The 110,000-nt window shown below is 44.3% G+C and overlaps 5 protein-coding genes and 1 long non-coding RNA gene across 14 annotated transcripts in view; 3 read left to right on the forward strand and 3 right to left on the reverse strand.

The window, feature by feature from the left end:
- Nucleotides 1-12,814, reverse strand: part of cspg5a (chondroitin sulfate proteoglycan 5a) — a 34,719-nt gene extending 21,905 nt beyond the window's left edge. For all 5 annotated transcript variants that reach the window (XM_076279536.1, XM_076279534.1, XM_076279535.1 and 2 more), the window contains exons 1-2: nucleotides 12,398-12,814; nucleotides 2,547-3,456 (exon numbers count right to left, since the gene is read on the reverse strand). In XM_076279536.1, the coding sequence (XP_076135651.1) occupies nucleotides 2,547-3,456; nucleotides 12,398-12,488 (1,001 nt within the window). In that variant the 5' untranslated portion in view covers nucleotides 12,489-12,814. The remainder of the gene's footprint in view (nucleotides 1-2,546; nucleotides 3,457-12,397) is intronic.
- An 18,905-nt stretch (nucleotides 12,815-31,719) lies between these two features.
- Nucleotides 31,720-59,221, reverse strand: smarcc1a (SWI/SNF related BAF chromatin remodeling complex subunit C1a). 2 transcript variants are annotated; one of them, XM_076280925.1, is made up of 28 exons: nucleotides 59,006-59,221; nucleotides 57,533-57,652; nucleotides 57,193-57,278; nucleotides 56,999-57,080; nucleotides 56,574-56,666; nucleotides 55,726-55,795; nucleotides 55,181-55,250; nucleotides 54,828-54,903; nucleotides 54,577-54,702; nucleotides 53,925-54,019; nucleotides 52,960-53,087; nucleotides 52,188-52,247; nucleotides 52,035-52,072; nucleotides 51,589-51,710; nucleotides 51,109-51,180; nucleotides 50,748-50,861; nucleotides 50,396-50,549; nucleotides 50,038-50,148; nucleotides 49,492-49,545; nucleotides 48,917-49,175; nucleotides 48,069-48,230; nucleotides 40,651-40,709; nucleotides 39,933-40,068; nucleotides 39,155-39,315; nucleotides 38,742-38,876; nucleotides 36,307-36,649; nucleotides 35,729-35,854; nucleotides 31,720-34,032 (listed from the first exon to the last, which is right to left on the reverse strand). In XM_076280925.1, the coding sequence occupies exons 1-28, from the start codon at nucleotides 59,189-59,191 to the stop codon at nucleotides 33,941-33,943; spliced, it is 3,330 nt and encodes a 1,109-aa protein (XP_076137040.1). In that variant the 5' UTR covers nucleotides 59,192-59,221; the 3' UTR covers nucleotides 31,720-33,940. The 2 variants fall into 2 exon arrangements, with proteins under 2 accessions (XP_076137040.1, XP_076137039.1); XM_076280924.1 differs by having other exon boundaries at nucleotides 53,925-54,043.
- A 5,970-nt stretch (nucleotides 59,222-65,191) lies between these two features.
- LOC143119676 (uncharacterized) lies at nucleotides 65,192-71,016 on the forward strand. Its single transcript, XM_076281295.1, has 11 exons — nucleotides 65,192-65,490; nucleotides 65,771-65,928; nucleotides 66,230-66,512; nucleotides 66,685-66,833; nucleotides 67,223-67,505; nucleotides 68,413-68,564; nucleotides 68,828-68,941; nucleotides 69,224-69,506; nucleotides 69,672-69,820; nucleotides 70,390-70,672; nucleotides 70,857-71,016. Exons 1-11 carry the CDS (start codon nucleotides 65,192-65,194, stop codon nucleotides 71,014-71,016), a joined length of 2,313 nt encoding a protein of 770 aa, XP_076137410.1.
- A 323-nt stretch (nucleotides 71,017-71,339) lies between these two features.
- LOC143118482 (uncharacterized) lies at nucleotides 71,340-73,247 on the forward strand. The gene is made up of 2 exons (XR_012986158.1): nucleotides 71,340-71,394; nucleotides 71,669-73,247. It is a non-coding gene; the product is annotated as an uncharacterized LOC143118482 (long non-coding RNA).
- Nucleotides 73,248-73,844: 597 nt separating this feature from the next.
- On the forward strand, nucleotides 73,845-83,045 carry herpud2 (HERPUD family member 2). Of its 2 annotated transcripts, none has more exons than XM_076280927.1 (9): nucleotides 73,845-73,945; nucleotides 74,685-74,963; nucleotides 76,203-76,280; nucleotides 77,066-77,176; nucleotides 78,265-78,416; nucleotides 78,970-79,089; nucleotides 79,376-79,723; nucleotides 81,787-81,886; nucleotides 82,288-83,045. In XM_076280927.1, exons 2-9 carry the CDS (start codon nucleotides 74,817-74,819, stop codon nucleotides 82,462-82,464), a joined length of 1,233 nt encoding a protein of 410 aa, XP_076137042.1. In that variant the 5' UTR covers nucleotides 73,845-73,945; nucleotides 74,685-74,816; the 3' UTR covers nucleotides 82,465-83,045. The 2 variants fall into 2 exon arrangements, with proteins under 2 accessions (XP_076137042.1, XP_076137041.1); XM_076280926.1 differs by having other exon boundaries at nucleotides 73,847-73,945; nucleotides 74,568-74,963.
- Nucleotides 83,046-89,278: 6,233 nt separating this feature from the next.
- On the reverse strand, nucleotides 89,279-97,011 carry tbx20 (T-box transcription factor 20). 3 transcript variants are annotated; one of them, XM_076280931.1, is made up of 8 exons: nucleotides 96,636-97,011; nucleotides 95,414-95,648; nucleotides 94,619-94,783; nucleotides 94,205-94,313; nucleotides 92,544-92,702; nucleotides 91,574-91,650; nucleotides 90,120-90,178; nucleotides 89,279-89,789 (listed from the first exon to the last, which is right to left on the reverse strand). In XM_076280931.1, the coding sequence occupies exons 1-8, from the start codon at nucleotides 96,760-96,762 to the stop codon at nucleotides 89,449-89,451; spliced, it is 1,272 nt and encodes a 423-aa protein (XP_076137046.1). In that variant the 5' UTR covers nucleotides 96,763-97,011; the 3' UTR covers nucleotides 89,279-89,448. The 3 variants fall into 3 exon arrangements, with proteins under 3 accessions (XP_076137046.1, XP_076137045.1, XP_076137044.1); XM_076280930.1 differs by having other exon boundaries at nucleotides 90,120-90,232; XM_076280929.1 differs by having other exon boundaries at nucleotides 90,120-90,238.
- Nucleotides 97,012-110,000: the final 12,989 nt, after the last annotated feature.

Consider the following 110,000-nt stretch of genomic DNA (forward strand, 5'->3'; position numbering starts at 1 on the left):
CAGACGTTCAGCCAAGATGTGGTCAGTTCCTGAGAATTTCTGGCCAGATAGGGTTGGTCACGGCTACAGCATAAAGGCAAACCGAATAAGATGAGGCGGGGCGTCCAAAGCCATCTCAATCAGATGGGATGTCGTCCGGAGAAGTGTAACAGCATGCATTTGACGCCCGGAGAAGACAGGCAGCTCCTCGGCATGTAAGTGGAGCGCCTTGAGTGTCTAGCGAAGGTCAAGGTCATCATGGTCTCAAAGGGATTAGAGGGCGGAGCCGAGGTGACAGACAGGCTCTTAGATCAGTGTCATTAGGGGACACTAATGCTGGAGAGGGGACCCTCCCGATTATATTAAGTCCTTGATCTGTGACCTCTTCAGATTATAGGGTGGTTGGCCATACTGAGGACGCATAAAGATGGACAGGTCAACGCATAAAGATGGACAGGTCTGTGTCCACGCAGTGTCATCATGAGATGGTCTTCTCTTCACACGAATATACCGGCTTTCAAACAGATAAGTGGATGTCATGGAAAGAAAGTTAAAAAATATATAGTCTGGCACACAGTAGCCTTCTCAACTACTACTAAAGGGACTACAAAAAAAGACAGTTATAAGACTTAAGTCTGAGAGAACTATGAAGTAGTCGAGAGGACTCCTGACTCGCTCAAACCATCTGCCAGATCAATGGAAAATTATCCAAATTACAGGAATGCACAAGCAGAATTCAAATCACGAGGGAATAATGAAGGTTGTAAGGATGTCACCAACCAACAACCCACTTAGTGCAACTGTACTTCATGAAATGTTTGATTGTGAAATTAAAAAATTAAAATCTATTTACTATATGTGTGTGTGTGTGTATGTGTGTATGTATGTATGTATGTATGTATGTATGTATGTATGTATGTATGTATGTACACAGTATTCAGAGAGATCCCACAGTATATTTCATTGTCTCTGGATCTGCAGCTGCTGCATGTTTGAAGTGTCCAAAGACTGCCCTGTGCACCTCACCTCACCTCGGTTTCAAATGTACACATTATGCAGTGCAGAAACCCACAACCACAGCAGTAATCCCTGTCCTCAAAATCCCTGACCTTGGCATGCTCATCACTGTGCTGAACAAAATGTACAGTTGCAGGCTTTCTATTTTCTGGTTTCTGCTGTTGTTTGCACTTAAACAACAACCTTTACAAATACCAAGGTGACATTTACTTTGCACTAATCACTTGTGGTCCTGCTTCCATTCATTTGTGTAGCAGATGCCTTTATCCTTAAGCAACTTACATTACAGTACAAATATACATTACATTTTCATCAGTAGGTGTACTCCCTATGACCTTGGAGTGGTTAACACTTTGCTTATCCAGTTGAGCCACCAGATAACAGAGCCATACATTCCAGTGACCTGAATACAGACCTGCCATAATTTCACTCCCACACAGATGACCATAAAGGCTCTGTGTGAGCTGGACTGTCCAACCTTCCCATCATTACTCTCATCAGTGCCCGTCAAAAGAGTAATGACCACACAGGAGTGCGGGGTGGACTGAATACATTAACATGCTAATGAGCAGATGTGGGGGAATCCAAAGCCTAGCGTAGCGTAACGGTGAATACAAAGAGACAGACGGCTCTAAGCAAATATTTGCACATTAGCGGGAACCTTTTGCTGGTTGGTATGGGGAGAATAGCACACAGTCCGGACGAGAACAGACCAAGACCTCGGTCAAGGTGAAGTGCATGCCCTGTGAAGGAGTTGAGTTTCTGATAATAGGGTCTCTGCCCTCATCGCTCCCTCCCTGGCCCAAACCCTTCCCCCCTTTCGCGCTCCTAATCCTCTGCAAAACATACTGAATTTGATAGCCGCTCCTGTTAAACCCAGATTAGATTCTTTTTTTTGCAACGATGACCTCTTTACGAGCATTTGAGCCCCTGATTTGATATGATGGCAAATACGATGGAAATTTCCCTTTGCCACCTTATATGTCCAGGTTTGGTATCTAGAGACGTAGGCCTTTTTCTACGCACCGCCATTACCGAGGTTATTCATATTCTCGGAGCTCAACTGGGAGTATAAACACTCACATACGAGGAAAGCAAACTACAGGCCTACTGTCAGATGCATAAGCCATCTGGGAATCCAGCACTAGACAGCCATATGCCGCCGGAGCCGCACGACACAAGCAATAAGTCTCTGGAGCCAGACAGAGTGAACTGAAATGGACCAGCGATGCTGAGAAATGGTTCCTAATAAAGTTCCCCAATAAACCGGCCGGGCCGGGCAAACATGGTGGTATGAAATGGACAGCACTGGACCTGTCCTCGTATAAGTCCTGTTATTCTCCGTTCTGGACTGTTGACCAGCACAGACACAGAGCAGTGCAGGTCCCTGTTTGTCGGAGAGGACAGGCTTCCAACAACACACCACATGCAAACATTTACCGTGTGTGTTTGTGTCACAGTTATGGAAAACACTGTGGAGGTGTTCAGTGGCTCACTCAAACAAGAGGTCAGTGAATGACTTTTAGTGTTTGGATATTTAAAGCATTTACCTGCAAAAGGGTCCCAATCCATCAGAGAAGAAGCACTGGCCTCCGTTGAAGCAGTAGTTGGGGAGCTGATCGCAGGGCGTCTTGCAGCTTCCGTTGGGGCAGTTGGACCCACTGGCGCCGTCATTGTCAACCCCTGGGGGAGGTGCTGGGTCCTCGACTCCACCGCCACCGCTCGTGAGGGGGCCGTCAGGGGCCAGCAGGCCGGGGATGGGGATGCGGGGTCGGTAGGGGCGAGGAGGCGGGGTGGTGGTGATGTCGTCGTCGTAGAGGTCGGTGGTGGTGGTGTCGGAGTACTCGTCGGGGGAGGGGGAGATGCTGTCGTCGTACGGGGTGAGGTAGTCGTAGTTGTCAGGCATGGTCCAGGAGGTGGGGTCGCGGCCCTGCAGCTCGTGGGCGGATGGGGCGGGCGTCTCGAGGTCACGCGAGTCGGAGTCCACGAAGTCCACCGTGAGGGTGTCGGAGTTGGAGATGCGCACAATGGGCGACTGGGTGGTGGTGGGGGTGAACTCCCGGTCCAGGTCGAACACCGTGGTCTCCAGGCCACCCTTGGCGTTCTGCCAGGGCAGGTCAGTGGGCAGGGGCAGCTTGCGGCTATCATCCTCCTCTTCCTCCTGCTGGGTGTTTCCAGGGGCCTGGGGCAGCAGGTGGTCCGTCTCGGCCGAGTCCGGACTGAGTGAGTGGCGGCCCCCGGCTCCGGCCTCCTCCTCGCCGACCACAGGGAACCCCTCGCCACCCATCATGCCGCTCCCCGCGTCCTCTCCGTCTCGTGGCTTGCGTCCAGCCCTCTGGCTCTCGCCATTGACCACCTTGGTGAGATCCGCCATCTTCTCGCCCTCTTCCCCGCCGGGCAGTGAGGTCATGTTCACAGCATTATCCGGTGACTCAGTCACATTTCCTCCAATGGAATTCCCTGTAGAGATAAATAGGAGGCCTTATTACAGTGTACTTACATATGTTATAATACTTTTATTATATAAAAGTAATTTTAACACCTAGCTATATAATTACATTCATATCAATAAAAGATATGTTGTAATGATAAAGTACAAACAGAAAACTGTTTTTATATATTAAGAAGTATACTAATGGTGTTAATAACCAGAGACTTCCCGATTTGATATTACAACAATTAGCTGCCAAATCATAACACAATGTGGTACACTATTGTACTGTAAACATTTTGGTTTGAAATGTGAATTAGGGGAAAGCAGTCTACAAAGTAGGGATGTTAGAAAATATGAGTCAACAACACTTATGTGGCACAAGGTAAGTTATAATAATAACAAACAATCTACTTTTTAAATAACTGGCCTTTTAAGAATTAGTATGCAATTTGTAACTCAACAAATTTGACATTTTGCCCCTCCAATGTACAGTGTAGTCCTGTCACTTCTCTTGTTAGTGACTTTGCTGTACAATCCAGTAGTATATATATTAGTGCTTTCGGGGAATGTGTTTAATTGGCATTATTTGCTGTTAATCTAAGACTTTCACATGACAAACAGGTTTCAGTCAGTGCCTGTGATATGACACACAACCACTTTGAAAAACAGAAGCCCGGCCGTCACATCTCCTGTAAAAAGGATTTTTGATCTCCATCAATTACTTCCAGACAAGCGAGTCTTCCTATTTCCTTCCAAAGCAGCTTTGCCAAGCCCCTGGATTAAGAGTAATAATTTTACTAATGTACTTGAGGATGGCAAGGAGCTCGGATTAGGGATTAGGGTTCGGGACTAAGAACCCAGGGGCTCTCTATGGGGCGTCATAGTGATCCGGACAGAGAGAGAGAGAGAGAGAGAAAGAGAGCTTCATCAAAGCAGCAGGCCCCCACCACTAACGACCACAGAAAGGACCCTTAAGAGTTCCCTATCAATAACAAGTTACTCGAGACAACACTATTCCACCCAGAAAGGCATATTTTGGGAATTAACGGCTAAACTAAGAATTTTGGGGGGGAAAGGTCCTTGTGACAGCAATGAAAGTCACAGTAGTAAGTGGAGAATAAACTGAAACTACGGCGTGATAAATCTGCATGTGGGGCCAAGGTGAGCACACTTATCCTGCCAAAGGACAGTTGTGCTTATTTTCCTCACGGCTGTTGAAATGCAGGCTTTTAAAATTAGGGTCAAATGTAGGCTAATCCATGGCCCAGTCTCAGTTACTCCATCTCTGCAAAATCCATTACCAGAACCACAGCAGTGCTCCAGTCCAGAGGAAAAACTACGGCAAAAACCGCACACACACGACCATCGCACTCCATGTTACATTAGCCAAGGAGAGGAAGACAGATGGAAAGAAAGAGAAGAAAGGAGAAGAGAAGAGAAGAGAAGAAAAGTAGAGAAAAGGCACTCTGTCTAACTGGTCTGTTTCTGCTAGTGCCCTGCCTCCCTCTCTTGGGTAAGTCCCCTGCGTTCTCATCTGACAGTCTCCGTGCTAATGAGGGACTTCAGTAGAGCGCTGCACGCCTTTGGGTGTCTTCAAAACAACGAAAAACGCCATCAGATTTCACTTTCCATTCCAATGAGCTGTAAACAACATGAAAGCCTCCCACATCAAGACAGAGCGAAAGAGACTGTGGGGCGTGTTTTCAGCGATCATCTATAGAGTTGAATTCCATAGAAGACAGACTTATTGGATCTGGTCTGGACTTCATTAACATGTTTTGGAGGACCACCGCAGACACACCGTGACTGATCTGACAGGATGCCACTTGATACTGTGCAATTGTTATTGCTGCATAGGAATAGGTGTTTCGGTCTCCAGCGGCTCCTGGACCACGTCAGGGCTACATCAGGGCCAGATGAAGGTCAGATGTGCGCCAAAGTCCACTCTGCATGTGGGTAGGGGCGTTGAGGGGAGTGGAGTGGGGTGGTGGTGCAGAGTGGAAACACTGAGTAGGACATATTGGCACAGGTCCCTGTGTGGAAACAGCCTCTGAGTCATCCCGGAGGAGCAGCCCAGATGAGGAGAAGTGCAGGGCTCTCCCTCTGAGAGCGCTCACATGTTCAGACTCATTCCTCTACATACTACAGATGACGGGCTTGGTCAGGGTGGTCAATGCTGGGATTGCTCTTTGGGTATAGAGACTGATTCAAACTGACACAAATTTAATTGTTTAGGTAAAAAAAAAAGATTTGTTTGCAATTGTTTCCTTGCCATCCTCATGCCGTCTTATTCCTAAAAGCTGGAATACCTCCCTGTCAGAATCAGTCATGTATTTCTGATGCTCATTTCAATTAAACACATCTTTCACTGAGCCACTCCTTGATGAGGTAATTGGATTACTGGATAACCTTCAGCTCAGCCTCCTGGGCTGAAATAAGATATGCAATAACAGAACACATCAGGAAAAGGCGAGGTTAATCGCAGTTACCGGCTCAATGCACCTCACCAGCTGACAAAGACTTGAATTGGCAGCTTTTGTTGAATGAAATCATACTGAACAAATCCTTACAGTTACAGTCAAACCAATTCCTGTACATCCTGGGCTTGTCAGAAATCTTGTATTGCACCGCTCTAGTAGCTTAATAGAACCAAACCTGCATTTACTTTTATGTGAAAGCAAACATAAACTAGTTAAAACCCAGCTAAATCTTGAGGGGGAAGGAAGGTAGGTAGACTAGCAAATGGATTTAATTATTTCCAAAGATGCTCTACTGTGATTCTACAATGCTTCAACCAACAAACATTGAGTTTCACTCACTAGTACTTTAGTAATTTTATTTTTTTACGCTTGTTATGAGGAAGCCACCACAATAATCATTGAATTTTCCATTTCCCTCTTGGAATCATTCAGCCAGAGATAGGCATGTGCAAATGATTAGGGTTCAGTTGAGATACACCACTGATGAACTGAGTGGGGATTTAAAGCTCAGGGCACATCCAAAATGAATTTCATTTGACTAATTACCACATCTAGGAAATTGTGTGTGGTTACTGTCAGCAACCAGAATAGCTCAGATTTTCTCTCTGAATTACAAATGCTGTCACTGCCGAGTCAGATCAGATACAGCATAAATTTGGCGGTTGTATGGTTTTGGGGCTTTGGGATACATACAGTTTGGAAATTGAATCAGGAAATCAGAGAGATATATCAGTGACACAGTAAATCCAATGCAGTTGTACCACCCTTTTAGTTCTATCATCAATAATGAAACTCCTAAATCCTAAATTAAAACTTTATTTATTTTACTCTCAAGAGGTAGACACATGGCCTCATGTCATGTTCCCAATGGAAACAATGGGAACTATGACATGGAGAAGAGGAAAATCAGTAATATGAAGTGGATTTAGCGAGCCTGTGACAGCCTGGTGAAATGGAGTTAATATGTTACTCAACACCAGGATCCAGGAGAGATGGGTGGACGAGGCGGAGATGAGCAGCCAAGCCGTGCTGAGGGAGGCGTTTTTATTTGATTACCGAGGAATTGATGGCCTATCACTTTTCACCATAAGCAGACAAGCCTTCATAAACACAGTGGACGTCTAAATTAAGAGCTGGAAAAGAACTTCACTGAGGCCCTGCATTCTTTTACACGTGAAAGCTGGATAGAGTGGACTTGATGGGGTGGACTTGACGGGCAGAGGGCAATGAGTCCAGACGAAGAGGAGGAGGAGGTCCAGCCCCGGCACAGTGAGACAGACAGACCGATGAACGGACGTGCGGGTGTCCCAGTCCAGGTCACGTCGGACGAGTCCTCCCATGATCCCAAATATATGGCTGCAGTATCTCATTATCCCGTACCGGTCAGCAGCAGAGACAAAGGGACCAAAATGGGGCCCAGGTCCGAGTGCCGTGAATAGGACACAAAGGGGTCCTTGTGCTCCCCTACTCCCAGACAGTCAAATCCCATTACATAACACTCAGTTACCCCCCACCCCACCCCATCAGTTATTCATCCCGTTGGGGTCACTCTGACTGGGTGAAGGGGGTGGGGGGATGCTGGCAGGGTGATCGAGGTGGGCGAGGAAGTGAGATGGTTATAAGGACGACTGCCAGCCCTTGTTGTGGGGGTGCTGGGAGCCTTGGCTCATGTGAGGAGTCGTCGGTGGTCGGGCCGTGGGTTGCATAAACCTGATGTGTTGCCAAGCTACGTGTCTGGCTTTGAGTTTAGGATGTGTCTACAGGGACAGAGGGACTTAATATCAGTTGCAGAGGAGTTTTTTCTTTTTATGAAAATGATTATTCAAAAGATGTGTGAGGCATTTCACATTTGTCTTCACTGAAACTGGACATCTTCCACTGGCCATAGCACAGTCTACAAACCACAATCCAGAAAATGCATCCCTACCAATGGAAATGAATGGCAACAATGACTCAGTGTGGTCAAACTATCCATATGCACTCCAACCAAAGAGAGATTTTCCAGAGTTAACTCTCACATGGATGCCGACCATGTCAATGGATTATGGAGCACAGCTGGTAAAGGACTCAAGTCAACTTTAGAATGCTAGTCTCTCTCAAAGACCTAATGATCCAAAAGGAAGAGATCTGCATATGATTCCATGCCTCCATTTGCTGGAAAAAGAATAACCCTAAATTAGAGGATGATATTGGGAAACAACACCGTGAGATATTTTATTCTCCGGACATGATGCATCTAACACTGCCAAGCAGAGTGCCAAAGTGAAAGATGATCCAATGTGTTGTGAGATGGAAACCAAGCTGGATTGATTTTTACATTGTGCAGGGACAGGTGTGTGTGTGTGTGTGTGTGTGTGTGTGTGTGTGTGTGTGTGTGTGTGTGCGTGCATAAAGGACAGAGACTGGGCAAGAGAAGAACCAAAGGGAGGTCCATAGAAGTGATGGAGAGAGAGTCAGAGTAGGGCGGGGGAGAGCAGCAGATCTGCAGGTCATGTAAAACTGAGCTACTGCATCCACCATAAAACAATGTGTTTCCTATCAAGCATTTTGAAGAATTAATATTCGAATACTGATCGCTACTCAAATGTTTGCGCTGATATCACAGTTCATTAGCTGACTAACTGATCAACTAGCAAGTGTTACACAGTTGGAATATTAATTTGCTCCTGAACTGGATTCTTCCCCTATCGTAGCCTCTTTGTATCAGGGGTTAAGCAAATACAATTAATCAAATACAAATGATTAATGAATAATTCATTATCATTTATTTCAACCACATCCTTTAATAACCATGTGGTATAAACCTAATGGCAGCCACTCTGAATTAAATGTCTCAACATCGATTTCCATCTACATTTCTCTCTCTCTCTCTCTCTCTCTCTCTCTCTCTCTCTCTCTCTCTCTCTCTTTACTGCATAAATCCTTTCATTTCTGTGCTCAACAGGTGGTGGAATGGAGGAGGGATGTGTTGCTATGGGAACACACTTGCCCTCGCTGGGCTGGATGATGCTAAACGAACATGGCGGCTTAAGATGAACACAGTGGTTTGGTCAAAAACACACTGCCACTTAAACACACACGGTCAAATACACACACACTCACTCACACACTCACTCACTCTCTCTCTCTCTCTCTCTCTCTCTCTCAGGACAGGTCCAAAAATCGAATCCATGAAATAGAATCGGGAGGCACCACACCTATCACTGGTGAAAATTAAAAGAAAAATGAAAATGATCAGTGTACAGTCACACTGGTTAAGTGAAATCTTTTTAGAGGATGTTCAGAGAACAACACAGGTAACACATTCTGCACATCTACACTTCGATCTAATCTTTCTTGATTATCACCAGTGCTTGTGCACTGTTAAATTCAGATGTCCATAAACATCAAGGTTTGTTTGTGTGTGTGTGTGTGTGTTTGTGTGTGTGTGTATGTGTGTGTGAGAGAGAGAGAGAGAGAGAGTGTGTGTGTGTGTGAGTGTGTGTCAATAGGGATGGGGGAGTGTTAGCATACAGAGAGTCTACTGAGAGGGGATGAGAGGCACAGGAGTCTGTAGGAAAGCTTGGCCACATGGTGCTTATATTTGTCTTTCAGCTTTTCTGCTGATTGTTTTAAACGATTAGACTAATTAAAATTCGAGGATTTGGGGTCTCCATAAACTTCTGGCTTTTAAAAGCATCATCAAGGAGAGGGATCATGCAGACCCATTTAATCTGGCCGCCAGTAATCTCATTATTCCTCTTTTTTTAAACTTTGCATCTTTTTTTTCTGACGAACGTGAAGCTTTAGTAGATTTGGAACTGACTGCGAGGGGAAATGATATGGCCACTAGCTTAAGGAATGGCAGCACTTGGCAGCTGTTTAAATGATGTAACCCACGACTGAACCTGAACTTGCACACAGCTCTCTCTCTCTTTCTCTTTTTCTCTCAAGGGACAAAGCTGTGTTGTCACATCACTGCCAACCTCTTGTTTTAGGAGGCTGTCATGCCAGTTCAGACTGAAGAACCAGAGCCCTTGCTTTATCTTCCAGATAAAATGGCTGACTCCTCTTGCGATGAATGCCACGGACTGTAAAATCACAGACAATGTAAAAAAGATACCTCAAAATTAAGATTTTCTGTTCTTAAAATCTGATGTGGCTGACAAAAGAAATGGAACGACTGTGCAACTGGTCATCCATTTAACTGGGCATCATAGAGATGCAAGATCATGAGATGGACGAGCTGACTGCTCTCTACATTAATTTCCCAAGGACATGAAAAACGTACATTTTCATTTCAAAGGATTACACAGTGAGCAAGCGAGGGTCAAAATGGGCCTCCCTCCCCCTGTGGCTGACATACAGTATGCTGTATAGTAGAGAGGAGACTGGGCTGTGGCAAATGTGTTTAACTACAGATTTACGCTGCCGCCCTAGAGGGGATTGGAGGCTCACACTGGCTCAGGATTCTCAGATAGCGTGCTCATTTGGTCCAGATCAGGGCCGGATCAGAACCGGATCCGATCCAGAATCAGCCCGTCGATCTATGGGTCAATTCCACCCTGTCCGATATATATGAAGTGTAATCACCAAGCTCGAGCACAAAACGCTCCATCGAGGGAATGAGGCTTGAAATCACATGGCAGTGAACTCTAGAGCAGATATGGATCTGGACCAGCTCAGGGTGCCAAGCGACTGAACACCTGCCATGCAGAGGGAGATACCCAGCTGTTGTAGAGACAGTGGTGTGAGTGTGCTGCGATGGATCAGCTTGGGCAGGATTACTGGAAGCTAGAGGGTTAAATGTATGGACCCAATGACACCACTGCCGTTTTAGCATTCGATATAGCCAAAGCATAAAATCTCACGCCGATCTCCTAATCCTGTGAACAAAAGCGATATGCTGATCTATGTGTACAAAAAACGGAGATGCATTGGATAACTTATATTTGACATTTTACACCTAGCCTATCATTGACCAGACAAGTCCATGCAGCATGCTCCAACCGTATAAATAATTGACATGTTGATGGCCAGACACAAAGACCATTACTCCAGTGTAAACAAATAAATATAGGCTATACACATGTGATATGTGCATTATGTGCGTAAAAAACTGTCGAATGAAACAGCTGTATTACTATAGGCTACCTCCTATTATCTCGGTCTAGCCAATTATTTCCATGTCAGTTTATCTGACTAATTATCTTCGTGCTGAACCTCGAGGCATGCAAAGAAATGAAATGATGAAGCACGACGTGATTGCTAAAACCCATACTGAAAACAAAGGGCAAATGCCGACAATAGGATAAGGACACTTCCCTTCCATTGGGATATCGTGCCAATGTGCCTCAAGTTGAGTTGCAGGCTTTGTAAAAATGTGTCGCCCATGTTCATTTGTAAGTTGCCACAGCAAATAATCTACCCCTCTGAAACGATAGGCGAATAAAATGCCCTCATATAAAGTCTAAACTGCAGTTAATAGGGCTATGTTGACAGACCAACAGAGATAGCCTACACCACTGTTCTGTTGCTGGGCGGTGATTCTGAAACAGTTTAATCGACTGGATAATAACGCGTCAGTCCCCAGAAATATAACTGCAGTCAAAAAAATGATTTGCGAAACACTATGATGGTGGTGGTGAAATAATATGACAGCACAGCTCGAGTGTAGGCTATCTGATGCTATGTGGGCTACTCCATTGGAATGCGAGGTGACAATGCAGGACAAAACCTCAGTTCAGCCACGGCACTCGACGACCTAGTCGACTGAATGGTTGATCAAAGGCACTAAGAAAACAACTCAATAGAATGGCGGCGGAATCATCCTATAAATAACACTAACAATAATCGGACGATTGTTTTAGGTTCATGTTAAGGTCAGTGTCTCAAAGACGCGGCGAGTGACTGCGACAATAACGGGCAAATTGACTTTGTATCCCTCAGGCAAAAACATAAGCCAGAGGCTTTCACAGTACTTGAAACAAAACGAACACTTGGATAGACACCAACAACGTTTAAAAATTGCATAGCCACGGTTGTAAGCCCGCTTTGTGTGGTTTCATCATTGCCATAGAGACGGCAGCTTCACAGTGCATCACCCACACAGGCTTCGTCCCCTCTCACTGACACGGTTTCAGGGCCACCAAATCTGTGTCAGGTGGGACCAAAAGCCTGCAAGCCTAACAAGAGAAGTCCAGATGCACGGTTAACTGCGGTCTCTTTCAAGCAGTACACGAAATTGACTGTTTCAAAAAGTCCTCTAAAATAACAGACCATTTGGCAATACTGTAGGCTAATGCTCAAACCTCTTCTTGTCGTTTAACCTACATTTAACCATGCGTCTACGGCAGCATCCAATCGTAACATAACTGCAGCAACTGCTATACGGCTATAATGGACAGACTAATAAAATAGCAACTGTCAGGCCTATGCAAATGCATTGATGGGTTACCTCACTGGCAAGGTTTTACATTTTTGTGAGTAGGCATTTCTCATTTCTTACCATGTGCAAACAATGGAATCAAGTGCAGAATCACAACGAAACCGAGGACTGGCAGTCTCCAGCATCCCGTATAAATCCCCTTTCCATTCATGGCAACGACGTGTAGACTAATGTTCAGCACAAGTTATCAGAAAAATCCGGAATTGCGATCCCTTTTAAAGTCAATGTTCAAAACAAGTGGTAAATCCTTCAAGTTCTTTGTCAGTTGTCCACGTTATATTCCTCCTCCTCTGCGCTTCTCCATGGCGAGTTCGCGTAGGCTACTGCTATCTTCTCCGTGTTTTGTTTATATTTACCCTACACTCCTGTTTAAAATAGTGTCAGTTAGATGGTTTTAAGGTCCCATTGCAGCGTAACTACGGGCAGACAGACACCGTGCAAACACACGGAAAACTGCTACTCTCCTCATATGCTAGAGCGCACGGAGGCAGCAGCGCCGCTTGTTTTCAATCAGACCTATTGCACTCCCACCACGGGAAAGCAAATCGCTTCTAGGACTGTGATGCGATTCTCTCTGTTCTCACAGACTCACTGAGATGGGAAAATCATTTCAGCTCCCACCGTCTCCCCACCCCCTCCCCTCCTCGTCCCCTCCCAGTGTTTTTTCCCTTTCAATAATTTTCTATTCAGCTCAGTCGGAAGGTTCTTTTATATGCGAGGGCATTTGTCTAATAATGGCATTATAGTCTTTTAAAAACAATGTTGGTTCCTTACTGTATTTGCGACAGCTCAGAGAGAAAGAAAGAGAGAGAGGGGGGGGGGGGGGGGGGGTTGGTGTGCTATTTAAGCCTATATTAATAAACGTATATTTTTCATATAAAAAGAAGTCTGGTTTGACGGTAAATTGGTTCTTAATGAAAACCAAATGAAAAATTAACAGAAAAGAAAATAAGAAATTAAGCCCATCATAGCAAAAATACTGTCAAGTTACTGGACTAAATGATACCCAGCCATTAGGAAGAAATGTGTTTTTTATCATACTGTGCGGGCAAGCTTCATTGTTATTGTATTGCAGCCGGCGACACATACAAAAGACGAGGCGAGGGCGATGGGCGGGATATACACTCCTCAAGATGCGTTGATGAATGCGAAGGGGCGAGAGGTGTCCGCGGTGGGGGTTGCCAACATTCTTCCACAGAGGATCATTGGTGGAGAAAAGAGCACGGCAACAGGCGGTTCATGGATCTCTCTCTCTCGAGTGCACTCTGTCTCTCTCTCTCCTTCCCTTCTTGTTTACTGTGGAGGTATTTGCGATTTGCTCATGTGATTTGACAAAATATTTCGCTCCACAAAGCTAAATATTAAATGTGTCTAATGAGATGTGAAAAGTAGGCCAACTAATCTCAAACAGTTTATACCCAGTGTAGACATGCAAACCACTGACATCTCCATCACATCTACATCTTGAACTTGGTGGTGGTGGTGTGTGTGGAGAGAGCAGACATCATGTTGGACAGGTGGTGGCCACTCCACTATGCCCCAGCTAGCAGATACTTGAGTGATTCTGAAAATCCTCTTGTGTTTGTTTTTCAAATAAGCAGAGCCAGCAAATACAATCTATGAACAAATCTGCTATACTATTAGGGGTGTCATGGGAATTATGAGAACCTAGACTCTATGGGCGACACCCCTGCTGTATATTAGGCGATTTGTTCATATATTGTATTTGCTGGCTATGCTTATTTGTAATGTGTGCATTACCATTTGACTTGAATTATTCACCTCTGCCAGGAACAAATGGCAACAAATAAGGCACTCTTGAATGTTGAATTTGTAGCTTGAGTAAGACATACAAGGGCCTCACACTAGAATCGTTCTTGGGCTTTTTGTGCTACATAGGATAGCTTTCTCCAATTTTTGGATCGCAAGAGCCAGTAGGAGCCAGTGAGTAAGTGGATAGTATAATATCCAGTGTCAGTCTTTCCACACTCCAAATGCAACTGCCATTGGCGTCACCAAGATGTCTACCGCCAACCTTGCTTGGACAAGTGTAAATTAGTCCAAAATAAAAGAGAAGAAGAAGGGAAAAAACCGAGCTTTGGCATTAATCCGCCCACACGTCCTGCAGCTCTGGCCATACAAAAGCGGAGCAGACCGCTCCCATTTAGCGTCCTCTGAGGGGAATGACAAACACACTGCTGGACCATTTTAGCTCTCTACACAGAGGCAATGATTTGCTTGTTGCTATGAGACAGGAATCACACACTGCACACAGGGTACCGCACGGCTTCATGCCGGCAGTGGAGGTGTGCTCCCGCTACGCTCCAGGCTCTCTCTCTCTCTCTCTCTTGCTCTCTCTTTGGTCCACCTCTCCTTCTCTCTCTCCCTCCCTCCTGCTCTCTTCTCTCTCCTTTTCCACCACACATCACACCATCCAGGTTGGCTCTGCTTATTCCCCAGTAGAGTTCCAGCTCCTATTCCAGATCATGTCAGCCGTATCCCAGCTTAGTTAACCCTGGACCCTCCTCTCCCTGCTCGCCTCCCCCCTCCTCCTCCTCCATCTCTCTGTAGTGGAAGAGCGGTTGCTTCCCACACTAGTAGCTGAGGGCCTGAGGTATGTGCCAAGAGGCTTTGCTTCAAAAGAGTCTGAGTCTCTGTTGGTGCTGGGAGAGGGTGCACATTATTGTCTCACGAAAACACACACACACACACACACACACACACACACACACACACACACACACACACACACACACACAGAGAGACAGACATAGACGGACACATACATACACACACACACACACACACACACACACACAGAATCATTGGTCATAAAAATTCCCAAGCACATTAGCTTCTATCTGCCACAATCATCCACATGCAAGATGATGAGGAGAATTCATCAAAGCTATTTTAAGATTCAGTGTCCACTCACACAAACAACAACAAGCATTACCTCAGTGTAATAGCTTTCAGTTACCAAAGTATGACTGCCTCATCATCATTAACACCATGAGGAAAACAGCTACAGCCAATAGATTCTGACAGACTCCATGAGCTTGCTGTAATGCAGTAATTCCCCACCCAGTGAAGGCATTTGATGAGGGAAGGAGTCATCCCACTAGACTGTAGAAGCTCAATGGGCCGGTGAGTCTGGAACAGATGGAAAAACAGATCTGGCTTAGATTTGGCTCTGACATGGCACAGATACGGCTTACATCAGGTATGGACTGAGACAGATCTGACATGAGTTTGGCTTAGACTTGAAGAGGATGTGGAGGATTCGTTCCAGAGTTCCAGCTGCCGTTTGGTCTCCTCTCACCCAGTGTGTGATGGATGTTGGCTTGTAGACTTACCAATCGGCTAGCGTGACCCCCCTTCTTTAGCACTCCCCTATGCTTTTGGTGGTCCACAGCACCTGTCAGGCTCAAAGTACCCCACTAAGGCCAGGGCCAACAATGGATGCCAGGACCCCCTGTGGACACTCGCTGAGTCACGTGGAGCTTCTTTTCACAACTGGCCACAAGTCCCTGAGGCCAGAGCAGTTTGCTCTCCAGACGCAGTACGCCTGCAGAGAGGCATTCTCAGAAGGACAGAGCTCAGCGCCAGTGGAGATACAAGATGCTTGTGCACATGGTTTCATCTTGTTTATCTGAAACTTCCTAGATATGCAGGAGACAGCCAGAGAGTAAGAGGAGAGAATTGACTGGCTGGAAGTGGATTGTGTTGCAATGAAAGAAAAGGTTTAACATAAACAAGCTACACTTTCCTAAACTATTATTGTGCTAGAAATAAAGTATACTTTCTTAAACTATTATTGTACCATAAATGGAATCTATTCATGACAGGAAACAGCATAAAAGTATATTATCTTGCAGAACTAAGGAATTTGTTGTAGTGATCACAAAATGGCACGTTTGAGCTTTTCGAGTTTTCCCCCTACTTCAAACTAAATCTCTGGACACTTCCTGCTTGCAGTTTGAATTTATTCCGCATGTCAGGTAAACAGGCAAACGTTTAAAAATAGCCATTTGCATGTTCTGGCCACATTAAAAATGAATGAGCAGTCATGCATGTGAGATGTTGGGCAATAGTGCTGATGGTGTTAGGAGAGAGGGAGGGTTGATGGAGAGGGTTCTGGGGAGGGGAGGTTTCGGTCATGATGCATTATACACAACTGGTGCTCTTGTACACCCTCTGATGATGAAATATACGTTTTCATATGTTTAACTGTACTCAGACCCCAGTGGACCCTTGCATACTCACACACACAAGAGTAACTGATGTAAGCACTGTAGAGAACAGGGCCCCCTGGTGGTCAAACTTGGCACCATGCCCTGACCCCCCCAGCAGGCTAATAATCACTCCAGTAACTTCAGCACTTGTGGACACATACACACATGCACGAATATGCAGACTTGTACAAGCACACATGCACAACAGAGACACACAAACACACACACACACACACACACACACACACACACACACACACACACTACACACACACACATACACACTCAGAGTTGAAATCACACCTAAGTCTGGCATGACTTCAATGGACAGGGTTCACACATGCCTACATGCAAAAACTCTGTCTCTACCTCTCTCTCTCTCTCTCTCTCTCTCTCTCACACACACACACACACACACACACACTAAGGCAAACTTGAAATCACGCCTATATCTGGCACTGTACGTAGCCCACGCCCACGCTTGTGCCATGGTGCCAAACCAACTCTGCAGCATTCACCCCCACACATTTATCTCCAAACTAATGTTGACCACTAGCACTGAATAATACCCTTTCATAGAAATAATCTCACTGTCATCTTCATGTTTCAAAATTGCAGTTCAGATATCACATCCCTGAACATATTCCTGGTCCATGGTGAGAAATATGACCATGGTTATTTGATTATAGCAATATGTGTTGTTATGGTTTTGGTGGTGTAAAAGCTATTTTCACTTACATAACACCACTAAATGCATTTGAGCTGTACATTGTAAATGTGTTAAACAACTACAATTTTAGGCTTTGTAATATAGCTGGATGGTCATACTTTGTTTTGTATTATGACCATCTGCTTCATAAACACACAAACAATAAGGACACTGGCATTCACATTGACGTGTGATATTGCAAATATTAAGGTTATCATTGCTGACAGGCTTTTTGACATTGTTTTGATAGCGCCAACCAATCGGTTTAGATGTAATGCCAAAAGCACATGGATTACTAAATAATCCCCAAGTGTACGATATCCACATGGAAAGAGTGATCCCACCTCCTCACACACCATAGACAGTATATGCCTGCGCAGAAAACAAAGAGCGGTGTATTTACAATGATAAAGATGTGCCCATTGATCCAAACAATCATGTCAACATACTGAAGGGATAATCACTACTTGACCCACAGCTCCCCCACCAGATGCCCAAAATAAAGACGGGTTCAAAAAAGAAAACAATAACAAGACCAAAGGGTCAGCTGAGGTCAGAGCCAGGTCAAAAATGGAGATGGGTGTGAAGACCAGGTAAACAGACAGACGGACAGACGGGCAAATGGATGGATGGACAGGCGGTTGTCTAGGTAAAGCACAACATGGACTCTAAACATAGCCATTTTAGGACCACAATGGACAAAACAATCAGTTTATGAAACTGAGTTATAAAAAGCTTAAGCATCCAACCAGCTGTGGTGTAAACTTATTGTGAGAGTTGCGACCCACACAGCATATGTTGTTTATTATTGACAAGAACAAATAGTTCCCTTATGAACTGTAGCTGATTAATGTCCCTGAAGTTTGACTGGCTGGGAACCGAATGCTAATTGTCATTGTAGCCAATCTGGGAGCTGGAGGTTTCAGAAGCGTTCGGCAGCATTCCATGCTCTGAAACTCCCAGCATACCTCCTGGTGTCTCTCCGACATTCCCAAACACAGGCAAGGCACGCAAGTTTTCCACAGAGTAGCTTCATTCCAGATGTATTTATGCCATCTCACTACATGTAGCCAGAGGTCTCTTTTTTCTTCACTACCACCACAACCACTACCATCACCACTTCTATCCCTCCATTCTCCTCTCCCTTTTTCTTTCTTCTCTCTCCCTCCATCTTTCACTTCCTTTTATTCCAGTACCATTAGTGTGTCGTTGCTATTCCTGGCTCTGGGCTGGGCTGAGGCTTACAGGACACTAGCTGATGTGCTGCCAACCAGAGCAGAACTAAACTGTTTGTGCACCCCCCCCCCCCAAAGCCCCCCTCCCTTGGTGCTCTCCCACCCCCATCTCATACACACAGCCTTAACTTAACACCACCCCCACATCTCTCTCTCTCACTCTCTCTCTCACACACACACACATGCATGCACACACACACACACACACACACACACACACACACACACACACAGACACACACACACACACACACACACACACACACACACACACACACACACACACACACACACACACACACACACACACACACACACACACACTTCATTACCACATAACTCCCCATCCCCCACACTTGGCTCTCTGTAGGCGCTCCCTTTTTCATTTTGCGCTTAGCTGCAAATTTTTATTTCTTTTTTCCCCTCTTCTGTCTCTCTCTTTCTCTCTCTCTTCAGTCAGGTGATTGTGTATCAGCTGCAGAAATATGCATGACACAGCCATCACTAAACCCAACCCATGCATAACAGGGACAAAACAGTAGCCGCTTGCACACCACATGTAAAATGCAGATGGAACACCTGTGTAAAATGTGCTGCTCTATCAAACATTTTTAGTAATATCACAGTAAGACAGAAAGTCTTACATTAGGCATGTTAGCTAAAAATTCACACTAGAAGACCTAAGAAATAGTCTTTACAAAATAGTTGCCATATTGCTGTGGTTGCTGTCATTCAGACTAAAGTAGGTCTCGTGCACTAAACACCCATGCATTGAATTGATCGGATCGATCCCTCGCTGACTGGATCAAAGCTATTGAGTGGCGCAGAGCTGGGCGAGGATGTGCGTGAGAAGAGGGTCGTCGACAGGAATAAATCGAGTGGTCGTCCATGTCCACTCCGCACTGCTCACCAGACGACAGCAAGTGGAGCCCCGATGAAAACGCCCTGTCAGATGCACATGTGTCCACTCCTCAGCCCACCACCACCCCCCCCCCCCACACACACACATACACACACACACACACACACACACACTGCCTCCTATGTGCTTCTGCTGATGGTGAAAGAGAGGGCAGTGATTAGAGTTTAGAGAATCTGATAACAAGATAAATCAGAGTTTCTCAAAATGTCACACACATGTATACAGTACGCACACATACAAAAAAAAAAAATGGTCATACAACTAACCATGTTCGAATTTTACACCCATCCAGTATATCTGAACATTACATTTAAACATACACACATACAAGCATAGACACAGGGACTGTGGTGGTGGAACTCTGAGAGCGCTTGGTGTGTCAGCCGTGCAGAGCTTCACACTGAGATGAATGAATAATGCAATCCCATCTGAATGGAGAGAGAGACAGAGAGAGAGAGAGAGAGTGGTGCTTACATATCTGCAGTGCTAATTTTTGCAGACATTTGGCCCACTTTCCAACTGTGGTATGGAGATCTGCAAACAGAGAGAGAGAAAAAAAGCCAATGTAAAACATGGAGCAGACAAGTGCACCCCACATCACATTCATCTCTCAGTCCTCCAAAATATCCTGCACCCAACAAAGACATCACAGCACAAATAAGGCCAGCTCTCTCAACCGTGCACGACCAACGAGGGTCCAAATGGTTGGACACATTTGTGTCTCATTAATTCAAACCAAGCAGAAATGGTAAATTGATTGAGAGAACAATTGGGTTGATTGTCCAGCCAAGCCAAAAAGCGCTTACATAACTGGAGCAAACAAGGACGCGAACAAAACAAGAGCAGGTAATGAGAATGAAACCTAATGACGTATTTAATTTGCGTCTCCATCTTCTGAAGCCTGGCAGATAAAGGTAACAGAAACAAGAGCAGACCAAACGGATGAGAGTGATCGCACAGCGATGGCCGCTAATGAAAGTGATGGCACAGCGATGGCCGCTAATGCTCCCATTGTCGGAGTGAGCTCATGTGAGCACAGCTTAATGTTCCCTCCCTAAATTGCGGTGAGATTGCGGCCGAATCCAGGGATGGGGTAGAGCTCCAAACTCCCCATCATCCATGACCAAGCAACATTACACTAGCCCATTAGCAGTGTCATGCACTGAGCCATACTGACTGGCGCGCCTAATTTTACACAGTGTGGCCAAGATAATTAGCTCAGTCCTTAATGCCGCAAAATGGCCTATTGAGGAGCACCCAAAGGCGCCGATGAGCCAAGAGCTAATAAAGGAGACAGCCATGGAGCCGGGCAACAAATGTTCATTACACCTGTGTGCAAGATTCTAATGACACAGCCATTCCTCAGCAATTTTTACAGTCGCAGGATTCTACAGGGTAGATATGACTCCAACAAAGAGAGAAGGCTCAAATAAAATTGAATGTATTAGGTTATATTAACATGGACATACATCATGAAGTGAGATGATGAAAAGCTCGGGAAATAATTAAATTGTCACAGTGGACATCAATGTAGGACGGTCCTATTTATCTTTGCTATTTTTACCAAATCGGTCAAAATAGGTTATATCTAAAAGCGTATTTATTTTCATAGATTAAAAGATGTCAAACTGGTGATTTGCTGTGACGGGATTTTGTGGGATAAAGAGGTCACTGGGACACGGAGAGAGGACACAGGTGAGGTGCGATGCTGGATGAACAGGCTCTGTGTGGATGAATGATTTGCGGTGAAACAGCAGCAGCCTTTGAAATGTTTCAATTATTTTTCTCTCCATAATTTGTGGTGACAATGAGAGAAAGGAAGAGTGGCTATGAGAGGGCAGATGAAGATAAGGACCTGGGCGGTGTGTGTGTGTGTGTGTGTGTGTGTGTGTGTGTGTGTGTGCTCCTTTCCAGAGATGTTGCTGGCCTACTTTTGCACATTCTCCATTTTTAATGCCCCCCGTCCGCCATGTCCCCAGTGGTGCATGCCAGACAACAACCTGTCACATCAATAAGAAACAAGATGGAGGTATAAAGAGACACAAAGGGGGGGGGGGACTAACTCGGCGTCGCGACCCAGTTTATTTTTGGAGGGCTGCGACTCGTCGTTTCACTTGCCAGTGGATCTGCTGCTGTCTTGGTCATAACTGCACCTGACCCGGTTCACAACCATCTCACCCTGGCGCTACATTCACTCCAGAATCAGCCACCTTCTCAGTATTCTACCTGTGGAGATTCTGTACTGATATCTACTTTGATTCCATGTTTGTTGTAGATCATGTGTAGAGTAGATTGTGTCGCTCTGTTTTGTTGTGTGCCACTGTATATTGTGTACATTAGGGGTGTAACGGTACACAGAAGTCACGGTTCGGTTCATACCTCGGTTCGGACATCACGGTTCGGTACGAGTTCGGTACAATGGAGGGAAAAGCAAAACAAAAATGCAGAAAGCATTTTTTTTGTACATGTCTCAGGCTGTACCACCTAGTGTCATACAGTCTCTTCCCTGAGCTATCTGCAACAGCCTGAAGTGTGTAAGATGTAGGCTAAACAGTACAATAAGTACCCAGACTCCATCTGTAACTTGTAAACAAAATAAGACAATCAGCTATAAAACTGAAAATAGGCCTACAGCATCTCTTATTTCTGAAAGTGCAAATTACATAGAAAATGAAACATCTGTGTTTAGTTGTATATGGAAGGGTCTACAATTTTTTTATTGTGTGTAAAGTAATAATCTAGCCTACTAACTGTGAAAATATCACACTATTTTGACTTTTTTAAAAAAACGAAATTGCTCCTTTCATTTCATAAACAGACTAGGCCTACAACTAGAAGTCACGTGACTTTGCCCTTTGACGTTAACTCACCGTAGCATGGTTTGTTTATTAGCCTGGTTAGCGTTGTCACTTTATTTTACTGTCTATGCACTTAACACTACCAGCTCCTCATGTGAGAAGTTACAAGTTACCCCAACATAAAGATAATTACCACGCGATTTACATAGCTTTCTGTCATTACGAAATCATTTAATTTAAGCCATAGGTTTTGGCCCTATTTGTATGTGTATCCAAAGGCTGCTGAAGCGCAGGGGAAGTTTTTTCCCCTCGTTTCAGTGATTGGTAGCCTACATCATCTGGGTGATGGCTTCGAATATGTGTAGCATTTTTTCCACTCACATACCCAACAACTGCTGAACAACGCCGACACACAGTTTCATCTTATCCACCACTCTTTCGCCTGTACTAACGTTACTGTAACTGAAGTTCTCAAACTCGCGATCTTCGAGACCAGCGGATCCTCTAACTCTTGTGGGTCTAACCTTAGTGCTGCTAATGACTGACGGACTCGACCGACGACCTGACAAAAAAAACATAGGCGCCAATCAGAGCTTCAGAGCTAAGGCGAGGCTACAGATTAGCGTTAGGTGTCGCTAAAGAACTCCCGTAACTCTCGCTACTTAACATTAATTGCGCATGACATTAATTAATCCGCACACAAGTTTTATGTATTTTTATACCGTGTATTCTCCGTGTAAATTCATGCACCGAACCGTGACGCCCGTACCGTTTCGGTTCAATACAAATACATGAACCGTTACACCCCTAGTGTACATATATGTGTGTTGTATGCCTATGTAGATTGTGCACCTATACTTCTTGTTTTATAGGATTTCAGAATGGCGTTTCCTACCACCGCTACTGTTTCTTCTCCTGTCTGTGGATGAGGATATGATCTAATGTGTCATCTAGAAATATTAAACTGTATACAGATGTTAACATCACTGCATCCATACATCTGTGGAACTGTTCCGTGTTCACTTTAATCTGACTTTTTCACTTGATTTCCCATTTCCCTTATTTTTTTCCATAACTGTTAAATGACCTATGACAAATGCGAGTGAGAGGGTTCATACTGATCTGGCCAGTTGTGCAGACATAACTCTGTGTGACACTGCGTCTGTCCTTGATAACAGCTGCCTATGAAATGGATCTGTCCTCTCTCTGGCATGGACGGGCCACACTTGAGCCAGACGCGGGCCTAATCCGGGCCGGCACCGGGACCAGGCCAGCAGGGCTCAGCCAGGCGTGCCCTGACAGCAGGACAGGGATATAGCATGACAAACCTCAGTTTGGCAGGACTTTCACTTTTGCACTCACAAAGCTCAGCAAGCGCTCTGTTCTAAAGGCAAGTGTGTTCCAAACTTTGGTCGGCAACAATAGATCTCCCATGGAAGTCGGCAATGACATCAGTTGTCAACTTATTCAGCTTAGCTGATTCGCTGAATCAGGAGCTTCAGATATGGACTACAATACAGATACCAGTGTTATTAGTACTAGTAGTACTAGTATTAGTATAACATATATGGTTTACGATTAAATCAAATGAATGGTTTACGATGAATCAATGGGGCGGCCTTTACGAGCAGTTAAACTTTAGGATGTTATTCTCTCTCTCATGAGCACAGAAATTAGGCACACATTATTTAGACATTATATAAGGCGACCTATAAACTTTCATCTAAATTGTTATTATATAAGGCATAACAGCACGTGGCTGGATCCTTTGGGTGGTTTTGTAATGTTTTATGTATGTGGATTATGGATTTGTTCTGCCACATCATTTCTAGTCTACTTCCCTTCATGTCCTTCAAGTGCAGCGGTCAGCACTTAGCAGCTTTCCAGAGTCTTCTGAATGACACGCTTGTCACTGGTCAGCTAGATAAGAATAGAAGTAGTGTAGAGCACTAGAAGAGCATCACATTGGTTGGCTGGTTATAACGTCAGATTCTCTTGTGTCTTTTTCATTATGCCTGGCCTATTGAATGATCTTCTTGATGATAGAAACTACACATGAAATAAGGGTCTTCTGAGTCTTTATATAATCCATTTTCAAATGAAACAGCAGTAAAAGACAGAAAGCCGTCTTTTCCGTTCCCCCCCCGGATGATTGTCTTGCTTTCTTTGGCAGGAGCGAGTGAACTCCAGAGAGAGGGAGATCAGAAGTGAGCTGAGCACAAGAGGAGAAGCAGGGGAGAGTATCCTGCCCACTCCGTCTCTGTCCTCAAACATTACACTGAGGACATTGTTCACTTGAATAGACATGGATACATTTCTATGTATAAGCTTCACTCGGACACTTCTCAGTCCATTTAATTTGTTGTCCGCACATACACGTTACTCACATGCAGTGCATTGTAAACACATTGTAAACAAAAACTTTGACCATTACTCTAATGTAGGTCTCGCAGCAAGTAGTTGGTCAGTTCTCATGTTGAAACTGAGCACAACTGAACACAGAATCGCTAGAGCCGCTCCTCACTTGAGATGAAAGCATGGGACATAGGGGACCTCATTAACTGTGCAGGCTATCCAACACTAGGTAGTGAAGTTAGTTCACATGTGGAGATACAGATAGATAGATACTTTATTGATCCCCAGGGGAAATTCAAGGTCTCAGTAGCATACAGACAACACACACACATTCACTAACAACAGAGGACAGTAGAAGATAAAGAATATACTAAATATACTAAAATACACATTATACTAACACTTAATCTAAATAAATTCTAAAAACAGTATCCACATAGTGGTGATTAATCAATCAAGAGGCGCTTGCAATGACTGAGGCAGGGACTGAGCCTGTGATTCTCTGTGCATAGTACGGTAAGGTAAGGTGCTCTGTGTGAGTGAGTGTCACGGTGCTCTTCTGTGGGCTACACTTTAATGGGAGGCATTGGCCAAATGTAAACGCCAGGCCAGTCCAATACATACCCTTATCACAAGACCCTTAAACGTCACTTGTGAGTCAAATGATCACTCTGTACTTGTGAGCGTATGCTGATACTGGTTTGGCACATAAATGATGAGAACTATAACCGAACATAAAGGATACAAACACACATAATGATATCATGGTGATGCTTTTTTTTGCTCAGATACAACCTACATTGAATGATCATTGCGTGTTTTGTATTTTGACATTCATAAATTGCATAGCCTACTTCTGGGTCATGCTGTGAGTACGTGAGATTATTTTCCAAAACTCAATACAACGTTGTCATTGTTATTAAAGTTGTCATTGTTATTACAGTATGTGGTATGCTAGAACAGATCCTTTTGACTTTTTGTATGTATTATGCCACAAGCCATGCTCATTGAATTGAATTAAAATAAAAATTTGATCGCAAAAATACAAACAATACAGTTTGCCCACTGTAATTTTTTAGTCGTGCTTCTGCGGCAAGCTAAGGTACTTTCAGGTTATTACTCAGGCAGACGCTGGGGTACCTATCAGTTTTGGAAACACTCTGCCTCTGATGCAGCGCTTCTGTGTGAGCTAAAGGTCATCTAATGTGTGTGTGTGTGTGTGTGTGTGTGTGTGAAAGAGAGAGAGAGAGAGAAAGAGAGAGAGAGAAAACACGGGTAGGTTGTGGATGACTCACATGCTCTCACTGTACGCCTGTGGGGCGTGAAACTAAAGCACCCCGCAACTCAAAGCAGAAACTCAAAGCAGATGCTGAGAGCAGCCAGCCAAGCGGCAGAGAGCAGAGAGGCCACGTCCAGGCCTCAGCTCCCTTACTGAGGGGCTCAGCCCCATCCCCTTCTCCATCACAACACAGGGCCGACAGTGTGAGGAGCCGCATAAATCAGCAACATGGATTTCTTATTAAACTGTCATGGCTGCCATCATGTCCATCCAGATAAAGACTGACCCAGGAGTGGACTTGGCTCTGTTGTGGTCCTGATCGGTCTCTAAACAGGTCCTGATATGAAACAAGTCTAGTTTGTAGATTGGCTGTTTGGGCAGTTGAGAAATCCAGACTGGGAGTCTGTGATATCTGGCGGGTGATGCTGGATTGCAGACGCATGAGCCTCACGCAGGGCAGACATGATGTCTGGACACAACCTTGCTGATGTGTGGCCGGACATGTGGGTGGGAACAATGACGCCATCTGAGATTTCTCAACTCATCCAAATGCTCCCTGAAGGCAGGGAAAGGCTCAAAGGGAGAAGAGGTGAAAAGGACATTCAGAGGACAGTTTTATCTACGATATTTGTGAGCCAATAATTGGCACCTCTATGACACCAAAGCTGCGTTGAATTCATATTAATGTGATGGTAGACAGTGCATTACACAATCTAAACCATGTAAAAGTAAACTTATATGTTTTCTCTCAGTCATATATTTACAGTATATAGAATATTGATATTGAGTGCAAAATTGTCAACACTTCGAAAAAAATGTAAGTTGAAGCATATTCTAGTTAGCCTGCTGAGACTGGAATAAGTTATTATGTCAAAAGAACGAATGGAAGATGACAGATGTAGGGTTTCACGAATAAGGTGGATAGGAAAAGCAAGTAGGTTTGGTCTGTGTGTGTTTGATCTTGATGAATAATCATGAATTCATGAATTCTAAATTCATAAACAGAATCTCATTCAATAACGATTCTGGCATCCTATTCGGTTGTTATTAAGTCATGATGCAATAATGGGATGATAATTTTCTTTCCAGGTCCAACGGCTTTCAGAGCCGCTCGTTAGGAAAGTAGCAATAATAAACAAAAATGTCAACGGAATATCAATGATATTGATGATAATGATAATGACACCATTATAAAACCATGACTCATAAGATACAGATGAACAGATATGTCTTTAGACCCCTCTTGAAAGACCCAAAACTATCACAGGAACAGAGTGCACTGGGCAACTCATTCCACTGAGGAACCAACCTAAGGAAACTGAGGAAACGAACCTAGATTTTGTTTTACCCTCATTAAAATGGAGGTGATGGTGACAAGGTTTACAAGTTGTGAAATCCGGCTGGCTGCACTAGTAAATGCTTTTCACGAAAAAGCTGTTGGGCCTGTGACATCGGGCTTAACCGGATTACACAAAAAAGCTTACATCCAGAGAGGGACCGTTGTCTCAGACTGGAGACTAACATGTCACAGATCATATATCCAACTCAATCTCTCTGTGGGGTGTGTGTGACTCTTGGAGTAAAGCACCTCATGCTCCTCTCTCCACCCTAGACTGTGGTCAGCTGAGCAGACTGGCGGGGGCCCTGAGGCCCTGGCTGGAGCCGGCTTATTTACGGGGTCTAATTGGACGCTCGCAGACGGGCCTGTGGCTGTGTCCCACTTCTGTCCCATTCCTGTCTGCTAGCCATTAGCTGCTGGCTAATAATGAGCTGGACTCGTCAGACACAGCACTGACCAAGCAGTCCCTCCCTTTCTCGATGTGTGTGTGTCTGTCTGTGTGTGTGTGTGTGTGTGTGTGTGTGTGTGTGTGTGTGTGTGTGTGTGTGTGTGTGTGTGTGTGTGTGTGTGTGTGTGTGTGTGTGTGTGTGTGTGTGTATGTGTATGTGTATGTGTGTGTGTGTGTGTGTTGGGTGTTGAGCTGCAGCAAATGGCAGAGGGACTGTTGTGGTCTTTCCAGACTAGACAAACAAACTCCATCAAACACTCACACATTCACATTTAACATACCAGTCAAACGGTATTCACATAGCTGCTGGACATTGGGGTTTGTTGGTGTATGTTGTGTTGTTGTACAGTACATATGTGTACTTTATTTGCCTTAAGCCAAGAGGCTAAAACAGGAGGACCACACTGGCGTGCTAAACTAGAAATGTCTAGTGACGGACTACAGTCATCAGATTGAACACTAGCAAAGCAACAGAAAGGTAATGGTGGTGGGGCTGTATGTTACAGTATATTGGGGATATGGGTTCAACTCACCAGATAGATTTTTAACAGAGCAGAAGGCCAAGATGATGCATCTCATTCTGAAGGTGGATCCTCTTGAGTATTTCAGTAGGTGAACTGCACTTCCTTAACAGCAGATACTGGGGAGCCAGGCAACATCAGGTGGAATAATGAGAGCAGTTGCCATGGGAACCTTCTGAGATTGGAGTAGGGCAAGACATCTAAACGGCGCTGTCAGGCTGCAGCTGATAGGAAAAGAATTATGATGATGCATCTGACATGAATTCAGTTTTCCTTTTCTACTCAAAAAGTAGCACACTCACATGAATACACACACAGGCACACACACACTCTCTCTCTCTCTCTCTTTCTAAACACTTGAACAGACCCTGGCAGCCTCTGAGCAGTGGCCATCTGCACATCACACACAGGCTGTCACTGTTTGTTTGTACAATTTATTTTTAAATTTCTTTTTTTTTTTTTTGCCCGCGAGGGACCAAACTGCAAACTCTCCTCACAAACACATTTACCTGGCACCCACAGTCCTCACCACTCAGTGTTTGCGAGGTGTTAGAAGTATTTATTGAAGGCTCCCCACAGAACAGTTTTTTATGGACATCAACTTGGATGTCTGTCCAGTAAATGTGAATGCTGCCATCCATGTATGAAAGGATTCAGAAATATACCAACTTAAATACCAAACTCTTTGGCTCCCCTGTGCAGTAGAAACTGACGGATGAGTGCAGGTCCTATGATGGTGAAAGTGCAACATGCACAGGCGTTTTCCACACTCCTCTCCTACTCTCTCCCTATCTCCTAGTGCCAGGAAGGAAGCCCATATCGAAGGAGCCTGAGCTAAAGGCAGACTCCCTCTCCAAGGGGCTGACCATGTCTTCTTGCTTCAGGAAATCAGTGGGTGCAAACACACACACACACACACACACACACACACACACACACACACACACACACACACACACACACACACAAACTGTTGTGTGTTTGCGCCATTGTTAGAGATTCTGTCTGATTCGCGCTGTCGCATGCTGAGATCACAGGATCAACAGCCACAGGGAAACAGGGGAGAAAGATAAGGGAGTAGAGCTGGAGGGGATAGGATGAGATGAGATGGGAATGAGAAAGAAGTGTGTCTGGGTGAGTGTGTGTCTGAGTGACAGAGGGGGGCTGCCACAGAGACAGAGACAGACAGAGGGAGAGAGAACAGAATCAGAGGTAAAAGAAAACAGCACCATGGCAATCTCAAGAGAGAACAAAAAAGAAAGATGAAAAGATGGCGAGAGGAGTCAGAGAAGGGAGGAGAGGAGCAGGAGGGAGGAGAGGAGCAGGAGCAGGAGGGAGGAGAGGAGCAGGAGGGAGGAGAGGAGCAGGAGCAAGAGGGAGGAGAGGAGCAGGAGGGAGGAGAGGAGCAGGAGGGTGGGGGGAGTGAGAGGGAGAAGAATGGCTGTGTGGGGATGGGGGGTGTGGGGATGGGGGGTGAGGGGCACACACGCTTGAGTTGTGATGCTGTGAGCTCATCCTGGGTGGCAGAATCAGCACAGCCAAGGGAGGAGGAGGCGAGAAGAGATGGGACAAGGGAGGGAAGGAGGGAGAGGAAGATAAGAGAGAGGGATGGAAAGGGAAAAGTAGATGAAGGGAGAGAGAGAGGGGGATGAGGCAATGTGTTAATTATAAAGCAACTATAGTGTGGCGATCAAGCTCTTAGCTGCCATGACACCAGAATGCAACATTGCTTTCTCAGCTGCACGGCCACTGCATGAGAGACAGCATGATCACAGTGTTCTCTCCCTCTTTGTCTTTCTAAAGATGATATTTATGGGTCTCCCCCGCATGCCAGGGTCAGGCTCTCTCTATATCCCGTTAGCCCAGAGCGAGGAGGCAAAGCATGAATCATTAGGAGTGTGCTGGCAGTGCCACATCTGGTGTGCCTGATCGCACCGCTCGGAAACAAAGGCAGTTAACCATCATCCATATGGAGTCTGACCCAATGACAGGCGGCACAGTTAAACAGCCAGGTCATAAATATACACACACTGATGGTACACGCACACACACCCTATAGTGCCTTGGAATCTGGGGCACCGCGTCACATACATATTTTTGAACTGGCCTTTTTAATGTGCATTTTATGCAATCCCTACATCTCCAATGGGAGGGTAAGGTGTATCAAGGGTTTGATACACACACATATTATATTTCACTGACTGTAAATGTTTCATTCGTATGCACAGAAAATAGTGGAATAATTTCTGATTCCAGATCTTTAAATTCTAAAATCGTATTCCTTATTCTCTCAGAAAATTAGAAACAATCTGCATTAAGTGAGTAATTAGTTTGCCATTAGACTGCTGTGCTGTATATATTTGTGATTCAGACCATGTGTCTGGGTTTTAGTCAAGAGCAGGCAATCATGGCCTTCCAGATGGCCAACACATCCACATTCTCGCACATTCCACTGCACGGCCACAAGACTGTGCAAACCAGGCAGACACTCGAGGATAAACAAAAGTGCCCCTCACACGTCATGCTAAATAAAGACACATCGCTCACATGGTGCCAGACAAGAAGGCAAGACGCTAACATGCCATGGCACCTCACACACTTCTACCAAAAGTACACACAATACAACTCTGCAGCTTTAGTCACGGCAGCCTTTGATACTTTTCGCAAAACGTTTTAGAGGGCTGTAATGTAAAGACTAGGCCTACACATTAACATGGAATTTTAAGTCTTTACACATCACATTAGACCACTTTTCCACAGAAAATGTCTTATCACTATAATCTTTATCACTGATGTTTATATTACTAAACGCTTGATTTCTGCTGGAGCTGGACAGATTAGCTACTTGTAAGTTGGACTGATTTACTGCTGCTTGATGTGAGTGTGAGTGAGTGGGAGACACCACACTAATCCCTTTCCACAACCAGGCAGACCCACCAGACCCCCTTGGTTGACCGTTGCAGGTCAACCCCGCTCCACCTGCCAGATTATGCAGCCGGGATTAAGGTTTATGAAATTATAGAGCTGTTTTTTTATGATTACTATTTATTTATTTTTAACTTGACTGCAGAGGAGGGGCAGCGTTGTCATGTGACGTGCTCGAGTCTGGCATGTGTTAAGAACCCAGCTGCTGCTTTCCACCTTCAGGAGCTTGTGTGTGTATGCATATCTGTGAGTGTATGTATACACACACACACACTGCATCTATAAATGGTTATGTGTGTGCACGAGTGTATTGCAAATATTAATGTTCTAACCTTGGATGATCATTGATCAATCAATTTGTTTCTTTATCTACACAACATGGTCCATTAAATTCTGGTGAATTATTTAGAGTGTCACTAAAGTGGCCTAAAACCATGCTGTACAACACTTTGGGTGCATACTCTGGAGACACAGAGAGATGCTAGAATTTAAAAAACAAAAAACAAAATTTTATTTAAACAGTGATCAGGTCTCAGTACCAATGTGCCTGTTAAAAATCAAAATCAAACAAAAGAAATAATAACAGGAATAAACTACAAACTTCAGGGAACAAAGATAACAGAGAGTCTACACAAACTTTATTTTCTTAAAAATACATTACCATAAAATAAAAAGTAGCAATAAAAGATATATATGTGGGGAAGGGGGAGGGGATTAGAAGGGGAAACGAGGGGGAAAAGAGTTTTGGTTCCCGTCTCGTGTATGGAGCAGCCTGGAGAGCTGAGTTAGGGGTGTATTTGCATGGTGTTGATTTTGGGCTCCTATGTATGTAGCAATGGGGCGATGTATGAGCTGAGGGTATGGCATGACCGTGTCACGCACACATCCACAGCAATGGTGGGCTATGTATTAGGCATGTGCTTGTGTGAGTGCCTGTGTGTGTGTGTGTCTGCGTGCGTGCGTGCGTGCGTGTGTGTGTCTGCGTGTGTGCGTGTGTGTGTGCGTGCGCGTGCGCGTGCGTGTGTGTGTGTGTGTGTGGGGAGGATTGGTACACCTGAGGAGTAGGAGGGCACGCACCCTCCACACAGCAGTTATGCAGCAGTCACATGGGCACACGGAGAGAAAGCGAGAACAAACTAGTGCATCTGCGAGAGAGGAAGAACTAAAACCTAAAAGAGAAGGAAACGAGTGTGGAGAGAGAGAGAGAGAGAGACAGGTAGTGAAAGAGAGAGAGAAGCGAGAGAGGTAGTACAGTGAGAGAGGTAGAGCGAGGCAGGGGCAGCTACGGCTTCAGCACCTACGGGAAGAGCGCACGCGAGGGGCCGGCTACAGTATGTCTACAAAGCAGATCCTCCCTCCTTTCAGTGTGACACCAGGCACAGCTCTTTAAGGACAGTGTGTGTGTGTGTGTGTGTGTGTGTGTGTGTTTAAAGACAGTGTACATGCATGTTTAGGAACAGTAACAGACATCAGTGTGTCTGAATGTGTGTGTAAGCGCATGTGCATGTCTGTTTTGTGGAACATTTAGAGGGGAAGAGTGTGTCCGTGTGTGTGTATATTTGCCTGCGTTTGTGTGTGTGTGCGTGTGTAGCACACTACTTGGCTTTGCTGCACGACCGCCCAGTGAAAGAGCAAAGTCAGAAGTTATGGCATGTCCACAGGTCCACATTGATCTCAGCAATGTGTGTGTGTGTGTGTGTGTGGCTAGCTGGGCAGAAGGCCATTAACAAAGACCTCTTCCCTCCATGTCCAATAAAAGAAACCAGCTGTGTTGCCAGACACACACACACACACACACACACTTGATGCTTTACACCACCGTAGAGAACACACCAGAGCTAAGTCCTGGAGAGGTAGATTCCCAGATACACAGCAGGTATGGGGGTGGGGTGGGTGGGGTGGGAGCAAAAAACCTCTCAGAGTGTGTGTGTGTGTGTGTGTGTCTCGGTGTGAGCATGTGTCTGAGCGTGTGTGAGCGTGTTTTTGTGTGTGAGCTAAGAAAGGTGACCCTGTGTAACTGTATGCATCCATGTTTGGTCACAGATGCAAATAACCCCCATTTACAGTAACGCCATACACACACACGCTACTCTAACACACACAGACAACTCTACTTCACTGGGCACTGAATAGGAACATTGAGCCGGACGCCCAGGGGCTTGGGACTGGAGCAGAGGTGCCACTAGGAAGGACAAGGCTCTTCAGCTAGTAGCTACAGTGTTATTCTGAGTTGCAGGGAGAGAGAGACAGAGAGAAACAGAGAGAGAGAAAGAAAGTACACTAGTCCACCACCACCCCACTAACTCCTTTCAATTCCCCCCAGTGTGAACTTAGCTTATGCAGAACACCACAATATACACATACGGTCAGTCACATTACAGGGGAGGAGCCGACCACCAGCCAGTGCCCACCTCTGCTCTCAAAGGCCCCTGGGTGGCTACTTAACAGCAGGGGTCACTAGAACCAGCACCAACCAGAGCCTTACTAAAGTCAGAGACAGGGAAGGGGGGGGGGGGGGGTAACCAGTGCTATTGCTGAGCTGGAGAGGCAGGGGGAAAGGAACATGGCATCCCTGTCCATGTGCCCTGAGCTAGTAAGCGTGCGTGTGCGTGTGTGTGTGTGTGTGTGTGTGTGTGTGTGTGTCTTTGTGAGCAGAGAAGGGCATAAGGCCCTGAGAGAGAGAGGCTTGGTTAGAGAGGACCCACCCACAGCAAGGCAGTCAGCAGAGACAGGGGTCTGCCCACAGGGTTCAGTGTGAACAAAGGAGGGGGGAGAGGGGGACAGCTTTCACTTTCTAAACAAGAGGCTCTAAAAATGACCAGAAACAGTGTGTGTGTTTAGTTTTCAGCCACGCGAGGCGGCACAGGAGCCGGAGGTCCAACGGGGGCTGGAGGCATCCCATCGTGCTGTCCAGGCATAGGTCCTGGGTCTGAGGAAGGAAACAGGATGACCACAAACAGCATTACTACCCACATCCATATGTACACACACACACACACTAAAATGAATGCAACAGACACCCTTGTGCAAAAAAAATTACAATTTCCCTGAATTACAGGAAATCTTTTAATTAAAGCGATGGTTTGGAGTAATTTCACCCTAGGGTCCTTTGCACCATGACCCCGAGCCAAACACCGTTCCAGAACCTGTTTTCCCTTGGTCGAACCCTGGTCGAGTAGCGCTGTCAGAAAGGCGTAATGGAACTAACTTTTTTCTCGTAAATTACCCCACTAATAATGCCCTAAATGGTACGAAACTTCTACAGTATGTTCTTTACTCATAAAACGAGGCATTGAAAAGTTTGTAAGTACACCAGGAGTTTATTTAAATAACACTTGCCTGATGGATGCTACTATCTGCTACTATACCACTGCGTCAATGTTACTTTCGTGATTTGGGAAAAGCCCGTAAAAGTCCTGGCAGGAAGCGATTACATCAACGTTTTTTGGTATATCCAGTTTTTAATATATTTTTTATCTGAAGTGTTAACTTAGTGTTAACTAATAATTGTTGCAAACTGGTACTACGAACAAAATATTAGTGAATTCCTGGATCTACATCCTTATGCATGCTTCCTGCCAGGACTTTTACGGGCTTTTCCCATATCGCGGAAGTAACGTCGACGCAGCGGTATAGTAGCAGATAATAGCATCCATCAGGCAAGTGTTATTTAAATAAACTCCTGGTGTACCTACAAACTTTTCAATGCCTCGTTTTATGAGTAAAGAACATACTGTAGAAGTTTCGTACCATTCAGGGCATTATTAGTGGGGTAATTTACGAGATAAAAGTTGGTTCCATTACGCCTGCAGAAACTCATTAGTTTCTGACAGCGCTACTCGACCAGGGTTCGACCAAGGGAAAACAGGTTCTGGGAGGGAGTTTGGCTCGGAGTCATGGTGCAAAGGACCCTAGGGTGAAATTACTCCGAACCATCGCTTTAACTACAACTTTTTAAGTGAATGGAATGTGGGTGGGGGGGATTTTGTAGTCTAAATAGGAACACTATCTGTTTCATTACTTTATGTCCATGTAATAAATAGCCTGCTACCCTAATGACAATTTGATGGTGGGATTTTTGGAAGAATATAAATCTTGTCTTTAGTCGACTTCAACACCCGGAAAGATGAGTATTTTCCATTGGGGTAGGACAGGCTAATATGCTAGTTACAGCTTATTTTATTAGTCTATGCAATGGTGTCGGTCTTCAGCAGCTTAACTAACTATGGTGTCCATTTCATTACTTCATGTTCAATAGGCTGCTACGCTAACGTAAATCTGATGGCAATGTAATCTGCCTGGACAGACATATGATACCATAATGTCAATTGGTATTGGATTGGGATGGTAGGTTCATCTGCATCCACTGTGATCAAGTGGTAGACTGACACCTGTCCAGTTGGGTGTTTCTAAGAACTGTCTGGTCTGAAAATGCCTATTGGTTTTGACAAACACCACCACACACAGATCTAAGTGAACAAAGGCAATGACCATCAGTCCTACAAAAACCAAATCATAGGCTTGTTGTGAACTCTATCTTTGCTGAACATACTGAACAGGCTATAGAGATCGAGCACATCCTCATGATGATGATTATGATGAAGATGATGGGTGGGGGTTCTTACACATGCCGTTGGGGGCACCTGGGTGTCGCGGGCCCATCATGGGGGGCATGCTGCCCTGGGGGGGACCGCCAGGGGGAGGGCCGGGCATCATTCGGCCAGGCATCGGCTGACCTGGAATCATTGGTCCTGCACAGAAAGGAGACCACAAAATAAGCCAATCAAAGCCTCGCAGGTGTAAAGGTTAAAATTAGGGGTGGAGCTACAGTCAATGGCTGAACACTTCCATATATGGTAATGAGCTGAGTGAATAAGTCTCAGTGCCCCACTTGAGGAAGACACATGCATGCATGCATGACCATGACCAAACACACACACACGCACGCACACACAGACACACACACACACACACACTACTGAATTAAACACAGGGGCCTAGGGATAGAGTGCTCATTCATTATAGAGCACACGGTGCTAAAAGGCCACAGCAGCGCTGCTCCATGCCCGGGTCAGACCAGCACACGTGCACACACGTGCACACCCTCCGCCCCTCCGCTACACCACGCTTCTCACCCCAGCTTCCATTCTCACACACATGCACAGACCTGGGTGCTTTCTCCCTACACCTTGGCGGTGCTCACCTGTCGCGGTCGGGTGGTGTGGTCCCATCTGGTGGTGCATGGGCGGGAAGCCCACTGGATGCCCGGGGCCTCCGGGGTGGCCAGGGTGCCCAGGGTGCATGCCTGGCATGGGCCCGTGGGGAGGTGGCCCGTGGGCGGGCGACGGGGCTGGGGGTCCATGGGGCCCGTGGGGGGGAGGCCCACCGTGGTGGCCCCCGGCGGCGGCCGCGGCGTTCTGGGCGGCGGCGGCAGCTGCGGCCGCCTGCTGCTCCATCTGCTGGCGGGCCTTCATCTCAGCGTACTTCAGCTGCTCCATGTGGAAGGCCTGCCGCTCCGTCAACAGCTGCTGCCGCTGGAGCTCCAGCTGAGAGGGAGAAAGAGAGAGAAGGAGAGAGAGAGAGAGAGAGGGAGAGGGAGAGAGAGAGAGAGGAGAGAGATGAAGGTAGAGAGAGGGGGGGGAGAGAGAGGGGGAGATAAGAGACAGATAGAGAACAGAGATGGAGGGAAGACAGGATGAGAGAGTGAGTAAGATGAAGAAAAAGAAATGCAGAGGACAGAGAGAGGAGACAGGGCAGAGACAAAGAGTGATATCAGAGTTCATATTCTGCTTCTTGCTCTCTAAAAGTTGTGCAGACCCTGTACAACTCATTTTGGCCCAGCATTCTGAATCTTAATTAAGGCAACAATCAACACTCCAACCATTGGGGTTTGATTTCTGGCATGTCAAGACATTTTGGTAGGTTGATTTGGACCCGAGCACAGCAGTCGGGACACTTTGATTGAGAGGAAAGACCAATTGAAATGTGGAGTGCGAGTTCTAACACGCGTGCGTGATTGAGAATAATCACACCGTGTCACACTGGGCTTTAAGAGAGATGGACTGGACTGCTACCGTGGAAAGACTCAAAAGAGACATGGAGTCCAAACCTGCTCCCTGTGGCATGTAGAGAGGAGCAATATTTCTGCTCACAGAACAGACTCAAGGTTACAAAGAGGGAACAGGACCCCGAGGGTCATACCAAGTGTTTGGGTAAGAGTGCGCGCGCGCGTGCGTGTGTGTGTGTGTGTGTGTGTGTGTGTGTGTGTGTGTGTGTGTGTGTGTGTGTGCATGTATTTAGGGGTGTCTGAATTTGAGTATGAATGTGCAGTTAGTATGAGGGTGCGTGTGTAGGTAAGATAAGCAGATGGCTGATGAAGCCGTCCAGTTAAATGATAAATAAGCAGCAGTGCTGGGCAGTGAAGGAAGAACAGAAGGCTAAGATGGGGGGAATAAAAACAGAAAAAAAAAAAAAAAAAAAAAAGAGTAAAAAAAAAAAAAAAATGCAACTGCACAGGGTTATATAAAGCCTGATTCTTCATGCACTATTTACAGCTAGCAAACTGGGTTACTATCTACAGGCTCGCAAGGCATCTCTGCTGCTCGCCACGTCTGTTAGCCTGCGAGGTCACCGAGTGCACCCCACACACCCACACAATACAGCCACACTTTAAGCCATGCCTTGTCTTAACATGGGAATGTCTAACCCTATTTTTGTATAACAAGGGGAATTCCAGGCGAGGTGATCTCGTGTTTGTGTGTGTGTGTGTGTGTGTGTGTGTGTGTGCGCGCTTACTGGGCAAGACATGGCTTCAGCAGCACTAGTGAAAAGATAGGAGTCGCTGAGGAATCTGAGGGATACCATTTCAAATGTTGATATTTGGTTAAACAGGCAGCAAGAAGACCGTTTCACTGCTGCAGCCAAAGTGTATTTTATGGATTGTATATATTTCTGTTCTATTACTGTTGACAGATTGGCAAATAACTATATAACTAATTTGTGTTTTATATAAATGTAATGGACAATAACCCTTGCTTATCATATACTGCAGCTAAATGAGGCTGTGACAAACTGCAACACTCCCTCCTGCAAATGAGCTCCAATTTAACGAAGCCTTGCATCTGATTAGCATAATTCAAGAGCCAAGTGGACAGGGTGGGGAGGGAGCATTCATTACCTCGGGGAGGATTAGGTCGGGGGGCAACTAACTCCAGAACAGAAACAGGCATTTAAACAAAAACAGAACATGGTTATCTAATAGAAGATGACTCATCGCTCGGGTAACAGAAGTGAACACAAACAGTAAGAGGATTTGAGACGAGGCAGACGCAACTTAAAGTCTTGCAGGTCTGAGGGGGCTGTGAAACCGCGTCACAGAAACAAACAAAAACACAAACAAACAAGACACCATAGTGGTGATGTGCAGTGTGCACACATGGCTGGCCTTTAACTTCAAGTCAAAAAAAGAGTGTGCGCGCGTGCGTCTGTGTAAGTTGGAGGGTGGAAGTGCAATTCTTCACAAGTAGAGTGGGTCGAATGGGTTTCTGGGGTTCTCTCTGTGTGTGTGTGTGTGTGTGTGTGTGTGTGTGTGTGTGTGTGTGTGTGTGTGTGTGTGTGTGTATATATTTTAACACGTACAGCTTCTTTCTCGCGGTCCATGATGGTCTCCAGCTCCTCGAAGTGTCTGAGCTTGATCTCCAGCTTCTTCATCTGCGTCTCCACCAGCAGGGCCACCAGAGACTTGATCTTCCGCTCCTCTACGGCCGCCAGGTGCTGCGGGGCCCAGCGGAGGACAGGAGCCAGAGAAGAGGAGAGGAGAGAGTGGGGGTAGAGGAGGTAGAGAGGGAGGAGAAAGGGGAAAGAGAAGAATGGGGGGTCATTTCACTGACTGGGACCAGGCTCATCTGCAAAGCCCATCACATGCAAGGGTATGTGCAATATCTGATCCTTTTTTTAAAAAACAATTAAAAATCCATCATTCGTCCTTTTCTTTGCAATACTTGATTTCAAGACATTGCCGTCTCCATCACGTGTCGTGTCGTGGTGTGTACCTTGGCCTTGGTGGCAGCGGAGGCAAGAGCGGCGGCGGCGGCCGTGGCGATGTTCCCTTCGCCGATGTCCAGCTCCACCTTCTTCTTCCGGGCCTCTTCCTGCTCATCCTCGCCCTCCTTCCCGTCCTCGGAGGTCTCCATGGACTCCTCCTTGTCCTTCTCTGAAAAAAAGTCACCGCCACGTATTCAACACGCCATTTGAGGTAACATTCCACACAGTGTTGAGGTGTATGGCTGCTTTGAGCAATACAGGCGATTTCTGGTCGGGTTGACACAGCTGCAACTCATCAAAACAAGATTTAGTCACTGATCACACAATCCTCTTCTTCCTGCTGCTACTCTTAAGAGTAGTAAATCGGAGGGTGCTCAGTACACACGAGTCATTCAGAGCTTTCTGGACATATCCAAAATGCTGCTATGCTATGGACGCAAGAAATGTCTGATCCGATGTCTGACAATGAAGCATTATCTAATATAATCTACTCAACCATTGAAAGCAGAGGCTGTGTCGCTTTCCAGAAACGCCAGACCCCAGTAAACCTGGAACAGACAGCGGCCCATTGAGTATGTGACAGACAGCGCTGGGGCCTGATTGCCTCTAATCCCAGCTGGGCCCATTGAGTATGTGACAGACAGCGCTGGGGCCTGATTGCCTCTAATCCCAGCTGGGCCCATTGAGTATGTGACAGACAGCGCTGGGGCCTGATTGGGCTCGCCTCCAGTCACTCATCCAGTCAGTCAGTCTGTGTGCTGGTTGGGCAGCGCTGGCGCTTCTTACCTCTGCTCTTCTCCTCTGCGCTGTCGCTCTCCTCCTCCCCTCGCTCGGACGCCTCCGCTCCCTCCGTCTTCACCTTCTCGCCCTCGGCCGGACGCTCGGACTCGCTGGGCTTGTCCGCCTCCTCCTTGGACTCCGCCTGGGGCCCCGGGAGAGGAGAGAAAAATGGGTGAGACACGAGGAGGGAAACAAGCAAGATGAGACAGCTGACTGCTACACATACAGACTCCTGGCTGTGTTAAGCAGGTTTGATTGGTCTCCTGTTAAGTATGGTTAGGCGTTTTATTCCAACTTCAAGGGACTACGCTGATATATAAACAAAAGCAGAGTGTCATCTAGTGTCCTTTCCCACCAGGGTTTCATATGAATAAGACTAACAGCAAGGCTCATCAGTAGAATGTGTCTCTCCCCTATATTAAGGCATAAAATCAGGCAGCCTTGGGGGAAAATAAACATTTAACTTAGTCGGGATGACATCGGCCATTCAGGCTAGTTTACTCTTGGCCATTTCCCAAACCATATGTCTGGGAGCACTTCATGATGAGGGACCATAAAAGAGGAATTTAAGTGGGTAACACTGACTATAAATACAGATAATGACTTCAGAAACTAAATGGAGCCACAGCAGATTGCGACTTGTCCAGAAAAGCACACGTTCAGCAGCTCATCTCTGCGACTTCTGTGACCTCTACAGTACAGCGAGACCAGTCGGCCAGCTCACCTTGTCAGGCTGCTGGGCATCCGCGGAGTCGGTGTCCATTTTCTCTGAGTCGCTGCCATCTGCAACACAAGCACAGAGGGATGCATTCAGAACAACGCCCGCCCAGTCGGACTATATAACAGGACGCAGGCGAAGGAGAGGAGAGAAGTGGAATCTAATGGGGGAGGAAGAGGCGGAGGAGGAGGAGGAGGGCAGAGGTTGGGGGTGTGTGAGTGAGCTGATGCAGGCTAATGCTGTTTTCACCGTTTCAAAAAGTGCATTAACCCGACACTAAAACACACCCATCGCGCTCAAACACGCCCGCGGGGCCAGTTTACTTAGCGGCCAGTCGATAGGCTTTCCCCACTGCCGCAGCCCTGACAGAGGCAGACCGAACACACACTGCACTGGAGGACACCGCGGGAGAGCCGTGTGTGTGTGTGTGTGTGTGTGTGTGTGTGTGTGTGTGTGTGTGTGTGTGTGTGTGTGTGTGTGAGAGAGAGATTCATGTTCAGCAGGGCCAGTGAGGATCTACGAGGTGGGTAAAACCGTCTGGACTGGCGGTGATAAACGGCGCTTAAGAGAGCGGCTGGATGGTGAGCGGAGGAGTGAAGTGACCCAGCACAGAGTGGACCCATATTTAACGTGACCGCTCCGCAGTACAGGGTGTCCCGAACACAGGCTGAACTCAGATTAGAGAGAGAGAGAGCAAGCGAGAGAGAGAGAGAGAGAGAGAGAGAGAGAGAGAGAGAGAGAGAGAGAGAATGAGAGAGAGAATGAGAGAGCGAGAGCGAGAGCAAGAGAGAGAGCATGGACAGAGATACAGAACGAGTGTGTGTGTTCACTACAGAGGTTGGCAATGAAAGATAGATAATACTATCCATTAGGGCTGAACGATTTATTGCATTTGCGATAATATCGCGATAAGATGAAACACGATTTTCAAACCGCAAAGGCTGCGATTTGTAATATGTGACGTCACCAAAACGCATTTATACTTGCGCTTGCCAACGCGCCACCGACTCTTCTCACCGACCACTGAAGAAGCAAAAAACGTAAACAAGAGGACCAGCAAACAGTGTCAAGAAAGGTCTGATCAGTAGAGCTACTTTGGTTAAAAATAAACCTCTTCATTACCTTTTGCTTGAACCTGCCATGTCCCTGGTTCTAGTTCATAATTCCCCTGTGCTGCTACTCTGGCTGGTAACTTCGTTCACTTGTCCAGCTGACGATTAAAACTCCACGACTGTTTAGGCTGCACAGCAGCCATTCACCTGTGCACTGGGGACTTTGTTTACTGGAGTACAGTGACACAGCTAACCACCAAAAACCCAGCTGTTCTAACATTAGCTTACCAGCTAAGGCTCTAGGCTACATACATGCTGCTAACTGCTGATAACTTTGCCTGTTTAAAGAGTTTTGTGTCCGCGATTGGCTTTGTTGTGATATGAACAAACTAGTTAATTTGCATGAATGCGTATTGCGCTGCGGTGTTGATGATGCTAACCTTTAGTTAACACCGAGCGGTCATTCGGCCGCATTTATTTGCGCTACAACAATCTACAGTAGTTTGTTCCGATTCACGTGCAAGTAGCCTACAGAGGAGAGGATCTGTGTGTGTGTGTGTGTGTGTGTGTGTGTGTGTGTGCGCGTATGGAGAGCACAGGACAAGGAGAAGCCGTGTCAGTGCCACTACATGTAGACCTATTTGTTAACTAACGAAAGAAGGTCATATCTACATGAAATAGAAACAAAATAGAAACGAATCAGAATCATTAAATGTTTACAAGGCTGGAAGTTCAACAAATATAGGTCTACTAATGTGATTAAAATAGTTAAATAATAAATATTTCATTTATCAATCTTATTCAATGACCTAATGCAATCATAACATAGGCCTGGGCTCCAGGAAAGAACAGTTTATGTTTAACTTTTTTTTGTGTTTTTTTCTAATTTTGTGTTGGTCATACTATAGAATAATATATTGCTTGTCTTTGTTGAATAAGACAGAAGATAAAGAGCTTAAAAATAATCGCATATCGCATCGCAATATTGGTGAGAAAAATCGCAATTAGATTTTTTTCCAAAATCGTTCACCCCTACTATCCATGGAAACATTGTGCATCAATATCAATATTATTCACAGCACTTCTGTAGCGCAAACCTCAAGGTAATAGTTAATAGTTAAAATAGTTAAACACAAAGAGAAATGTGCCCATTAAGACTTAAACGATCTGACCCATTCCAGACTTTATGATGGCGGTTTTGGCACTTTGAAGGCCACTGGTGAACCGGGGAGGCCCAGAGGCCATAAGTCTGTTGTTATTAGTAGCACAACTGGGACACAGGCCTAATGATGGAGACACATATGTAGTCCTATGTGATGGTGGAGCTATTAGCCGTAAGGAACAGTGTGCACACCAAACAGATATGCGTGCCTGTGGAATTGCATTATGCGCATTTTCATCATCTTTTACAGATCTGTTTGTCCATATTAAAATGCAAAAGGAGTTTTCAAACTAACACGGGACCAACACTGTTTCCAATCTGCTCCATTTCAGGGGCTCGGACACTACAGAGTAGTAGGCTTGAGAGACATAATCGTACAAGGTGTTGGAGTTTAAAACGAATGGAATACTGTGGACACCCTGCTAGTTGTAGGGTAAGGGGCGCGATTCAAATAAATCTTTTCACTACTCCATGCGGCTCTTTAACAGCCACACACTGGGATTGATTGGCCTAGGAGGGAGTGAAGGGGAAAGAGAGAGAGAGAGATGAGGAGAGAGAAAGAGAAAGGAGAGAGAGAAAGGAGAGAGAGAGAGAGAGAGAGAGAGAGAGAGAGAGAGAGAGAGAGAGAGAGAGAGAGAGAGAGAGAGAGAGAGAGAGAGAGAGAGAGAGAGAGATTTGCCAAGAGGCCATGCCATGTCAGTGTGCTGACAGCGCTGGGTGATTATGGCAGCTGTGGTGTGATGTTCACGGGCATGGGGGCTAAACAGCGTGTCTGTGTCTGTGTGTGTGTACTGGACCCTCAAAATGTCAAAACCATCGAGCTTTGGCAGCTGACTACATTAACCTTTGAACCAGGGTAGAGCTTTTTGTGAGGCTTTGTACATGTGTGTGTGTTTATGAGTGTCCATCAATATAAAAAGCTCTGTGTGTGTGTGTTTTAGCTGCTCCCTACAGAGTGTTTGTGTGTGCAATTGCTGTTATGCATGTGCATATTTGTTTTGAGCAAAACCAACATGTTTTTGCTGTGTGTGTGTGTGTGTGTGTGTGGCTGTGTGTGTGTGTGTATTGAGTGGCACTGTGTGTATTCTCTGAGCCTGCAGTGTGGCACACTGAGCTCACACTCGACTGACCCACTTTTAGCCGCCCACCCCCTCCCCCCTCCCCATCTGCTGCTGCTGCACTAATCTGTGCGTTGCCACGGCAGCCAGCCTCTCTCTTTCTCTCACACAGATATATATTCACCTCTCTGTTGCTCCTCTCTGGCCAAACCCTCTGCACAAGGACACACACAGCATCCATGACCACACTGGATGTGCAGGACACTGACTGAAGGCACAATGGCAGCCTCAGGTAGCCGTCACATTAACACTAGTGTCCCCACCGGTCCCACTCTCGGTGATGCAGCAGTGTTGAAAGGAATACAGCTTCAAGGAGTCCATCAGAAGGTGAGCTCTGGAATGATTGACAGCTGGCTCCAACAAAAAAACACCTACCAGCAGAGCCCCCAACATCCACACAAGCTGCCGCCACCCATTCATAGATCCTGAAAGAGTATATATACTTATACTATATAATTATATGTATAACGGCAAATAAATACAGTAATCCGATATCCGAGCTGATATTAAGCAACAAGGAGGGAAAAGCTTAATCTCTGCATGCATTAGTGGTGGGGCAGGCAGCAGATAGCAGAGCCAGACAGGCCGAGGTGGCTGCAGCCTCCACCCATGATGACTGCATCTCCCTCAGTAGCTGAAGCTCAGATAAAACACTGCTCAGCTGCTGCCCCCTGCTGGACACCAGAGCTACTGCAGATATTACCAACAATAAAGGCTCTGGTACGTTTCTTGCGTCACATTTGCGCGTGTCCAAGACGTGAGTGATTTTTGCCGTGGACGTAAAGCATACTCCAACTTCTGCTGTCCTGAATGCGCGTTAAATCATTAAAGGACAGGTTCGGTATTTTACACTTAAAGCCCTGTTTTCAGATAGTTTATGATTAAATAGAACGTTTAAGATTGAAATTTGGACACATGCTGCTGTCCTGAGAATTTTCGGTTTCTGTGGTAGCGCCCCCCCTCCTCCAGAACGATGCATAGGTGCACTGGAACAATCCTTCCTAAAACGCATTAAACCTTCGTTTACAAAGACGTGAAACTCACCGAGTGGTCAGGGGTGTTCACTGATATGCTCACACAAAAATCGCTGCAAAAGATTCTTTCCAACAGGTTTTATCGTAGTTTTTGTCCAACTCCATTGACTTGTATTGGATGTGCTGTGAGGTACGGTATTACTCCGCTGCCGGAAACGGATATGGGGTTGTTTGTTTTCTTTCTGTAGTCTTATGCAGTCGCGGTATCGTAGGCTACTACGCTATCCAAATTATTGTCACGTCCAACCATGGCTAATGCTAAAATGTCTTGGAACTTGCACAATGTGAATGATAGCCTACGTGAATCATTACGTTTTCATCATGAAAGTTCCACAGCCAAAAAAATTGTAAACGTACAAAATCATGTAGCCAAATTATTCATGTAGGCTAGGGTTAGTGTTAGGCTTATGATGTGAACATGACAGGTTATGGACATAACAAATAAGTTCTTACCCCAAGTTCTTCCAACTCTGTCGTCCCAGGAGGTGGGAACCGCTGTATTTCTCAGGCGAAATAGCTTTTTGGGCGATTTCTTTTGACCTCCAGCGACGTTCAGTAAAATGCAGACACGGTGATCAGCTTTCTGCAGATTCTCAACAGGTGTGCTCACATCCAACCCCAGAAATTCCAGCCACAACTTTAGCCTTTCTGGATCGTTGAAAGGAAGTCTGTGACAACTTTTTTTGCCACGAATTTTCCCGCAATTCGGAACTGCACAAAATCGCCTCATTTTTAGCTGTCTGTTGCAAAATACTTCAAGACGGCGATCTTCTGCTTCTTCTGTGTATTCAATGAAATGCCAGTGGTTTGCTTGTAATTGGCAAGACGGTGTATGGTGCATTATCGCCACCAACTGGGCTGGAGTGTCTATTATTCAAGCTCTCAGCGGAAGAATGTACGGGTGTGAGGCGTTTGGAAAAATAGCTCCACAGTTTTACAACATGGTAATAACCTGTTGGAAAGCGTCTTTTGCAGCGATTTTTGTGTGAGCATATCAGCGAACACCCCTGACCACTCGGTGAGTTTCACGTCTTTGTAAACGAAAGTTTAATGCGTTTTAGGAAGGATTGTTCCAGTGCACCTATGCATCGTTCTGGAGGAGGGGGGGCGCTACCACAGAAACCGAAAATTCTCAGGACAGCAGCATGTGTCCAAATTTCAATCTTAAACGTTCTATTTAAATCATAAACTATCTGAAAACAGGGCTTTAAGTGTAAAATACCGAACCTGTCCTTTAAGGTTAGTGCCTGCGCACTACGGATTAACTGTGATACTCTGCCCCACCAACTGGGGGCGGTACGTCGAGCCTGAAAGTAGGACACAACCACAAAAGAAGCCTGAAACGCCTAAAGAAAAGAAGAACTTGGGATGTGCGAGCACTGAACGAAGGAAGAGCTAATGAAGGAAAAAGCACCACGAGTACTTTCACCTGTCTGCTGGGAAGTTTGATAAATGGAGCGATGCGATGGGCCAATTGATCATCCACCAGAACACACACAGCACACCTGTTGGTATAGCTGAGAGACTAGCTTAGCCTACTTGCTTATTAGGCTACTTAGCCTATAGCTAAGTGACTCGGTGCCGCGAGGGCAGCAATATTGGTGCGATGCAAAGTAAAGACATTTTTCTAAACACAGCAGTATCATGGTAAGAAAGAGTTGTGGTTACAGATGTCCTTATTTAAATTTGTATTGAGTCTTCACACCTGCCTCATACCAAAAAGTATGAACCAAAAACCTGTAATTATGATGTGTCAATAAAAGTTTTGAAGTAGCCTAACTCTTTGTGTTCATAATGTATAATGTCTCACTGTGATAATGGGTGTATTTAGTGCGAGAGGTAGCCTAGGTTATTCCTTCAATTATTATTATGATAACGCATTATCCGGTGTTGACAGGCGAGTTTCGAGATTTGAGTTCAGCATTGTTCAGGAGTAGGTGATAATAATTGCACCTGGGAGAGGTAGGGTACATTACCTTTATTATTATAATCACTATTGATAACGCATTATATACGGAACAGGCGAGAATGCATCTCGATCAACAAGTGTTACTGGGTTTCGCCTGAGCGTTTGTAGATAGATACCTTTATATGGCTCTGGGTTTCGCGATTTGATTTCAGGATTGTTCAGTAATAGGTGCTTTCGGTCGACTCAAAGACGTGACGCATGCCGTAAAAATGACGCAATTCTCGTCACGCGCTCACCAGTGCGGGAGCGTACCATAGGCTTAAGGTCTGAAGCTACTGCTGCATTTGTGCTGGATGCAGGGGTGAAAGTGGGCCTGTACGGTCCAGTACTGCTTACCACTGAAAGATTCAGTGGCGGTTAGCAGTAGAGCAGCTGCCTGCCAAAACCAGGGCTGCTAACCCTCACGCATTGAGTACGAAACTCACGCAATTGACACGTCAGTCCCTCTACCACACAGGCCTTTCCTTACAGGCCATTCACATGCGGTGGAGGCTTCCACTTCGCAGACGCTTCTCATTCACTTTTCATTGGCTGCCACCAGACTTTGCTGAACTAAATTGTGGGAGCGTGTCATAGCTTTGCTCGCACTGTTCGAGTCAAATGCTGAGAAATGCTCAACTTTTCAAGCTGCAGCACGAGCGACAACCAATAAAATTGCGGTTATGCTAATGAGCAAAAGCGGTTCTCAAAATAAACCAAGATGGCGCCCGGAGTTCAGTAGATGGTCTGAGACGGCCATAATTGCAGATAAACAACATTTGTTTCGCTTTTCTATGCTTAGATTTTGTGAAACCTAGCGAGAAATACACTGTACATTCTAAAAAAGCCGTTTTTGTAACCTCAAAACATGTCTGAAATGCAGTGTGAGCACTTATCTAACATTAGCAAGTTAGCTAGCTAACTGCCCTCCACTGCTAGTAAACAGCGGTGATTGGTTGTTGACCTGTCAATCTCCCTTCAGTGCCTACACAAACCCGAGTTTTGGGAAAACCCACCCACCAGCAAGCTTTGCTTGAAGCGTATGTGTGAACAGGGCATTACACTGACTTGTTGTTCTACTTCCTCTAAGTGTGTGTGTGTGTGTGTTACCTGTCTTCTCAGGCTCCTCGGGGGCAGTGCCGGCGATGCCGCTGCTCTCCAGGCCGAAGGCGGGGTCCACCTTGCCCGTGTTGCGGGCGGCCTCCTGCACCTTCTTCACGTGGGCCTCCACCAGCTCAGCAGGCACCTCCTCACGCACACGCGAGAACTCCTCTGCAGGGAGGACCAGGAGAGCCAGAGAGGAGGGGGAGGAAAGAGAAGAAAGAGAAAAAGAGAGATGGAAAGAGCAGAGTGGAGAGAGGAGAGAAGAGGGAACAGAGGGAGAGCAGAGACAGAGTTAAAGCCAAAAAATTACACTCACAGTAATTTGTGTAGAAATCAACAAGACAAAACTGATTTTGCACACTGTTGCGTACACTAGTGATGCACCGATATGTCTGCCTAACACTGGTATGGCTATCGGTAAATTATATAATATTAACCCAATATTTATCTGCTGTATGACATCAACTCTGCACTAGCTAAGTGTACTTTTATCCCTGGACTGGCACATTCACAGATAGTGGCATGAAGGGCTGAAAGACTTGAAAATGGGCCAGTTATTTGGTCATAATGAATATTTGTGTTTCCCTACCAATAAAGGGTAGAAATAACAACAAATAATTTAAAAAAATCCGTAGTGGCATTGGTATTCAGCCAAATTGGTATTTCAAACCTTGGTATCAATACAGCATTTTAAAATCAGTGCATCCTGTACACACACACACACACACACACAAACACACAAAGACAGACAGACAGACAGACAGACAGACACACACACAAAGACACACAGACACACACACACAGACAGACAGACAGACAGACAGACAGACAGACAGACAGACACACTCTCTTACCGAGGGCAGCTCTGGCTGCGGCGGCAGCCACACGAGGGTCCACCACGGAGGCCAGGAAGGCGACGGTGCTCATGACTGGGTTTCCAGACTGGCTGAAGGGCACGGGCTGGTAGGCCAGCGGTCCCATGGTGGCCTCAGTGCTCTCCAGGTACGGGTCCTCGATGGGCAGACGCAGGAAGTGGAGAATGCACTCGTCCTGTGTGCGGCTGCCCACGTGCTCCGACACCTTGTTCCAGTCATCCTTGTACATCTCCAGAGCCTGATGGGAGGAAAGAGAGAGAGAGAGAGAGAGAGACAGAGGGAAAGAAAAAGCAAAAGAAAAACAGAAAAAAAGAAAGAAAGAGAGAGAGAGAGACCAAGAGATAAAGGAAGGGTGGAAATGTAAAATATAATACCAGTGAGACAGATCACAAGTCCTGAGCCGAGTGGCAAACAATTTTATTGAAGTCACAAGGCCAGAATCAGCAATGGTAATTGGTCTGTCTGCCTTGACCCAGGGTCTCCCTCTCCCTGTGTGTCAGTGTGTGTCAGTGTGCGTGTGCGTGTGTGTGTGTGTGTGTACACACTCCACTCACCTCAAGAAGGAGCAGGGTCTCCTGTTCAGTCCACTCCCTGCCAGACTTGCTCGGCTATAAGGGAAAAATGAGGCAGGCAGTCCATCAGTGCTGAAATTCAGTATAACGGTACTAGAAATGGCTGTACAAGTCAACGTTCTGGGATAATGATAGAGTGTGGTAGCCGTGTCCACAGCATGTTTATGTCTGTGCTCTGTGCACCGGTCTGCATAGAGTGCCTGTGTGGACTTGTTGGGTAGAACGTGTGTGTGCATGCAATCTTTAGCTGGCTCAGGGTCAAGAGAAAACAAACTCATTTACACTTGTTATTTATTTCGCAGACGCTACCATCCATGGAGACTAACTGTACAGATACACATTTTCAACCAGTGTGTTTGCTGGCTGGGAATTAAACTAAACTTATAAAAGATTATCAGCCACTGAAGTTTTTGGTAAGTTTAGTATAACAGATATTTTGAAGAAGAGCAGGGTCTTAAAACTCACTCAACTTTACCGGTGACTGGATACTTCTATCCGGTGTCTGAAACTGAAACTCTCGCCTCTTACCTTGGCGGGCTTCTTGGAATACATGTCCGTCCGGAGGCCGAAGTTCTGCATGTCACTGTGCTTGTCTTTAAGCTTATCTGGGAAGTTCAGCATCTGCTGGGCAGGCGGCACCTACACACACACAAAGGATCTGTGATATGGCTGCACGGTCCAAGGAAAAACATTCAAGGGTCTCCATGCATCGCAGCTAAGCTCTTAACTTAACTAACAGTCAATGAAGCACGTACACACTAGTTACAAACACACAAACCTAGGTAAGACCATAAAAGTGTTCTGGGTATGCAAGTGAAAACCATAACCTACTTCAACTATGAGAGCACACATTAATCTTTCTAACAGCTGCATTCCTAGTACTGACCTGTGGGGGACGGTGGTGCAATGGCACCAGGCCTGAGGGAGTGTCAGCCAGCACGTTGAAGTGGGGGGTCGGGGGTGGGCCCATGGGCAGTGGCCGGCTGTCTGCGTCCACCTGGTAGTTGATCAGTCCCCACTGCTCCAGAAAGGCATGGACCCTGAATGAACCAACAAGATGTAGCGTTAACTAAACGGGACACCACGAGTTACCATCAGGTTTAAACACACACACACACACACACACACACACACACACACACACACACACACACACACAGTCTGGTTTCAGGCTCTATGACCTTGGGGCCCACTGCCCATCCAACCCTCGAGCCCCACCAGACGGAGGATGAGCTCACCTCATGACGGCACAGACGTCCCCGGTGAGGTTGCGCCGGCAGGAGGTGGAGGTGAGGTACTCCTGCGGGTTCAGACGGTAGGTGTCGATCATGAAGTTACGGTACGCCAGGTATCTGAAGGACAATGGACAGAAGCACAGCCGAGGATGTTACACACAAAAACCGAGTCGGAGCCGGGATGTGAGGTCAGACAAGTCAGAGGTAGGAAAGCTGAACACTCAAAAAGAATGGACATGTCCATCTAGAGTGCTGCACAACACTGATACTTAAGCATGCAGTAGATACCTCATTGTGTATACAACATAGATATAGATTGTGTGTGTGTGTGTGTGTGTGTGTGCCCATGAACAGGAGGACTCACATCTCTGGAGTTTTGGATCTGTTCTTGCCATTGAAGAACTCTGGCAAAGCCCTTCGCTCAATCTCATGGATACTAAGGAGAGAAGGTGTAGGACAGTTAGACCACAACCACCACTGCACTGAAATACATTCTTACACATTGTTAAATCTGATGTTCATCTACAGATCATTCAGCTGATCACTTGTGTATTTCATGTATTGTCCTCACACAACTCTTCACTTTCTTAAACTGAAAAAGAATGGACTGCACAAACATAGGATAACTAAAGCTAACTTAAAGATATTTGTTTCTCGAATCTTTAGCAGCGATTGTCCTCACTGTCATTTGCAAGCGAATATTGAACGAATATGTTCGTACAGTTTTATTGCTTCATCTAACCCTACCACTTTCGATTCAGTGTCAAATCCACATTGATAAATGACAGTATGGCTGTCCTACATCTATGTTCTGTCGTCGGACATCAGGGCTACTGTTTCTCACCAGTTGTAGTCGAACCAGGCGGCGTAGCTGGGAATGATGATGTGATGGGTCTGTTCGGTCACATTGTCCTCGCCGGAGTCCAGCAGGCGGTTCACCTCAGCCTTGCTCTGCTCTTCATCATCCTGAAATGAGAGGCTGACTCCTGAGCTTGCGTTCTCAGGAGCTTTGGGGTGCATCACTCTAACAGACTATTAGCCCCTCAATATATCAAACTCTTATTATACGTCAGAGCATTTAAAAAACACAAACCCTCTCCTTTTAACATTTCTATCTGCATGCATAGCATACAGTCCATAAGCATTCCTATTGTGACTGCAACATTCGTCTATAATTACACACCATACGATCCGCATGTGTGCTAAAAACAGTCTTTGGGAAATAGCTATCCTATGGAAGTGTTCAAGTAACACGTGTTGGCTACATCACAAAACTGTTGCTGCTTTTACCTTCCCACCAGACACCACAGAACCATCCTCTTGCTCATCTGAAAATGATTGTAATAATGCATTAATTAATTATAATTGACTGCTTATTTCACATATGATGCCGGGGCTAATAAAAGAAAGCAAGCAAAGACAGACAGACCAGAGAGAACGTACCCAAATCGGCCACAGTGCCTCCCTTCACTGGGGTATTCTCACTGTCTTTCTTCTGGTTGACTGCATGGACCAATCCAGTAGTGCACACGTGCACGTGAGGGACAGGCCAATGAAGGACAGGATAAAAATGGAACAAGCAATTACTTCACCTACACCAACAAAGGCCCTTCAGAAGGCAACAGTGTGTTGATTACTCAGAAGCCAAAGACCTGTCAGAGCAATGTGGGACAGCACCAAAGGGACATTCCATGCACAAAAGAAAAGCAGCGGCTTCTTTTAGCCACAGACTTCTACAGGAAAGACGAGAGAGCATTGAGGACATTTATTCCTCAAGCCAATGAGCTGATAACTGTCTTTTTAGTGGATTTTCGGAAATTCTAAACTAAACCCGGCTCTTAAAATGTGAGATTTGACAGCATGTGTGTAAATTTCCCTCACAACCATGGCATAATCTACAGTCCATCTTCAGCTAGCATTCAATAAACGATGACATTTTGTCAAATATACAAATATATACATGAATTATGAATTTCTGGAGTTCCTGACCTGCTGAGGCCTGTAAAGGTCACAACTAAAATGAAATCCTGATGAATTCCAAACTGACTGCGACCGACTTTACATTGGTTCTCTGCTTCGCAAAATCTCAAAAACAGCCTACTGTTGTTTACCACAAGCCAACTATTTACATAAACTGACTAGGAGCGGGCACTGCCAGTTTGAACTAGCTAGGTGGGAGGCGGAAGCGTGGGCAGAATGGCAGACTGCTACTGACCGGTCTTGGGCAGCGCAACCTCCTCCATGCCAGGCACAGGCGACGGGTCCTCCATGTCCTTGGTGAGGTCATCGTCCTGCTCGTCGTCATCACGATGCCCACGGCGTTTCCAGTGCAGACCAGGGTTCCTAACAGACACAGCCAAGCAGAAGCGTAAGCAACAACAACAACAACAACAACAACAAACATAAAAGCCAACTCCAACTGCTCAAATATAAACAACCTTTCATAGGTTCTTCTATGGGGCATGTTGAATAAGCAGAGGGGCGCTAACTCAAACCCCTTTGCAAGATTTTCTCTATCAAGTCTGCCTCATCCAAGTCCCTTTCTAAGTCACAAGTTGAACAGAGGGCTACCGACTCTAAATCAGCCCTTCTTATTGCTGTGTATGTGTAGGTTTGTACAGTATGTATGTAGACAAGTAAGTATGCATGCATGCATGTGTGTGTGTGTTTGATGTAATGAACTTTTAACCTATTTATTATCTGTTTGTACCGTTGGACCCCAGGAAGAATAGCTATGCCCCAGCTAATGGGGATCTTATAAACAATAATCCACAAACTGCTTTTCTTGAAGGATTCTCGCTCACACACAAACACAACTGTTATTTATAGTATATAGTATATATACTCTTTTGATCCCGTGAGGGAAATTTGGTCTCTGCATTTATCCCAATCCGTGAATTAGTGAAACACACTCAGCACACAGTGAACACACAGTGAGGTGAAGCACACACTAATCCCGGCGCAGTGAGCTGCCTGCTACAACAGCGGCACTCGGGGAGCAGTGAGGGGTTAGGTGCCTTGCTCAAAGGCACTTCAGCCGTGGCCCACTGGTCGGGGCTCGAACCGGCAACCCTCCGGTTACAAGTCCAGAGTGCTAACCAGTGGGCCACGGCTGCCCCTTATTCAATTCTTCAATCCCTTTCTGAGTCCCGCGCTGAGCAGAGGCGTGCTGACTCTTACCCTTTCTTGGCACCTTTCTTGCGGGACTCGGCGGGGGTAGTGGGTGGGGACGGGGAGCGCCTCCTCTTCTTGCCTCCGGCCATAGACTTGCGGTCCTTGCGATCAGGTGTACGGGAAGACTGATCAGAAGCGTGGGGGTGAAGGATGAGAGAAAGAGCGAGAGAATGAGAGGATGGAACGGCTCCTACGCTTGGCAGGGAGGGAGGGAGAGAGGGAGGGAGGGACGAGCCGGCGAGTGAAGGGTCAAGGGTGGCAGGGGAGGAGGGGGAGGAGGATGCAAGGTGGCCACGAAGGTGGGAGAAAAGAGGAGCTTGAAAGGATGGGTGAAAAAAGATGACAACAGCAAAAAACAACTACACCACAACTCAAGAAACATGAAACACACACACACACACACACACACACACACACCCACACACACACACACACACACACCCTCACTCAGAAGCATGCAAGGTTCCATCACCACATACACACACACACACACACACAAGCATGCAAGGTTCTATCACCACACACACACACACACACACACACACACACACAGTTAAATCAAAGTCTCAGCAGTACACACTGAGAAGGAGCCACTGAAAGCAGGTCCCACTGAAAACACACACACACACACAACCACGTTTCTTCCTTTCGTCCTTACCTCCTCTTCGCGAGGGAAGACGCGCTGGCGGAAGAACACAGGCTTCTTGTTCTCGTCCATCTCGTAGTCTTCCTCAGTCACCCACTCGTTGAAGGCGTCCGTGTCCAGGACCCATTTGGCGTGCACCTAGGGCGAGGGCGGAGGAAGAGGAAGAAAGAGTGGGGGGGTGAGGCAGAGCATCTGAGGAAAGGCCCAGTGTAGAGCGAGTCAGAGATCAACACACAGTGATGTAAACAATCCGCCCTCCTCACCCTCCAGGGCTTCTCAGAGCTGGGTGGGTCTTCCACATCCGCATCCACATCACTGGTAGATACCCAGGTATCATAGCTGTGTGCAAACAAATATGGGGTGAACATCGGTTTCAATGCATCGAAATATACAGAGGGCAACAGCACTTCCTAAAAGCTCACAGCTCATGCTGTGTCAGCACTGGAGATAACATACTTGTGTGTTGGTATTGATTTCATATACAAAAATTATTTAAAAAAATGCCTCGTCTCACTCATGTTGCGCTTAGCATGTGTGAGGCACCAAATACTTGCTGTCTACAGAGCCACCACTTTTGTGAAAACAAGAACGCTGAAGCGATGCCATCACATCTCACCTGTCTGGGTAGAAGCCCCAGTGTATGAGCACCTGCTTATCCTTACGCATAACTGGACGCAGCCACTCATCTGAAAAACATTTCACACACACACGTTTTATCTCCACTCTGCTTTGAATAATAACAGATGCATAGAGCAGCCCAGTCCAACTACAGAGCTACACTTGGTCAGGAAATCATGCATCCTTCAACATGCTATGTGGATTCCTTCTTCTCAGATTAAATGTAAATAAGGCACTACAATGGGAAGGGTGCACAGCATAAAATCTTGTGTCAGGCTGCATCATGCTGAGAGCCTGAATGTTTCGAGAGCCTGAATGTTTCGTCAGCCTGAGCAGCTTGTCCCTCACCGTCTTCAAACGCACTGTTGGATCTGATCAGTATGTGCTTTTATTAATAATTAATCAATTACCAGTAACAGACAAGTAACAAATCAAAAGTGAAAAGTCAAAAGTGTTTTCAATAGTCCTAACGTTTGAGTGGTGAGATTGTTTTCAAGGTTAATGCTGGCCTGTGGTGTAAATGTGCAGAAGAGGAAGGCTCACCTTCATCCTGTTGTGAAGGAGATGGGTGAATGATGTGGGTGGCTTTGGACTTCTCTTCAGTGATGGTTCCCTAAACAAAAACATTATAAGTAAATTGCAAACATTAAGAATGCACAACATTCAAATAAATTAGATAACAATTCCCTCCACTGTACAGTAAGTTAACAGAAGCAACATTACCATATCCCAGAGGATGAATAAGTAAGGGATAATGTATTGTCCGCCGGTAATTATCAGAAAATAAGTCCCGACAGGGAGAACAGAACCCCGACGCGCAGCGGATTATTTTCTGATAATTACCGGCGGACAATACATTATCCCGCTTATTACACGGCTACTTGCCAAAACGAGAAAAGAAACCTAACACAATGAATCTTTAAAAATGATTTTGCTACCGTTTCGTGTCTTCCGCTGACAAAATAAATAGTTCGCCACACAGATAGAACTTGAAAGTTTTAGGTGTTGCGTGGCAACGTCTTACTAGCTTACTTTCAATGAAATTCCATTGCAATAAGGGAACGGAATTCTTGCGGAGGGATATGAAAGACGTTAATCAACCCGTTGCCATTGACAGCGGTGATTATATACTTTGCCTGTGATTTATATAGATTTAACATAGGCCCGAACGTTGGAAAGGCCCATTCATGTGAATGGAACTTCCTGCAGCACTCTGAAGAGCCGTGTAATAATATGAAATAAATTCATACATCCACCATTAATCCTCACTACAGCTCTTAACTGTAAATACACCATGTGCCAGCTTGTACATCAGGCTACATGAAGATTCCTACTACATTCCCTAAAACAGCGCAAACATACAGCACATGAATATTTGTAGTTGCTTGCACCTGATGCCTTTTGATGATGTCCTTCAGTTTGCTGACTTGTTTTTGTTCCAGGTCGGACGAAAGATACACAATTGGGCGGGTCAGGCAGTTATTCTGAAAAACACAATGACATTTCATCTATTAACATCTTACATTTACACATTTATTTATTTAGCAGACACTTTTTGAGCAAAACAACTTCCACGTCAATTATATTACAAGGGCCATTGTCCCCAGAACAACTCTGTGTTAAGTGCCTTGCTCAAGGGCACAACAGTGGTAGATAGGAATTGAACCCTCAACTTTTCAGGCTTTTGCATGCTAACCCAGATCCTTATCCACTATGCTACCACCACCATTAATATCTTGTGACATCCCTCACTCTTGGTATGGACATTCTCCTGTCCTGAGTGAAGTACCAAGACCACAATATGCATCATCATTACCTGGACCAGGGTCTTCTCAACATTCATGAACATCTCTACATTCCTGTCCATCCTGGAAGGGTTCTGCAGGTCAAACCTTCGCCTGTAGTCAAACAAAAGGCGGCACGGTTAGGGGGATGAAAGCTGGGCTTTACCAAGGCATGACCAAATCAACATCTGCACCACTCTTCCCTCCCTCAATAAGTATGACTCACCAGCCCTGTTCACTCTTGAATTTGTAGGCAGACCCCAGGATGTGACACAAGGCACCTCCTGCCTTGAAGTCAAGGAAACTTTTAGCCTGAATGGACAACAGATAAACAAACAAACAATGGTTAGTGCATGACCATTTCTCTTACACTCCTTTGATTTATGCAACTTAAAGATGCATGGTAGACAGAAACACATACTGTATGTTACATCTGGTATGCCATCAGTCTGTAACAGCTGAAAATTTAGACATGTGGTGCGCACAAAGCTTACCAGTTGATACCGCGAGTTTTCAAAAAGTTGTAAAAATGTTTATAATCTTGTGAAAGAATAGGGGGAACTCACAGGTAGTTTGGTGAGGGCTGGGTTGTTCACCCTTCGGCCAAACGCATCCTCCTGGAACTGCAACAGCTGGATGACCAACCCAGCCAGAGACTTGCTAGAAGGGTTGTCAGTCTGGACATACTACACACCAGAATTGTGAAGACAGAAAAAAAAGAAAAGGATAACCGGTGATTCACTGAAGAACACAAAGTAATTCAATCAAAATGGTCTATCAATAGTTAAATAATTCCATAATGAATGCACCAACGATGGGTCAAAAGAGTATATACGAGATTAATAGTTTAAAAGTAATACAGTGCCATGAAGGGGCTCTTCAGAAAGGTTCTCCTATGTTTACATAATCAATAGAAAATAACTACATACACAGTATAGAGACGGGTCTATTGTCTGAATGGTAAGACATGTTGCCCTTTTTGTTTTTAAAATAGTCACTATCGCTAGTTTCAACAGTCGTCTTTGTTTGAGCGACAAATTGCCATAAACACCCGTCATCAGAGAATCACACGGAATCGTTATTTACAATTTGAACCTGACTTCTCACATCAATATGACATAGCACAAAACAGTTGAGCTGGTTGTACAGACACAGACCAGTGCTAGCGTTCTACAATTGTTAATTTCATTCAATCCCATGATCTGCCAGACGTTAGCTAGCGGTTTGCTAATATTACCAGGTCAGGAAAACGTTAGCTAACCATAACGTTACTCATCCACTGTCTGTACATGTAACAATCCCCAAATATTACTTTGTCTACAGATAATCGACATACAATTCGTATGGATTAGAATATCTGGATTAACTGACGTTAGGTTGCCTACTGACTTGGCTACTTAACACTGACGGGGGAAATATCAAAGGGACTTCTCTCAACCGTCTGTTAAGTTATCCATAACGTTAGCTCTCAACCGTCTGTTAATTTACCCTTTACCTTAGCCTCCTAGCGCTAGCTGGTCAGCTAGGACTGTTAGCAATACATGCTGTTCTCTGTGATTGTGATGTGACACATTTGGACTTTCTTCTACACATATAGACCATTTAAATCAACAAACTGCCCCACAATAAAAGACACACATAGTTTTGGTCTTAATGGGCGAGCAAGCTTAATTTCCAACACCGCTTTCTTGCAGCGACCCGCCAGCACGCTACACAAACGTTAGCTGAAGTTTGTGAGCTAACACAGCTAACGCTAGCCAACGTTAAGCATGTAACGTTGTCAAAACATTAGCCTGCAAGCTAGCTGATAAATACTATTAGAACAGACAGTCTTGCCGACTTTGGCAAGAGTACTAAGAGTCACATTTCATATCAATGACTGTGCAAAAGCAAACCACTTCGCTTAAGCACAAAACTTCCATAACAAAGTTGCGAGCAGTATCTGAAGGAACATTTCTATTGTGTGATTGCAGCTGGCGCGGGCCTTTCGATCAATGGAGGCTAGCTAGCATTCTAGCTAACACCAGAGGATGGCCAACCTTTTTGTAGTGCTTCCCGATCCACTGGCGCACGGACTCCAATTGATTAATAGTTTCTGAATTCTCCCAATATTTTGAAGATGGCCCTCCATCTTTCTTCCTCCCGACCGAAGTTCCTGAGCCGCTTTGACTGGCTGCTGCTCCTCCAGAACCAGTTCCTCCTGCTGCAGTCGCCGCTGTCGCCATTGTTTCTTGTTTGGTGCCCCTCTCTTCCACAGCGACACACACCACACAAGTTTAAAAATGAAACTGCGCAGCCGCGGATTTAGGCAGGCGGACTGTTTAGGTATATCTCGCGACATGTTAAATTAGGCCTATTATGTTTATCCGAGCCTGTCCGCCCGACCCCTATTACAAATTCAGTGTTTATGTTTGGAATTTGATATAACTTTTCTATTGTTTTCCCCCAAGCTATAGTTTTTCACACGGGGAGGTTGAGAGGGTAGCCTAAATAAAGTGCAATATTTGTCTGCAACCTTTATGAAGGGGTTTCAAATCAGTGGTCTTTCCTAGCAGACTCCAATTAGTTGAAACCTTGAGTAGGCTACTACATTTCTCCCCTTTTTGAATAAGGTAGGCTATATGGCCATTTGAAAAACGTTGCTTCTGTATGGGTATACACCTTATGGTATAAAAAGAGTGCAATTTTCTATCAAATTCGGTAACATACAGTAGAATATAGACCTAAATTAACAACAGTTCTATTTGTGTGCAGACAGCTCTTTTCCATGGTAAAGATGGCCATTGAATTGCCCATATTCAACAGTGCCTTCAAACATATTATGTTCAATAAACCTTTTATTGAAGTGTGTTTCTTTTGTTGTTGTTGTTGTTATTGTTGTTGTTGTACTTGCACTTGTGGGCCAAGAAAAATAAACAAGCAACAGCAGAGGTATGAAGATGCGGTTTGTGGTTTGCAGTGACATCAGAAATGGACTTCCTGTCCTGTCCTCTCCTTCCCATCTCCAGTCCAGGGCCTCAGCACTTTGTCCACTTTTTCCACCTCCAGCTCTCCTGGCTGTGTCCTCTCATGACCCATGTTAAGTTTGGAGGCCTCTCCTTCCCCTGTGCTGAGATCCATTCTGATGTTGTTTATGTCTGTTCATTATAGAGTCAGAAAAAAACAAAGGGTTTTCCTGTAAATAAATATCTATTACATACTCATCATCTGTCAGATGGAACATTCCTAATGTTAAAATCAGTCTACAGACAATTTTGGTTGAATTTTGAAATGTGTTTTTGATATTTTGTTCTACTGGCCTATCTGCACTTATACTCACTCAGAGTGTTCTCCATTTTTGCCAGGATAGAGGGTTTTTCATCAGTGGTATCATTTTGATCATTCGGCACATTCTGAATAATATCGGTATTATCCTTTATGGGTCGACAGAGAACACATCCCACTGTTCCTTCCCTCTGTTTCTTCTTGGCTCTCTCCTCTTGCACCTTCATCAGTTCACTAATGAGACACTTTTGTATAGCCCATTTTATCTTCTTTTTGCTTTTCATTTCTTCCTTGTAATTTTCCTCATCAAGGTGGACACCTAAAGCCAACAATTCTTGATACAACTCCCACAGTTTGTATTTCTTAACCTTTTTCTTGATCGCTTTAGTTGAATCAGTATCCTGCCGTGCTGATACACAGCTGGTCAGAAACCAAAAGATCGACATACCAAACAACTATTAATCAACTAACTTCCAGACTGACTTAAGACAGAGTGACCACAAAGTGTAGTTTTTTTTAGAATTGCTGTCTTATGTTCTATGACATCATAATGTTGTTAAAATGCCTTTGTGACAAACAAAATGATGCTGAGAGTCTGAGAATCTGAGAACATTCCATGGAATGATGTATTTGTAATCTGCCTCTTTTGATTATATTCTATGGTTGTAGTATTTTGCAGACACTTATCAAAAGCGACTTGACATATGAACATAGTTAAAAAAAGTCACAAAACCTACATTAAGAAAAATCAATAATAAAAATAAACAAAACCATAAATGGGTGGTTGACATAGGCTGAAAAAAATCAGATATTAGGCATGAAAATCATTGAGTCCAGATTTTGTTATTATTTACTTCTGTTTGACAGCCAGGACCACAAAAACACCATTACACGTCAATCATAACTGTAAGACAATTAATCAAATAAATGTAAGCTGAACAGATGAGTCTGTCCCACCATACAAGGTTGCCACAGGGAAGAAGCTTCCTCTGAACCTGCTGGTTCGGGTACAGAGAGACCTGTAACGCCTCCCGGAGGGGAGTGGGGTGAACAGTGTGGTTTGGATGAAAACAGTCTTTGATGATGCTGCTCGCCTTACGCAAGCATCACTTGCCCTGGATGGCCTTGATGGAGGGGAATGAGGAACCGGTGATGCGTTGGACAGTTCTCACCACCCTCTGCAGTGCTTTCCGGTCGGAGGCAGAGCAGTTGCCATACCATACTGTGCCACAGTAGGTGGACCTTCTTTAGTCTCCTCCTCCTCCTCAGAAGATGCTGTTGAGCCTTCTCGATCAGGGTAGCGGTGTTGAGGGTCCAAGAGAGGTCCTCAGAGATGTGGACCCCCAGAAACTTGAAGCTGGTGACATGCTCCACCTTAGTCCCATTGATGAGAAAGGGGGGGGGGGGCTAGCTTTAGACTTCCTGAAGTCCACAATGAGCTCTTTGGTCTTCTCGGTGTTGAGAGCCAATGCACCATGGTGTTAGGTGCTGGACCTCCTCCCTGTAGGCCGTCTCATCATTGTTGCTAATGAGACCAATCACCGTATGTCGTCTGCAAACTTGACAATGGTGCAAAAGCCACAGGTGTGCAGTCGTAGGTGAAGAGGAAGTAAAAGAGGAGGGCTCAGCACACATCCTTGTGGTACGCCAGTCAGGGTGATCAGTGTTCAGGGTGCCATCAAAATGTTAAAATAAGCCAATACTTATATGAGCTAAGCCTGTCCTTCTAGTTTGTTGGCATCAAGTGTGGGTGTGTGTGTGTGTGTGGGGTGGGGTGGGGGTGGGGGGGGGGGGGGGGTTAGGACAATTCTAAGGGCACAGCACTGACAGGGGGCCCAGAATTATTGTCTGTCATAGGGCCCAAAGTTCCTAGCAGCGCCCCTGCCTCCAGAAACCGTTGTTTTGTTTGAATTTGAAGCATGTTTCTGTAATGTTTGTGTTGGCATAATTTGGAGCGTGTTTCTGTAATGTTTGTGTTGTCTGAATTTGATTCAGATTTCAAATCAACATCACAAAAGGGGCACAATTTGTTCATCACACATTGATATAAATCAGCTTTCCACAGAAACATTATCACATCAACACCACATGTATAGAGAAAACTTTTACGAAGGGGTCAGTGTAGTTCAAGTTCAGTTCATACATGCTCAAAGTGAACAGTTCACGTTCAAAGTTCACAATTTTAATTCTGAACTAGTTCAAAGTTCGGTTCATTTTACTTTTTTCGTGAGATATTCAAATAAATACTTTTTTTCACACTATGAGCTAGAAATCACTATACGTTCTTTGAAGCTGCTCATTGTAGCTAGACATTTGCTCATGACACTGCAGTTGTGGGTTTCTTACCAGGTGATGAAACTTGCAGCAGTACAGACAAGGTAGACCAGTTCTATACTTAGTGCAACGCTCTCGTCGTTGCCTGCTATGCGGCGCTGATGCCTACCCCGCTCTGCTGCAATTCATCACGGGTAACGTTGTGCGGAAGCCAGTATGCTATTCAACTATTCTCAGCCGGACACTACGTTGCCCGCAATGCATTACGCACACAATGTCAAAACCATTTCTGTCTGGTGATACATGATTTAAGCGGCACCAGCGAGAATACAGGAGGGAGGAACTTTCTCTCGTTGCGTTTCAAAAGAGAAAACAGATGTCACTCAGTTTTCAATGGAAAACAAATTCCAACGTTCATTTACAGTTATGTCTGCCGTTCATGACACATAATGTGAACTAATTCACGTTCAAGTTCTTTATTAAAAAATGTGTTGCGTTCAGTTCAACGTTCACGAAAAAATGAGCGTGTTCAATGAACTTTTGAACTCGTTCACGTACAACACTGGAAGGGGTATTATGGGGTGAGTGTGTGTGTGTGTGTGAGAGAGTGAGAGAGAGAGAGAGTAAAGAAGATTCGGATGACACTATCCATCTCCACCAGACTAAGGATTTAAGCTGAACTTTATTAAACCAAATGCTTATTTTCCCTATCAGCCTAGTGGGGCTAAGGTGCATGTGCCCCAGTGTTCTTTTGTTCCCTGAATCATCCACTGAAAATGTCTGGGGGGAAAAACGGAACAAAAAAAAAACAAGAGAAATTTCCAGATATGGAGAAAAAGGTCACAAACAAGACCTCTGAATTTCTTATACTATTAGCCCGACAAAATGTTTTTTTAGAGTAAATAAGTCAATGTCCTTAGAATTTTGTCCCAAAGAAAGACTTTTTGTGCAAAATGTCAGCTGTTTTATAATGTTGGAATGTTGTAGTTACTCAAAAAAGTGAGTTATAAGTTTCTGCTTCTTTAAATTATGATGAGACTACTCATTACTACACTGTAAACTTCACTACTCATTAGCCACAAGCCATGGGCTGTGAGAGCTTTAGAATGTACATGACAGTGTATATAAAATATTTTGTTGTATGTCATTTTTATTAAAATATAGCCTGACCATATATAAATACATACTAATGTGGATCCCTGGCCTTTTATTTTTCTTCGACATTGCAGTTAGCTCAGCAGATATGCAAGGAGATAGCAGCCCAAAGGGGCTCAGGGGGTAAAGTCAATGTCAAAACAATGTCAAAACACAAAACACTCTTCTCCAATCTGCCTGGACATGTATCTGGCCTTGCTCACCTTGGCCTTAGGTTGATCTATTGAATTTGTCCCTGTCAACTTCAAACACAAAGGGTGAAATCTGTGCCAAGAAAAAATATTGCAGAAACACAGTTGGATAGACTGGATTATGGCTACTGCAATTCATTTGCATGCATGGCTCAATTTGTTAGTATTATACCTGCTCATCATCTTTATGCTTTCACTTTGTGACAAGTGCAACAATTTGTCCAAATAAAAATCCAATACTTTTTATAACATGATTATTACAGCACATATTTCACATAAAGTGGTTTTGTCTTGTCATTGCGTTGGCTCATTTCATTGGACAGAAACACTTGCACCTGTAGATGAGGTACTGGACATGAGACAATAAAGTAATAATGACATGTTAATGTATGCAAAAAATTGGTTCACTTTTGTATCATGAAGAACAAAAACACTATTCTGTAATCCACATTGAAATTCTGTGCCTATACTCTTGGCTGGCGTGCAAGTCGTAAACTGTATAGCTGGAGAGCTTGCCATTCACATACTTAACAACTATACCCCACACTCTACCCTGCGTGGAGTTGCCAAGCTCATTCTGAGACCAGACCTTAACACACCTCGACAAAGGCCTGCATACATGTGTGAAGCTTTACTTGCCAAGGTTCTTGGTCATTGAAATGCTAAGGACACACACTCTATGGATACTGGGATACATGTGTTTAATTAAGGCACAAACAACGAAGCTCTGTTGAGGGCTATTTGAAAGCAGACACTGTGTTGGTCAGAGGAGACAGGCTCTGGCAGGCGAAGCCTCAGGGAGAGTATGGACCCTGCCTATACTCATGTTAAAATCCGCCTGTCCAGATACATGCCTTAACACACACACACACACACACATGGGAGCCACATGCACTGTGAGCAGCCAGGATAAGACAGCAATAAAGATATTACCCTAAGGTAGGTTTTATGTCTCCTTCAGGCATTTAGAGCTAACTGAGTATAGCTATGTTCTATGAAGGAAAACATCTTGTTTGTTTATACATATTTCAAAGGAATATCAGAAGGACATTTGAATTTATTTCCTAAATCCTTGCTCCTAGAACACTCATTTACTTCAGTGCTTTTCCTGACAATGTATCTTTATTTGCAATTCTGTATAACTGTAACATGGTTTTATTCTTCACCTATAGCATGAAAGTATTGTGTCTACTCCTTCTGCTTGTGGGATATGGCTTGTATGCTGCTGAAGCCTCTGCATTGGGTACGTTTTCAAAATAAAAAAAATCAGTTGTTTTAAAGCATTTATCTATCGGATAAAGCATTGAAGTCATGGTCATGATAAAAGTAATTTCAACCCACATGCCAATGTTTTCAGTGAACGTAGCTTCGAGAGGCAGGACCACTCAGTCATCAACGTTCAACAGCTCCACTGCTGCCAAGAAGGCCATCGATGGGAACCGAAGCGGTGTGCTCCTCGAGGGGTCATGCGCGCACACGGAGGCTGAGACCAACCCCTGGTGGAGGATCGACCTGCTGGAGACATACAGAGTCGCCTCCGTGAAAATCACCAACAGGCAGGACTGCTGTGCGGAGAGTATAAATGGAGCAGAGATCCACATCGGCAACTCACTGGAACACAATGGCAACACTAACCCAAGGTGACAGCTGTGTCTGGGCATGTGGACTTATGAGCATGACTTCCTCCACAGCGTTTTTGTTTTTATGTTACATGTTTATAAGGTGTGTTTGTCTACGGTGACAACACCTATGGATCGCTGTAATTGGTTCTCATATCACATCACAATTCATACAGGTAAAGTGAATAATGAACAACTTTGCAACCAACTTATCAGCTTGTTAAATTGTAGCTAACTTGTTCCATGTATAAACAAATGAAACATTTCTTTAAAATTTATATTTTTTACTGTGCTCGTACAGGTGCGCAGTGATCTCATCCATACCAGCAGGAGGAGCCAGCACCTTCCAGTGCAATGGGATGGAGGGCCGTTATGTGAATATCTTCAGCAGGGGCTACAGGCAGCATCTGACACTGTGTGAGGTGGAGGTCAATGCTGCACCTGTACCTGTTCGTTTTGGTATGAAATCAGAGTTGCCAGATATTACTGAAAAAAGCTAAAAGCATCTTAAAAATGTCAAATATTTAGTTTACATTCCAGCTTTCTCTTATAATCATTTAGATATCCAGCCGACCACTCTGAATGGGCTTGAAATAAGTGATCCCCCAAAAGGTGAAGTAATAGAATATGTGCTGTTCTATTCAATATTCATTAATTAACAGTGTCTCAGATGTGTCAAGTGTACAATTATAGTTAAACATATGACATGCTGAGATATTGCATCAGTGATGAACTGTTATTTTTCTGTACTCCCTCATAGAAAATGTGGCTTTGAATAAACAGGCCACGCAGTCATCGCAGTACAACTACTTGGGCAGTCCCAACAATGCTGTGGACGGAAGGCGCAATACCAGGTACAGCGAGAGGTCCTGCAGTCGCACGAAAACTCAGATCAACCCCTGGTGGAGGGTGGACCTGCTGAGGCCTCACAGCATCACTATGGTAACCATCACCAACCGGGAGGACAACGACCCTGAGATGATTGATGGGGCAGAGATCCGAATCGGGAATTCCCTGGAAAACAATGGGAACAACAATCCACTGTGAGGACAATGTTTCTCATGTTTGACATGATGAATCCTCTGGCTTAATATGTTGTCTCAATAGCGTTCCCCTCATCAGTAGTTCCTCTAAAAATCTCTCTTTAACAACCACAGATAATACAGCAACCATTGCTGAACACCTTCACCCCTTTACTTTAACATCCTTTTTCAGATGTGATGTCATTTCCTCCTTCCCTGCGTGGGAATCTAAGACGTTCTACTGCAGGGGCCATCTGGGTCGCTACGTTAACATCTTTCTGCCAAGCTGTGACAAGCATCTGGCACTGTGTGAGGTGGAGGTCAATGCAACCCCTGCTCAAGGTCAGTAGAAGTGTTTTTAAGTGAAACCTTTACAAAATAACTATGTACTCCACTGAAATATAATTTGAATAACGTCTTGTCTCACAGGGGAGGAAATTGAGGATGAACAACCAAAACCTGCAAAAACACGAGTAAACACTAATTGCCCTAACACTAAAACTGTGCTTGGTAAGACATAAACATTAGTTTGGCTTGAATGTGAATTTAAATAGTACCTTTATTTAAGAATACTTAATGGTATTTAAGGTTGCGACACAAGTGGCACTTCTAATAGGATATTAGTAATAAAGTAATTGCTATACTGCAGTTCCACATGTGATTGTTAAGTATTGCCTTAGTGTTCATAATGGTATCGTTTAATGGCGTTCTCTCTGATGACCTCCTGTAAGAGAATGCAGCCACTGGAGGGACTGCCACCCAGTCGTCTCAGCTGGACGCGCTCGGGGGTGCCAATAACGCCATCGACAGAAACAGGAGTTCCACCTACTCAGACGGCTCCTGCAGTCAAACCAAAGCTGAGATTGACCCCTGGTGGCGGGTCGACCTGGGAAAGGTCCACAATGTCACTTTTGTGACCGTCACCAACCGTGGGGACTGCTGTTCTGACAGAATCAGTGGAGCGGAGATCCGCGTTGGCAACTACCTCGACAATGAGGGCAACAACAACCCACTGTGAGTGAGTCCTGTGGTCATTCACACAGACCTGACCTATAAACTTAGAATAGTAATTTATTTATTTATTTGTTTACTTGCATAGCTAAATTTCTTCATTTATTAGTTTGTGTATGTGTATTTATTATTGCATTATATTATATGCATGTATTAGTTTGTGTTGTGTATTTATATGTTCTTGGGTTCTCTATAACAAACAAGGTATTGAAGCATGCATAGTGGGGTCCACAATCCCAATCCCATATACATAGGAAAATGCTCCTCCCGGTCTTTGAGCTGTCTGATCAATACAAAAAAAAATCAGGTGTTTGTACACAGTCTCGATATGGGAAATAAACATAGTGGCTCTGACCAAGGTATGAATGGAAAGTATCAGAATAGATGTTGAGCTGAAATATCAACAACCTTTCGAGAAACAGAAACAAACTTGTGGACAGTACTAGCCTGGGAATACCCAAACGAACCTTTGGCCAATTCAGGATTTGCTCTGCAGGTCCGTCCGGCCAAGAGGCCGTTGAAACCAATGTCCTTAAAACACAGGCACGCAAAACAGAATTGGTAATCCGGCATGGACTTCTTTGGAATTGAGTAAACAACTGCATTCAAAACTTTCATTTACGAGATTGCTACACTTCTGAAACGATTTGGTAAGAGTTTAATGCACCAATTTATAGGTTTAATTTCACTGCTAGTTACGTCCCTGCTGGAAGTCGTAAGTCAATGAACCTTTAACTAACCCAACCTAACCTTTTCCAGACCCACTGTCAATTACAGTTGAGAAGCTCTGCGTGTTAACTAGGCTAGGGCAGTACAGGAAAAAAGCTGCACTGCAAATATAACATGCCGTCTTGAATGCATACATTGTTAACGCCGGATTTAGGTTAACCATCGCTGTCTCTTTCTGTAGGTGTGCAGTGATTCCTTACATCCCAACTGGCCAGATTAGGACTTTTGAGTGTGGTGGGATGCAAGGGCGCTATGTCAACATACTGCTCCCTGGCCGAGAGAAATACCTGACTCTTTGTGAAGTAGAGGTGCATGCCAGCACCTTTCAACCAGGTGGGCTGGTAACTTTTCCCATTCCATTCCATTTTCAGTTGTACTGTACATGGGAAATGAAAGTCAATCAGGTGTTTAAAATAATTGTACAGCACATGGTTATTATTACCATGTCTATGTCCAAAATGCTTTGTTTTAATAAACATTTTGTCGAGTCACAGAATGAAAACAGTAGAGAGAGTGTAATATGATGTGCTTCTTGCATGATATACCCGTCAGCTGTTTGATTTGATTGTATCTGAAATTCTGTGGCTGTCTATTAGGCCTACCTTCATCAGCGCCTCCCTCTGCTGTACCTAACAAGGCGGCCCCCAACCCTTACCTGACCTGGCTGTGGGCCCCATGGCAAAAACTGCGCCACCCTGTGCCTCGGAGTGGTAGGGATGCTTTTTGATTTTGCCCTGTTTACAAGGAGGCATTTAGCAGAACTGTCCATCTGTTATGATAGCACAGATTATCATGATTAAACAAGTGGCATGTAACTGTTGTGGTCTGATCAAACCCAACTAATTTTTAGAACCTTTAAGTATTATATTTTAAGAATAGTAGGCCAGAGGTAGTTGCTGTTGTACAGAAAGAAATATATTTCATTTTGCAAGTTATATTTCTTTCTATCACTCTATGTCTGTCTGTCTCTTTCTTTCTATTACTTTCTGAAGATAACGTTGCAGTGAAGGGGAGAGCCACTCAGTCCTCTCAGTTCAGTCGCCTGACCCATGCTGATAATGCCATCGATGGGAGCCTGGACGCGGAGTACCTCTCTGGCTCATGTGCCCACACGCGACTCCAGTCTGACCCCTGGTGGCGAGTTGACCTCTTGGCGGTGCATAGGGTGGACTCCCTGACCATCACCAACAGAGAGGACTGCTGTGAGTGGAGACTGGACGGGGCCGAGATCCTCGTTGGGAATTCACTGGAAAACAATGGGAACAGCAACCCAGTGTGAGTAGTATGTCAGGTTCAAAAGGTGTTACCGCGTCTCAGGACTCAGAGCTCACTCTCCACATGTTAGGGAGAAACAGTTAAAAATCATCTTTATTTGACTTGTGTAACTGGTAAGCATGCATAGCCTACATGCATGTCTATGTGTGTACATATTTCTTATAGGTGTGCTGTTGTTTCTTCCATCCCTGCTGGGGAGTCCATAACCTTCCAGTGTCACGGCATGGAGGGAAGATACGTCAACATCATCCGACCGGGATGCTTCAAGTTCCTCAGTCTTTGTGAGGTGGAAGTTCACGCCAGGCCTGTGTCTGGTGGGTGGCCCATACCACTGCTTTGCTCACACTGGGATGCACTGCCCTATAACATGTCTAAGTGAAGTGATAGGCTTTGTTGTAGTGCATCTGATCTTCATTTCTATTATTAAATGCCTTGGAATGCTTATGTGATTACCATAGACATCAGAGGGACCCTCATATGTCCTTATCAGCAATACTCTATCACCTTCATATCATACAGAACTGTACAATGTCAATAAAATTGTATAAATTAGGTATGGATGTGGCATATGATGATGTAAAGTATGTACCCTTGCTCTTTACTGATAGGAGTTTCTACACTGAATACTGTAAAGGATTATGAAGACAAGCCCTTAGAAACACAATGCCCTGATGTCCAAGTACCTGGTAAAGAGTTTGTGACTACATGTGACTACACTCAGATCAGACTCAAATGCTCTTAAAAATGTGTGTTTTTAGATTATGTTGAAATGTGTTATGGAATGGCTCTGAGATTCTTCAATGTGTTAGGCTATCAAATGGTAACAAGTTAGTTCTCAGTGTCTTGACATACTATATATCTTTCTTGTGATATCTGAACCCAGAGAACATTGCCTCCCAGGGAAATGCTACCCAGTCCTCTCAATATGACCACCTTGGAAATGCCAACAATGCCATAGACAGAAAGCGAAACCCATTGTACCACGCTGGCTCCTGCTCTCACACCAAGCGGGAGGCAAACCCCTGGTGGCGGGTCGATCTGATGAGGAGCTACAGAGTGACCTCTGTGACGATCACCAACAGAGGGGACTGCTGCGCTGAGAGGATCAACGGAGCCGAGATTCACATCGGTAACTCCCTGGAAAACCATGGCAACAACAACCCTCTGTAAGTCGCCTGTAAAACAAAATGCTATATCAGGCTAATTGAATTCAGCTTATGAATATCATACATCTACAATGGGGTCTCTAGTAATAGTATTGTGGAGAAATTATATATACAGAAAATATACATTTAATATAGCTTATCAGATCTGAAATAAATAATTAATTAGTGTGGGCTTTTTGGACAGGTGTGGTGTTATATCAGACATGAGAGAGGGAGACTCTGTGACCTTTTGGTGCCGTGGAATGGAGGGTCGTTATGTCAGTGTCTTTCTTCCTGGAAGAAGAAGATACCTAACTCTATGCGAAGTAGAGGTCAACAGTACCGGAGAGAGTGATCCTCAATAAAGATATCTGGGAACTGTGGAGTTCTTCCATGTTAAGGCCTCTCTAGCAAATTAGTTATTCTCTCTTGATATTGGATTGATACAGAATTCTTATTGATACTGCTCATAATGAACAAGAAAACAATAAAAACAAATTAAACAATTGCATGTGTAATTCGTAGACTCTCTCTCTCTCTCACTCTCTCTCTCTCTCTCTCTCTCTCTCTCACACACACACATACACACACACACACTCCCACACAGACACACACACTACTTGACACAGCGCGCCTTGCATTGGTACTCCCTACCAATAGGTGGCAATAAATTGTTCAGTGCTACACTGACATGAGGAAATCAGACTTCTGATGAGGCACATGAACACTGTGAAGAGCTTCAGGTAGGCCTAAATGTTAAAATTTTATAACGCGAAATGTCTATTTTTGAACTATGACGTTCCACTTATTTTTCTGCTAAATTGCTGATGTCCATCGGGTAGCTTTCTTCATTTTAAGAATACGTAACATTAACTTTGTCTACCCAATCTAGCCTTACCACCACTTCAGCACTTTCTCACATCTTTCTTTTAATTCACGTGTGTTGTTTTATTATGCATGACATGCATAACAAGTTTGCCATTCTCATATCACTTTTCTCGTCCTTTCAATTGACAGTCTATTTTTGGAATGCAATCATATCAAGACCTCATTTTGCAAGTAACCGGAGCCAAGGCTTTACGCACAGGTGCCAAAATACAAACCCTTTGGAGTGGCTATGGCGAAATAGTGAGAATTAATTTGGAAAACTGTGGCCGTCCATCAGTAGTCGTCAAACATGTCAAGTTTCCACAGGAGTCTGCACATCCAGGTGGATGGAACACCGACAGATCTCACCAGCGAAAGGTGCGGTCATACCAGGTGGAAACCCATTGGTACCAAAACTATTCCACCAATGATCGTTGCCGTGTTCCCGTTTGTCTTGCGGCTAGATCATTTGGGGATGAGCAGGTGATTGTTTTGGAGGATTTGGATGTGGCGGGATTTCATCAGCGAAGGACTAATGTGAACGCTGATGAGATCAATGCTTGCCTCAGTTGGCTCGCTAATTTCCATGCTCTCTTCCTAGGAGTTGAACCTAAAGGATTATGGCCCATAGGTACATACTGGCATCTGGAGACCCGTCCCGATGAACTGGAGGCCATGTCAGACCAACAGCTGAAAAACGCAGCCGGGGAAATAGACAGGATACTAAACAGCTGCCGCTTTAAAACCATTGTGCATGGGGATGCTAAACTGGCCAACTTCTGTTTTTCCGGGACAGGAAATGGGGTGGCAGCGGTGGACTTTCAGTACGTGGGGGGTGGCTGTGGGATGAAGGATGTGATTTATTTCCTCGGCAGTTGTATGAATGAGAAACAGTGCGAGAAGAGGGCTCCAGACCTGCTGGACTACTATTTCTCTGAACTAAGGGCAGCTGTTGAGGAGGAGCAAGTGAATTTCAAAGATCTGGAAACGGAGTGGAGGGAGATGTTTGCGTTTGCATGGACTGACTTTCATCGTTTCCTGCTCGGATGGATGCCAGAGCATCATAAGATTAATAGGTACAGCAGGAAGCTTACTCAAGATGTTCTGAGTAAGCTGAAGCAAAAGCACTTAAAATGAGGCTTTTGGTCACACATTGCAAATGGGAACACTAATATTAAAGACAAGGATTATTTTATGTGATCGTTATTCCATGTGTTGCCTCTTCATTTGGGCTAAAAAGGAAATATGTTTTCTCTCATGAATGATAAAACATCAGGCCTGGAGCAAAATGCCCATCTCCATTGCACATTCAAGTATTGTCAATCTGTACCAATGTTTGTCCAGCACTGATATTGCTACAACACAGACGGCCAGATAGTTATTTTCTATGCATTGCATGCATTCTCTCTTTTTCTATTGTTATGTGTTTATGGGCATGAAAAATATGGGCAAGTGTTCCAGTTTAGATTTATTGCATTGCAGTCCAAAAGAATAGAGGTTTGTTAATGGTGTTCGATGCTCTCTTTGCATTACTTTCCTGCCTGGATGTCTGAAATGGCCAAAGCGGTATATTCAGAGTTCCAGACATGTGGACTGTGAGCACTATGACATACAACTATCTCTATCTCATGCTGATGAAATGTGTATGCTGCGTCACCTGTAGAACAAAAAGAAAGTGTATAACAAATGAGTACAACGTGATGAGACATAATAAATATATTATGATCTATTTATTATGGTTTATTTCTTATGTATCTACTTTTTGTCATATATACCTCGTCATATTATGTCAATGATTGTGACTAGAACCCCTTCAAAAGTGAACCAATGACTTCATTGGTTCTCTTAGTCATTGAAGTGAAGCGGTTTTACATAAGCGGTTAACACAGCAAGAATCTTTTAAGATTCTTTAAAAACAGCACTCACTGATGCACTTATTCTTACTGTACTCTACCTTTTTTTAAATTGTCCTAAATTGTTGAGAGAATTGCTTTAAAACTTAAACTGTTTACCATGTTGTTAGTTGCTTTGGTTAAAAATGTGTCAGCCAAATAAATGTAATGTAATGTAAAGAATCTAAGTAAGATTGAGCATGTGAAATTCTAAATAGCATGAATTTCAGCTGTCTAAAGTCTGTAGGCTATATGGAAAAAATCTTTGTAACAAAGCAGAATGTGATGCTCGCAGCTGTCAACAAAATCAGTACTATGGAGATGAAGGTATTTGCTTTCTGGCCTGCAGAAAATCCTGACCCAGACACAATCTTCTCTGCTGCCATCTGGTGGACATTCGCTCACCTTACCATTAGACAGATAGTGATGTAATTTCCGGTGATACACCCGACTCCATTTTACAAGATAACAAATAGGGTGTTATGGATCCGCACCAAAAACAAAGAACTAAAAACGGCAGGAGCGGCTAAGTTGGGTGGGTATAAACTCAAGTACTTCATTGGATGAGTTTGGTCTCTATCACAATCCTTTCATCTTATGTGTTCCTGAATGCAAACTCCGGTGTTGTGTTTTCTTGGAATTATGTTCCACCTAGCGTTGGCTAGCTTCCCCAGGGAAGCACCATAGCGCTAACTATGTCTTTCATGTAACTTTCGCTCTTAGTGCATTGCACTGAAGAAAATATAGTGCCACATAGATTGAGGTGCTTCCGTATGTATAGTGTTATCTTGGTGTCCCTTGTCAGTTCAGTCATTTTTGCTGCCAGGTAGAAATGTTAACCCAAGCTAGAGCTGTCTTCTTGGCATAAACATTGTGTTTGTGTGGTTAGGTTGGGTTGTTATGACAGCTGTCAAGTTAACGCAACGCGACAGGTGCGTTGTCATCGTGTCATGTCTATCAACCGTTTGTGGGTCAGCCTTACTGGTGTTTCCATGCCTTGTGGTCTGTGTATATTTAACGTGATGTAACCGATGTACTGTAATGATAACTAAAGTTCAGGAAATATTGGGAATGCTACAGAATACTACTTTAGGCCTACTTGTTTTTAAAAATTTAAACATAGGCATCAATTGTCCATTGTTATGGTTGTCTTTCAGGTTGTCTTCAGTTGAAGTTTGACACCTCCTTCTTGACTGGAAGATTTGTTTAGACACATGTCACCCGACGCCTCTAACAAAATGCTACAATAAAAGTTTGTTGGCTATCACTGTTAGGGGTTGGACCGAACGTGACCATGACGAAGATCTAAGGGAAGTCTTGGAAGTTCTTCTTTCAACATAGGACTCAGAATTTGAATTGCACCCCCTCATGAAAACCAGCAAGGGAGTAGACCACTAGCATGAAACATGGACCAAGGTGCAGTTGACAGTCCAGTCACCCTTGTCATCAAGGCCCCCAACCAGAAGTATGATGACCAGACCATAAGCTGTTTCTTGAATTGGACTGTAGAGAAGTTGAAAAAACACATCTCAAATGTGTACCCCAGTAAGCCGGTGAGTCTGCATGCAGTTATTGGCAATGTCTTTGCTGTTTAAACAGTAGTGCCTAAGACATGACATGTCATGTATGCATATCTAACTCCTACATGCCCAGATGTATGCAGTATAGCTTAGTCTGAGGAGTTGATCAGCAGATCAACCTATTTGTTGGTTGGAGTTTGCAGCTGGTCAGGACATTTCACTAAGGTGATTTTTGTGAGCAGATTCCTCTTTCATTTTTGGAATATTTGGCCATGCTAGATTCTCACCTTCCCTCTGTAATTGGTGTGATGGGATCTACCTCTTGGTAAAATGGCAACATATGACAAAACAAAAAAATTTTTGTTCATATTTAAGCTTATCATGTAATAATCTGTAGACAAAGTTGAGTTAAAAACAAACATGTAAACATGTCTTTAGCTACATGGGGGAACTCATTTTTTCAGCATTCCTAAAACACTAGTGGAAATACAAGTTTTTGTGATGACATGGTCAAACATGTAGGCTAATGCACACAGACTCAAGTAAGAATTGATTATACAAATGGTTTCACATTTGGTTTAAGGGAGATTTGAGAAATGAAGCTCCATGACATGACCTGAGTTTCAATATAAAGTTCACAGGAATTAATGCATTCAGGTGATCTCTGTTTGTTTTTCATTTGTCTGAACCACTAACATACACACACATTGTGTGTGTGTGTGTGTGTGACATTGTCAGAAACAAAATGACAGAGATATTGAGTTGGGGTGAAAAATAAAGATTTAAAAAAATATATTTAATTCATATTGAAGACCTCATAGGAAAATCCCATTGGAAATGGCTCTAAGTTCTGCACAATGGCAATACTAGACCGAAGAAAATGTGTCTTAATGTGTATCAAATATTATGAGGATCTGAAATTCCTGACCTATTTTTTGTAGACTTTTTCATGGGGGAAAAAAACACTTAATCCATGTAACTTCGGCTTAAGACTAAGAATAGTATGTCAAGAAAAACTTCTGATGTAGCCACATACTTTGACTGATTTGAAAAATGTGTGTTTATACCTGCACTTCTACACCTGCAAATGTTTAGAAAGACATTATTTTCATGTAGTTCATCAGAGGTCTGTAGGAAAGTGCAGCCTTGCATGTGAATATGAGCCCTGCATATGAGCCATGAGTCTGTGGCATAATGGATGACCTTTTCAGGGCCCTCTGCAACTGACTGGTAAAAGTGCTGTTGTTGAGGTGGTTTCTGTTTGTGTTGCAGTCATCAAAGGACCAGAGGCTGGTGTACTCAGGACGGCTTCTCCAAGACCATCTACAGTTGAGAGATGTCCTCAGAAAGGTGTGTGTTTGTGTGTCTGTGTGTTGGGTAGGGAAAAAGAGAGAGTGTGTGCATGCATGCATACGTGTGTGTGTGTGTGTGTGAGTGAGAGAGAAAGAAATAAAGAGAGAGAGAGAATATGTGTGTGTGTGTGTGTGCGCGCATTGAATTGTTGTGAGGTAGGCCTTAAGTTTTCTGCTGGGGTGGTTGTTCTTTTTGTGTGCCCACGAGTTCCAGTCTGTTCTCTCTGCTGGCCTGGCGCTGTTGGCTGTATTGTCCCCATCATCCACCCACAATAATGAGAGCAACAATAAAGAGCAGGCTCCCGTCTTTGGCCAGCCACGTCTCATTAGGGCTGTTAAAAATAACCCATTATAAGGCCACTGTCTCTCCTCTGAGGATTGGGCATTTCTTTAAGCCTCAATACTGCCTGGACCCAGTTTCATGCATCATCCAGTGACTATGATACTGTATAATTTAGGCTGTAAGAGTCTTGGTATGTCCTCTTGGTATCTCCTATACCTGTAAGATAGATAGATAGATAGATGTTTTATTGATCCTTTTGGAAATTCATCTTACACCATACAGCTTTTCAGATAGACAGACGACAGATAACAACAGGACAACCACACACTCACATAACACCCACACAAAACAACACTCAACACCAAGTATCTCTATATTATGGAAAATGCCGTATCTGTAAGTTGCTTTGGGTAAAAGGACATCCCAGAGTGAATAGATATAAGTGTGAGAAAACAAACTCAAACGCTTGGCCTAAATGTAGACGTGTGTGTCTGTCACAGCAAGATGAGTACCACATGCTCCACCTGGTATGTGCCACCCACAGCCCCCCCGAGTCACCATCCACCCACAGCAGTGCCAGCACCCCTGGGACAGCGGACGCCAGCTCTGGGGTGAGTCTGCCCGCTCGCCTGCACTGGAGCTCCCCTGGGTCTCCCCCCCTCCATCCCTGTGCAGTTACACTGGCTAATCAGTGCTGTGTTTCATGTGGGGGTTAGGCTGAGTGGGAGATATGAAAGGTAGAAGGAACACTTTATTATACTTACTCTAGCCAATTAGAGGAATTGTAGGTACTTTCCTTCAGTCACCAGTGGGGTATACTACGAAGCATGTTAGACATTTCTAGGCTATGTAGACATATCGAGGCTTGACAAAGCCTTGACTCAGGGGTATACGTTAAGTGATACTATGATAGCAGTTATGTGATATATTTGTCAAACTAGGCTTTCAGCTCAGATCTGTGCGCGTTCTCGGTGTTGGGATGACGTTGGCCAATCGTGAAACGTGGAGACGCACAAGACCGCCTCTATTTAAAAACAATTACTTCCGCATTCATGAGCGATATCTTAATCTACACTGCGGTAATTTTTTGTGTCTAACCTATAACATCAAATAAATCAATTGTCATCAGTTGTTTTATGGTATGCATGTCCATAGTGGGATATTTGCACGCACAGCACTATTAAAGCACATTCGAGATCCAAAATGTTAGTAGAGGCGGAGCTCCACCTGTAAGACAGAATCCTACACGTGAGAGAACTTCGTTTTTAAGACAATTGATTGGTCAGTGGGCGGTAGATTAGACGATTTGAGCTATAACTTAGCACATAACCTCCTCCCTACCAGGTTTGGTTGACAGCATAAGATACCATGGTGATATAGCGACACTAAAACAGATCCACTTTCGTGTCACAGCATACCCTGGCTTTGAGCGCAACATACCTCGCTAACCCACTAATCGAGATTCATAGTATACCCCACGGATCTATTAATGAAAGTGAAAGAAAACAATTGCACTGAAATACTGATTGTTTTTACACAGTGAAGTAACTTGGCCTTTTGAATGTGCACTGTCCAGTTTTACTTTGTCACCATGCCCTGCTAAAATTTTTTCAAGCATTTTTTCATTCTTGAATCAGTTATTATTATATTACTATATCATTATTTTAATGAGTGACATTGACCTTTTCTCATCTTTCAGAACTTTGACGGTTCCAGCTCCTCCTCGTCCTCCCCAGCCAGCTCGCCCAATCAGGATGGCCCATCCACCTCCACCACAGGAAGTTCTGACGGCCTGAGGCATCGGGGGCCCTCCCACACGGTCAACCCTGCTCCCCCAGGCATCATGCAAGAGTTAGTACATAACGCCACCCATGCATCTGCCTTGCAGTCTATGACTTTTAGTCATAGCTCCTGAGAACGGTCAACTCAATGACCACTCACAGACATGCTCAAAGACCCATAATGGAAATGATAGAAAAAGAAAGATGTCTGCTATGTGTGACGAGCAGAATGGCTCCTACTGTGTGTGTGTGTGTTTGTGTGTGTTTGTGTGTGTGTGTGTGTGTGTGTGTGTGTGTGTGTGTGTGTGTGTGTGTGTGTGTGTGTGTGTGTATTCAGCTGGAAGGGAAAAGAGTTACCTACTTTATATCAAGGTCTGACATGTACAGTAATTTCCTGTGTATTAGCTGCATTGTGTATAAGCCGCAGGACAGTGTTTTATGCAAGTAAAAAAAACAAACATATTAATACCATATTAACTGCCTCCATGTATTAACCTCATAGCTGAAGAAATTTAGCAAAATCAATGTATAAACGGTATCCCTGTATTATCCTATGGGTTAGTAGTATTGAGTGCAAAACTCTGATGCTGATTATATTGAGTATGTGTGTGTGTTCTCCACAGTCCAGCGGGATTCCCAGTCCCCATGCAAGCAGGAGCCCCTCTGCCGGCCCATCCCATGTACATGCCTATGCAGATGCTGTGGTGGCAGCAGATGTATGCCCGCCACTACTATATGCAGTAGTAAGTGCCTCATTTGACCACATCACCCTCCCCATGTGGAGCACGGCCTAGAAATGATTAAAGATGACTCACCTCCTCTCTCTTTGCCATGGCTGTTCATGAAAGTCTTTTTTTGTGGGTAGTGCTCAGACACATTTTTCTATCCTGTTGAATTTGTCTTCTGGTGTCTCTCTCTCTCTCTCTCTCTCTCTCTCTCTCTCCCTCCCTCTCTCTCTCTCTCTCTCTCTCTCTCTCTCTCTCTCTCTCTCCCTCCCTCTCTCTCCCCCTCCCTCCCTCCCTCCCTCAGTCAGGCGGCGCTGGCAGCCTCTCAGGCCCCTATCACCGCCCGTGCCCCCTCCCCCAGTGCCACACTCTCCCCGCCTCAGCCCCCCCAGGCCAACGACCCCCCAGCCGCCGCCGCTGCCCCCAACCCCGCTGTGGCCGTTGCTGCCGCGCCCGAGGACCGGCCGGCCAACCCCAACATCCAGATGAATGCCCAGGGTGGGCCTGTGCTGAACGACGACGAGCTGAATCGCGATTGGCTGGACTGGATGTACACGGTGTCGCGCGCGGCCATCCTGCTCAGTATTGTCTACTTCTACTCGTCGTTCGGCCGCTTCGTCATGGTGATCGGAGCCATGCTGCTGGTGTACCTGTGAGTTGGGCCCCGCGTGGGCTTTTTCAAAGGGGGCATTTTGATGGCTGTAGGCCTTGCTATAGTGTCATAGAAGGTACTCTTTCAGCTGCATCTCTTGCAACACAACAGGTTTTGTGCTTCTAATTCACATCTTTCATAATCTCATTAAAAGTGATTTCATTGAAAGTGAAAGCAGACGGGTTGATAAGCTGCGTTCTAAAGACAGGGTCATGGATTTTCTGGAATATCATGGAATTTTGGAAAGTCTATTCCAGACATGGAAAGTCAGGGATTATTTTTAATCATTTTTGGTGCAAAGTCATGGAATATCAGGTCTTTTTGTTGTAGCAGTTTAAAATTTACTTGCCAAAAATAATATATAAATATTTCCACACAGAATTAGTGTATATCTGTTTTTTAGCTGTACTGCTTGCTTGAGTTGGCCAAAGTTGTTTATTCAATGCCCATTTATTCATCTTCCGCTCTAAAAAAGCTACGCGGCTACTCTGAAATCATTGGTCGGTATATTGTACGATTAATTATATAGTAAGAAATTCATTTTTTTTGTCAGGGAAAGTCATGGGATTTTACATTTCTTTTCGAGTGGGAACCCTGTAAAGAATGTTTGATTCAAGAAACCTGTAGTGTGTGTGGCGAACTAGGCCTATTTGTTTCGCAGCAGAATCCATGAAACAGCCAACAAATCGATTTAAAAAGACACAATTTATGAAGTTGTTTTTTTTCTCGTTTTGGCTTTGCATTGGGCCTCCAGTTTGCCTTGTTGGGATTTCCCGATGATAAGCATCTCCTGATGCTGATATTGATTTTTAATTTCTGCCGCGTGTAGGCTACTGTGCTTGAAGTTCACTGTGTCAGCCAACTAGCCAACTGGTTTTCATGGTTTTAACCACAACACTTGTCTAGCTTAGGTCTACTAAATAGTTTAACACCTTGTCATTTCGCGCTTGTCACATATTTTGGGATGACCTTCTATATCACCACGAGAAAACGTATGGTGACAGTGACTAAGACTAAGTGACTAAGCTTTGGTATGCTTGGTAAATATCAGTCTTGCACATAATATTAAGCTGAATCTTTAGTAAAAACATAGTCTACTGTAGAATTGTGCTGATCGATAAAAAGTTGGTTATTTAAAGGCACAGTCTGCATTTTAATTCTAACTTTCCATTTAGTGTGTGATTTGTAGTGTGTACAACTCGTGATGTCGACCTAGGCCTAGCCTACACAATCCTGGGGCAGTATAAGAACAGTTGGTGCCTACCATTTTATTTTAGGAGGAGAGGTGTAGGACCTACAATGTTACTTTGAGAGGAGAGGGAGAGGTGTAATTTGATTCCTTTTTGAACTGAAAAATCAACAACCTTCAAGCGGCATCCTCTTCAATCAGCATCAATATCAGTAGGCCTATCACCTTCCCTAGTTTACACAGGCCCAGGGGACTGTTAGGGGGCAGGCTATATATTATCATCAAGTAGTTTCAATTATGTAGGTTTAAGTTATAAACAAAACATGTTTCAAACTGAACAAATCCATGGCTCTACATCATTGTTGGCAAAATGATCATGATGACCTTTATATTTCAGCCATTTCTATGGTTTAGTCTTGCGTAGGCCTATGCTACTTTGCTCTATTATTAATTCGATTTCTTTAGGCCTTATAGTCTGTTTTGTAATATGCTATAATGTATGAAATATATGTATCTCAATTTATCAGTAGTTTCCATAAAATTCATCAGATCATTTAAGGGGTTATTTTTTTTAAAATTTCTAGTGCCAGGGGGGCATCACCACTCCGCACTATGTGCTCTATATATTGTCCTGCTTTTTTGACCTTTGCCAATCACTTCCCTGCATTTTCACTGTTTCTACCATGTCGTACCCTATGCAAACCCCTCTAATGTGTGTGTGTGTGTGTGTGTGTGTGTGTGTGTGTGTGTGTGTGTGTGTGTGTGTGTGTGTGTGTGTGTGTGTGTGTGTGTGTGTGTGTGTGTGTGTGTGTGTGTGTGTGTGTGTGTGTGTGTGTGTGTGTGTGTGTGTGTGTGTGTGTTGTGCTCCCTGCAGGCACCAGGCAGGCTGGTTCCCCTTCCGTCAGGAACAGAATCCCGGAGCAGGAGAGGCACCCCAGGAGGAGGTCGACCGCCACAACGATATGCAGGAGATGGTAACCAATTAAACACACACACATGCACCTCACACTCGCTTTAATCCACTAACATACACACATCTCACTGACCTACACACACACACACAAACCCCTCACCTTCCAGTCTTTTGAGGGATAAGTTGAGCTAAGGTTGAGACTCAAGAGCATCATCATTAGGCACATTTGGACACAATAGTTCTAAGAACACAGTTCTACTACCTACTAACTAACTTAACTACATGCCCCAAGGTAGGAGCTCAAATTGCGGTCAGAGGAACTCAATAGTCCTCAGTTCCATGCTGTCCAAATGTGTGGATGTGTGTGTGTGTGTGTGTGTGTGTGTGTTCAGTCAGAGCCTGTGAGTCTAGTCCTCTTGACAGTCTTGTAACACCCCCCCCCCCCCCCCACCTGGCCTGCAGGAGCGTCTGATGGATGAAGGCGTAGACGAAGAGGACGGCGAGAGCGGAGAGGAGGGCCAGCCGGACGGTGCCAACCCCGGGCCACCTTACCCGGGCTTCCTGGCAGCTGCCTGGTCCTTCATCAGCACCTTCTTCACCTCACTCATCCCTGAGGGACCTGCCCACGGTGCCAACTAGGGTTTGCCTGTGTGTGTGTGTGTGGGGGTGTGTGTGTGTGTGCGCATGTGTGTGTGTATTGAGTGTGTTTGTGCGCATGTGTGTGTTGTGTGCGTGTGTGTGTGTGTGTGTGTCAAAGAGTGGGTGAGGCACAGAGGCCTGAGCCGTGTACAGCGAACTGTTGAAGAGGAAAAAGAAGCAAAGGGAGCTGATAATAAAAGAATGAGGAGCCACCACTCAGAATCATGGTTGTGCCATGTGTCAGCAGGTCATAAATGCTGCTTTTATGTGTGAGTACACATCCCTTCTGCGTTAGTTACTAAGCCTACAGTTTTACTATGATTTTTAATTTTGCTTTTATTTTTATTTTTGTTTTGATCACGTCAGGAGGTACTTTTCGGTGGACTGACAATGTCTGTGTCTTCCATATTTTTCACCTGTTTTAAAAAAAGAACTTAAAAGACTAAGACACACACTGACACATGCAAGCAAATATGAGAACTTATATATAAACGCTATGTAATGCATATTTAAACATATGGATCTCGTTACAAGAAGGCATTGCTTTTTTGAATAATAAAAAAAAAAACGTTGGAGTTTCAGTACCTTTCATGTATTTCTTCATCTGATGCTGGGCATGTTCAGTCAGTATGTCATGACATAAACTGGTCACTAGGTGGCACCACTTGTCCACTAATTAGACCTGCAATCTTCTTACTGGATTCTCTGACAGTTATTTTTCCATGAAGTGACCTATTGATTTGAATTGTTTTTGTTTGTTTGTTTGTTTTTTGATTACCATAGAGACAAATCTCAAATGTAACTCTTTGGACAAGCATAATTTATCAGCAAGCAGAGCTTGCTCTGTCAAAAAACACGGCCATAAATCTGAAATAAGGCCTCCAAGGCTTTTTCATTTCTCTGCCCTTCATCACATGTGGACAGATATCATAATAGCAGTGGTGGCCTTTCATCTCAAATGACAATAGAAACAACTCTTCTTTGTGCATGGAACAAGTGTATAAGATATCAGGATAACGAAAAGGACCTTTGATTTTTTCCCCCCCTTTTTTTTTTAAGTTATGGAACCTACCAAGCCAGAGAACCACTATAGATAGCCTACCTGATTGCTCTTTGGAGGGGATCATACCTTATGTAAACATAAGACGCATGTGTCCACCCCACCACTGGACCTACTGATGTTGGAGACGTGTATAGGTGGAAAGGAATGCAGTGCACTCCAGCGTCCTCAGAAACCTCTAATCAAATGAAGATGGATTCTGTTTAGTTCATTGCAACAACACAATTAATTATGCATGACGGAGCCTTTATTGGGTCCTCATTTTACTTGGTGCCTTCTTAAGTAACTGAGCAAATCAAGTTAGTCTCCTTCAGTTCAGAGCTGAGGCTCCCTTATCGGAGGTAGAGATTTTCAATTAATGTCCTCTTGTTCTTTCATTTCTTCTTTGAAAATCTCATCATCATAATGAACTTTAGTAGCTTCCATGCTAAATGGTGATGTCTGTTGGCTGGCGTGGTCTGAGTGGCCCATGTAGTGTGCACAAGTTCAAGCGACTATTCAGGAGACATTCTTATAGGATTTCTGTCTTTCTATTTATTTATTTATTTATATTTGCCTGGCTGTGAATGGCAAATCCCGAAAAATAGTCATGCAAGTTAAGATCATGTTGTCTTGTGCGATTGTGTGGTGGTAATGGTGATGGATGGTTGCAAGTGTCTGAGTGTGAGGACGCTGTGCTCCAGAGAAGCAGCCTTTCTTCTTGGTTTCTTTATCAGCGGAGGGGATGAAAGTTTGCTATTCTCAGGCCTGGCCGCCACACAATAAACAAGCAAGGTCCAAACCGCGGCCTCTGACATAGTGATGCACGCCTGCTGTCTCCTCGAAACGCTTAAACGGCCACCAGACAAAAAAAAGAGATGCAAAATTGATGGAAATGACATTAGATTCATCTAGCAGTACTCACTGTGTAAATTACACTGTTATTCCCTCAAATGGACTCTCTGGCGAACTGCTCTTTTCAATTTATTTCACCATACCTCACCGCCCCGAGACTGCCCTTCGCCTATCCCTTTAATTCAATCAGCGTCTCGGTGGATGTTATTTATTTGTTTATTTATTTATTTTCAAAAGGATGTTACCGATTTTATCAGGGGATAGAAGTGCTCCCTTCTTCCTGGTGAAACGGTGACTAACGCCCTGCTATTGATCCACCGGTGGGCCTGCGGCTGTGAGAGTGACGCCGCGGAGACTCATGCTGAGGGCGCACTCAGGGCTGCTACCAACTATTAAGTTGTGCTCATAAGGCGTTCTGTTGGCTAATGCCTTTAAAATACACACCATACCATACATCTTGTGATATATAGCCTTGTATTTCAGTATCTTTTACATTTTATGAAATAATTGTAATATTTATAAATATTTTATTTATATAAGCCTACAGGTGCATCTTGAAAAAATAGAATGTCATGGAAAAGGTCATTTTTCCCATAATTTATTTCAAAAAGTGAAATATTTCAAGCCTTTTTATGACTTAATCTTGATCATTCTAATCTTGATGACTATGGTTTACATCTAATTGAAATCAAAAATCAATTAAAAAAAATTATACAGAACTGTCAACCTGAGATGAGCTCTAATCAGCTACAGTACCCTCCAGAATTATTGGCACCTCTGCTAAAGTTGACTAAAAAGAGGAATATAAAATCATCTTTTGGAAATTGATCTTAATCTCTTGAATTTCCCCTTGGGGATCAATAAAGTATCTATCTATCTAATGCCTTAAAGTAAAAAAATGAGGAGATATCCAACCTTTAAGGACACCAATTCTCTTTGTGAATGAATAATGTATCATAAATAAATAAATATTCTTCCTTAATATACAGGGATCATAAGTATTTATATGTATATAAATATAAGTATATATGTTAAGGCAGGCAGATTTTTTATTTTTAAAGGCTCATGGTTGAAAGATTGATTAAGTTCCCTTGGCCTTTGGAATTAAAATAGCCCCACATCACATACCCTTCACCATACCTAGAGATTGGCATGGTTTTATTTCAGTTAGCCTATTAGCTGGCTTGATTTGCATTGAGCTCAATGAGCATAAAAATATGAGAATTTAACATAGGGGTACCAACACTTATGATCCCTGTATTTTAAGGAAGAACATTTATTTATTTATTTATGATACATTATTCATTCACAAAGAAAATTGGTGTCCTTACAGGTTGGATATTTCCATTTTTTTATCGATCAATTTCCAAAAGATGATTTTATATTCTTCTTTTTAGTCAACTTTAGCAAAGGTCCCAATAATTCTGGAGGGTACTGTAATTAAGTCAAAACCATTGACTATAATTGGGTCAAAACAATGGACTTTTCCATTATATTCTAATTGTTTTGAGATACACCTGTATATGCTACAGTTCAGAAACATTGCCTTGCATGACTCAGGCTGTATACACTTGACCCCGGAGTAGTGCATAATGAGGTAGCCTTGTGTTGTGAAATGCAGCCCAAGTCTGTGCACTAATGAAGGCTGCAGCGTAAGCATTAGCATTAGCATAGCTCCAAAGAGAGAGTCGACCTCATCATCAGGAGAGTTTTATGAACCCTGCTCTGGGAGGTCTCATGCACTGTGATTCACAGATCAATAGATCTAATCCGAGATCAGGGTTGGCTCTATGGGATTACATTAGTCAATAATTGACAGTAGGCTACATATCAGTTCCGCCCCCTAAAGGAAGTGCATTTCAACTCAGTGGGCGCCCTGAGGCTTCTATGGTCATGCACAGGACTGAAAACAGGACCTACTTTACCCGGTATTCAAGTCCTCCCTGATAATATCTAAGTGTCTGTCACATAAATATTTCTGTATATTTTTATATTTCACATGGAAATGGAAATTGGTTATGTAACTTGGTGGATGGTGGTTATTATAGCAGGTAATGGAGGATCCTATTTTTTATTTGACCTTTCAATGTGTTTTTAAATTATTATCCATTATTTTTTTATCTGGTTATTTTAATTGCCAGAGATGCCTTTTGTTGTAAATCTAACCGCATCACTCGCCAACATCAAATGTCCAAACAGCAGTTGTGAAAAATACATCAATATCACTAGATGAAACCAAGGGCTTATTTTGGAAAAAGGTAAATGTTATTAAACTTTAACATATTAATATTTTCATTAGACAGAACATTGCATCATAGTTGATCACAGATTTCAAAATTTGGGAAATCACAGTCTCAGAGCATACATTTTGTTTAGGTGATAGAGTATATATTTGTCATTGTTTACAAATAACATCTATTTTTAAATGCTTGAAATATTACATTATGCCGTATCATTTTAGAGCAGAAATAAATATATTGCACTTAAAAATCATCCAAATGATGTTATGTTACCGTATGTCTAGGTTACACAGAACATGGAAAATAATACAATAATACAAGCATTACAAAACACAAAATGACAAACAAACAAACAAAAAAACAGAGAAATCACTCTGCAGATCGACGTTCATAACTGTGCGTACAAAGTCTTCTTTCAGCAAGCAACAGAGTCCTTTCCTCCTTCAGCAAGTACGGTGCCATTATTGATGACATTATTACCAAGTCTGCAATGTCTTTTTTACATGACATCCAGGACCATAATCATACAAGTAGGGACTTCATCCCCTGGACAGAAATAAATTTGTAATTTTTTGTGAGCACCCACTGTAGATTCAACAGACTATAGCAAGAATGGCATCATAGATTTTCAAAGAGTTGGCTTTCCATGCAGATACTACCAGAATCCCTTCAAAACACATCAATTTATGCCACATTTTTAGGTCACAGCTTGGGGGGAAGAGTGAAGACTGATCCTGTATTTGTTTTTTAATTCCCCATCAAATGCATCTTCTCAGAAAAAAAATATATTTTTCAATATATTCTGCACAAGTCCAGTTAATTCAAAACAGATAGCATGGTAGATGTCAAATAAAAGAAATGATTTGATGAACAAGTACATTTTCCAGCTTCTGCAGCTCCTCCGTGGATAAATAACAAAGATTCATCACTAGGTCATCTCTAACGTGGCCGAAGAGTTACACGTCTCCACTCATGGTTTACATTCACCGACACACACACACACACACACACATTATCCTCTGTTTTAAACATGTCAATTTTGAGTGCTGTTCCATAATTAGCAGCTGATACACTGACACTGGTGGCACAAATGAAACTCATTTAGCCATGAAGTAGCCTGTTTCCCCTTGCCTGCGGTGTCGGAAGGAGCAAGAGAGAGAAGAGAGTGTGTAAGAGAGGGAGAGAGTAAGAGAGGGAGGGAGTGGGCACTGTGAGGCCATTAGTTACAGGTGTGGACTTCCTCCAAGGAGACTGTTGACATACTTGCTTGGAGATACAATAGATCAGCTCCATGGAGAGAATTAGAGAGCCAGAGAGTAAGCGTGGGGAAAGCTTGGGACTTCATTACAAACCTATAGGCAACCCATAACAAACACTAACACTGCCCATGGAAAGTGAATTGCGCTATTGTTAAGTATGCTGCTTTCAAATGAAACGCACAAGAAGTATGAGAATAAGGGGGAGAGTGGAAGCCCACTAGAACATAGAAGCATGGTCTGCAGCCATAGGACCAAAACATGTTGATTACAAGGGAGACAGGAGCAAGCATCAACTAAATATATTAATTATAAACACTTTGTTTCCACTTTGCTGCAATGTTGAAATGAAATGAAAGCATGGATAGCTCTGTAAATCAAAACCTTTCGTATTTCCCCTACAAAACACACTGAATAGACAAACTAGACTCATTGCATTGCATCATCCATCCAAGTTCAAACCAGCATGATCTGCTTCTACATATCAGCTGCTTGCAACTTCATCACAAATTGCAGTGATTGATGGGATATTTTGTACAAATGGAAAAGTGGGTTTAAAAACCAGACATGGGGGATGTGAAACGCCTTCCAGCCCTCAAGCCGAACAGCACCATCACTTAGTCTCAGAGTATCATTCTGCACCATAAATGAGTTCAAAACAACAAGGAGTTAAAGACCTTTTTTTTCAGTGGCAGGCATTAAATATTTGGAAGTCTGACATAGAGGTAGCACTTTTCCTTGCTGAGGAAGAGGACACAGGGGGTGGTCAGTATGACTGGACAGTCCAGAGCGCCGCCCCTGTTGGTTTAAGTGGACAGGGCTTTAGTGGACAGGGCTTTAGTGCATCACAGTCTGTTGAAGTTCACATGTGTTGCAGGGTGGTGATGAGCCCTGTTCATGTCATCTACTCTGCATCTTTCAGGGTCGTCAGTCCATTCCATGCATTCCGGGGGGGGGGGGGGGGGGCAAATATGGACAAATAGAGGGAGAAGGAGGAGACAGAGCAGGACACACAAGTAAGTCATCATGAGCAGCTGTCAATCATTTGCTGTCTCACCTTAGCTGAGTGGCCAGGAGAAGGGCCAGACAGAAACGCTTCTGTTGGTTTTGCTAGCAAGGTCCCCTGTGGGAGGAGCACTGTGTGTGTTCCTCAAGTCTCGTTAAAATCCACAATCCTCAAGTCTGTTAAAGTCTCTCTCGCCGTGCTCCAACTGTGCTGAGTACTGCTGCAGCAGTTCCGCGTCATTGAGTAGTCCGTTTCTTTAAAGTTTATACTCACACTATTTACAAGGAGGACTTATTAAACATGATACATGATATCCTTGTTTTTTGTTTTGTTTTATCAGTGTGGGTGTGTCTATGTGAAGTTTGTGTGTGTATTCTTGCGTGTGAGCATGTGTTTATGTTTGTCTTTGTATGTGCACTTGTATGTGTGTGTGTGTGTGTGTGTGTGTGTGTGTGTGTGTGTGTGTGTGTGTGTGTGTGTACACACCAGCGATTATGCACCGGAGAGTACACACGAGATATAAAGAGAGAAGATCACAGGGCCACACGCATCAGCAATCCCATCAATCCCCTCTGCCAATCACGGCAGTCATACGAACGGCGTCATGACGGTGGAGGAGTGTCGCAGTCCCTGGATGGCGGCGTACGGGCCCTGCTGGAAGTAGTGGTGGTAGCGGGGCATGTGGAAGGAGGGGAAGGTGGGCCCACTGCCCTGCATGGAGCCGGCCAGGGCCGAGGGCGTGAGGGGCACCCCCAGGCGGCTGTAGGGGGGTAGGGAGCCCTGGATGGGGTGGGGCAGGGGGCTGCCGAGGGAGGCCGTGCTGGAGCTGATGGCCGAGAGGGACTGGGGGTGCTGGAAGCCGGAGAAGCCCGAGGTGGTGGTGACCCAGGAGCTCAGAGAGAGGTTGTCTGAGGCAGTGAAGGCTGAGCCTGTGGGACAAGGTACATTACAGCATAAACACATTCCTCACAGCAAACATTTTGTGTACTAAAATCATTTTGCAGTACAAAGGGCATTATTTATAAAGGTTTATTACAATATAATAAAAAATATATATAATAATTATTATCATTATTTATAAGTATATTATTATTATTTTTTTTTTATTTTTTATTATTATTTTTATTATTATTATTTAATACTTGTAGTAACAGTAGTGGTAATAGGGGCATAGCAGTTATACGGCCAGTAGTATTAATGTATGAAATTCACTGCGCCTTTGGTAATCTTTCTAAGGAAACGGAGAGAGAGGGCCTTACCCCTGCCGTGTGCGGAGAGTCCGTCCTCGCCAATGCCCTCCTCCTCGCCTGCGTATGTCCTGATGGGTGACCGGGCGTATGAGTGCTTATGGATCAAATTCTCAACACTTTCCCTGCATCAAAACCCAAGAGACGAGCCCAAGATATATCTCTACTTTCACAGAAAATAAAATGCACACAAAAAGCTATAGGTGCTTTCACCCAAAGTAATGCTGGATACAATGGATGGCATTGGTGATTACACCGGACTCATGCCCCTAGCAGTAAGCTGCAAGGGCTGTGTACTGACCACTAAGCCACTTTAGGATAAAAAGGAACACAGTGGAATATGTCTCTTTTGCAGATAATCAGAAATTGCAATGACCTCACCCCCCACACACAAATGGCAAACATCAACATTTAGTCACATCTGTATCGTGAGTAATTTCTGCTTTTTTACACACATTTTTTTACACACATGTTCACACAGTCGTACTGGAGAGATTCTACACTACACCACAACACACAGCTCACTACACGTCACGTAACAAAAATAGCATAAACAGACACACAAAAAAGGATCTTTTAGCACCCACAAACAATACTTGAAAGGGAGGGTTTTCAGAGAAAAAAATCACACACACCACCAAACACACACATACACACACACACTGCCCTTGTTCCTTTTTTGATCTGTAAGTACATTAGTTCACGTTCGATTAGCCTCTCCTTAGGCAGCCCCCCTCCATGTATGGGAGAGGGCAGCACAGGCCTAAGAGTCCCCTGCATCACAAGGGCCCATGCGTCCACATTACGGCCCCCCAATTAGGTTAGGAAAGTGCAATATCTGTCAGCGGTGCAATACAAATATGTGTGTTTTTATCAGCGGCGCGCTGGCGTGGAGGGTAGAGGGCCCTCACAGCTCCTGCCGGCCCTGCTACGTGGGTGGCTGGTTTCAATCAGTCACAGCAGCCAATCGAATTATGCCATGTTTTAGTGCAGCGGCCGACTCCAGACTAATGCGATTTCTGCAGCTCCCCAAAGATCAATTGATCACATCTAATTCACAGCCTTCCCAAAAAACAGGAAGAGTGAGAGAGGGAGTGTGTGTGTGTGTGGGGGGGGGGGGTAATTTCTTTTTTTTTTGGTGGTCTTTTGGTTGTCAGGTTGGAAGTGGGTTGTATAAATGCATTTAAGTACTGAATATGTGAAAAGGTACTGGCATACACACACATACACACACACACGCACACACACACATTCTCTCTCTCTCTCGCTGTCTGTCTTTCCACTGTAGCGCAGATATTTTCCTACACCCGAAAGCTTGGCACGCCAGCCAGTTAGACACACACAACCACCCACACACACTACTGTAGTGCAGATGTCATCCCCGCCTGCCCAACACTCTCTCGCTTTCTTATCGGATCTGGGTCAGAAACAAACACACTTTAAAGAGAACAGAGAATTCTTAGTACCTCTCAATGTCCGTGAGTCTGGAGGAGTCTCGGAAGCCTTTGGCAAACGGGTTGCTGTCAATCTTCAGCTTGGTTATCTGTGGAGCAGGATGCCAACAACAAGATTAAAACTCATTCTTTCTATCTCTCCTACTCTCTCTTTTTCTCGCTCTCTTTCTCATTCACACACGCACACACGCACACACACACACACACACACACACACACACAAATTCAAACATACACACGCACACATGCACACACACACACACACACACACAGACACAGACACATAATCAGTCACTCATATATATGCACATATACTGGTATGTGTACAACACTCCTCCTCTGTGTGTGTGCCTCTGTCCCTCTATCGCTCTCTGCCCCCTCCAACTCCCTTTTCTTCTACCCCTCTATCACATCATAACGCCTCATGTAGACTAAACAAATCTGGGCCACTGTTGGCCTCTGGGATGCTGCGTCAAAAGCCCACTCGCATGCCTACTCCATCCCAACACACAGAATGACCATAAACACACGCAATGCTCCTCAACCATTCTGTGTACAGCTTTCAAAACTTACGATAAGATGCACACAGACATATACTGTCAGCTATGTGCGGCATTAAAAAAAATAGAAGGATTGTCAAGCTTTCCAAGACAGGAATTGGATGAAAGTAATTTGCTATACTGTCACTAACAAGACGTCTCTTTCACTCGTGGAATGCCAGTTCAAAAAATAATATTTCAAAGAAAATGTAGATGATCTTAATTCTTAAATTACTGAATAATAAACCATCAAAGTCAGAAAGCCTCAATGCCACCAATGGATTACCCTGTTTGAATGACAACATTTCAGCCCTTTGGGACAATAGGACAAGAGTTCACTAAAGAGCTTTTCCTTTTTCTTTTCAATATTTTGTTATGAAAATATACCAATTAATGGTCTTTATTTCCTTGCTGACCTCAGATGCTGTGACCTTTGAACTCACCAGCTGGTTCTGGTAGGCGGTGACGGCCGTGAAGACTGTCTCTGTGAAGATGAAGGTGCGGAACTCCTCGGACTTGAGATTGAGCAATGAGGCGGTGTGGTCCTTCTTCTTGATAATGTGGACCCTCGGCTGGTACTTGTGCATGGAGTTCAGAATAATCTGCAAAGGGGTACGAAAAAATATTTTACAACACCAAGACATCACTATACCAACTAAATATTCAAATACAATAATCTGAAGCTCCCTCTGAATCAATAGCTATTTGTGTGTGGTCCCAATATGCAATGATAATTAATAAAGTTGTGGTTTTGACAGAAATAAACCTTTTCAAAGACATGGTTACAAAAAATGGCAAAAATATGTTTTCTTCAAAAATGTCAAAACGTAATATGACATATAGCAGTGTATAATAAGAAACTAATTCACATCCACTATAATTTTGAGTTTTGGTGAATGTGAGAATGACAGAAATAAATACATTTGAATTTAGAAATTAAAATCAAACCAAAAATGTATTATAACTGTGTAATATAATTATATCATAAAAATGTCCTAACCCTCAGTGTTTCCTTTCCCATTCTGCACATTCAATTTCTTTTAATATTATTCTTCCTTTAATATTGTTATTTTTTTCCATTTCAAATACGGAGCACATTTAGACCTATCATGTACTAGGATTTGTGCGTAGGTCTCTGATTAAATCAAATTCTTTGCTGTACTCCTCCAGGAAAAAAAGATTAATAAACAATCAGTCACTTGTATAACAGATCAAGTTATTAATGAGTCTGAAAAGTCAGTATTGTAGACAACTGGCAGAGTATACATTAACATCACCATCAGCTATAATAAAACAAGGACCTCAAATCTTCCAAACACAGATAAGAATTTTCTAAATATTTTCTTTTCAGTTTGTGTATTCTAAATTGTATTTCCAAATGCCTATCCTGAAGAATAAATATACAGTAGCCTACTGTGGAAAGGTTTTATTTCTCTGTCTATCCCCTACATTAGTGTGTCAATTAAAATATCACAATTATATCACACTGATTTTGTAAATTGTTCAATCAATTTAGTTTCGTTTTATTGCACTCTAAAAATATTGATAATTGGTTAGCAAAACTATGCATGTCTTTTTCAATGGACCATTGCATGCATTGTAACCTACTATTTCAAACGTGCCGAACACTTTTGCTTTAAATTAATGATAATAACTGTATAATAGGCCAAATACGATAATAGGCTAATCTGTCGATATTTTCTGTGCAATTACATTTACTATGTATCCTTACTATCCATTTGTGTTTTTAAAAACCTGCAACTTTTAAAGCGTTTTTGTGAATAAATTCATTAAAATAGCCTAGGTTACATTTTAACATATAAGGAGACACATAGGACACAATGCGAAAAAAACATAGGGAAAATATGCTGTATTATTAAGAATACATAAAAAGGCTGTATGTTTAAGCTCTTTTTTGCAGACGGAACATTTGCGCTGTTATGTCGAAAGCCCCGTTATTTGCCCGACTTCCAAAATTACATGAATAGTTTTAGCCTACATGTCATTGGCTGATCTGTTACGCATAATAAGCTGAAGTCAAAACAAAAACGAATGACTTAATGAATAAATATAGGCCTTTATCAATAAATAGTATTATACATACATGTCCGTGTTGGTCCAGTTCGTTATTGGTGAGTTTGACTTTTTCGAAGGATACCATCTGTTTCAGTAACTGTTCCCCAGTAAAAGGAGAGTCTGGATGGACATACAACCTGCGAAACCATCAAATGTAATGCAAATTACTTAATTAAAATTACATAATTGGGTAGGCCATAAGATATGTTATTACTAATATGGACTATTGTTTTTTTTTTTCAAAGACTAGGCTAAATGTAGACATTTGGAATCACATTTTTCTCTAATCATTTAGGCTACATACGTTATTTAATTTAATGAACATAAAGCTATATCGTTTCTGGGTTAAAATAGTAGAACTAACGTAGTTGAAACATTATTTTCGGTCGTAACAACAGGGGAATGAATTATCGGTGAAGGGGATGGCGCAAATTCAACTCACCTTGCTGGCAAGGGGGGGTCAGCTTTCCCGGCCACGAGCCACGATGACCGGTGGTAGGCATAGCGATATCTCTTGTTGTCCACTGGAACAATGTCCATCAACACAATGTATTTGGCGTCAGGGTCGACTCCAGAAAAAGACACGCGGATGGTTGGAAACATTCTTCTGTAAGAGGGAGGAGGCAGGGTGATAAAAACGTTAGTTAAAAACGACAATGAATCATAAATAACTATATTTTCGTAGAACTCCTGTCTTCCCGGCCCAATTAAAATGTGATGGTGGTGTTAGATCATAGACGAAGCTACTTGACTATTTAGTAGGCCTAGGCTATCCAAGTTCAGCAGATGTCATGTAGACCTAACTAATTTTTCAGTTTAAAATGATGGTGGTGCTAGCCTAACAGTAAGCCTGCATGATATGTGCCATATCACCTATCTTAAAATAAGCTATTAAATGATATTGCACATCCACTTGGTGCATGACATCATAACAATGTTCGTGATAATGTCTGTGCATAATTAAATGCGTAAAATATTTTGTGCAGGAAAAATATTTGCCAACAACAAGATTTGTTCTGGTTTTAAACCTCTTCAACTGTATGACACATAGCATAAATTATTAGGCTATGTTTACACAGAAGGTTTATATTTAAAGGACCATCCATATCATTCGAAATCATGCTGCACCCAGAATGACAAAGTGGGCGTCAAAGGTTGCGTGTGGCTTTTAAAATAGGCTTTTGTCGTATGTTGTAGCCTTCGATAGGCCTTACAGGTGGTATACCATTACGCTCACCTTCCAGATTTGGTGATGATCATTTCCGTACCGAGGTCATGAAATTTATCCCAGAGCTCTTTGGTTTCCAGGCTGCAGGAAATTTTGGCCATCTCCTCACTCGGCACACCGGGAGTGGTGGGAATGAGGGGTTCGGTGCACACCGCCGGAGCCGGGCTGTTGAACTCGCCGTGAGACTCCAGGGAGGGCATCTCCCCCAAGCTCTGGTTGCAAGAGGACTTCTCCACAAATTGTTCTAAAAATGGAGAAGATATATGACACACCTCAACTAATTCGGTCCGACCCTCCAAAGTCATCACTGAGACCAATTGAAGTCCGAAATAAGTCAACTTATAATTTGCTGTTTTGCGACACGTAGCCTACAGGCCTGTTTTATGTCAGGCCCACATTATCATTATTCTGCTCCGTGCTCACTGTCTGTCACAATATGTTTACAGTCAACGGTGGGCCTACATTTAATGTTGCTTTCATTAACTTAACATTTTAACCTTTCTTTAAAACTATATGGACATGCTATTACGATAAAGTTCTAAAGTAGGCTTTTGCACTCCTGAAAATATAATGCTCCTGAAAAATAATGCGTATTGCTTGTAATAGGCCTATCTGTGCTTCACCTTGGACCACTGTGTCATAATGTTGTAGCATCCCAAATTCAAAAAGTGACAGTAGGCTATACCGACAGAAATCTTGTCAATTTTATTGTATAAATAAGAGAAGGCTACTGTCATTTATTGGAACCAAGCAGAGAAAGGTTTGGTTTCAATATGCTGGAATCCATTTGGCTAGAATGACGCACAACTTAGGATTCAATTTATCCTTTACCGAGGTATTTTAATGCATAATTCAAATCAGCAAACAGAGAGGTCTCATTTTCCAGAGAGAGAGAGAGAGAGAAAACATAGGCTATCGCAAACGTGTTGACTGTTGCGTGTGTAAAAAGCGCTAGCCTCCAGGGAGTCCAGGCCTTAAACTGCAGTTTTACAATTACATGTTATTTCAGAAATTGTATTAAGATGCGCTTTGCTCTCATATCACTTTAGGGTCATGTCTTTCGTTTACATTTTTATGCGTAGTAAAATGTTCATGTGAATTATAACTGTGGTTCACAGATTACGTGCTCCCACATGTAGCCACAAATAAAACGTGACAACAATCTGAATATGACTTGTAATTTTCATGAGCTGTCCTATTACATTCAGTTTTTAAGAGTTTCTTAACTTACCCAGTGGTTTGATTGTGTTTTCCTCCGCTTCCTTGTCTTTAGTTTTCCCGCTGGACATTAAAGCGGCTATGGAGAACGCATTTGCCCGAGAGGAGAGTTGCGGCTTCGGTGAGGCTGTGTACTCCATGGCGGTAAGATTGTTCTTGCGTTCTAACGCGTAAATACCCTTTCCGGTGGATTGTCAGTAGACAATGGATCATCTAAGGAAGGCACAACTGGTTTCAATCGTACCACCAGTTGCTAAAAACACATCTAATGTAAAGTGGAATCTGGATAACACGAACAAATTAAAGCGCTGGTGTAAGTTGAAACCAAATCGGCGGAGACATAGCGCGATACCCTTGACAGGAACCCTTATGTTGGTCGGTCTGAGACAAGATCCTCATTGCGTCTGCTGGACACTCGCACTCGACTTAATTTTCAGCCCCCTTTCAGTGGTGCAGCAATCAGCCAATAGTTGTTTCGCTGTCGACGTCACTGCTGCCCAATGTCCTGTGAGTTGAACCTCAACAGAACACTCCTTCAAAAACAGCTTTCCTGCCCATTAAAAAATCCGTCAAAATGGAGAATCCGCAGTTTGACACTTAAACACCTGCCTGATGGTTGGAAACGCATGACAGGGTTTGATAAAAACGAGGCAAGAAAATTAGAACAGTTCAGTTTGCACAACCCACATTTAACTCAGATAGGGATTTATGAGAAACGTGTCTGATCGTTTATCTTTAGGTAAAATCATTTGGATACTCTATCAAACACACTTTTAGACATTTATGAATAAATATATTTCCATAGTCTATACGGGGACACATGCATCAATCGGTCACTTTTCCTTATTCGAACATCTTTCCACTATGTTGGCCTATAGGCCCGAGCTTGCTTGTTTTAAACGCGAGTAAAATATTTGGAGTTTTATTTTATGTTTTATGCATTACAGGCTATACTTTTTTATTGAAACATGTACTTTAAATCTTAGAGGTAGAAGCACTTCCCTTGACCGTTCATCTGCATGCTCTATTCAGACTATGATCCATAAACGTAGTCTATAAAAACTTTGAGTTGCCTAATGTAAAATCACTGTACGCCACTATATCTGAAGCTTGAAGAAGAAGATGAAAGCTGAAGTATAACAACCCATAGTGTTATCCATTTATAGGGCTTGCTGCGTAAAATATAGAACATATGAACTGCATTGTTATTGTTGATCATTGTTATTTAATTAACTTTGTTATTATAGAAATATTAGGCTACTAATATAGGCTACTATATTCTATAATATTATATTGGGGTATTAGCCTATTTTTATTATTACTACTACTATTATTATTATCGTTAGCCTATTGTTATTATTATTTAGGCCATAGCTAGCTAAAACTCACGTCACACGTGACATTGCCTCTATATCGTTTATCGTCTTTGCTAATTTTTCTTTGTCCTTTTGAACTGGACAAGAGCGCAAATCCTGTCTAGACGCCACCTCAAGCCTTCTCGAGCGCTAGCGCATTTTCCCACTCTTTCCTGCCAAAGGAGCACGTGCCTTTCAGGCTATTAGCGTTGCCACACAGTTGACCTAATCAGCAAGTCCAGCTTTTATGAGGTTATCAGTTGCATAAATAATGCCCTGAAATGCTCTCATATAAATCCGGGACGATTAAAACGCAAACGCATAGAATGGACTTTAGATTCAAGCCTAAGCTACTGTTTTCTTTATTCACATTTTTTAAAGTGAAGATAATTTCTCTTAGGAGTGTTGTCGTGAAGGCAGAACAGGTTTTAGCTGATAAAGTTGGCTTCCAAAAATGTCTGTCATTGTTTCACTCATTCATTGACCCTTCTCTCTGACACGCACGCGTCTTCGATCGTCTTGTTGATTTGTCAGAGCAGAGCCCTTTCCCATATCCAATTGAAGCAACTTGGTGTCGCACTTGCTGCCGCACTGTGGTGGGGATATAAATATATATTTGAAAAGCGCTGACTCCTGTGTTTTTCTCGCTTGAGGAATCACCTCTCATCCTCAATGTCACTCACTCTGGGTAGATGGACGCATATATACACAAGAACCCCACATCCACAGGGTCTTAAACCTATTAGGCGCCTCCCAAATGCAAATCCAATGCTGCAGATATATTATAAGGGGACCTGGGTTGACAAATTAGATTACCTTGCAATTGCCAGTGGATAATGTGCTAAAAGCTTTCCCACTTAGCGTAACTCCTTACTGAATATTATTCACACATTGGGGGCTGGTATGCCGGCCGGCCGAGGGCTTCTTAAAGACATAGTGGGCCTTAACAAAAACACAGAGGTCATTGTCACCGGCTTTAGGCAAACACTCGGCAAAAAACACTGCTTTAGCCTTTGCCATGTGTTGGTTGATGTCTCATCATTTGCGAAGTGTCATGTAAATGCAATTATTGTGACCAATATCAATCTTAGGATTTTAAGTGCCAGTCGTTGAAATTTAGAAAAAAAGAAAAAAAAACTTAACTTAGCATGGACTATATGCGATGCGTTAAACTGTTCAGTAAGATTAAGGCTGGTTGCGCCGAAGGCCTCATACAAAGCATCGAAAGTCCAAAGGTAAATGCATCTCATTTATGCGTCAATAAACTTTCTGCCGCTCAAAAAGTTGTGATTTTGACATTTCAGAATAGGCTAGTATTTCATCTATCTAAATTATACAGGCTATTTTTTGTGGTCACACCTGGTTGTTATTTTCGATCATTCTAGACAGAGAGATGATAACTGCCTAGGTTATTCAAAACATGCCTTCACAATAAAATTACAGCTGCGAAGTCTATATGATAAAGTAATCTAAACAACCAAATAGCCTAAATTATTGGCGACCATACAGTTACATGAAATGATAAGTGTGATAAGAAATTATAAGAAAAATGAAGACTGATATAGCAGTGGGAGTGTGAAAGATATAAAAACAAACAGCGTTTAAAGGCATTATGAATTTATGTCTCCTTGTCATTTTGCTGACTTTTATCTGAATCGAAATATCCTTTTTGTCTGCAAGGAAATATTTGAAGGGTTGTGTGTGCGTTTGTGAATGAAGATTCTTGGCAAGTTGTTGGTGCACCGACCTTACAAAAGTGCTAAATGTATGATGTATTCAACAGATGTGAAGTTTTATGGAAAAGTGTTAGACTTTCAGTGTCAGAAGTGTTAGAGATGTCTGACCTAATCCATAACCCTTAAATTAGAGAAAAAGTAAAACATTTTGATGGGGGTGGTTGGGGGGGGGGGGGGGGGGGTCTTATGGACCCTCTGCTCTCTAACATTTCCCACAATCATCTACATCTACACATTTCTCCTTTTTCTCCACTTTGATCATTAACATGACTTTTATTTAATTTCAGTCTAATCTAATTCACCAAAAAAAAAATCTTAGTTGTCTTTAGAGTAAATGAGGCTGGATTGAATGATTTGCACATATGTTTGTGTTTATGTGCTTTTATTTTTTAGCATGTTCTATAATGGCATGGAGATGCAGACATAATCTCCTGTCCTGTGGTGATTCAGCCAAAGCTTGACCAGCTCAGCGCTGAGCAGGGGTGCATTAAGGAGCGCAGTGTCGTCTCTCTGTTCAGCTAATTGCAACCTGAGATGGAAACAGCCGAACGGGCAGATTGGAACAAGTGTGATAAGTTGCCACTGTTTGAGAGATGACCTTGAGATTCTGGTGCCAGGCCCCTCGCTCTGGCCTCACCAAACTGTTAAGAGCAGACGAGTGGTGGTCTGCCCTCTTTCAGCAGTGAAACACCCCCACATGCCCCCCACCCCACCCCACCCCACCCACTTACTCACTCACTCACTCTCTCTTTCTGCCCCTCTTCCCTACAGCCCACACACACACACACACACACACACACACACACACACACACACACACACACACACACACACACACACACACACACACACACACACACACACACACACACACACACACACACACATTCACACATAGACTCCCTCTCTCGCACACACAGACTCATGTACACTGCCCTGGGCTCAGACAGGCCCTCTCCGGGCTTTGCGGGGCAGGGAGGCGGGCGGGCAGGCAGGCATGCGGTGGCTGCTCCGGCGGTGCCTCCGTTCATATGACTAATTAGAGCAGCTTCACGCTGCGCTGTTCTTTTTGATGCTGAGCCCTGGTGATAATTGCCACGTCCGTCCAGGGGCACCGCGAGGTTAAGTTCAAATGCAGCGCCGTCTCGACGCCCTCTCTTTCACCCCCGTCTCTACCCCACCCCCCTTCTTACACACACACACACACCGACACACACACACACACACACACACACACACACACACATTTCCAATCCCTGCTGCCCCCATCCTCACCCTTCTGTTGCCCTGACCAGGGCCATGACAGAGGCTTTTCTGAGGACTTCTGAGGCAGCCCATCAGCTGGTCTGACTAGTGGACACTGGGTAAGGGGGAGGGGATGTGTGGAGAGGGCAAGTGTGCCGACTAACTGGCTCAGGGGGTTATGGGGGTGGGGGGGGGGGTTGGGGGGTTTTCACCCTTCCATGGGATTAGACTCATTAAGCAGACCCTCAGATTTAAAGACGTCAGTGACTGAGATCCGGCACAGTTAAATCTTTCAAGGTTTTTTTCCGCCCTCTCTCTCCCTGTCCCTCTCTGTTCCTCTCTGTTTCTCTCTCTCGCTCTCTCACTCACTCTTTCTCTCTCTGTGACTTAAGTCTTTTCCATTCATACCACTTGCCTGGGTCGGCTGGTTGGTGGCTTAGCTGTAATCAGCGTGGTGTGGCGTGGTGTGGCGCGGTGTGATGTGGCGTGTGTGGGTGACTCCGGGACTGGGGTGCTCTCCTCTTTGACAGAACAAGTGAAGGTGCTTTAAGGTCATTAGTCGAGTGAGTGAGAACGTGTCAGGTTTTGGAGGGGGCAGAAAATGGGAGGAGGGTGGTGTAGTTTGGAGGATGGTGCAGCAGTATGTAGCTTGCAGCCCAAGCGTGGGAGGTGTGTATATGTGTGTGTGTGTGTGTGTGTGTGTGTGTGTGTGTGTGTGTGTGTGTGTGTGTGTGTGTGTGTGTGGTCTGTGCATGGTATGCGCAGTTCAAATGTCCTCATCCGCAGAATTAAAATGTGTCAGTGCAGACTTGTGCGTGTCAATTCATGCAGATGAGTCTGCAACAGCAAAAATTAGTTGAAAAATGAGATTGAAAGGCACTAAATAAAGCTAAGTTATTATTGAAAGGCACTAAATAAAGCTAAGTTATTATTATTATTATTATTATTATTATTATTATTATACTTTGGAGACATTCATGCAAATGTATTGCATTGCACAGATCTGTGTCTGCATAAGTATACTTCCCCTGTCCTAACTGATTAATTGCACTGGTTGTGATCACCGATGAGTAACGACCTTTGAACTCCACTTAAACCCATTCTCTGACAATACCACCAATTCTGAGGTCAGGATGCCACATAAGACATTACACTGGCCAGTGAAGACCAAATGTTGGTCTTATACTATAGTAATATCAGAAATGTCCATTTTTAGATCATTTCTTAAATGACATGTTCCTCTGCCCAGATTTCTTGTGGATTACAAGGTCTGCATGAGTGCAGTTTGTCTCTATCAGAGTGGTGAATCATTTCTGTCTTTTCTTGCTGCTGTAGACAGTTACAGGCAGGTTTGGGTTTGGCAGTGCCATCTTGGGCACCGTGGACAAGCTCACACTAAAAACCTGTGTGTCAGCCTTCAAGGGCACTGGCAGGGATCACGATAGTGTCTCTCATTGTTTCTGTCTTTTGACCTTTTTTGACTCTCTTTTTACTTTCTTTACCCTTTTTAACACTTCTTCTCTCTCTTGCTTGTTCATTTTTCTCCATGTGGCTAACAGGACAGCCCCCACCCCCCACCCATCTCTGGTCTCTCCTCTTTCCTCTCCCATTCGCCAGCATCAGCATCTCTCCTCTGTCTGTACACGGATATGGGACATCCTCCTGGTCAAACAAGTGTAAAATCTTTAAATGGGAATGTTTAACTCTACCACTGCCATTAATAATGTACAAGGCTGCTGGTTTAAAAGTGTACTGGCGTGGTTCAACAGGCACTTGTGTTGGGAGGGTGCGAGGGGACATTTCCCCCCCAAGGACCGGCAGGCGTGACAGACACGTCCAAGGAGACAGCGGCAAAGCCTTTTTGCAACATCACACGACACCAGGTTTTTAGCGACGATGGCGCGGTGATAAAAGCCGGGGAGAGCGCGTAGTCGAGGGGGAGGCTGTGTTTGGGACGGGGAAACGGGGCGAGGCTCAGAGGGACCCGGGCTCCGCAAACATCCCTTTAACGGACGGGCTTAATAGTGTTTGTGTCCCCGGAGCCACCTCTCTCTGGGTCTCAGAGGCCTCGGGTAGTGGTGATCACATTTCTGGGCGTGATGGAGGTGGCGTTGCACCCCTGCATGTTAAGTCGCGCCGCTCACCTCCGTGTCCTTTTATTGCTTCGACCTCTAGTTCTTGGCTCCACACTTAACTTCGACAGATTTTCACTTGCACACAGTGGAGAAAGGCGTCCTCCACAGCTCCATAAAATAGCCTTCAGGCCAGTCTGAACGCAGTGCCACCCGCCCTAGAGCCTCTTTCCTGGGCTCTTCATGGATAGATCATAGATCTAGCTCACTCCATCACAGATTGGTTTCTGTCATTCTCTGAAACTTATCATTACTGTAACTAAGACCAAATTGATGAATTTGGCTGGTAAACTATTTACAATTTAATGAAACGTGATAACAAAATGACTGCATTTTTTAAAAATATCAAGAACAATTTGAACTCCAAACTGAGGAAGCTGCAGCTGTGAGGTAAGATTGTAGTTGTGTATTTGTGTTGTATGTATTACTGGTGAGTGTGTGTACTTGTGTTAAAAAGTGAATAGATGATCAATCCTGATTTAACCAGCCCTCCTGGCTTGTGTAAAGGCAACTGTGTGTGTGTGTGTGTGTGTGTGTGTGTGTGTGTGTGTTTGTGTGTGTGTGTGTGTGTGTGTGTGTGCGTGCACGTGTCTATGCCTGTACAGTTATACCAGAGAGTACTGGTACCTGCTGTGCTTTGCTGTGTGAAGCCAGGGCTCCTGGGTGCTAACAGCTCAGCAAGAGGAGGCCAAAGTGGCGTACGTGCAAAGAGCACCTATTAGTCCGGCTCCCTTTAACCTCTGTCCACTCCAAACACCACAGCAGGGTTCCCCCCGGGCTAGCCCACGCTCACTCCAACCCTAACATCCCCCCTGGTCTGTTCATTTCCCCCAGTGACCCTTGGCTACACACACACACACACACACACACACACAAACACACACACACACATAAACTCTTACACAAATACACACACACACATACACACACACACACACACACACACACACACACACATACACACATAAATGCTTACACAAATACACATGCACACACACATACACACATAAACCCTTACACAAATACAAATACACATACACATACATACACATACACACAAATAAACACACATACACATCCACACACACAAAGTCACATACACACATAAACCCTTACACAAATACACATACATACACCACAACAGTTCCCTCAGAATACATATAACTACAATAAACACAATTTAACAAATGAAATGACTTCAGAAACTATGAATAACTGTGATGAGGGATTTCCCCGAGATGGTCAGAATCTTTCTTGGTATATTTCCGTTCATTCTCCTTGAGTTCTGCTGGCTGCAAATCCCCTCCACTATGCCATTATTCTTATAACACAATGCCGGCCATTGGGCCATGAGGCTTATGTATGGATTTTGCTGTGAGACCTCCAGCCCAGTCTCCTGCACACTTGCAGTGTTGAGCGTTTTATTTCTCACACGTTGAGCCTGAACTTGAGGTGACATTTGCAGGCTAATGGCACTTAAGCTGTTTAAGGAACTTTGAAGTTTTAGTAATTGCTTCTGTTTTTCTAACGAGCTGAGCCTCCATCTCACACCCAGATGGATACACACTTCTCCAATATATGCGCACGATGGTGTTTTAACTCGTCGTCTTGTCGTCTTGCACACCAACACACAGGCACACACTTTCTCTCTCTCTCTCTCTCTCTCTCTCTCTCTCTCTCTGTCTCATACACATACTCACACACACACACACACACAAACACACACTCAAACAAGCATAAACACAAAAACCCAAACATACCACCCAACACACACACACACACACACACACACACACACACACACACACACACACACACACACACACACTTAATCTGCAGCATTCAACTTAAGCAATGAACTTAATGGTTTTTGCTCCAGTGTGGGGCCCCCTTCTTCACAGCTAACAATAGCGGGATTAGTAATCACCCTAAACTAACACTGGTGTGACATAAGACAAGCCAAAGAGCAGTAAGAAAAGACCTATTGTTATCCAGCTTTTCTTACTGTATGGCTGTGTCAAACCTCTTCTGTGCTTTTTTTTAATAAACATTCATTTTCACTTTTGCTATCCCAAAATCAAGTCCAATGCCATCTCTGTGTCATTCTTAAGGATAATCCAGAGAATCCAACATTATTGCGCATAATTACGCTGCCTAAGGGTACGTTCAGACTTAGCGTCTTTTTCTGACAAAAGAAGTTATGCAGACCGCTTTTTCAGTTTGAAAAAAAAATCTGTCAGCATTCTTGTTTCAAAAAGCAGCCGGAAGCTAGCCTAGAAAATCTAGACGCGCCCCTAGCGGCAGCGAATTACATTTGCTGCCAGGGCTAGTCTAGCAACTCTCCGTTGGCTTGTGAGCTCCAGAAATCGAAACTTAATCAGGCCAATGAAATCGTGTATAGAGTCGTTAGGTGGGCTTAACATAATGATTGATGGCAGAGTTGCAACGGTTTGGCTTGAATTCCCTGCTACTTGAAAACAAATAAGATGGATGTTGCTGCTGGCGAACAGTGTGACACGAGTTAAGCTTTTATTAAGTTGGCAAACGTTTGAACTAGCCAACTAGCTCCGCTGGTGGGAAACGCATGGGATTCATAGCGCTGCCGTTGTCCTATTGCGTGCAGAGGGAATTTGAAAGACAACTGATTATCCCGCCCCTCGGACTGAGCACTGCGAACGGTGAGTGTCCAGACCCTACATTTTAATGTGGGTCTGGCTCGTCAGGCTAGCCGGAAGCGTCTTTTTGCGATAGACAAAGTGTCTAACGTTACGTATGGGTACAAAATGTCGCGGAAGAGAAAACTCACGTTGGCTATTGCTTTTGGTATGTTATGGTAAAGGTGTGAAGTCATGTCAAACAGTTCCCTATAATCAGACACTAAAACGAGTCTCTTGACCGGTATTCTGTCACCTTCTCCATTTTTTACTTGGTTGTCATGGAAAACCACAGGTCTCGGTAATCTGCTTGTGATTGGTCATCCGTAAAAAAGACAACATGACGTATGGCGTTTTTCCGCTAGAAGTTGAACATTTCGCAACTTCTGAGCTGCAGAAAAAGACGGTTGCAGTCGCGGCCGACGACTTTTTTGAAAACACGGTCTACTCCATAGGGTTATAATGTAAAACAGACGCCGGCAGCTGAGAAAAAGACGCTTAGTCTGAACGTACCCTAAATTGGTTCAGGTTCTCTGTGGCATTTTCCTGCAGGTGAATGTGACACATACACAAGTACACGTGTCAGTAGCGCTTCATATTTACATTTAGCTCATGTACTGTACCAAACATATTGAATATATTGGCTGTGAATATCTCAACTGACAGAGTTGTTCGGGGTGGGGAGTGTGTGTGTGTGGGGGGGGGGTGGATGGTGAGGGAGGGGGACAGGGGGCAGGTGTGAAGCAGATGAAGTGTTCTTCTGCATCTCTTTGTTTCACCTTTTTGCACCATGACTGACATGCCAGAGTGACCTCTGTGATGACCTCTATTGACAGCGATGATGGGACACCAGCTCTGGGCTTTACCATTCAGGCAGATTAAAGTGATGTTGTGCTTTATAGGAGGATGCGAGGGGTGTGCAGTGCACACGTACACACACACACACACACACACAAACACACACACACACACACACACACACACACACACACACACACACACACACACACATACACACACACACACACACACATACACACACACACACACACACACACACACACACACACACACACACACACACACACACACATATGCCATATTCCCCTAGGGGCCAGAGGTGGTGGTGTGACTACACGTAAGTGTTCTTAAGTCATGAAGTGAACAAAGACAAAAGCTAAGATGGAAAAGGCTGAGAAAGAGGAGGGGGGTGGGGGGCTGAGTGGATGCTGGTGCTAAGGTGGTGGGTGGGGGAGTACTGTGATGGGCGGGGGTGGGGTGGCGGGGGTAAGAGGAGAGAACCGAAACAGAGGAGGGCTTCCTCGTGCCTCCACTGAACCAGAAAATCTCCCTCAAATTAGTTACCGCGACGACGGCCTTCGGGAGCTTTCATCCAGCGTGGCAGGGGGCCGGCAGGGGGTCGGAACAGCTGCCCCCACCCCCATTCTAGCACCACCTCCCCCACCGCTCCCCCCACTCCCCTGGCTCAAGTCCATCTCTGAGGGCCCTTGGCATGCAGGCAGTGCTGAGCTGGGCCACTCTTAGCTCCTCGGCCCTCTTACCAGCCCCCTGTCCCCGACACACACCAAACCCCCTCACCGTCTCACCCCCCAAACCCATCCCCAGTGTGTCGCTGCAGTGCACAGTACACATCATGGTAACTTCCAGCAACCCTCTCTGGTGGTTTTAGGCGTGTTGTCTATAGAACATTTCTCTCTCTGGTGTGTCCTCGGTGTTTGGTGCTTGCTCTGGAGGTTAGGCTCTGGGCTCTTTAAAGTGCTTAAGGACAATGTCAATTGCTATTGGTGCTATATGAACAAATTCAAATTGAATTGGTTCCTTTGTGTTTGCCGTGGATTGGTAATTCATTAAATAGGTATTTGCATGAAAGGCATGTATGCTTCCAGGGTTGTTGTGATATTTGGGTTACAACAATGGATAATGTCTGATAACCTTATGTCCTTAATTTATGACTAGTATTAACTGCTTGTTATGGCGTTTTCATTTGACTAATGAGTTACCTTGGTTATTGATGTGCCAATTATAGGTTTTATGAAGTTCAGCCTGTTGATATCCTGCAGAGGAGACATGACTAGGGAGAGAAATGGATGAATAGATGCTTGACAGGCTAAGGGGTCAGAGTTCTCACAACAGCCCTGTATTCTTTTATCCCTACACATACAAGCACACACGCGCAAACACACACACACACACATACACACACACACACACACACAAACACACACACACACACACACACACAGACACACACTGTAAACTAGCATATGTAAGGGCACCATGAGTAAGTTTGTGTGTGTGTGTGCTGTTATCTCTTGTGCTCCCTGTGAGGTATGAAGCTGACGAGCATCCTCCCTCTCCCTTATTCCCAGGGAGGGGAGCTGGGTGCCGTATCAGGACGTGGGCTGGGTGTTGACAATGCCTGGCCTCGCCATATTTGTAGACAGTTAGCGTCTTAAGATGCCGTCAGGGTGTCTAGATAAGAAGTGCATTGGGTTTGGCATGTATGTCTGTGTGTGTGTGTGTTTGTGAGTGTTTGTCTGTGTGTGTTAATGTGAGCATTTTGTTTTGTGTCCATTTGTGTTTGTGTCTATACATTGTTTTGTGGACTTGTCTGTATGTGTGTGTATGTGTGTGTATGTTGAGTTTGTGTTCTGCTTGTGTGTGTGTGTGTGTGTGTATCTGTGTGCAAGCACATGTGTGCAGACGCCCCTGCAGATGATAGTGCTGGAGGATCAGAGGCAGACGGGCCGTGGAAGGATGCGCTAATGGCCTGTGCTTCACAGATTACGGGAGGAAATGGCCTCCCAGGGCCACGCCCCTCCTCCTGCTCTCCTCACCCGCCTGTCAATGCCCTCCACCAATGATGGACTCCGTCCGCACCGTCGGTCCGGCATGTCTTATCCAGCAAGGTAATGAAATCAGGGCCGACGGCGCACGGTGACATTCTGCAGGGCTGCGCCGTTATTGCCCAGTAAACTCACTCGTTTGCTTCTTCGCGCATGAGTCAGACAGGAAATACATTACGCAAGTGTGTTTTCATAAAACCGTAAAGTTGTAGCTCAGAGGCGTATGGCTGAATGGAATTATCACACACACACACACGCACACACACACTCTGATACACGAACACTCTGATACGCACGCACACACACACACACACACACATGATGTACACATGCAGATTCATACATATAAGCAGACACCCACCAATGCACATATGAATAGATACACATATCTATTCATATATACATGCACACACACACACACACACACACACACACACACACACACACACACACACACACACACACACACACACACACACACACACACACACACACACACACACACACACACGCAGTACACAAGTCAAAAATATTAGTGTTTCATGTGCATGCACACACACACACACACACACACACACACACTTACAAAGCACATTATTAGCTGCAGAATACGGGAAGTCCACTTACTGGACGTTATTGACTCTGCTAACATGTTTAGGCTTAACTCCCTGTTTCCTTGAGCAAAACCTCTATGGTTTTAAGAGCTCCAGGGAGGCCATTATAATGTTGAGACTGTATCAGAAGATAGATGGTGGGGTTGGGGACAGAGCCCAGCAATATGAATGACGTGAGGGGGAAGGCACATTCACTGGCTGCCTGACCATCCAACAATTCACTTCTCAGAATGATTTGGCGCAAAAGGGAGATATGAAGGAAACAAGTCAGAGGAGATCAATTCATTCTTAATTTTTGTTCTTGCCCTACTTTTTTTTCCTCCCTTGTCTCCCTTTGCCTAGTGTGTTTCTTCCTCCTCTATTTCTCTCTGTCTTCCTCCTCTATTTCTCTCCGTCCTTCGCTCATTCTCTCCCTCTCTCTCACCATTCTACCAGGCTCCTGTTATCAGTTTTTTGTTTAGTTGTTTAGGACAAGGCGGGTGGTTTGGGTGGTGGGGTGCTGAGACTGCCATAGACCCACTGACACCCCCCCCCCCCCCCCCAATCTCTGGACTCCTCTCCCAGCCCAGCATGGAGCCAGGTCTGCCTGATAAGGCCGGTCCCATGGCCGACAGGGAGCCAGGCCTATCAGAACCCCCTTGGGTGACTGGGTGACACGTTCCACTGCAGCAGGACTCAGATAGCACCATCATGGCTGCCACAGGAGGGGGTGCTAAGGGCAGAGGAAGGGGTGCAGTGGTGCTGGTCCTGAGGGGAAGGATGGACCCTTGGAGAG

Source organism: Alosa pseudoharengus, unplaced genomic scaffold, assembly GCF_046254945.1.
Source record: "Alosa pseudoharengus isolate Yale_2024_CS ecotype anadromous, Long Island Sound unplaced genomic scaffold, YU_APseudo_1.1 YU_APseudo_1.1_scf_12, whole genome shotgun sequence".
Classification (NCBI taxonomy): Eukaryota; Metazoa; Chordata; class Actinopteri; order Clupeiformes; family Clupeidae; genus Alosa; species Alosa pseudoharengus.

What these genes read in the sequence shown, in the direction of transcription:
- smarcc1a (XM_076280924.1), bottom strand. Translation starts at nt 59,191, where the DNA reads ATGGCGACAGCGGCGACTGCAGCAGGAGGAACTGGTTCTGGAGGAGCA. An exon ending in GCTCTGAGAAGCCCTGGAGG is followed by an intron (nt 54,703 to 54,827) that starts GTGAGGAGGGCG and finishes CCCTCGCCCTAG; the next exon opens with GTGCACGCCAAATGGGTCCT. An exon ending in AGGCACTGTGGCCGATTTGG is followed by an intron (nt 52,073 to 52,187) that starts GTACGTTCTCTC and finishes AATCATTTTCAG; the next exon opens with ATGAGCAAGAGGATGGTTCT.
- LOC143119676 (XM_076281295.1), top strand. Translation starts at nt 65,192, where the DNA reads ATGCCAATGTTTTCAGTGAACGTAGCTTCGAGAGGCAGGACCACTCAG. An exon ending in AATGGGAACAACAATCCACT is followed by an intron (nt 66,513 to 66,684) that starts GTGAGGACAATG and finishes ATCCTTTTTCAG; the next exon opens with ATGTGATGTCATTTCCTCCT. An exon ending in GAGGGCAACAACAACCCACT is followed by an intron (nt 67,506 to 68,412) that starts GTGAGTGAGTCC and finishes CTCTTTCTGTAG; the next exon opens with GTGTGCAGTGATTCCTTACA.
- herpud2 (XM_076280927.1), top strand. Translation starts at nt 74,817, where the DNA reads ATGGACCAAGGTGCAGTTGACAGTCCAGTCACCCTTGTCATCAAGGCC. An exon ending in ATGTGTACCCCAGTAAGCCG is followed by an intron (nt 74,964 to 76,202) that starts GTGAGTCTGCAT and finishes TTTGTGTTGCAG; the next exon opens with TCATCAAAGGACCAGAGGCT. An exon ending in GCCATGCTGCTGGTGTACCT is followed by an intron (nt 79,724 to 81,786) that starts GTGAGTTGGGCC and finishes TGCTCCCTGCAG; the next exon opens with GCACCAGGCAGGCTGGTTCC.
- tbx20 (XM_076280929.1), bottom strand. Translation starts at nt 96,762, where the DNA reads ATGGAGTACACAGCCTCACCGAAGCCGCAACTCTCCTCTCGGGCAAAT. An exon ending in AACTGGACCAACACGGACAT is followed by an intron (nt 92,703 to 94,204) that starts GTATGTATAATA and finishes ACCCCTTTGCAG; the next exon opens with ATTATTCTGAACTCCATGCA. An exon ending in ACTCTCCGCACACGGCAGGG is followed by an intron (nt 89,790 to 90,119) that starts GTAAGGCCCTCT and finishes CTTGTCCCACAG; the next exon opens with GCTCAGCCTTCACTGCCTCA.